At 47.0% G+C, this 144179-nt stretch overlaps 1 protein-coding gene across 1 annotated transcript; it reads right to left on the bottom strand.

Moving 5' to 3' along the window:
* Nucleotides 1-35546: 35546 nt before the first annotated feature.
* LOC119450125 (LIM/homeobox protein Lhx9) lies at nucleotides 35547-140268 on the bottom strand. Its single transcript, XM_037713492.2, has 4 exons — nucleotides 139974-140268; nucleotides 83527-83869; nucleotides 41612-41737; nucleotides 35547-36374 (listed from the first exon to the last, which is right to left on the bottom strand). The coding sequence occupies exons 1-4, from the start codon at nucleotides 139978-139980 to the stop codon at nucleotides 35894-35896; spliced, it is 957 nt and encodes a 318-aa protein (XP_037569420.1). The 5' UTR covers nucleotides 139981-140268; the 3' UTR covers nucleotides 35547-35893.
* Nucleotides 140269-144179: the final 3911 nt, after the last annotated feature.

Below are 144179 nucleotides of genomic sequence, written 5' to 3'. Positions count from 1 at the left end.
ACGTTATCGCGGCGATTTAACGTTTAACATGACGGAGCACGGACAATAGGCAGTGAGAGACAAGCGCGTGAGGCAGGGGTTGTCTGCGTCCATTTCGAAAGATTGGCGTGGCTGCGAAAACTATAAATTAGAATTGCGTAACACAGCCACATAGATATTCATAGCGGTTAGCCGTAAGATTAGATACTTCAAAAAAAAAAAAAAAGAGACAAGACTTATCCAACAAAAATCATTTTAAATGTTCTAAATAGCTACTTGCATATAAAAAAAGAAAAAAAAAGTAAGCCTCCTGCGAATTTGCGAAATGTTAATTATGTCAGGGCAAGGCGTCGTTTCCTGTTTATTATTTTTTTTTCAAATTGCGGAACCCTAGTACAACTTATTTGAGCTAACGGTCTCGACACTACCCGTAATGATAAAACCAATTAAAAGGGCAAATGAAAGGTGTAGTAGGTGAGCTTAGACAGTAATCTTTATGTCTGAATGTGCAAAAAAATGTGAACGCACAATTATATGGAAAGAGGAATGGAAAGAGACATGGAAAGGCACAGGGCGTATTATGCTTCGACGTTTAAACACAAAATGCGGTGTGGGTATCTTCAAAATGTTTGGCAAACAAGAGAAAGAGAGGGAGAGAGAGAGAGTACTGAGATAAGATAGAAGGTCGGCCTCAGTTGCTTTTCTTTAGGCAGGTGTTCTGCGCTGAGGCAAGAACAAGAGGACAAGAGAGAGACGTATGATAGTTGACGCTAAGAACAAAGGAAACACGCGAATGCAATAGGAAGGTCTAAGAAAAGAGACCTTCAAATATTAGGCAAGGCCTGGATTGCCTGAAAACTAGATTTCTCTTGCTGATAATGATCCAATGTAACGCACTTTGGCAATGTTTGCTGTGTGGATGGCTAAGACAGTGATAATAGCAACAATTGTTCTCACTCGTTTCATTTCGCGGCCCCAGCGAGTTGCCGTTCAAGACAGTGAAGAAGCGCGACTAAAAAATAGAATTCGAGTAAAGTTGTCACATTCGTTGTAATATTTGTTCCTTAAGCAAATGGTTCGACTGAAACTCAGTTCTCTTTGTGATGTTTAAATATTTTTACACGATTAATAGTACTATTATACTCAATGCTGCTGCTCAATATTTGTCAATATCGGGCACTCAATGGTGTTTAAGTAATCACAAAAATCATTTAGACTTTGATACTTTGTAAATCCGCGCAATCACGGCAAAATAACGTCCAGGAAAGTAAGTGCCCTGAAACGACTGCATAGACGACGTAACTCTGTCAGGAAAGACGCCTTCACCTACAATGACCGCACGAAGTCGCGGGGGTGCGTTCTGTGGCAGCACACAAATGTCGTGGCTCCCTGGAAAGTTTCGTTTCCTTCCCTCGTCCACCGTAATGGATTATGGTCGGGTAACACGAGGGAGGTCGGGGGCTGCTCTCCACTGAAGCGTAGTGTGAGATGGCGCGGCACCCGGGAAGTGCCCATCACTTCGCAATGTTCGTGGAGAGTAGCGTCGGCCAAAAGCTGCGCTTAGCGTGACATTTCCCCCGTATCACCACATTTTCTTTACCCTGCAGGCAAGGTAGGGCTACCGCAAACAACTCCTTCGGGGGTAAGGGGAACCACGTGGTACCTCGGATTGTCCACGCTGATCTTCCAAGTTGTGTGCAGTTCTGCCACTGTAGTCGTTTGCAAGCAGATGTCTACTCATTATTTTGTGCGTGTGTGTGTGTGTGTGTGTGTGTGGGGAGGGGGGGGGGGGGAGGGCAATTTCACGGGCGCTCGTCCCACATGTGAGATGCTTAGCGCCGAGTTAGCACAGCTGCTGATTCCCGGTTCGTCTTGCTGTCACAAATTAGGCTAGATGGCTTTGCTGGTTTTTATTTACAACAGCAAACGTTTCGTTAAGGAGTCGGACACCGCAAGATAATTCAAGGCTACGGGCTGTGTTTGGCGGTTCGGAATTACAGAAAAGACGAAAGTGGCAGTGCATGTCCCTTCGGTAAAATACTTGGAGTACGCTTAAGCTTCGCCTTTAAGAGTGGAACGTGATAGCGTTACTGGACGCCGTTGACGCCCGGACACCGACACCGTATTTTCTGCGACATGGGGCCCGATCAAAATTTAGAAAGGCTCGGTTTTCAACATTCCCCTCAATGTTGGCTAGAACCAAAGTACAGCAAAAGACCATCAGAATTGGAGGACGCTTAAGCTTCGCCTTTAACAGTGGAATGCGATAGCATTCAAAGATCGCTGGCTACTTCTCAGACCTTTTTCTCGTATATTCAAATTACAGTCTGACGCTATCACGCCTGTAGGTTGTGGTTAAGTCGTACTTTACGATTATTGTGATGGATTTTACTTTGATAAATTCAATTTTTGTTCACTAACGCCTTGCGCCGCGCTAAGGGCTCGCCCGGTCGGGGTGGTTCCGGATGATGTGGTTCGGCATGATTATTTCCGCCAGATGCCGATGCCTACGCCGACGCCAACACCGACGTCGATGCCGACGCCGCATTTTCTCCGACACGTGGCCCTTAACGCTGTCGCGTTAAATGTAGGCAGCTTGGGGTCGTGGCCACAACGTCGTTTTCGTCCAAACTTAAGAAGGTCAACCTTCCTAGTTCAGGTTCAAGAACATTTTCAAAAAATTAAGCGTACGACGGCATTGAGTTTCTAGGGGCTATATGCAAGGAGCATAGAAAGCACTGGGCTGCAATGAAAACAATATTCGAGTGTCCCACAAAGTTCTGTTAGAATTCACAAAGAATGCTCACACGCTGGCATGCCCCTTTGACATGCAAGGCGCTCAGCCCTTATCTCCGCGTCATGGCACGCTGCAGACTGTACGGTTTGCACCTATCTGCATGCTCAGCTCATATGTTTTGTAACAGCTGCACAGAATTAACACGAAGGCATTGAAAAGAAATAGTTTCCACCCACAGGACTTATTTTTTTTTCTTTCTTTATTTCGCGTTTTGCGCAGGTTTACTGTCGTGTATGATGCACTTAGTAACTGTCTCGTAGACGCGTGACCCCGAGGCTCAAAAGAAGGGCCATCGATCAACGGTAGATGATTGTCATGCTTCCGGTAAGGCAATTGGGAGAGCTCAAAGATGACTCCATCCTCCATCCGAATCTGCTCTGCGCAAGCGTCTAGTCGACCAGAGTGACCGAGTCCTCGGCCTACCTCACTGCGTTATGCCCGAGGGGTAGATTGGCATGTAGCCGTGTAAGTCGATTTGCCACGAGTATCGCGATATTGGCTTTCTACTCGGCAAAAGCGAGAATCTTTTTGTACATCATTTTGTTGTCGTTTCTATTATTGATTGAAGGTGACGATATTTCGTTTCAGCTATTTACCACTGGAACTGCTTAAATGTATGCGTTAGTGAGCGGGCCAGTAATAAAGAGCTCTTATATTATGTCACTATATTGCAATAGTGTATAATAGTAAAGTGTTGGGTAGAGTAGTATTATAGTATGGTGTGTTCCTCGCACTACGAAAACAGCGTGAAATCGGCAAAAAACAGCGATAAATCTAGTGTGATTTCTATTCTTCCTTCAACCTCCCATGAGAATTCATGTAGTGCTTTATGTCAAGGAATGAAAAATTGCTGTTTTATAGGTATCCTAAAAGAATTAGGCATATTTCCCAAATGAACTGGTCAAGTGCAAATTTTCGTGCTTATATTGCCCACATACTTTGCTTATATACTTTCAACGGCGCAGCCCTTACTTTCTTCCGAAAACCGCGTTTTGAAAGTGTCACCAACTCACTGACCAGTGATTCCGGCAAGACATTCGAGATGTAGCCTGCAACGTGGCGTGATACATTCAATTTGCACGATTTAACGCTTGTTTTGCAATTTAACGAGTCTGGCCACTCAGACAATATTCGTGGAATGAGACGGAAATTTGAATGTCCGGTCTTCATATCCTGATCCTTAGTTGACCGTCACCATTGGGCATCATTCCCTCACATTTATTCTTAATAGTTATATGCCACCTGAGCAAGTATTAATTACGGACGCATTTACATGCATTCTAAAATCAGCGTATTTTTGTCATTTGGGCTCAAGCTATTGGCTTAGGGGCGACAGTCACTGTCGCATCAATCTTAGAGATTTATTTTTCTGTGCAGCGTGTGTCTTCGAATAAAAAGTCAGCATTTAATAAATACAAAGAAGAGCTCAACAGAAAAGTGCAGTAAAGCATGAAGACCGAAGAAAACATAAAAACAATTGCGCGCGCACACACGTATTTATTTTTTGCTAAGGCGAAATACTTATTCTGCTCCTAATACGTGCCATTTCCACACAGATCCAATCCAGTCGCTGTGCAAGCGCATGAACTGTTCTTTAACGCCGTGGAGGCACATTATTTTTGTCGTCTCTACTGAAACCAACGATTCCTACACGTTGAAGTTTTCGTAATCCCAAAGATTCGCTCATCAGGCTGTTTGTCTTTTATGCGTGCAGAGCACGCCCATTCGCACAAGTTGGGCGGATTACAGAAGAAATTAGACGCTCGGCGGTATGGTATACTCAGCTCGAATCGTCTTCAGAACTTTCAGATCCGTCATCGCTATTCAAAACCGAGCAAGCAAAGGCAGGAGCCGAACCAGCCTCCCAATTCCCGCGTTCCCGATCTCGTTAATACCTTAAGCCCACTGTCGCGCGCCTCGCTTCTTTTGCGACCGTCTATAGTCTAGAGGAAGCGGCGGGTGGCAGAAAGAGTTGGTCGCGAGCAAACTCGGCGTTGTGTTGGGGCGCACATGAGGGAAGAAAATAAGACGCCCACGGACTTCTCTCGCACTCCGAGGAATCCGGCGTGTGTATGTTTGTAGGAATGGAACACGCGAGTTCGAACGTGACGGCGACGAGGGAAGAAGCTTTTCCCCTCACCGCGAGCTGTATACTCTCGTCGTTCGAAGGGGGGCGAGATGAGGGGACAGTCTTTTGGGCGATGCACTCGCGGCAACATCAACAGCTCTTCCGACACCGCGAGAGAAGCGGGAATATTCAAACAGGACCCTTCCCGAACCCAACGTTCCCCCATTTCCCTCTTCGCACTGGGATAATCCAATTAAAACAGTCTGCCCGAATCCAGTTTTCTGTCCTGCTTTCTTTTTTTCCTACTAAGGAGAGAGGTGTGGGTGAGAGGATTGGAAGGGAATGCAAGCAGGCGAACGTATAGGAAGGCAAGGACACGCTTCGGGGACGACGGAGCGCGATGGTGTTGGAACGAAGAAGACGAAGTAAAAAAAAAGAAAAGAAAACCTTCCGACGTGCATATTAACCCTAGCCAGCCAGCGAGTTTGCTAGCGAGCCAGTCCTCGGCGAGCCTTCTGAAGATCGGCGGGTATTCCCATCGCGTTTCAAAGTATTGACCCTTCTCTTTCGCAGGGCTCGCATAACATATCCGCTGAAGCTGGCGCGGCGCAACGCCGATTCGGTCCCCCACGGCCGCTCGGACTCAGCGAGTGCGAACCGAGAAGAACAATCGAACAGAGAGAGAGAGAGAGGATAGTAGGGGAGGAGATGAAGTTTTTTACTCGCGGAAGCAAATATACACTGGAGACTCTCCTCTCGAACTTGTTGGAGTTTCCCCCGCGCTTATGTATACCGCGTACCGCCCCCAACTTCAACCCTATCCACACTCTAGAGCGAAATCGCGAGAACTCTTGTGTGCCGGATCCCTCCATCCTCACACGATCCTGACTTTTTCTAACTCGATCTTCTTTCTTTCTTAAATTTACCCTCTTCTCTCTTTTTTTCTCTCATCGTTTTCAAACTCACACGTTGCTCGTGCCTTCTCAGAAGCGTGTCCTTTGCGAGGACAGATCAGAGGAATTTATTTAGCAGGAACAGGGGAACTTTAACCCGTGCCTACAGTCTACCCCCTTCTCCCCCTGTCTCTTTTTTTTCCCCCAACTTCTTTCATTTCTTTTGTTTTTATCAGCCCTTCAAGCTGCTGGAACCCTCGAGACTTCTTAATCCCACAGTGACACTGTCAACTGAGCTTAATTAAATTGCAAAGACCACCAACTTCATCAACTCCTTTTTCCCTGCCTTGAATGTTGCGCGAACGTGTCGTTCTATCCGCGTAGTCTACGCATTGGGGCTGGAAGGGACTCTTGCTCTTTGGGACCTTAGTCGAGCTCCGTGCCGCGCCTTGCGTGACCTGGGAGTCAATGTGCCTCTTTTGTTATTCAAGCTGATGAAAGCAATAAAACAAGGTTTAACTGAGAAGTAGGATATTCACTAACTGCTTATGCCTCTCCGTATCCCCCCTTCAATGGGGAAAAAGGAGTGTTTTTTTTTTTTTTTATGACGCGGGGACATGTGATACCTTGACATTCAATATAAATAGCCTCCTCTAGGAATGACACCTTGCGCCAGCAGACAGATTGCGGCTATATATCTTGAAGTAGTGTGCTGTTCAACGACTGTGGCAAAGTTTTATAGCAATTTTTTAGCCAGATAGTGTCAGGTTCTAGGAACGTTCCTGAAACCTTTCCAAAACTTCTTAGGACAAGCAACTATGTTATGTTTAAAATGGGGACCGAGCAAACTAGAAACAACAATTTCTAAAGAATATAGGTGTACAAATATTTAATGCAGAGTTTGTTATGCAGCGGTAGAGATACAACACGTTTTTGTTTTCGAACAGCTAGCCGCCGCAAAATAAAATAGCTGAGAAAGTATCACGTTTATATGCTAAATGGAAATAGCAAAATGGGACATACAGAGTTGAAAATGGCAGCAGACTTTCGAGAAAATCGCCCAAACATTACCCAACGCGAGTAGACACAAACATGGCGGTGGTAAGCACTTATAAATTTATAGCCATTAATAAATTTTCAGTTAAGAGGATGTGACACGTTTACGAAAGGCCGCACTAAGATCGGAGCGGTACACACGAGTGCTCGTGTACGTATAATTAAGTGCAATTGGAAGAAAGGCAGGCCATCTAAAATCACTACGTAGTCTTCCAATGCGGCGCCGTTTAGAGTTATGAAATAACGACAGTTGTATTGTTACGCTCTCAGGCATGTGAATTGAGCTGTGCCGCTAAGCATGTTACAATACGCCGGGAAGAGCACATAACAAAAAAAAAGAAAGAAAAAGCCAATAATATGTTCTGTGAAGTAAACTCGTTACTCAACGTGAGATATGTGTGTTCTATTTAGGTGGATTCCGTTGTTTGGTACTGGCTGCAATAGCGTTTCTGTGTCGACGTGCCTACGCTAACACATTGTCCTTTCCTTCGGGCTCATGTATAACTGCTTTGTCAAATCACTCTGAAATTGTCGAGGGATGTGTTGACAATTGTACCTTCTGTATGCAGTATCCGGTTGTAAGATAAAGCCCCACATGATGTGCCGTTGGATTCCCACCGGCTCTGCTTGCTATTTTGTCGCCAGGAGTCGCACTGTGAGTAATTTGTCACAAGATTTTCTAGAGCTCGCATTCCCAAATTATACAATCAAACGTTTCGTAACAGCACGCGCCGTCTATTTGTGACAACGAATATGTTAATATATCTATAGCAAAGGGTGTCGGACAATGACAATCAAGTATTAAAGGTGCAAAAGGTCTGTGCGTTCAGCCCCCTGTTTTGCGAAAAGTGTATAGCGTGCTCAGTTTAGACGTATACCTCCTTCCTACGCTCTCCCATCGACATACACCGACCTACTCTCTAGAATACGGCTGCTTGCTGAACTCTTGCCGCATTGCTGCAGGCTCAGTAGTTCCTGGCCGCCTTCGTCGCCAGAGTGGTAAAGAGTGTGCCTCTCTCGCCCATAAACTGATGGACCACTGGCACGCCTATTTTTCACTTAATAAGTTGTATACCTGTCAATGGTGTGTCTTTGCATTGTCATCACCCCGTTATAATGAGATGTTTCTTGAGCTGCTATAGCGACCACTAAATAATACCGAAGCCTCCCAATGATGAACGAGGCTATGAACCTGGCAGCCCATGTGCGCTTCGCTGATATGAGAAATTTGGCGAGTACTTTTTGTATGGATGAAACAATACAAGGTTGTTCAACAAGATTGTTCAACAAGGTTGTTCAACAAGGTTGTTCAACAAGGTTGTTCTGATTGTCAAGTACAAGTACAGATCATAAGGCAAACTCAAGGTAGCGAACTGGTCGGACCACTGTGTTGAAGTTTTGACTATTTAAATTTTGCTTTAAACTGAAGATTGCTTATCAAATCTAAGTTTGCTTTCAATGTTATTTTGCTGGCAGTGTTCTCCAGCCTAGCTTTATTTTACGCTGCGTGCCTCGCAGCCAGTAATTGCAAATTCTGAAGGCAAACCCCACGGTTGTGTACTTGTTCCACATTTGGTGCGTGGAGGACCCTGCTGTCGCCGCTATTTTTTGGTATATCGCACTGAATAGAGCCCGTCGAACTATGTTCTTCTCCACGCAGGACTTGGTTCTTAAGGTTTGTTACTTAACGCCGCGAGATGATGCAATGCTTTCTTAACAATCCAATTTTCCACGTGGTCCGCAATTTTTTCTTTGCCTACTCACTATTTCTTGCGAGTTCATTTAATTCAAACTCCGGGACTCTTTCGAACTCGAAAGACAGGCCGGCAGCAGACAGTCAAAGTGCCCGTTTCGCTCTGCGTTAAGGCGCGACGGCGGCTTCGGAAAAACCGTGGTCTTCTGCGCGCGTCTTCGGCCGACAACGTCCAAATAGCTGGAGAAAGAGTCTACTGCTAGCCCGAACGCACGGCGTAATAATAAAGAAACAAAATAAGAGGTTCGAGACAGCCGGAGGGGAAGGGTGTGCAGCGTACGACACACGAGTGCGGAGTGAAGAAAAACAGCGCGCAAAGTAAAGGCCTCCGGAGACCGATCTGACGGTAACATGCCTTTCGAAACCACTTCCAGGTCGCGCGCCGCTACAGCGGAAGCACATTAAAGGAAACGAGCGTATCTTGTAGCGCTTCGACTCGAGGTCCCCCTCCGATCCATCCCGGAGCCGAGCCGAGCCGAGCCGGCGCGAGGGTCTCGCTCGCCGCCGGGGCTGAAGCCGAGGCCCCAATTGAGAACGCATGTTGCTGCTCCCCGAGAACAAACGGTCGGAGGGCGGCGGCAGCGAATGCATGCGCCGTGCCCCGAGTCCAGGGGTTCTTGCGAGGAAAAACATCGCGGCCGCTGACGGTGCTAAACTTGACGCGTTCGCTCTGCGAGTATCAACGCAAGCGTCTTCTCTCTGCCTTTCAATAGTGCGAGGCTTCTTTCAGGTTGCTGATATTGGTGGAAGGGGTTAACACGTCCATTTCTTTAGGCGCGCGAACACACTCGACAAGGCTGTATCGTGAATAGCATAGCGAGCTCGCGGGCACATCAGATCTTCATTGCCTATGTGAACGCCTTTGACATGTTCAGGCCCTCCACGCCCGTGCGCGAGCTCACCGCGTCCTCCCCCCCCCCCCCTCTCTCTCTATCTCATCTTTCTATTCCCACTTTCCCGTTCCCCGGAGTAGGGTAGCCAACCAGATGCATTTCTGGTTAGCATCCCTGCCTTCTCTCTTTCTCTCCTCCTCCTCCTCCTTTCCGTGCTTCCTTGTACCATCTGCAATTAACCCAGAAACCCAAATTTTAAGTCACCATGCTCTTGCATTCTGTTCCTTCCATCAACCACTGTCTTCTTTCAAGGGCACGGGGCCTGACACCACGAGTGTAACGTTGATGCCACGGTCAATGTCGAAGCTGCCGTTATGCCTGGGCGAAGAAATAAATTGTGTGTGTTAACGCCCCCAAACTGCACAGTGGGTAAAGAGGGATACCGTAGCAGACAAATGCGGATTATTTTCACCATCTGGGCACCACGCCATGATCTGTGAATTTGTGTGCCTCGTGCGAGTCGTCAAGTCAAGTTTGTGACAAGTGTTGAGGAATAAAACACAAGGAAAGAAGCATTTTTTGGGTTATGTAAGCTCCTTTGAAGTCAAGCAAAGAAGTCTTTCCTTTACTGAGACAGAAACTAGTATCTCGTAACTATGATTGCTCCGTAACTATGATACCTGCCAAGCTTTGCAGCTTTATAATTCGTAAAATAGTGCTTAGCAAATAAAGGGTGGGGTGGAGGCGAAGGGGGGGGGGGGGTCATTTTATAAAACAGCATGTCTGTCTTTTCGGAGATACATACGCATTTATTAAAGATGATTTACCTTCGACGCAGCACAAACAACAACAAAGCTTGTACAGCAAATGGTGACAAGTAGTGCACTCATTTAATGTGACATGCAGTAACTTTTTCCATGACTGCTACCAAAACTCCGCCTTTCCGGGGCAGCCGCTCTACCATCTGAGCTAACCAGGCGGCTAGCAGATGGCAGGGCGAAGTCGAATTTGTCGACAACTCGAAGCAAAGGCAAGTATATGATGTAATAGTTCAGCGGAAATCCGCTAGGTGGAGATAAGTAATTAAAGAGAAACTGAGACATCCACCCAAATGTAGCAATTCGCTACTATGGAAACCCAACCGGGTTCCTCGAAAGAAAGCCTCGCAGTTGAAGAAAAATTCGTCCTGGTCCGGGACTCGAACCCGGGACCACCGCCTTTCCGGGGCAGCCGCTCTACCATCTGAGCTAACCAGGCGGCTAGCAGATGGCAGGGCGAAGTCGAATTTGTCGACAACTCGAAGCAAAGGCAAGTATATGATGTAATAGTTCAGCGGAAATCCGCTAGGTGGAGATAAGTAATTAAAGAGAAACTGAGACATCCACCCAAATGTAGCAATTCGCTACTATGGAAACCCAACCGGGTTCCTCGAAAGAAAGCCTCGCAGTTGAAGAAAAATTCGTCCTGGTCCGGGACTCGAACCCGGGACCACCGCCTTTCCGGGGCAGCCGCTCTACCATCTGAGCTAACCAGGCGGCTAGCAGATGGCAGGGCGAAGTCGAATTTGTCGACAACTCGAAGCAAAGGCAAGTATATGATGTAATAGTTCAGCGGAAATCCGCTAGGTGGAGATAAGTAATTAAAGAGAAACTGAGACATCCACCCAAATGTAGCAATTCGCTACTATGGAAACCCAACCGGGTTCCTCGAAAGAAAGCCTCGCAGTTGAAGAAAAATTCGTCCTGGTCCGGGACTCGAACCCGGGACCACCGCCTTTCCGGGGCAGCCGCTCTACCATCTGAGCTAACCAGGCGGCTAGCAGATGGCAGGGCGAAGTCGAATTTGTCGACAACTCGAAGCAAAGGCAAGTATATGATGTAATAGTTCAGCGGAAATCCGCTAGGTGGAGATAAGTAATTAAAGAGAAACTGAGACATCCACCCAAATGTAGCAATTCGCTACTTTGTATAAACTTGTTCAAATCAAGCCCCCCTCTTCAATTCTCTTCCCATGCATCGAAAAACCTCCGACACCGAGTTGGGGAAACTACGAACGAAGCATCTTGGCGAAGAGAATTTATTCTTTGAAACATTTGGTGTAACATTCGTAAAACCGTAACTCGGGGCTCCAATTCGTAAACGTTAAGAAACATTCGGGAGGGTTCGCAGGTATGCACCATTACACCGCTGCTCACGCCATTGTCCTTATGCCAACCTCCTCTCTCTCGCTCCCTCTTGCTCTCTCTTTCATGTTGCGTGCGTGTGTTGTACTGCTTTTCAACGCATATACTCGGTATTCGCGCTAGAAGCGCAATCACTGCAGTCTTGAGTTTCAGAGCGTCCTTGTCCTCTCACTCGAAACACCACCTACTTTCGTGACGGCGTCAAGGTGAAGCGCGAATTCCAGGTACAGCTTGCACTCGAGCCGCGATGTTATCTGCGTGCGCCCCGCCCCGCCTTGCGAAGAGATATAGAGAGAGAGGCGGGGGGCTTTCGATGTTGAGATGAAAACTTTGATGGAGTGCTGAAACAGAAAAACAAGACGTACAAGTTACGCGGGCGACGCCCGTGTCTGGGACCGGCGACTTCCGCAACCGCGAAGAGATGTGAGCGTGACGGGACATCGTTAAAGCGAGCCGATCGTTTCCTTTCGATGCTTCGCGACTACGCGACCCACCTTCGTGTGGCGCCCTAATTGGGGCAACAGGGCGGAACCCTCCTCTTATTTTCTATAAGAGGCTGCAGATATGTAGCAAAGTGTTGTGAGAACGTAGAACGAGAGGATGGCACAGAAGGGTGGGGCTTGTCTCCGGCCGCTGTTAGTGAATTGCCGTGGCGGCGAGTTATCGACATCGTCTGTGGACGGCTCGGCCTCTTTATTTTGGCGCTCAGCCACAAGTTTCCTTTTTTATTATTTAGCTCTCTTTAGTATTTCACTGTCGCGCTCTGTAGGAAAAGAAGGAAGATTTCGATGACTAAATTGCGCCCTTTAACGAAATCTGTTTCGGTTTTAGCTACACGCACTTAGCAAGCGATAGCATCCTTCATATCAGTCCGTCATGCAGGGGCGTCTCCCTGGGCGTATAACCCGACCGTTGCCATAGACACTGACACTGCCTTAGAAACATTGGACGCTGCTCATGCTAGGCACAGCCATAAGCTCTAAACCGAGGTTCTAAACCGAGGTTGTGTGACCGTTGTCGCTAAAAGAAGATATTGCTACACGCGTGTTGTATTTGGTTGTTTGAACGAGGCGCGCGGGCGCCATCAATCGAGAAAAGAGGAGGAAGAACGAACTGGGCTCGCGCTGTGAATCCAACCGGTCAGCGCTGCCAAACGCTGTTGTAAATATATGCTGTAAATAGTTGCTCGTCTAATTGACTCGTCCTTCACGTAACATTGTGGTGGAGGTGAAACGTTCCCCGTCCTCGCCACGGAGCTCCGAAGCGGCCGCACCGTCGTCTTCTCAGCCATGGCTTCCGATGGAACCACCCCGTCTCCACCTACACCTGCGGCGCCAACCATAACGTACGTTACGGTTCCCAGTCTCCATGATCCTGGGACCTTCTCCACCTAAAATGGCGTTGACGTCGACGACTGTCACAGCATGCATGAATATGTTAGCCAAAGCCACCACTGGGACCCTACCATCATGCTTGACAATGTGATCTTTTAGCTGGACGGGGCACCGCGTGTCTGGTTTCACACCCATGAGGCCGAGCTCTCCAGCTGGGAAATTTTCAAAGAGAGGCTTCGCGACCTATTTGGCAACCCGTCAGGTCGCCAACAGCTGCGCGAAAAGAGCTTGCCACCCGTGTCCAGTCATCAACCGAATCGTATGTCTCCTACATACAGGAAGTGCTCACGCTTTGCCGGAAAGTCGACGAGCATACGACCGAGGTTGACAAGGTGGGCCATATCCTAAAAGGAATCGTGGACGACGCCTTCAATTTGCTCGTCTATAACGACGTTTCTACTGCCGACGCCATCGTCAAAGAATGCCGCCGCTTCGAGGTAGCCAAAGGCCGCCGCGTCGTCCCACAGTTTTCCCGGCTCCCGAATACACCTGCCACGTCCTCTTGCTCCGCTCTTACCGCCACACGACCATTTCAAGAGAACGTCACGCATATCGTTCGCCGAGAGATTGAAGCGGCAAGTCCGGCCCCACTTTCCCCACGACCCCTTGACGGTACCTTTGACCAAGCGGCCCCCACTATTTATTCCCCCCTTATTCAAGCAGTTGTGCGGCAAGAAATTGCAAACCTTGGCATCCCTTCCGCCTGCTCTGTCTGCCGACCTGATTCGGCACCCATTCCCATGACCACAACCTGCAACGACCTGTATTTCGCTCCAGACCACGCAATTCGGCTGAATGGCGAACCCCAGACGACAAACCGATATGCCTCCGGTGCCACCGAGTTGGTCATGTATCCCGCCACTGCAGTATCCCCTGGATGCCGCCATACTGGAGCTCATTCCCTGCTCCTCGCCCATACGCCCACGCTCGCCGTAGAAAATGGCCGAGATGTGCATCCAATTTCTAGCAAAATGGCGAGTGGCAGCTAAATTCAATGCAAGCTGAAGCGTACGTGCCCTGAATATGCCCTGCATTGAAAAAAAAAAAAAAAAGCTGGGCGATCGTAGCCACCCATTTGTCTGAAATTCGCGCGTACTTTTCATCTTATTACTCATGATGATGATAATGTCTTCTCGCACGTCCACTTAGCCGTCACTGCGCGTTGCTTGGCGCAGCTTGCAACACCAACACCGCGTTGCAATGCCGACAACGCGCTCCAGCAGACCCGCTCCGTGAATGCGTCTCTCTCTCTCTCGCTCTCATTTTCTTTATCTCTCTCCCGAGCATAGCGCGCAAAACTTCTTCTTCACCTCGAAGAACATTGGCACAACCGCGTGCGAACACGCCAGCTGTGGACGAAAACGACAACGCTCGAACGCAATCATATGGTTCGCATAAATCCATGTTCTGAAAGCGTGGCTGTATAGCCTAGTGGTTACGACGCTCGCCTTGGGACCGCGGGTACACGGGCTCGAATCCTGCGTCGGCTAGAAAATTCATTTCGTTGTATTTATTTCTTCATTGCTGATGATGATAGTCTCTTGGTACGAACCACAAATTACGGCTGGCTTAAACAGCTTCGCTGTTCATATATATATATATATATGAGCGCGCTTGTTGCACTGAGCAAGGTCATCAAGCACTTAGCTGTTCGCGCATGTAATGAAGCCTCCTTGACCCGCTTTTTATCTACTGCGAAATTGGCTCTGCGTGGGCCGAGAGCTCAGGGGCGAGAGCGTCGAGTTTCGCCAAACTATAGCCTTCCTGCGTGAGGAACGTGTGTCCTTGTCAAGGGATGTTCTCGTCCTATGAAGAAGATATGTGGCTGTCAAGATATGCGCTGCCCAGGACATATCTTGTCGGGCTGGCTTTGAAAACTTTTATGAAGGATTCAGATAACGATGAAAACAAAGCCTCATACAATAAGAAGTAAACCTTGCTAAAAACAAAGAAAACAAAGGTATTTGGAAGATGTTTCATTGTGTTCACGGTTTCAAAAGGCTGCCTGACCTGGAGGGAAGTAACAGCACTATTGGGTAAAATGTAAAAAAAAAAAAAAAAAAAAAAAAAAAAATCGGCACCAGAAGCACAACGATACCGCTATAAAGAATAAACTGCGCCCTGCTGTAGTTGTTGAACTATACTTACGAAAATTGTTATTAGCTCGGCGGCGCTGAAGGGGCGCACATAATATAAGACCTACAAAATATATATGCCAGTCGCAAAATAACCTACACAGAACAACCTAAGGGCTCAGTACATGCGCATTCTCTGTACGCGGGTCGGTATTGTACATGCAGTTGTAAAATAAAAAAAAAAGATTAAGAAGAAACTGAGAAACAAAGGAAAGCTGTTAGTCAGAACCCTCCGCGTGTTATGTTTCCAAAAACTCGCGAAGTAAGCCAAGTAGTAGTGTAATTCTGCGCACATTCGTCAGTAATAAAATAAAACCAACATGGAAAGTCTCATCCCTTTGAGACTTCGAAATCAGGAAGCAGATTTAATAATGACAAACGTGCCGCTTTGGCAAAGAGCGAAGTCATGCAAAGCGGGGGCAAAGCCTACTGCACTCAGCTGTGCCACTGGGGAAAAGAAGGGTTGAGGGCGACGCAGCAGCCAAGCGGCTGGCGAGATAGAAGCGAGAGAGAGAGAGAAAGAGAGAGGGTGAGAGAGAGAGAGAGAGAGAGAGTTGTAAGAGCGAGATGCAAATAAGGAAAGCTAGAACACCGAGAGCTAGGGTTCGGGCGGGAGGCAAAATCGTTGATCGTCGAATATTATATGGCGGCACAGTTTTTCGCTGAGCGCGTGGAAACTTGAAGACGAATTCGCAATATGGTAATTTCGCGAGTTGAAAGATCAGAGGAAGGCAAGGCTTTACGCCTTTCTGTGGGCCCGTGGCACTCGGCCATCCTCGCGCGGGTGCAAAAATTTTGTTTAGCCTGGCGCTTATCTCATTGGCCGGCTTGCTTGTTTTTTTGTTATAACTTCTGTAAAATTCGCCGTTAACGCTTCCTGACCCTACACTGAACGTTTTTCAACAACTACAGAATGTCAACTTTATCCTGAATCACATATATATATTGTTTTATGTACAAGACAAAATTGTGGTCTGTATGGGCAGAGGATTACAGCAGTTAAGAACAATTTGCCTACGGGACGGAACCTTGTAGAGGAACGCACCAGTCCAATCTCGACTCCGTAGATTTTAAAAGCAAGAAAGCGGCTTCCGTGAGCGCTATAGGCCCGACATCTCCTTCGGCTCCGCAACCTCGTAGTGAACGCTTAATTAAAAACGAAGTGCTCCGCCTCAATTGGGGCTTCGGCAAGAGGATACCTTAAAAAGCCGGCGCGCGTTTCCCCCCCTAAGCTTTTATTAAAACATAATTCAGTCGGGGGAGGCTGTGCGCGCGATTATTAAGCAATTTCGTACGCCAGAATTAAGCTCTTTATGAATTCTGCGAGTGGGCAAAAAAAAATGAAACAAGAAGAAAAGTCAGCCTGTCAGCGCAATATTCGTTCTGTGCGGCTTTCGCTGGCCCGTTTGGCGCTGAGTGCGCCGAATGTTACGTCAATCGATAAATTGGCAGTGAAGACTCATTTTAGAGTCGCAGTCGCTCCGCAGTACTAGCCGGGGCGTTTCTCGTTTGCTCTAATAAGATTCTTGGGCGCGATACTTGCTCTTCTTGCGCGTAGAAAGGCTGCTCCTCCGGTCATTAGTGTAATTGAAGTGGTCTGCACCAGCCACATCATGATCTTGTGCTAAAGCAAGGATAGAAAAACTCCAAAGTTGTACGGTTTTGGGCACCAGTCCGTGCAACGCCCTTATCCAAGCATACACCGGTCACTTACTGGTTGGACAGCCCGTGGTGGCAATGTCTGATGGACCATGGTCAATGTTAAACGAAAAACAAGGTGAAGTAAGTGCGGCAGGTTGTCTATCAGTTGGTCATTCTGTTCGAAAATATGCAGACGTTTTTGCGTAGAGAGGGAGACAGAGAAAGTTTAACGCTTGGAATTGAGTATATACCTATGTGACACACTGAGCCATCATGATGATTTATCTCGAGTTACGCACCTTTCTTGCAGCACGATCTGCAAGCAATGTGACGCACACGCGACTCGTCTGACAAACAGAAATCTTACTGTACTAGTCGTTATATAACGTTCCAAGAACGGGAAAAAGGTTGAGCTAAGACAGATTTGATTTTGAGAAAGCCACAAGTCAAGTTTTTTTTTTCTTTTTCTTGATCGCTTTCATTTCAATTGTTAGCTAGTATATGAGGTGATCATTATGAAGTTTTAAGGAATTTTTAGAAATTGCCTGGGGCAGATAGCATAATTCTTCTCCTTGAGCTGGATTATCCGAAGAGGCGGACATGACTATCACAAGAAACCGAAACACATTTTCAACTAATTAATGAAAGTTCACTAATTAAATTATTAATAAATTACTTTACGGACACTAGTTGCAATTCACGAATTGTAGCCGGCGAGTTGGCAAGACCTATTCATTTGGAATGAATGTCAACGATGACACCATTTTCGAGATATTATTTCCCAAAGTGTGGGACAAAATACATGGGCGTTTCAGTTATTTTTGTGCTTTAATGTATAAAACAGCATTTTAGTAAAAAAAGTAAGTGAACAACAATGCATTTTTATGGCGAGTAGGATGACGCATATCTCCAAACTGGTGTCATTCTGGCAATTCATTCCAATTAGATACACCATGCATTGCAAGCTCACCCGCTACAATTCGTAAACTGCAATATGTGCCGTAAAGTTATTAATTCACAAGCTAATTAATCAACTTTTGTTAATTAGTTGAATCTGTGTTTTGATTTCCCGTGCAAGTAATGTCCGCCTCTCTGAATAGTCCAGCTCAAGGATTGGAGTGAGTGAGTAACAGCTTTATTAATCGAAGGGCTGAGGGGTAAGTGAGGCTAAGCTGCATAGGCTGCCAGGCTGTGCTTCTCGATGACGCCTGCAGCTCGTGCCAGGACCCCTGTCTGGATGTCTCGGTCGGTGCTGGCGAGAAGGACTATAGGATCATGTTATCTGCAACACGCAAATTTCTTAAAACTCCGTAAAACTTAGATCACTCCGTATACTCACACGTTGGCTCGTAAAGCCTCTGTGTAAAATGAGCCGAGTCAACACTGGATGTTCCGTGTCGGCCACCGTAGAGCAGTGAAATTTCTTGCACCGCCCAGTGGGCTGCTGTAGGCTGCTGTAGGCTGCTGTGGGCTGCTGTGGGCTGCGCGGCGGGTAGGTCCTTGCTTGTTGTCTGGAATAAGGTTGCTAGGGGCATCCACGTGTTTATATATCTAAGTGCTGAGAACGAAGCCAAGCGTGTGGGCGTGGCAGCGATGTAGCTGAGCCGTTTCATTGGGTATATAATTGACTCAACGCCACTAACCTCGCGAAATAAGGTCATGGCCCTACGGAAGGAGTACGCGCAGGACGCTTCGCAGCGCGCTATGGCTTGGACCCTACAGCTACTTCATGCGTCAACCCCTCAGTACCGTATAGTCAAAAAGGGAGGAGAGAGAATGAAAGGCATGGATGTTCATCATTGTCGCGCTCGCTTGGCTGCCCTGCACGTGGGGAAGGAGAAAGGGGGAAATAAACATATGAAGGTGAGAAGGCGAGCCGGTGTGCGCACACCCGCGTAAGATGGTTTACGCACATATACTTGTCATAAGTGCCCGCCTAGTCCAGTTGCCTTAAAGAAGCGCATTAGTGCTTCGGTGGTCTGCGGTCGAGGTCCCAGGATATTTGCTTCCGAGAACGATCCGCCGTCCAAGCGGCTATGCGTAGGGTATATCTTTAAGAGTCTAAGGCTCGACAGTGGCGCAGGATGTGCGCTATAGTTTGATCGCATCGGCAAGGCTGGCAATACGTCTTGAGAAACACGATATGGACGTAGATTCTCACGGGCAGCATATTATTATACTTGTGTTGTTCAACGTCAATGATTATTTCATAGCCTTGAACGCGCAGTCTGCATCAGGGTCCTGGTCTGACGTCGACACCAGAAGCTTTTCTTTTCTTTGTTAGTTGTTTCTTTGCTAGTCGAGTAATGAGCAACATATGAAGGCACCTCAGACATATCCTTAGAATAACTACACGCCTTTACATCGCATCGATATCCTGCCATTGTATGTTTCATTTGCTTTCGGTCTTCCATTGGGCGACTCCAAAATATAGTTTTTGATATGAATATTCGAAATTCCTCCTCTCACATTAAATTAGGATCGAAATCCGAAAACTGCTTTCTTTCATTGTATATCTTAATTGCATCCTATACTCTAAAATACCACGAGTTACTGATAATCATGGTTGTGTCGTAGAGCGATTTATTTTTGGCAACGGAACACCAGCCAAAAAAAACCAGCCGGTTCGCCTGAAGCACGACCGCCGATCTCGTGAAGAGTGACATTCCCGATGCGCAACTATTATTTATTTTTTTATCATCTTCTTCGCTGCTGTTGTAACAAAAGGTTGAGTTCCTTACATCCCCTGATTTTAGTCAATCATGCTTTACTGATTTATTTTGTTAGCAACGTCAGGTTATCATCTTTATTTGGGGCTGAAATAAAAATTGCCACGTATGCTTAACACCGTTCTGAGAAAATCAATTTCGAAAAAAAGAAGAAAGCAAAATGAGAAAGAAAATATATTGCATGCACGTGAATTGTGCTCTCTGAAGCTGATTAGCTCTACACTCTTGTTACAACTTCCTAGAATTCAAGATTCCGGCAAGCACTGACAACATCGCTACACGTTTGCATTGGCCCCTCGGCAAGCCTACACGTCGTTTCGACAGGATGAGGAAAGCAAGTGCAGTACGCAGTGCTCCCTCAGCCATCACAAGCACCGTCTGCAGGAAGCGTGGGCGCGGCTATGCGCGGCGGCCATCTTGCATCTTGGGGCTCGTAGTCTGTTCCTGGGTGCGGTATAGAAAGCGACCGGATCAGTTGTACGCCGGATCACAAAGGCAAATAATTAAGGCCAGGGATCGCGAGCGGCGCTGCCTGCGCACGAGGAGGCATGGGGTGGGGGGTGGGCGCCCCGTGCCCAGCGCGTAAGCTGCCACCCCGAGGTCATTGTGTTGTCTCAATGCGACGCAATTTCGTTGACGCCGACGGCCCACCCCGTTCACCACCCGCCTTTTGTTCCTTGCTTTTGTCTTGGCGTCTCCGAGAGGTGCTGCAGCCAGCATGCGCTCTGCCGAAAGCGGCAGTAGCAGCAGCAGCTGAAACAACGGCGTTCTCGGAACAAATACGTACTATACGACCTGCTGTAGCTGCCTCGTTTACCCAAACCCGTACGGGGTCTCGATCTCGTACGCTCATCGCTGAGACTAAGTGAACAGACCGTGCGCACCTGGGCATATAGGTCGCGGGCTTTCTTTTTGTTCTCTCAAAGGTGTCTCTTTAAGGACACGATTTTCATCTTTCACTACTGTTAGCAGCTGTGCTACTATATATGTTCATTAGCTCTGGCAAGTACTGCATTTATGCCTACACCGACAAATGAAATAAAGCACCCGCAGGAAGAAATAAGAAAACAAAAACACTTATATGATCAAAACGCTTTTTTTTTTTTGCAGGTACTTTCGTAGTGCAGGATCCTATAGAGTTATGTACATGCATTTCCGCTTTTGTGTTGTGTTGTAACAAAGTTTCGAAACGAATTATATCATTTTCTTATTTTTTGTTCACACAGTTGTTTCTGTTAGAACGTTTCTTTATGTTGTTTTGACGGTTACATTTCAGTATCGTTGTGTACGTATTAGAAGCTACAACGTCGTTCTTATTCCCACACTATGTGCTTAAGTGCAAAGTGTACTTGTGTAAAACACTGCCTGTCCATGACACAAGAAGTAGCCGGTGCCGTATTCACGCGACAACAACTCATTTTTTATGACATCGATAAAAAGACAAGCATCCACAAAGAAACTTCTTTTGAAAATTGCTAACCAGATACCCTAGCAGTTTCTGAAAATTTTGGCTACTGCACAGGCCGTTCCTATCTTTCAATGTGTGCTTATTCAGCACCTGTTCTGCACTTGTCCCCGGTAGGACGTCCAGTGCGGGCCACTCCGGACATTATAAAACCGGCTGCACTAAAGACCGTTTTCAGCACGGAAAATCCTTGCGGGTCACTGGTATATATATATTATTGAGGACGCAAGTACTTAGGTAGTTATGAGGGGTAGTTATGAGGTGTCTGAGAAGTAATAGCCGTTGCAGCTTCTAAACTCCTGCAACGCGTTTGCCTAACAGCGTTCTTTGGGCGATCCGAAGTACCTAGAATATTTCTCGATGTGCTTCTGCGGGGGTTCGGGCCGGGCTGAGCGCCACTGCCGCAGCTCGCGTGACTCTTTTGCTAAAGCGCTTTCGAGCTTCTGGCTTCTGCTGTTTCTCTATATATGCGAAAGTGAGCTTGTCGAAAGAAGCTCAGAGGTTCCTGATGAATTCGTCATTGCCACGGTGGCGGTAACGCTTGGCTTATGTGAACTCGGCGTGAGCTGGTATTCTAATGAGTCGGGCTGACCGAAACCAACCCAACCGCACTGACACGCGGTTCGCCTAGCAGATCGAGTGAATCGGTCTACCCCTTGGAGGTGAGCTTGGCCAACTCACCCCGACGCTCCCACTGCTCGATTGTGAATTGTTTCCACGGCACCAGCGATCGTATTTCAATCTGCCAAGCTAACTCCAGCCGACTTTTTTGGTCCCATCTAATGATATGAAGTATAGCGAAGTTATACTCTAGTGTCGCCAAACCACGTGCTCGTGAGTACATGTCATCTTTCGCGCACGGAAACAACATGCGCGCACACGTCCAAATATTTAAAAGAACTGAACGCCTCACAGAACTTGGCTTAGAGCTGCGTACAGAGGCCCACGGCAAGGGTTTTACTCCTCCAAAGTCCGTAATATTAATTTGGGCTGTGAGTCTTCTTCGATATCGTTATCTCGAGCTTGAGAGCACCAGACGACTTGAGTGAGCCTCGTACCAGGGTCGGGTGGCAAGTATTGTTATCAAATCAATTCTGGGATTTGGTAACTTTTTGAAAGGACCGGGCAACTTTTTGAGCCAGGCACACGAAAACTGGACGCGGCCCATCCACTTGAAGAAAAGGGGCGGAACATTTGATTCCGACGAGTCGATTTAAAGCACAAAGTTCCTCAGACTTAGTCTCGGAAGAATGCTGCAGTAGGTGAGACATGGCAATTATGTTTTAACAGACGGATGTTGCAGCTTCAAAGCTAAAGGGCGCGGCAACAAATGTGTGCTGTGGATGCATACAATAACATCATATTTTGCTGTACAGCAAAAAAGAACATTTCCGGTTGTCGCATCTGTTAAGGCCATTATACCTAGTGGCGCGGGCTGGGGTAATTTGGCTTACTTTCTTTTTATTTTTAACCCCACCATACTATATATGCCACATCGGTTGTTTAGTGCGGTTTATTGCTGGCCAGGAATTTATCGTTGAGCGTCTTCGAGTCGGTATTTATACATTGAGCTTTATTAACCTGTTTACTGTATAAAGAGCGACTCGAAGACGCTCAACGATTCAGCTTTATGAACCCGTTTACGACCAGCCGCGGTGGCTTACCGGCTATGGTGTAGCGCTGCTAAGCCCGAGGTCGCACTATGGGATCCCGGCCTCGGCGGCCGCATTTCGATGGAACGAAGTGCAAGAACACCCATGTCCCGTGCATTAGGGGCACATTAAAGATACCCCGGTGGGCAAAATTTATCCGGAGTCCCCCTATACGGCGTGCCTCATAATTAAATCTTGGTTTTGGCACGCAAACCCCAGAATTCAATTCAATCCGTTCACGACATTATACTTCGAGTTTGCAATGTGCACTTCACTGGCAAGGGGGTTGTATTTAATTACTCTTAGACGTAAATTGTTAATGTTGAGAATAAATAAATCTGCGGTAAAATATTCGTTACCTCACTCACGACTTCGGTGCCAATGCGCAGTCAGCGTTCTTGTACATACCAAGCCAGCAAGAACAATGCCCGCGATTTGCATAGCTTCACGAGAACTAAGCATAAAGCCAGTAGTTACGGAGACGGGAGCCCATTTTGAGAATTGTGGCAGACATGACTTCATTATTGGCACAAAGGAAGGAGGAGGAAACAGCAGTTGCTCATAGTAGACGCTACTCGCATAGACCACGGTGCAGGAGGATATTGAGATTATGAAGTGAAGAGATGCTTCCTGTGGGGCGGTAGACATTCACGCTCTGGAAACATGAACGATGCCCCCGACCGCAGTATTTTAAGCCTGCTGGAATCGCAACCGTGGACGCAGAGTGCTCGTAACGCAGAGCCTTTAGGCGGGGAAAAAAGAGAGAATGAGCTAAAAGGAATAATGAAATGAGGGGGAAGGTGGAGGGCCCGAAAGAGGTAGTACGGGATGTCGCTCCCCCATGATGCATGACGCTTGAGTCAACTGCTATCCGCGACTATGGTTCGCGGCTGGCTCACGTGTCTGCAGCGGTCGTAATCAACACCGGTCGCAGAAGAGGGCGTGGCGCGCCAAGTTTTGTCCCGCGTGCCGAGCACTGTTGGGGGAAGCCGAAAGAAAACTTGCTCCGCGCAAGCCCCGGTCGAATGACTGGTCGGCAGTTGCGAGAGCGCGCGCGCGCACGCACGTGTTGTAAAATTTATTCAAATGAACAGGGCGCGCTTTCGCGCTAATCCCATTTGCGCTCGGACGCTCGCTTTGTCTGAGCAAACAGTGATTCCTCTTCAGCGAGAGCGCAGCCGTCGCAGAAAGCGACGCCGTGCGGCGGCTGTTGGTAATAATTTAGTTTTGGAGACAGGACGGATTGCGAGTTGTGCGCGAGCCGAGCGGGCTATAGTTCGGGAACGATCCCTGAGCTCTTCCCTGTCTCCGGTGTTAAACTAACAAGCGAGCGCGGGGTCGCTCGCGCCATGCAGTTTAAGCGCGTTGCTTCGTGTTTCGAGTGTAGGGTTGTCATACCTTCGGCGGGCGACGGATATGGTTCTGCTAGATGACAAACTTTTGCGCGTAGACCGTTCTGCATAGACATCCAAGGGGTTACTTCAACGCCACGACGATCAGCTGGTGGGCAGCAGCTTAACTATATGTACTTTCTCCATATTTTGGATCACAAATATTATATCACTATGTGCTTGCATTACTGTATAGTTACATGCGGTCGCATGCCAAGCAATATGTATGGTTCAACCAGTTTGTGAACTTTAAACATACGACACTTGGTTTCTTTCAAACGGCCAAAATTTCTTGTGCAGACGAAGCCTCGGGTAAGCGTGGTGACTAATTCGCTTTGATCTCGTTGTACTTGCAGTTGTAAATTGGTGGAGCAGTATTATGACGTCGGCGAACAATGCGTAGAAAGTGTTGTTCTTTAATTTATTTTCCATTTTCTGCCCCCAGGCACCAAGCACCCTGCCACGTACTAGTTTTGGCCCCAGCCCACGTCAGTCCGAATTGATTTAAAAGCATTGGTGTGCATGTGTGTAAGTGATTTTAATCATCGGGACTGCCTCAAAGACTAATTGGCTTCCTCGTGCTTGTGCTGATAGACCCTTTTCATACCTCCGCATCTTTGTCCTTTTTTTTTCTACCATTTTGGGTCTTCCACTCACTGAAGGGTAGCCAACCTGATGGTTACTCCGGTTAACTTCTCTGCCTTTTTTTTATTTATACTCTCCCTCTGTCCTTTACGTGCCAAGGGTACACCGTGGAAACCGTGACCAACACCATTAATTACATGACAACAAATTATTCTGGTAGTTTTCTTCAAACCATTGAGAGCATTGTTGTAACTAAGGCTATGCTGCGCCAGCCACAGGACAAAGAAAAAAAATGACAGTATATAAAAACGACCTTTGAAACGAACAAGAAAGGAATGTCGCACGAAGAAAAAGCTTAAGAGAAAAGCCGCTAACGATAAAGTGGCAAATATTATGCTCAACAGACGTGGTTTTCTCTAATAAGACAATAGCTTTTTCACTAATATCTCAGAAATGAATGTGGAGGTTCCCACTGAATCCACATTACCCGTCACAGGGAACTAAGCTTATTACGTACGCATATTTGCCGCCGTGACAAACTTAAAAGACCAGAAATACTGCAACGTCAACGTAAACGAAACCAACAGAAACAAATAGCACCGAACAATGTAACGCTGCGAGTATGTTGCATTGTGGAGACGCCTCTCGAAATGTAGCTCAACTGCGCAGTAAAGTTTAATCCAGGCAAATCTTTCATTGGACAGATCTCGCGCAGAGCGGTCCGCTTCTCCTTTTTGGCGATTGTTTTCCTAGGGCGTCCCATTAATAACCTCCGCCGCCGAGCCAGTGTTTATACAATAAAGTTGGCAATAACGAATTTGCCGCGGATTTCGCCCTTAATGCGGCCCATATTTACATAGTATACCCCGACAAGGACAGACCGCATAATCTCTTCCATTTTCTCAATCCCCGCACTTTATTTAATATTCTATTACTGACACCGAGCAAGATTTCATTCCCTTCGCATAAGCACACATATATCCAAGCGCGCGTAGAAAAAAAAAAACTGAAAAAAGAAGAAGAGGAAAACGTATTCACAGAGGATTGTAGTTTTTCTTCATGAAGAGCCGTTGCTCTCTTTCTCTCTCTCCCTCTCTCTTTCTTCCTTTGTTGTAGCACGTTTAAGATGAAGAGCTTCTAGCGAACGTAAAAGCACTATCAGCGCGTCGCGATCTTTCCGGAGAAATTGCTCATTGGTTACAAAAATAAAAGGCTTTCTTCTGCTCTCGAATCGCGCACGCCGTAAAGGAGGGAGAAACATCTCGAGTTTAATAAAGCACGCCTCCGTTCGCACTGTTTCTGCTTAACAGAGACAGGCCGACGGGCACAAAAAAAAAAAGACAAAAAAAAAAAAAAACGTGGACCATGCTTCCCCGCCATTAATAACTGTCTCCGACCGAGCACTAACTCGGAGCTGCAAATGAATATTAGCGACTAAAGAGGATAGAAAAAAAATTGTAGGAAATTAAAAAAAAAGGAAGCAGAGGAGGCAAATGGGGAAATCAGTTGTAATAAGACATGGAAGAATAGCAAGGACAGTTGACTATAAAACGAACGGTAATGCAGGACAGAAACGAGGGAGAGAGAGAGAGAGTGAAGAAGAGAAGCAGAAATAGTGGGTCCTCCTTACCCAGTCGTTTGACGCATGGTCCCAATTCCCCGGATTTATTATTCCAATCGCATTACAAAGCTGGCAAGAGCGCGCGCTCGAGGACAAAGCGAAGTCGTCGCGCCGCCCAGCACGCCGCATTAAAACGCGAGAGGATTCGTGAGTACACAAACAGAGAGCACAAGATTCTTTCTGGCTATCGCCAAGGGTGGAACAAGAAGATGGGAAAGGAGGCAGAGGGCTGGATGAGAGACAAGAGAACGGAGAAGGCGAAGTTAAAAGCGCCGGACGAATATACAAGAAAGGAAATTCGCGCAACAATGACCCCAAGAAAAGTAAAAAATAGGTAGGTGGAGACAGTAATTTTCTATCAAGCCCCGTTTTAGAAAGACATCAACTTGGCGTCGTCCCCCGTCGTACTTCGGGTTTTTAACACACTCCCTATAGAGACGCGAATGCGTTTGCTTTTCTAGTACTTCTGCTTTCTAGAGACTAGCGCTGTGTTTTTTCCCCTGTTTTTCGATCACTCCGCGGCATCGTCTGCTCACTTTATTTCCTTTGTCCGATTGCCATGCAAAGAGCACTCGTGCCTATGACGGCTTCACTTTGCGCCGCCGTCTTTTCGGTGCCTCCTCCTTTTTCGGTTTAAAGAGAAGAGCGTTTGTTATCCGCACTGATTCCTCCCCCCCCCCCCCCCCCTTTTAATTCAACCAATCCCGGTTCATTTATTTTTCTGTTATTTATTTTCTTTTTTGCCTGCGTGCCTTTTTGGTCCCAATATCTTCGTCTGCAGCGAAAAGCGGCGAGGCTCGCCTGTTCATTCCGCCCGAAACTAATTTGGCTCGTGGCTCCGTAAAAGCGTTTTGAATTCTCTCGGAACGAAACGACGTTTAAATTAATGCCTGATTTGAAAAATGGGTATCTTTTGCGCAAACAGTCGCCGGGCTTTGCTCGTTCATGCCGCTTCCCGGGAAGAGCTTGCAGCAGGGGAGCACGTCAAAGCAAACAGTAAGGGAAGTGCAGTTGCAGCGCCCGAACGTAATGCGCATGTCGCTTTGCAGGAAAAAGAAAACAAAAGAAGAGCAATACAGCTTTCTGGCAAATGTCGCGATGTGAGAAATTTGAAGTTTCACCCTTCACCCCCTATGCATATTTTTTCTGGTTATTAAGCCCACTCTGAAAGATGGATGTCGATGTACTCTGAGTCTAGAATTCTATACGAATTCTACACGAATAACGTGTGCAGGAGCACATCTTAATTCGTATAAAATGTCAACTGTAGTAACGAGTAGCAAGTTTCCTTTCTCAATATCAAGCAAATTTCTCTAGAACGTGGCTGGAAAAGTACGCTGCGGACACTTTCGTGATGAGCGATGCGTTTCCGGGTGAGAGTGATTGCACAAGTTTTGGAAGTTGTTCGAGTGATTGTGCTGTTAAAGCAAAGATATGCCACCGACAGCATTCCAGCATAGGTGATCTTTCTTCTCGCATACAGTTAAACGTCGATTTAACAAGGTCCATGGCACTCGAGAATGAATTAGTTACGTCGACAACATCTTTCAGTTGGCAGTACTTGAAATACTCATGTAAAAAAACAACATTATACTTATTTTATAGCCACAAATATCAACATACGTAATCTTTGCCAGAGTACGCACTTATCGTACTTATCACAGTCAGCAAGCCCGTCTACCGTGTTCTTCGGTCAATAGCATCCAGTGCCTGACCTAGCGCGTTAGCTTAGTGGCTATTACGTTGCGCTGCTAAGCTCGAGGTCGCGGGTTGGAGCATGGCCGCGACAGCAACAATAGGGGAGAAATGCAAACACGCTCTTGTTCTTGGACTTAGGTGCACGTTAGGTGGTCAAAATTAAGCCCGAGTTCCATACTACGGCGTGCCTGATAACCACATCGTGGTTCTGACAGGTAAAACTCCAGAATTCAATAGCTGCATTGTTTGTTCAGCGCCTGAGCTGAAACCAAGCATTCCCATATTTTCTCCGTACTTTCCTTTATTGCCCCCCCCCCCCCCTCCTCCCTCTACTCAAGTTTGCTAAGTGGGTGAGATGTTTTATTCACTTCGTTGGTTCCAGGTTTATGACGTGTTAGGCATCTGTGTCAGGGCATCGAAAGCAGTTCGTCAAACCAGATATACCAAAAAAAATCTGGTTTCCGTAAATTGAGGTTTCTTCTTTCTGCGGTTTTACGTGCCAAAACCAGTTCTGATTATGAGGCACGCCATAGTGGAGAGCTCCGGATTAATTTTGACCACCTGGGGTTCTTTAACGAGCACTACAATGCAAGCACACGGGCGTTTTTGCATTTCGCCTCCATCAAAATGTGGCCGCGGCGGCCGGGATTTGATCCCGCGAGCTCGTGCGCAGCAGCACAACGCCTTAGCTAACTGAGCCACCTCGGCGGGTAAATTGAGGTTTGACGGCCCAGCTCTTCACAGCAGTTTTTTCTACACCTCTAAAGGTTCCACGTAAAAGCTGGTGCACCTTCAGCATGTCGTTGTTGCAGTAGCAGTAGTTGCTGTGACCTCAAATGGTTCCTCACGCGTTTCTTTTTTTTTTTATGCGCGTGCTGCTTTCTTCGTTTTCTCTCGAACGATACTTGTACCCACGACTGCACAGTGACCAGGTTTTGGCGTATGCACCCATATTAACACGGTTGAAAACATAACAAAAGCGAAAATAAAAGCAAGAGGAGAGAAAGTATCCATGCCTATATGGAAATCGGTTATAAGAGAAGCTTCCGTTTATCTTAACTGAAACGTCTTCACTTCTACTTCTTCACTTCTATGTATCTCAACGTTCCTGGGTCAATGCCCGCTATGATCCAATTTTATTCACTAAACTTTTTTTCTCCACACACCGGCGGCTTCTTTGACCGACTTTTTATTTATGCGTAGCTGACTACAATTTCTTGTAGCCGACTGTTGTTGCTGCTGCTGTTGTTTGTTGTAGCCTCTTGTTCTGCTTGGCTAAGCCCGTTATCCATAGTGACATGTGCAGGGGTATTTCACCTCTTCTTTTTTTATTTTTATTGCGATAGCAATTATATGGACACTCCAAAGCAGATTTCTGCCGTTGGCGTCGCCGTCGCCGTTGCCGTCGCCGTCGCCGTTGCCGTCGCCGTCGCCGTCCCCGTGAGGTTCCGTATGACGTCAATGGAGATGAAATCGTCGCCGCGCGATGATAAGTGGTTCTTGAGGGAAAGGGAAAGGTTGGCGCTATCTTCTGCAGCCCTTGAGGGAGCACGGCTCAGCGCCAAGGGCTGCAGAAGTAGGCGTCTCTTTCCTCCTCTACAATCACCATATATGTAGAGCAAACGCGCCTTCTTCTGACGCACGAAAGACCGTGGGGGGGGGGGGGGCAGGGAAGGCAGGCGACGTTTAGCTGCGGCGCCAAGTGCCTATTTATATCAGAGGCTCCGGCAACAGTCACCAACGCCGCACGCATTTTGTGCGAACGCGGGCAAAACGCCGACGGCGTCGACAACAGTGCTGTGTGTTGCCGGTGCTGCGGCATGTCCAAGTTTGTACAGCGGATAAAACTACTATCCTTACTCCGTATAGCTCTCTCCTAAGTTGCTATCGCAATTGATGCTTCGCCTTTCGGGTGAAACTGCGACAACTTTTTTACTTACCCCACCATAAACTATGTATGTTCGGGCACCTACCAAGTGACACACACTCATTCTGAGGGATTATTTTCTTGGCAAGTAATGTTCACATTTCCAGACCCACATACCTAATGGCAAAGGTTGCTTTTCAAACAAACAACCAGCGGTAGATGCCCAGTTGCACGCACTTAGCGACCCAAGTTGTTGTACAATCGGCCAGGCAGCAGCGGCCAACGGTCGGTAAAAAGAAAGATTGGTTATAAGAAGACATCCGCCAATGTAATCAGTCACACGGGAATTATTAACATTTGCGTTCGTGTTTGAAAAAGAGGAAGCACACGGGGGAAAAGGCTCAAGGGAGACGGATACATTTATTTTAATTCGAAAGTTTACCCTACGGCATGGAAATTGGGAAGCAAGCAAGCTTTATGCAGATGTAAAATTGGTTGCGTTCAATGAAGTCCAACAAGAATCTACGCTCCGCCTGTTGCTGTTGATTACGACAGGTGGTGGTCTAGTAGGCGGCTAGGGTGTAGTACCACTTTTGACAGGCAGTGGCGCCTAGATGAGCGCACAATTCCACAAGAGGTGCGGCATATCTGCGGGAGCACCTGGGTGAGGACAGAAGGCACATGTCGCGCCGACTGGTCGCAGCGTTTAACAGCGGAGCTGTTAAAGCCGGGCCGTTATTCCGTTAGTCGTCCACAAAAAAATGTGGGCCGATCCTGGCGGTAGTGCAGAAAGGGTCCAAGCGCAATGGCACATACCCCTGTGAACTAGCGAAGCTGAGCCTGGCTAAGTCTAGCTAAGCATAGTCGGGCCTACTTAAGCTTAGTCAGTCATCGATAGCCAATCAATAGCTAACTTATAATCGATCAATAATCAATAAATTCCGGAAAATGCTGGGGATGACTTCTTAGATAACCCAAATACATAGCCAATATCTTGCGACAGCCAATCAATAGCTAATCGATAATCGATCAATAATCAATAAATTGCCGAAAATGCTGGGTATGACTTGGTAGCGCTTAGCTTAGCCCAAAAGGCAGGACTAGCTAGGTGCCCATTAGCTCCGCTGTCTCTTTAGCATTACGCCTCCAGTGCAAGCTACGCTAGATGTTTTTTTTCTCACCCGAGAAGATGCAGGGGGATGTAGGCGTTCTTCATCCGTTCGGGTAGGAGAGCAAAGCATGATAGAAGCCCACATCCTATTTTGGTGCGCGCTCTTTGGGCAGCCAAGCACCAAACGACAGTGATGACAGGTCTGCGCTCCTTGAAACGTAATGTGTGATTACGGCAACACCGGCTTGCTATGCCAGATCATGATGTTGAAGAGTTTTCATTATAGGCTGGTAAATTCTGCTGTGTTAAATAAAAGGGGCTGGAATTGGTTAGAAAAAAATATTCAAGCGTTTTTTTTTTTTTTTCAGTGCGGCCTCATTTTAGAAACATGTGTTAACCGGCCAAGCGTTGTGCTTTACTGGTGCTTGCAATGCGAACGTAAGAAAAGCACGTAGTACTGATGCTAATTGTAGTCATTCAATATTTTTGGAAATAGCCTTGCTCTCGAACGTATGATAACGCGTATATTGTTTCCACCTTTGTCGGTGACGGTCATTCACCGTATCGTCACTGCTTCTATTTGTGATAATACCAGACTAATATAATAGCAATATGATTAAGCCAAACCTAAAAAAATAGATAATTGTGTTGCGTTAGTATCCAGCTAATATCGTCCATGATCCTGAGTTATTGTGTAGGCCTCCACGCCAGAATATTAGTTCTAACGATGCTTCGTAAAACAACACCGTTCTGTAATAGGGGCCCTATTTTTTCATCCCCACGCCCGGACATGGACGAGGCTGTAATTAGCCGACTCGCCTTCTTTTCGAAGCAAAGAACTTCTGTTATAAAAAGACAATGCCTCTAAGATGAGACGACAGTATACCGTCGCGTATAAGGTTGCGCTAATGGACAAGTATTGACTTACGGCCACCTGTCCTATCGCGTGAAAAGCCGGTATTCACGCGGATCTTCTACACAAAAGATGGCGACAAAAGTAACATTTACCACAAGAAGAAAAAGAAAGAACACACAGGACACTTGCAGTCAGCTTTTGTGAAACGAGTATATTTATTGGTCTAGCGACATTCTGTTCTTATATTACAGAGGTGAGCTTAATTACAGTGGAACCACGCGGAAGTACGTTTGATTTGTGTTGCTTACCGTGGCTTTTTTTTTTTCAAGGCATGGTAGCATTTGCTGCGTATTTCTGCGAGTGCTCGTTTGACTAGCTGAACGTACCGCGAAGGGCAAAACAAAATTTTAGTGAGGAACTAGCATTAAATGACAAGTGAAACGTACAGGAAACAATTTCCCTCGGAGGGCGAAGTTGTACACCGACAATACAAGTGAGAAAAAACAATGGTTTCGGCGGTATTTGTAGAATGCAGCAGTAGTGCCAAAAAAAAAAAATGGGCATAACGCATGTCTATCGCCTATTTACATGCTCAACTGAGTGATTCACCGGTGGTTATGGCAACATTGGGGGGGGGGGGGGGGGGGGTGAACAAAAGCTATACCGAACCCTTGGGCAGAAATTACTCGGTGTTCAAATTTTTTTTTCTGTTCCCAGCTAGCAGACTTTACACACAGCAACCTTGTAGGCTGTTATAACGTAACGATTCCTTTCGCCCTATTCTATTCCATTTTTATCATCTACCGAACCGAGGACCAGTCAACCTTGATGAAAATGTACCCGCCATGCGCTCGGGTCAATGGTCAACAGTGCAAAGGGAATGGAATGTAAATGAAATCGTTTTGCTATTTCGGGGGCTGCCAATGCCCAGTGCGCTGAAAAAAAAAATGAGAGAACAAGCTAGTGTCTCCAGTTTACTAGAACGTCTAAATGCAGAGATTGCTTTTTTTGTTTAAAAACGTCAAGAAGATGACGCAGAGGATGCGCTGCTATTGTGCGTCCAGATCTCATCATACTTGTTCTCGCTATGCTTGCGCTGGTCTTGTCGTTATGTAAGAAAAGAACTGGCTACTGCACCCCATCTTAGCGATGGACAGAACTCGTTGCGAGCGTGGACGACTTCTTGAATACTGTAACGAAACATTGAGTTGGCCTCCGGAATTGACCAGCGGTCATCTGCTCGGGTGTGATTGAAGATGTCATGGTGCCACAAATAACCGGAAGATGGGCGTTGTCTAGACTGTTTATAACGAGCGCACTGCAAGGTACCTGCCATAAATGCATAGCGTAGCTCTCATTGAATGATGGTAGCACATGATCTTCCACTTCGCTTTTCAACCTGATTAGCTTATATTCTACACAGACAGGAATATTTTTTTAGTTTTCATTTACACACACCATTTCGGCAACATATCCGATAAGTACCTCTAAACAATGCTGTGGGACGTATGTAATATTTAATTTATTCAAAGAAAAAGCACTCTCGGCAAAAAATTCTAACCTAAATATTGCTCTTCAGCAAATCTTCTGGGAGGAATTTTCTCTTCATAAAAAAAATTAGGCCTCACTTTCTCAGTTTTTCAAATCCAAAAATTGCCACCGGATTGTCTTTCAAAACCTGCAACTTCTAGTGAATTCTGAAAACTCAGAGTTCTTGAAACACTTGCAAATGAAATATAGAAAAACGTACTTGTTTTTGATGAACTGTGAAAGAAATGCAAGATATCTTGTGTAATGTGGGCGAAAGCCCTGAGTGAAAGCAGACTGTATTAAGAAGTTATAAAATCACTTAAATAATCTTAGCCCATATCTTAATGTTGCTGCTAAAACACGTTCACGAATTAGGTACGGTCTATGAAAAAAACAAGCACAATTTCGAAGCAGATACACTGAATCTGAGAAGTTGAAAAAATTTGGTAACCTTACTTTACACAAGCACTTACACTGCACTGTTCATATTTTGACATGAAACCACAAGAGGAATGAGAGATGTCTGAGCACATCGAAATAAAAGCCGAACCGAATGCATGTTCGAAAATTAATCTAGAATTTTATGGCTGTGGTCGCTCCCAGCAAGTTTTATTTTTTGCATCCATGATCACCGAGGCGGCGTCATATAGATTATGCTCAAGTTGTCCCTCTCCACTGCACGAATGCCGATTTAGGAACAGTATTCGCCAAATAGCATTTTATGGCTTTGGAGATTTATGCAAAGAGAGGAGTTTGCGCAACATAGCTCTGAATACTGTAGCATTCGCGAAATAGCATTTTATGGCTTTGAAGATTCATAGAAACAAAGCAGTTTGCATAACATAGGTATGAATAGGGCTTCTTATCACTCAAGAATTAATATTTTCTGAGTGAATGACACAAATGGAAGAAAAAAACAAGTACAAAAATTACTGCAGAGCTTTTCTGGTAAAAATGCGCGGACATGAAGTTCACTCAGTAGATTACCTTAACAGAACACTGTATCCGACAAAAAAGAAACAGTATACTCTGTCTTGCAACGAACGCACGAAAAGAGAACTGGCATGGCCCAAAAGAATTAGCTTTTTTTTGTTTTGTTTTGCTAGTGATGCCACAGATAACATGCACTGAAAACGCACTGGTAAAGCACGGAAATTGTTGGTGAGAATGGTGAAACGTACTGGCACCTGATTAAGAAAATTGCGAGTAAAGCAGCGAACCTCCAGCATCAGAATTTTTTTTCCACATTAAGCATAACGCGAAAGGCTGCAGGCCTCCGCTATCGGTAGCACCTGTGCCACTCTTGTTTCTTAACGTAGTATTTGACAAATTGCCAAATTGCACAGTTTTTCGCATGTATGAAGAACACATTTCCTGCTCAACAGCAAAGGTCTTTATCAGCTTTATTGGTACAGCGACAAAGCAAACAAGCTGTAGCACTGCTGTGTGTTGGGCGTGTTCGTATTTGAACTTGAATAACATTTTAGCGCCAGCTGACAGGGACAGGAGGGAGACTTAGAAACGACGGAGCACACCATGGCACCTTCTACCTAGGTGCCCTTCTGTCCTCGTCTGTTGGCGTTAGAATGTTATCCAAAGCAAAGAAAACTGAACCTAATGGTGTTGAAGTGGTAAAAAGAAGTTGAAACCAGTCTCATCGAGACGCTAAAAGTATGTTGTTTTTCTTTCATTTTGGCAGCCTATTCCAGGCCTGCGTGCTCAGGGAACTCTAATGAGTTGTCCACGCAGATATGTAGAGTAAAATGGCACTAGTTTGGGAACTCACCATGACGCAGGTTCAGGCTTCAGTTACTTGAGCACTACCATGTCTTTCGCAATTTCGCGTGAGCAAATTAACACTGTACAAACGTGGAGCAGAGAAACATGCTTTGCTGCTCGTTTGTAATTCTGTTTACTGGTGCGAAAGTGCTGAAGACACACACACACACGCATCTACGCCATTTCACTCATGTGCTGACGACTGTGAAAAAACAAAAACAAAGCAAGAGTGGTTGCACACGTGACTACTGTTTCTCTCTCGCTTGTTTAGCGCATGAGAGCACGAAGTATGAATCCTGCTGGAGGAGTCATCACGACACTAGTCCAGCGATTCCGAACAGAGGACGTCGATTCTGCCAAATGAAGGCTGTAAAAGCGCATGACACTGACACATGTTTTATGTTTGTTTCTTTAGAGACACGTCGGGTATTCAGACGTACTTATATTTTTTCTCTGTTTGTCTGTTTCTTTCGAAAGTCTGGTAGTGTTTGTAGACACTGCACGCATTCACACAAGATGTGCAACGGAATCTATAAAAAAAAACACAAAAGAAACACTAACGCTAACGCGGCCGTTTCATTCCCGGACCCTCCCTTCTTCAGATGTGAGAACTCGTAGTATTAACGTTCATTCATAGTTGGCATAATGCAACGATCCTTCTTCTATCCTATTACAAAACGCAACCTTTTGGCCCTTTGTCAGTGAAATCCAGTAACGACTCGCCTACACTTTGTCCTCCGCGTGGGCCCGTTACGGCGGCGGATGACAAGAAGTAAAGAGAATTTCGGTAAAGGAATCGTTCCATTACACCAGCCCAGCTCGTCGTTGCGACGATATCTTGAGGGACCCCCGCGAGACAACGGCACCAATGTCTGGTTTCACTTGGCTTCGAGCATGGACTCTGTGCCGGGTGGCTGGTTCCCGTACGGACCGCTAGGGTGCGCCGAAGGGTGTCCCACGGTGTGGACGCCACCCGAGAGATGGTCCGCGCCGTCCGTCATGTGGTGACCCGCCGTGCCGTTGGCGAGAGGTCCCGGAGGCGGCGCTCCCGCGCTTCCAGAGGGCGCTCCCTGTCCACCGGAGCCAGCCATCGGGGGTCCGGGCACAGGCGGTGTCTGTCCGGGCAACCGCTTGGGCTGGCCCCCGAGGCTACCCCCCGCGGCTGATGCGACTCCGGGCGGTGGCGGACCGTGGTGGTGGTTGAGGCCCATCGGTCCACCGGCTGCAGTACCCGGCATCCCTCCGGCGCCACCGGCGCCGCCAAAGTACGGCATGTTAGCGAAGATCATTCGCTCCTCGTAGTCGTACTCGCAGAGAATGCGATTCTCGTGTAGGTAGAAGCGGTCGCCCACGCAGAACCTGCGGAGAGCGGTTAGCGCACTGATAAGTGACTGTAGGTATAGGCGTGCACCACAGTCGCTGTTGCTGCTGTATACTGAGCACTGTACGCAACATTTACAGGGGGAAATGTGTGGGGAGGAAAGAGAATTACATTCGTGGTGCGGCAGGCTTCCCATGTTGGAGGATGTTATTCCGAGGACCTTGCGCTGAAGTCACTGCTTGCGCGAAAAGAAAATAACCCCCGAAAAACGAATATTTCAGATGTCTACGCAGCCCACCCGGCTATATGTGTAGTTTAGCAGTACTCAGCCAAATATCAACTTGACAATACCTGGCATCCAGAAAAAAGGCAGAGCTGTTATCACCAGCCCTTAAGCAGCTCGCTTCTTACTTCTGTTGTACGAGAATTACCAAGACTCTGCCCATGTATATACCGACGTATCCGTCCTGCCGAACAGCTCTACCGCGGCAGTTGTTATACCAACGAAGGTCAAAAGAATTAAATTCAAGACGTCTCAAGTCACAACATCGACGGCAGCAGAACTCGCAGCGCTTCGTACCGTGCTCCGTTTCATTAGTGATCAAGTGACACACAAATGGACAATTTTCTGCAACTCAAGGGCGGCTCTGCAGTCTCTGCTATCACCTTTACGCCGCGGACCGCACGAGGAGCTGGTCTTTGAGATTGCCGAGGCAATACACAATCTAACTTTTCAGTGGATTCCAAGTCACTGCTGCCCGCATAGCTCATAAAGAAGATCACAAACGACCCATACCACTTTCTAGGACTGACGCTGCACGGAAGCTCCGCGTGCTTGCTCGCCAACACTTTAAGGTCACAATGGAATGAGTCGCATTTCAAACATGCTCGCTTATACTCTCTGTACCCAACACTGAGCCTTCGAGTACCATCAAGGCTTCGCCGAGGAGACGCAACCCTTTTGTGTCGATTATGGTTGGGCGTTGCGTTTACCAACGCCTATGCGATCCGCATAGGAATGGCCGACAGCGCAGCTTGTGACCACTGCGGCAATGAAGAATCGACTCAACATATTTTGTGCGACTGCCCGCAGTACAGTGCGCAGAGACAATCTCTCAACAACGCGTTCAACCGATTGGACGACCGGCCTCTGTCGGAAGAAAGAATTCACCACAGAGTGGACTTAACGTCACAGAAAGAGGCCGTGGAGGCGCTTCTGCGCTTCTTGCGAGCCACCGACTTATCTGAACGACGGTGATTAGAACGCTCCTCCGGCGTGTGCGTCTTTTTTATGTGTGTGCTTTCTTTTCTTTCTCTCTCTCTGTGCTTTTTCTAACCCCTATTTCCCTACCCCAGTGCAGGGTAGAAAACCGGATTCTAACATCTGGTTGACCTCCCTGCCTTCCTCTCCATCTCTCTCTCTCTCTCTTAGCATACTAGAGGTTAATGGGCACTATTTACGTCATACAGGTTACGTAAAGCAGATATAGTCGAAGTATATCTTTAGGAACTCCTGTGCACATAAATATGTTTTTAGTGAATACATTAGGCTGTCATTATTTAAGGGTATTATAAAACTTGAGCATTTAGGAGGAGGTAATGGCTATTGGAGACGTCTTGAGGGGAGAAGGAAATAATGATTCATGAAGAAAGAAAAAGAAGAGGCCAAGGGTGCGCGAGGAGGACGTCTGGTGGTATGAAATACAACTTTGGAAGCTACGCTCTTGTTACAACGTGCGACCACACGCCTATCTCTTCAGCCGCCTATAGCGTGTGATAACCTTCCTTTCCGCTCTACGACGAATTGCGCGGAGCCGTTCATATTCAATATCAATCGCCGTTCTGGATGTAGGTGCACTGATAAACTTTGTTGTCTTCTGCACTGATGATACAATAATGTCTTCTATATCAGATGGTGAAGTGATGTCTCCGCAATACTCTTCGACACATGTAGAGAATGTGGACCAATCAGTGCAGCGTACAGTAGATGCAGTTGCTTGCACAAACCACTTCATCTGCACATATCTTCATCTGCATCATCATCATCTGCACTTCATCTGCATCAATCGACAATAGACCTTGTCTCATGTCGACGTGCTCAACGAAAAATACGGCGTCACCTTCAAAAAATGGGAAAACAACGGTGGAGGACCTTCTGTTCGTCTCTGGATCCTCGAAAACCACTTTCTAGGATCTGGCAGATAGCACGAAGCCTTCGTGCCCCTCCTCAGCAAAAACATCCTTTCCATGCTCTAGCACTTCACCAATCTCTGACGGAAGTGCAGGTTGCCGAAGACTTCTGTAAGAGAGTCACCCGTACCAATATTTTAACATGTCCAACATTACATCGACCCGTGCCACCTCCTAAAGATGCTCGTCTTGACCTTCCTTTCACGATGCCGGAATTGGAAGCTGCTCTTGCTGCTTCGAGACGATCTTCTACACCTGGACCTGACGGTATTTCATATACTGCTCTGTGCCACCTTGGTGTGGAAGGTCGGAAGGTCCTGCTGTCGTACTACAACGCCACGTGGTCATCCAGTACAGTCCCGAAGCAGTGGAAAACCAGCCGTTTGGTGGCCCTCCTAAAACCAGGAAAATCACCTTACGACATGTCATCTTACCGGCCAGTAGCTTTAGCTAGCTGTGTCGGTAAGGTGATGGAACGAATGGTGCTCACTAGATTAGAATGGTTCATGGAAGGGAATGAGCTTTATCCTGAAATGATGACCGGATTTAGACGTGGACGTTCTGCAATAGATGGGGTCATTGATCTCGTGTCCACGATCGAACACGAAAAAAGGCGACACCGACTTGTAGGAGCAGTTTTCTTGGACATAAAAGGAGCCTATGACAATGTACTGCACGAAGCCATTCTTGATGCCCTCGGTAATTTGGGCATCGGCGGCCGTCTCTACATGTGGATTGCAAGTTACCTAGATGGTCGCACAGTCTTCATGTCCACAACTGATGGCGAAACGAGAAGACACGTTGTGGTCCGTGGAGTGCCTCAAGGAGGAGTCCTCAGCCCGACTCTTTTCAATATTGCCCTTATTGGCCTTGCGGAAATAATTCCTGACACAGTACGCATCAGTACCTACGCAGATGACATATGCATATGGGCGTCCGCAGTCACACGACCGCAAATTCGTGCAAGATTGCAACGAGCCGTTTCTTTAACGTCTCAGTACCTGCAGTGCCAAGGACTGCAACTGGCTCCAGAAAAGTGCGCTGCGATAGCGTTCACACGGAAGCTTATGTGTTGGTATCCAATTATGATCAATGGCAATACCATCCCATATGTGGCCCACCACAGATACCTCGGCGTTGTCATTGACCGCGGTGTTTCATGGTCAAAGCATGTGGCAATGTTAAAGAAAAAATTAACTGGGCTTGCTCAAGTTTTTCGCTTTTTGGCCGGTATGAAGTGGGGCCCATCTGAGCATTCGCTACTCCGGCTGTACCAGGCTCTCTACGTCGGCTACATTCGGTATAGCCTGCCAGTTTTATCAGGTATGAGCCGGTCATGTTTGCGTACGCTGGAAAGTGCCCAGGCACAGATGCTGAAAACATGTCTCGGTGTTCCACGTTGCACCTCAACCTACGGAACAATTGAGGAGGCTCGCGTCACCCCTTTACCTGTCTATCTACGATGCGAACCTCTTCGAGTATTCCTGCGACTACTGTGCCGTCATGGATGCCACCCCTTATCGACACTTCCCGACATACGGCCAGACTCCACATTTTCAAGAGCCATTAAATGCCAAGAATCTGCCATACCATCATACTTTGCCCCTGCTGACCTTCCACGTATGCCCCCATGGGTAATGTCCAAAATACGGGTGCGTCTATCTATTCCCGGAATTTCTAAAAAATCGCGAATACCTACCGTCGGCCTCAGACATTTAACACTTGAATATATCTCGAAAGAATATGACTCCTCGGTGAATGTGTATACAGACGGATCGGTCTCGTCGTATGCGTCTGGTGCGGCTTTCGTCGTGCCTGCGCATGAAGTCATTCGACGGTTTCGTCTGTGTAACAAGGCGACTACAACATCTACGGAACTAGTGGCAATCAGAGAGGCCGTTCGATATATTTTGCAACAGCCTCCTCAAGTATGGACAGTCTTCAGTGACGCAAAGTCGGCTCTACAACTACTTAGACTGGTGTTGAAAGAAAGCGCTTACAGAGTGTTGGCTCTTCAAACTGCCGAGCTATACACTTTAGCGCAAGAAAACGGCCACCACATCACATTTCAGTGGATTCCCAGTCACTGTGGTATACACGGCAACGAATTGGCTGATGCCGAAGCGAAGAAAGCACTGGAAGAACCAGAGTCAATGCTTGCGATTCCTTTTTCAAGAGCGGACGCCAACTGCCTTCTCTCCAGTGTCATCCGAAAATCAACGGAAAAGCACTGGGACAATCCGGATAATCGACACAGACGACTGCAGAGATTGGACCCTACCATGAAATTTAGGCTACCACCGAAAATTCAACGCAGCTGTGCCAGTCTTCTGCACAGACTAAGGCTGGGGGTAGCGTTTACGCGCGGATACGTACACCTCATGCGACGCACCGAGTCTCCAGACTGTGAATTGTGCAATGTCAAAGAGACTATAGGTCATGTGCTTTGTGACTGCCCTAGGTACGTGCAAGAGCGTCAAAGGTTAAATAATGACCTTACGCGTCTCGACAGCCCACCGTTGTCGGAGGACGTTATTTTAGGCCATTGGCCAGACACTCAATCAAGTTTCAAGGCCATGCAGGCGCTACTGAACTTTTTAAAAAGTACGGGCCTGGACTGTAGGCTTTGAGCATGCCAAAGTGCTTGCCATATGTTTCATATCCTCCTTTTCTCATCATCGTCACCCATCATGCGCCTTTTTCTTCCCTCTTTCTTTCCCTCTTCCCCTTCCCCCAACGCAGAGTAGCTGGCTAGAGGAATTTACCTCAGGCCGACCTCTCTGCATTTCGCATCATTAAACTTATATCTCTCTCTCTATAGCGTGTGATGGGGACTGTTTTGAGCTGCTACCATGTGATAGAATGCGAGTCACTCGGAGCGCTTGTGCTGTTATATGAACTTGTGAGGCGGCGAAGCGATGCACCTTAATGATTGCCGAAATTTGTGCAGTATTGTTCTGGTGTATTCAAGTGGCATTGCTTTCCACCTAAACGCCCTGCGCACAGGCCCTCGCGTAAAAGGTCGATTCTCCCGCTCAGGAAAGGTTTACTGCGAAATGTTGAGCGTGCCGTGCTGCGTACTCACCTGTGATTGCACTGCTGACAGGCAAAGCACTCCAGGTGATAGACGTTGCCGCGTGCTCTCATGACCATCTCAAAGGCTGGGATGGTCTTGTTGCACGCTGAGCACAACCCAGTGGTGCCGAATAACCTGCGAAATCGGATTCGATCTTTAGAGGTTGCAAATGTACAGGCACCGGCAATTGTCACTTTGCAGCGCGAAATACACCCAGAAACTACAAAGTAGGCAAAGTCCAAGTCTGCTCAGAGTTCTGCTAGCGATTTCACGATGAAGTCGCGATTATGATATATTTTATCATTTTACAGCGGTAACTGTGACGTACAGGTTAACACTGCAAGCAGGTCTATATATATGTCGAGTCAACGTTGTTCGGTGTATACGATCAATGCGGCCCACCATTAGAGGTACATCAACCCTTCTTACTGTGTTCCTGGCGATAGATTCCTTCTGATTAGGACGTATTTTCGTTGCTCAAGCAAGCTACGTTTCACACCCTCCGCACAGTTGCTTGGGACACCTCAATGTTGTCCAAACGTACCTTAAGCACTGTTACCAGTAGTGAAGCACTAACAGTATACTTAGCAGCAAAAATTCGAGCGCGAGCTATTTTACATGTAATCAAATATTGTTGTGACCGCAAGCCGGATTCTGCGCTGGATAGTGCCAGCAGTACCATCGTAGTATGAGTGATGCTAAACAGGTGCCGGTGGGTTACTGAAAAAATTATGACCCAGAAGCAATTTTAATGCATTGACCTTGTAAAAATACAAGCACAAAGACACGACGTCACATAGATGACACACGCCTAAGCTTCGAGCTACGCGTAAGATTACCATAGAAACAAGGAATTGATAGCCACAAGCCAGCAATGAGCCACAAAACAAGCTTTTGCAAAAGCCGAGCTGAGCTTAGATAGCGCTGTTAATGGTGACAACGGTTAACGAGGGCATGCTTGGTGCCGCTCCGTAAGTATTTACGTTCCTTATTTTCCTGAGCATACATTCAAGTAGTCCGTTTGTGTCCGTAGGACACAAACGATCTACAGTTATTCACAAAATCATCTGGCTCACTTCGGCCAGCTAGTTTTAGAAATGGAATATGCGCGATATTCGCTACAATGAGCTGCATGAGCAACCAAATCTCGCGTAGAGAGAATAAGTGAGGAATATCCACCCTATAGCGTTTTAGAAAGAAGTCAGTCCTATGAAGCAGTTCGGCAAGAACAGAACACGGGTGGACCGAAATTGAGAAAGGCATTCTGCACTGCGATAAGTGATCGGGGCGAAAAGCTCGCAACGGCATTCTTGGACGAAAGAAAACGTTTTTTTCCCGGCGTCTCCCGAGTTGCACATTTTCTCTGCGCGCTATTCTTCGAGCTGTTCAATCCGAAACATCCGGGCTCATGAACGTAATGTAAAATAGCCCGTTTCATAATTACGTGGTCGCTCCGGTCGACGTATTTAAAAAGCGGAGAAGTAACGAGCACGGAGCGACCACATATAGGGACTTCCATGAAATCAAACGTGTTAACGGAAGAAACTCGCCACATGGACCGAGGCAAACAGGCAATAATGAGAATCAAATTATCTCGCGGTTTCTACGATCGGGTCCGGGACAAAAATGAGATGGTGCTACGTACACCCACCCTCCCCTGTTCTCCCCCTCGTCCCCGACATTTTGCCCAAAGAAAATTAAAAAAAAAGCATACGCGAGAACGATTCACCGCAGTGCCGCGGGCACGAAACAGGCTCCAAGTATGTATGCAAAACGGCAATAATAAATGAGTGCCCTGTTTAATTAGATTTCGCGATAAGTCGAAATCGTTTCGCTAATGCAAGCCCGGCCACAGCGTCGTGCCGCCCGTTCGTTGCTGGCTGGAATAAAGAAAGAAAAGAAAAAAAAAAGATCTAAGTGGGAAAAACATTCTGCGACAGAAGTGAGAAGAGGAAAAAAAATGTAAGGATGGGCCACTCAAGAAGCAAATGAACACGCGCGCCACATTTAATAATTAGGCAGTGAACAAACAAGAAACTTGTTTGATTTGAGAAGAAAGAAAAGTGAAATTATGTGCGGGAACGCTTTCGCGAGCGTTCTGATGTAAAAAATGTAATGACCGCGTATATTTCTGTCTAAACGCCTCTTTATATCTCGCGCGCACTCCCTGGCTCTTCCTTTCTCGTCTGGGGAATCGCGGTGTGCGCTGATTTTACTTTGATTAGTTGCAGTTTACATTTTTATCGCCGCCGCTCCTATCAATTTTTTCGAGCACCTCTTTAATTATCATAAGCTGCATGCAACAAATATCTCCAATCTCTGGAGCGCACTTTGGACGGCTTCTTTTTATGAATGCGATTTGCGTTGCGAAACGCATTTAAAGTACCAGCGGTTCTTTTTTTTTTCTTTCATTTTTCACCTGCATTATTTTTTTCGTTAGCCCAATGTGCCCATAACGTTCACGATGTTCCACCCCGATAATGCGTCCTATGTCTCTCTCTCTCTCTCAAATTTTGTTCTAAGAAGATTTCTTGTTTTTCGTATCGAAGTGTGATCGGTTACCTTTCGAGTATAGAAGCTATATTTGTTGTACCCTTCGTATTTGAATGACATATTTTTATCGCTGTTTTCATATTACCGTCTTAGTTTGTGTCATAAGAAAAAAAAGCTTTAAAAATTCACAACCCTTTTTTTATTGATCATATCAAACATGACAAACTATGACATGGTAGATGAATATTAAGACATAATTTTGGCCGGGGTTTTCTAGTTTGGCACTGTCAGACAGAGAAGCACAAATAAAAACAGTAACATGCTAAGACGATGTGGGATCGTACTAAATTAAAAAAAAAATGTCTGAACACAACAGATATCCTTAAGTTTGAGTGCCATCATCCCAGAGGAAAAAACAATGATGCCCTTTAGACTTGGCGTTCATCTTCGTTTTCTGCACAGATTATGTATTAAGGAGTAGCTAGCTAGCTTTTGTAGCCCGCTAGTCGCTCACGTTACCTATAGAGTGTATGACAATGATCTTATGAGTAAGTAAATGCTGCTCTGCACAGTGTCATTTATCAAGCATACCCAAGACACAGCGTCTTAGGTGCATGGATTTCTTGCACACCAAACCGAAGTAGAAATCTACATTGTAACATGAGAGGAACATTTGTCATGAATGCGCAATATTGAGAGGCTGTTGAACGGGCAGGTTATATGGTTGGCCAACGAGCCGATCGTTGCAGTCCTCATTTTCTACGTTGCTCATAGACATATTCTTTACACGTATCTCTCTCTTTCTGCTTAACGAGAAGAAAGGGAACCGAGGGGCCCGATTTTTATTAATCATATCATAAGAAGCCAACAAACATTGACACCAAGAACAACATAGGGGAAATTATTATATGTTGCTCTTGGTGTCAATGTTTGTTGGCTTCTTATGATCTTTCTGCTTAAGCATCATATCTTCGCTTGTACGGCTCAAAACAAATAAAAGGGCGCATAACTCGAGCTGCTAGGCGCCGACTGCCACCCGAACCTTTGATATAGCCTTCATCAAGATTCTGCGTGAAATGCGGAGGCGGAAAGATACGAATAACTTGATTTCGCTTAATGTCGAAGGCGCGTGATTAGCCGTACTGTTCTGTGCGTCCGCGCGCAGATGCGTCGTGAAGTCAAGCATAACGCAATCGACATATTTAATTGTTGGACTGCTGCAAGATGTTTCGGTAAGGGTCATCATAGGCCCCACTACCGCGTTGGCTTTGCTTGATACACTGAAAATCTGCGGATTCTGAGACTAGGCGCGGCAGAGGAAGGTGTCGTAGCGGGAATTTGAGTTGTCTCGCGAAGTCAGCGGGCGCAGACCACCCGCTTGGCGACTCGCTAAGGAAAAACCGGGAACTGACGATCAGGAGAGCACAAAGGAGGGCTGGCTATATATGCGCGGATATAGTCGCCTCGTCTCTTGCTTTGTTAAATGTGTAGGTAACGAAGGGCAGAATGTTCACTAACTTCTTATGATGAGTGGGAGAGGTCAAGTTTTATTTTACGTTACGGTAGGGGTTTACTACGCATGCATTAATACGGAATCACATTTCTTTTCTCCTTTTAACGAGATAATCGTTAACTGAAAATCTGTGTTGTTCCTCGATTGAATTTTCTTCGAAATGGTCGTCAGTTTCTTTTTCCGTGAAAGTGTGGGCCAAGATAGGCGTCTCAAACCTGGCTTGAGATCAATATATACAGCGTCGGCCCACCCACTTAGACAAAATTCTTACAGGGAATTACCGCCTAAATGCAAGATCTACGAGAAACAGGTAACCAAGATTAAATGAGCTAATTCATGTTGTAGACTATGAGGAAGGAAATGGTTCATTTTCTCATGCTTACAGAAAGGAAAATGAAATACTGTTCATCAGAGCACGTCGCACGTGCTGTCATTGTCTTGGTTATGAAATAAACGGCAAAGGAGCATGCATTGCCCTCATCTCCTCTATTTGCGTATTGTCCTTCAACGCTTCTGGAGACTGCTCAATCCGGACAATGAGGTATTCTGCCTTTACAGCGGATTGGTGTAATCATAAGGGAGCTTGAGAGGCCATTCGTTAAAATATTTTATGTTGACTACTGAAATTTTAATAATGATAATTTGGCGCTCCAGTTATGTTATCAGGTGTCCTATCCGAGCTTTTCCTATAGCGCTTTCTAACCCCTTCACAGATTGTATAATAATTGATATTGACCGAACAATAATTTGTTACAGTGATATCTGAAGGAGTCGAGCCAATACATCTGTCGTCATCATGGTAAACGCTCAAAAACTCTGTTGGAATATCGCGTATGTAGCGGACATTCGCGCTGGGAAATGCGTCCGAAAAAAATAATAATAACAGAACAAAATCAACGAAATGTCAGGGACAACGATAATATACACGCTTTTTAGATACGCCCGTTGTTACGTTGCTACCACAAACATTGCCTTCTTCTATGCTCCCACATGTTGCTAATTTCTCAGCGCAGTGCCTTCTTTTTAATATAAAGTTGAACATCTATGGGGACCCGCGTCAAACACATTGGCTGCGCGGCATCATCAGTGAAATTGCGCAGCGTAAGTCAAGAGGTGCACAGCGAACGCCGGCCGAAGGACGGCACCCTTCGTACCGAGCCGCTAATGAGCAACGAACGGTATTATGAAACCAAACCATATAATATGTGCCGCAAAACAAGGCAAAGCGCCTAGGACCGCCGCACAAGCAGAGGCAGCACAGCAGGCAGCTTGAGGCAACAGGGGTTTGATTAGCGAAATTAACCGAAGGCCCCGAGAAACGCTAGCGCGTGTTCGCGCCAGCGCCCCGTGTCTGCGGGCCACACAATTTGAGCCGACCTTTATCGCGGGCCGCTTTCGTCGTGAGAGGATGGGAGAGAGGGTTTGGTCTCACCCGCGCTAGGCGGCCGCCTTTCTCCTTTTTCTCGTAGGGAACAGATCACCGCACTCCATTACGTTAACAGCCTAATTTGTGGAAATCCCGGGACCCGAGCGTGGAGAGGAGATTGCCGGCGACCGATATCGACTGGAGCCAATCGCCGTCGCCAGCCAACGCTCGCGCGTGTGTGTGCGGCCCGGTGTCACGTTTCGGGGCCGGACTCGCGCACAATGGTGGTAGCACCAAATGCTCCCCTGACCATGCCGTATATATATATCTAAACGGAGAAGGCCGCCGGCGCTAACTGTCGATAGGTTTGGCCACGCGGGCTCCTTTCCGTACATGCCGGCGCGCAGCACTCAAGAGAGTCCCACAAATCTTGCCTGGGAATAAAACGTGCGCGGGCCACGGGATCGCTTTCAAACGGCGTTGTTTTATTTGGATCTCTTTCTCTCTCTCTCAGTCTCTTCCGTTTCTTTTACGCGGGGTGTCCGAGAACGGCTTGGCTCATTGACAAAGGCGGCTGCTTTGAGCATTGTTGTCGAGATGGCGCCGCTCGCCTCTACGCTGCCGTTCTTATTTTTCTTTTTCTCTGTCAATTGCTGTTTTATCGAGAATGGAGGGAGGAGGAGGAAACAACTTTATTTTGTTAATTTGCTTAGTGAGGGGTGGCTTGGTGAGAATGGAGAAATGGCGCTACGTAAATGATGATAGCGCTTATTCTTAGACGACCAGAAAAGGAAATTATGAAAACAGCGCAGGAGCGACCGTCGTGTATGATGTGTGGTCCTACTTTCGAGCGTGAAAGCTGCGACTGCAAATTGAAACACGCAAGACAGATCCGCAGCAATAGGTGTGTGCTTGTGTGCATGCGTGCATGCGTGCGTGGGATTTAGAAGACACAGATTAAGTGTAGTTGTGTACACCGGTGAACACGGTAAAGCACGAATGCGCAGTAGGTATCCCTAACGCGCCATAAGCGATTACTTCATAATACATGTGCGGAGCTGCTGAGTGCGGACCAGCCCCTCATATTCAGAACGCAGACACCAGAACATAACTGAAAATATGGCATAGTTCAGCCGCAGTAATGCACATCGTTACAATGTGTAACAGAAAGTGAAACGTTTTTCAGTGGCCTAGCTGTAACGTGGGCCTGGTGGACATGTTCCTTAATCCCTGTCAAATAGAACGGCACGGGAAGAGGAGACGCATGTCAACCATGTTAATGCGGAAGCATTATATATGTATACTTGCAAGTCCGTCGTAGTCAGCGTGACCGAAAAATGGTACCTGTAAACAAAGGAAAATAGTGGCTGTGAAAAGAAACTTGAATACATTTTGGTCTGGGTGGAACTGAACCAAGGCCTACGGGGAGCGAGACGAGCATGCGTCCTCGATACCACGGCGGCTACACTGTTCTGGCTGTTCCACTGTTCTCCACTGTTCTATATATGTGCCTAGTGCGCGCGTCATCTCGCACGTCACGTCGCAGTCATGTGGCTGACTAAAGCTATGGCCTAGTGCGTGCGTCATTGGGCACGTGATGGCGCAGACAATGAGGAAACAATGGGTGGCGCCATGTCATGAGTGTATAAATGAGCGTGTCCATGACGTTCCGAGGTCTACAAACGATATAATGCTTTCTCATTCCCAGACGTAAGTACTAGTAAGTGTCTCTGCCAAGTTTGTTTTTATTCTGAGTCTGAATATGATTAAAACCTACAGGGGGTGACATCTAGCGCGCACGTACCTAACATCAATCACTGTGAGTGCATGACAGGTGTGTCCTTGAGATAGTTAACAATACCTAGCGTGTAGTGCCGGTGAGGGTCTTTAAATATAAATAAACCCATCTCGGAGCTTTATATCATTGATTGTCTTCTATGTCGTTCTTTCTCGCGGTATGAATGACTATTCGTTCTTCGATAGCTATCGGTTCCCGCGTAGAAAAGTTGTTCAATTGAATTCATGGGGATTTGCACGCTTTGTTGCAGCCTTAAGACCAGGGGCGTCACACTGCCTACGCGGCAGAGAAAATTCAGCCGTAAGTTAGCGCGTCAGTATGCGACCTGACTACAGTGTCACACAAAGACTGTATGCGAAGACACTCGCACTCGTAATTATGAAAGTTAAGTCTTTCTTGAACGCTTAATAAGCATAGCTTCACGCATAATATTATTTCGTCAAGATGAGCGCCAGCCTGTTATGACTGTAAAACAAGTGAGGCTTCAGCATTACGTTTACTCCGTTAGCGCAGACTGAACACTATACACCCTTGTACTTTCGTTTTATGGTCGTGCCTTTTGAAGACGCCATGACTCCCTGATTTCTACTATTATATTTATGAATGAAACACATAATTGGATCCCTGGCCTCGCTTCCTTCAAGGTGTTAAACAAAACTTCCATAATTCACGCTTCCAAGAAAGCTCGCAGGACATCTTTCGTAATCACCGTACCCATCATCCTTCGTCCGCCAGCAAATGGGTAGCAGTGCCTTCATTAAAGAGGGCGGTGTATAGTACCGCACCGACATTTGCCCCTGATCATCTTGCGACGCTGCGACGACGCAGTCAAATACAGACAGGAGCCAGCAGCCAATAAGGAGCAAGGATGAAAGAATAATAACAAAACGCGAAGACTCGTAGCAGTTTCTTAAATTACCCGAATTCGATCTCGGGCTCCTTGTACGACTCATTCAGACATCCCCCCCGCCGGTCCACCTCATCCAGCCGCTCTCCGTGCATTCTGGCCCTATACCAGCACCCACGCGGAACGCTAATAAAGCCCTAAATTACGCGCCGCGTGTGCCTGGAGCACTTTATGCAAACGAGCTCGTTCTTATACGTGCGTGGCTGCGGAGAGCGTGCACGTCGATCGCGCGAGAGACGACCCCGGGACCGTTACCGTCTCGGTCTGCACAAAAACTCGGAGCGCGCGGCGGTGTCCAAACTTCCGCCGCCGCTGCCACCGCTTCATTGCTATCTCGACTTTTGCTGCTCGGGGCACGGACAGGACATTAAGCGCTCCGCCGTTAGGTCGAGGAGGAGGCGATCCTTTGTCTAAGGGGGAGCGAGGGAAAGCAATAAGGAAAGTAAAAGGGGTGGATGAAGATGCGGCGCGTACGGTGCATCGCTGCATACACCGCAATCCCATGCGCACTTCAAGAAAAGAGCGCCACCGATAAAAAGCGTGACACGTGATCTTCTTTTTTGCATAGACACACGTCGTCCTCGGAAGTGTCCTCTATATATTTTCGTTTCTATTTTTTTTTTTTCAATTTTCTGTGCACAGGGTTTCCAGTCTCCACGGTGTCCCCTCTGCGGTACTTGGCGTATCGGTCTCTGACGCCGACGAACATTCTCAATTTGCGTTTTTGTTTTCCTGATATTTATTGCTAATCCACATTCCTCGCTCTTTGGCGATATATACTTAAACGCGGCGGGAGTGGCCGTTGTCGCAACGGCCGGTGCAGAACAGCGCTCGTCCGCGGCGAGCGAATTCACTCAGAGACCGTGGTATATATACCGAGACATTATTACAAATGACGTATTTCGTATACGAACCGTGCTTACCCTCCGCATTTCGCCCGGGTCTCGTATTTTGTCTTCCAGCGCGAAAGAAAAGGGGGAAAAAAAGAAACGCAATTATTACTCTTCTGTCCTCCTCTCCAGGGTTTCCTCCTTCTCCAAAATCTTTTCCTTTATCTTTTTTTTTTATCTTCCCGTGGTGCCCGTCTCTTCATCGACTCCAGAGGGGACACTCTCCGCTTGTCTTCGAAGAAGCAGTGACAGCGAGCGGCGACCGTACACGGGGGAGCAAGAGAAAGATTTCTAGAACGTGGTCTGAAATAATAAGGCGTCGTTAAGAAGGGGAAATTTGCCTGGCAGTTTGGTCTGCCCGGTCTCCCCGATGGGACGGGCAGGGATGTATATGACGACGCTTGGTGGCACCTGCGCGCTCTCTCGCGGCTATTAAGTGAAGGCTGTTCGCTTGAACGGTATAGCATGCTTCTCTGCCCCTTAGCTTTCGTTTTTTTTTTATATTCGTTCTCACCGCGTCGTGCCTTGTCGTCTCCCGTGAAGGTACTATCACTTTTGCTGTGTAAACGAATGTCGAGATTGACTCTTTTTTTTTTTTTTTTTTTTTTTAGGGGACATTTATTTCCGCGTGACCGGAATCTTTCCTCCGCTGTCTCCTCCTAGGGGCAGACGTAGGGTTTTGGTTGTCATTCTTTCTTCTTCTTTTAGGGTCTTTTTATATGCGTGGCGAGTGTAATCTATTCTACCAGTTATTAGAGCTCTCTCAATTGCTCCCGCGGGAGCGCTGACAGTATTCTGTGACGAGTCGCGGCATTAGGGTCGGCATGGGAGCAGTTCAGCCGGGAAAGATGGATGAAAAAACCAGCCAGAGGCAACGCGGTTGCAATTATGAGATCTCGCATGTAGTTAAGGCGCAGATTGATCTATCAATTATCCGGGCGACTAAACTTCCTGCCATCGTTATCTGTATAGTAGCGAAGTTGACTGCTTGAAAAAACGAAAGCAATCGTTTCTTAACTGCTAACGTTTTTTTTTTCTGTTCTTTTTTAGAAAAGATAAAACGTCGCCTAATAAAATGGTGTGTTGCGCCCCTACCAAGGTATACCTTAAGGACATACTTTCTAGATCAGCAAAAGTATAACTTGCGTAAGTGATAACAATTTAAACGCTGCCTTCTGTCTATTTTCCCTTTTTATTTTAATGCTAATCAATATTAACGTGGATTGTATCTTTATGGATGTTCATAAGCCTCCACTTTAGTGAGACTTGAGAATATCGACTGAGAGTTCCTTTCTACGCAATGAAGTCTCTCAGCAATACCTGGCATTCGTATTCGCATCAATTTAACATGTCCAGCTAGGCACAGCACATTTTTATAACAAATAGACGTCTGACGTCAACCGTGACAAAATCATCACGCATATTTTCGACGTCCCTTAATTTGCATACTGAGTAATACCCGTTGCAGACATGAAATGCTTAACGCCCTCTCAATATATACCATCGACGATTCTCAAACTTTACTTTCATTTCATTGCTGGCGTTAACGGTCGACGTACAATCTTTTTTTTCTAAATCCACCGATCGCGAGACTCCGGCTCGTTACGTCTGTCAGCCGAGGCCCGTGAGTGCCTTGTCGAAGCATCCTTCGTCTCGGCATGCCTTCACTTAGTTCCTCGTTCTATGCATTCGCAACACTTCGCTCCTGACCCTCCATGATCCTGGCGGATTCGAGTCGTCGTTGGCACAGGCGAAAGGAATGTACAAAAGTGCTGTGACAACGGGCGCAGTAGCTTGTCTCATCAGCATTGCTTACGTACACCCTCGAGAAACGATACGAAAGAAAAGGCCTAGAAAGCGAGGAGGAATCCCGCTACAAGATCAGCATTCGCTTGCCTCCTATCTCTCGGCCGCTTTTCCTTTCCTCTTCGCTCGGTCGCGCGCGAGAACTGGTTTCGGTGGCAAACCGACGATCAGTGTACGAGAAGGAGGGGGGAGGCAAAGAATGGTTTTCCGATAAGCGAGGATCGATAGCCGGGGCTGAGCCGATTCCGGTGGCTGCCAGAGGCACTCATCCCTCAAGGGCTGGTGCGCGAATATGGCACTCCGGCTTGTACCTAGCAGGAGGCCGATAGCCGCGATACGGCCGCCCAAAGAGTGATGGCGGAGCGGGAAGGGAAGCGCAGTGCCAGCGCATGCCGCCATTCAAGAGCTCGCTGAGCACTCCTCATTAAGATATCGCCGGCCGAGTCGATCGCTCCCTCCTTTCCCCTCCCCCGATGTGGTGTTCGAGCGTGGCGCGTATGTGCACGCGTTCTTCTTTTTCTCTTCCCGATCACCCGACTCTTTTTTTTTTTCTAATGCTGCGTGGCTTGCGGGCTGTTGTTTGCGTTCCACTGTGTTACATCGAATGAATGAATGAATGAATGAATGAATGAATGAGAAAGTCAGCTGTGGACAGCTATGGATCAGCTAGCCAAGAAATATTAGAGAAAATATTGATAAATATTTTCATATGCTTACAACCAAACGGCTGTCATCCTCACATAATTGAAAAGGAGAATTTCTATTTTCTTTTTTTTTTCTTTTTTACAAAACTTTCTATCTAATATCTAATGTTGTCGTTCCTTGTAATCTATTTGCTGCATGCCATTGAAAGCAAGCTTTTATTTCTAGTTTCGTGTGCGCATGCAACAAGGCACCTCATTAAGTGCGACACTTCATAATCAAGTTTGTTCCTTCCGTGTCTTGTATTTCTCGGTATTACCTCTGCCGTCACGCTAAAAGTTAATAGAAGGGCTCTTTTGTCACAGGAATTGTGTGAGCCCATTTGATGCACATTACAGCTCTAGAAACGCATTATGCCCTGGAAATGGCAATTAATTTAAACTTCCTCGACCTGGTGGCTACCAGCATTACATGATTTAGAGACTCAGGAGGAGCCATAATGCGTTTCCCAAGTACTATCTGCACGCTGTCATGTTGAATAAAGAAATAGTAACACCAATAAAAAGCACGCAGGTGAAACTTACTCAACATATAAATAATATATTAAAATATTTGCAATACAGCCAAACGCAAAGAAGATGTGGAGCAAGATAGAATGAAGATTAGTGTTCATTCGTTCATTCATGTACTTTCTAACTGGCCTTTTTCATAACTCTTTGCTGAACGGCCGCGTTTACAGCCCAAGAACTCATAAAGGTCAAAAAAGACAACCGCAAGGAAAATGAGCATACTGCACAAAGCTTCTCTCCCTACACTACAAGGTTAAATAGAATATGAGAGAAATATGACACGGGATGCTGCATAAATGCTAGCGCAATATCAAGAAATCTTCGATTAAAGCAACCTTCGTAGCAACTGCGCAGTTTGAAAATCCTGCTGGCAGGATGCTTGCTATTTCCAGCTCATTTTAACATGATGAACACGCTTATAGACACTATCCCGACGTTGTAAAATCTTTGAAAGTCGCAGCCATTAAGCCAATAAAGTTTACTGTAGCTGAGGCATTTCTGCTTTTTGTAGCGAATTGGGCAAAAGTTGTCTGACATTCAAAGCGCGTCGTTGCACTATAGCTATCAAAGCAGTCTCTTGCGTTCTTTCTCTCCATATTTGTCTATTATTTTGAAATATATTTTCTATTTTTCTTTGTTTGGCCTTCCTAGACAGTGCGCTGAAAGTGCTCGGGCTGCGAGAGTAAATCCCGCCATTTCCTTCCATAGGCGCCGCTCCCCGATTCTGACCACGCGCCGAGGCAATATTTTTTTTCTAATCACCGTTCGCTGAAGTGTCGCAGAGCTCTGGCCATGGCACCGTTACGTTGTATGTGTGCCGTTCTTACCGTAATCCGCGTCTTTAAGCATTTGCGTGGTTTCTTTCCTCACATTTTTCTCTGGCCCGACGTGTACACCTATAGGGACACCCTAAGGCGATTCTGGGTAAACTTTCATCTTGTGTTGGAACTTTTTCAAGTATATGGTTAAGAACAAAAGACGGTTGTGTGTCTCCTTCAGTTTCCTTCGTGTGTGTGGATTTGTGCATGAGAGCGAGTGAGTGCGTACATGCATGTGTGTGTGTGTGTGTGTGTGTGTGTGTGTGTGTGTGTGTGTGTGTGTGTGTGTGTGTGTGTGTGTGTGTGTGTGTGTGTGTGTGTGTGTGTGTGTGTGTGTGTGTGTGTGTGTGTGTGTGTGTGTGTGTGTGTGTGCGTGCGTGTGTGTGTGTGTGTGCGTGCGTGCGTGTGTTCTTTACCTCTACTGCCTGTTCGTGCACGATACTATACAAATTGCTCTATCGATATCATTTGACAAGACATCCATGCTCACCATCAGAAACACTAGTACGTCTAGGTAATTTTGTCACCAATTTTGCCTGTTATCTGCTGCAACCAACTAAACCGCTCGCAAGACGTGAACTTATGCGAAGCAAGACCTAGCCGTGACATACTTAATTGCCTGCGCGCGTTCGGCAAACATATATCTCAGCCACAGCCGATGCACACAGACTGCCTTGATCCTGCTTCATCTTATTACCATACGAAACACCGCCAGCCGCTGCCAGCAGTCATGACATTGCGACAGGAAGAAAAAAAAGCAAGTAAGATAAAACAGGAAAACGAACACAGGGCATCGTGAAACTGCGATAGCTTTATAAGGCATGGATGGCCAAGTCATATAAAGCAGCTGCTGCGTAAATGAAGAGACGGGGAAAAAACGTAAGCATATTTTTGTTCTCTCTCCGCTTACATGTACCGGATTATGTGTGGCTGTTTGAGATGGACGGCGTCCGTGAAGCCGCTTCTTAATTGGCGCATTATATGCGCCCTTTATGCCCCGAGCACGGAGTGCCACTGATCGGCTTGGCGCGGCTCGCGACGGCGTTTCTTCCTAAGCTCTTGCGCGTGAGGTGGCTATCTAGTACCACGATCGTAGTGCGTATAACGCGTGATTTCTGAGCTGGATCTCGAGGCTTACCGCGGCGTAAGGAATGGGCTCGGCCAAGTCGACCATGACGCCGACAGGGCTTTGACCGGGCGTTCACGAATCACAAGTATAGTAAAGATGGTACGAGAACCGTGCTTTAATATAAATCCGTAATACTCATCTCTATACTCTTATCTTTGTCGAAATTTACTTGGCCAGGACGCCCGTGAAAAGAGCTGTTACATTATACTCCGTTGAACGTCCATATAAGCTTTCATCAGTTTTACCACTTGATAACCTCGTATCGAAATGAAGGAATCCTTCAAAGTCGTTTTAGGGAAAGTTAGTTTTGAGTGGCACAGGTAGCCACATAACTATACTTCCAAAAAGTGCTGAAGAAAGGAAACATTCTAGCAGGACGCTGATCGAAAATGCTATCTTCTTTTCATACTGTGTTAATCTATATAAGGTACAGGTCTTATTTATTCCTTTCTTTTTTATCTTGAAGCATCCGTGTGTACCCAGCATCTTGAAGGTTCCCAAGATACTTCAATTTCGGAAGCAATCATTTCAATTTTGCATTCATTGGTATCTGTTTTTTGTTCATAAGTGGCAGGGCAATCAAAACACCTCTATTTTGGTCATCTGCATACAATTTTGAAACGTAGCGCCCAGTGAAAGAGCTTCACAAGCTGTGGTCTCCCGACCGCCAGGTGTTCTCGCGTGAACTCAAACTGGTGTGCGAGAGACGCGCAGCTCGGAGGCCCCTAGAGCGAAACAAATGTCTGCCGAGGCATTAGCAATAAGTGCGTCAAGCTACATTCTACACATAAATATGTACCAAATTGAAAATATAAAGCCATGTCCAAGTATAATTGTACCCGTTAGTTCGACCGTCGTCATTTGAAAGACCTCATTGCAGTCATTTCAAACATACAACAATTATTTGTGGGGCAACGTACCACTGTGGCAGCTGCTATTGTAATGTATTTGTTGTCGTTGCAATTGCCTCGCATTGTTCGGTGCATTATATTCCTCCGAAAAATGGCGAACGCCCTCGCAATGATAACTTAATAAGAGTATAAAAGAATAAGAGCCCCTAGTTGCATTATGAAGCGTCCCAACTGGTATTGAAAATATCAGCAGCCTTTAGGCCTAATGACATATCAGGTGCAGGAAGTTGCAGAGGCTTTAGATGAGCGTGATCTACGCCCTCGATAGATGTGGAAAATGAGGCGATCAATCAACGCCATTTAGAAAGCACTAGATGTCGTGACTCTGTGCCGAGTTTTAAAGACACTGTGAGAAGCAGCTACGTCGCTATTAAGCACTGGTGGCTGATAGTGTTGTTCTAATGCACTGTGCATTTTTCACTTAATGTGGTCCACGGGACTGCGATGTAGACTGCGACAGTGACGAGGACTGTTTCAGAATTTTGCGCGGCGATTTCCGTTCCCCTACTCATCTTTCTCCATTTTTATCTCCCCTGTCCTCTTTACCCCTTCCTCTTGTGCTGGGTATCGAAGTGAATTTTTTTTTCGGGTTAAGCTCCCTGCCTTTGTTCTGTTTCTCTCCGTTTTCCTCTCTTTCTCTCTCTGTCACCTGCCCATAAACTAGCGCAACTGTTCGAATGCGTACCCGTCGTGTCCGCAAACAAAGTAGCACGTCTGAGAACCAAACAACCACGATGCCAGAGGGATTTGAACCTACACCCTCTGGTAACACATGTCTTGACGTCAGGGTATGGATGTGGGCGAGTTAGCAACTCCCTTTCAAATTTTCAACAACGCGCTTAATGCGCAACAGCACCAGAGGAGACGTGCGCAAACAAAGCGCTGTTTGGGCGTGCCACATTCGCTCTATACTTTTCAGCCCTAAAGAAATCGTTGATCGCAACGCAATGCCTCGATCATTACGCCACAGCAACATCAGAATTTGTCATGACTAGTTTTTTTCCATGCGATAAACGTAAATTTTATACAGTGCTCCATGAATGTGAACGCATTTTAAGAGAGCATTTTTTTCTTTATATTTTTGTTTTCGGGGGACAAAAAAAAAGAAGTCTATAGGTGATCTATGTCGTGGCCTCACATGACAAACTTATTCCAACTCAGGACGAAGAAGGTGAGTACTGTTGACGAGCCAGTATACTTGAAGAATAAGAGAGACAAAATACTCTCCAAAAATATTTTATGCCACCAACTAGAGTGCCATCAAGAAGAAAAATCGCGTATTTTGTTTTGCCACCAAAATAAGCGCGGGAAGAGAAAGGTGTGTCCCAGTTTTTTTTTATGCTAATCCATCGTAATCCGAAGCTTCCTTAGGCTACCCACCTCCCCGAAATAGTGTCTAACCGCACGGTCATCTGTCATGCTACTCGACTCCCGTGGATTAAATTACGATGTGCGCCGCGAGCGGCCGCGAACCGTATAGCTTTCGTCACGCGCCTACTCGGGTGAGTCAACATCTCACGGTTACGGGGAGTCTGAAAGAAGATACGCTGCCACGTCAAGCTCACGAGACAACTTACCACGTACTTTACTCGTGAGGAAAAGAAGAGGGATGATAGCTTGATGTATTAGCGAAGAGTGCAAAATACGACAAAGTTGCCACGTTTGTTTCGTGCCCATGAATGAATCATGGCCGGGCTCACCGGGTGCGGCTTGGGTGTCATCGCCACGTGAGTAGGAAAATCACTCGCTCGGCAGTTTGGCCTTGCCCTAACGTTCTTCGTAAAGCGCAGCGCTAATTACAAAGTCTTAGTATATATTAAATGCAAAGCATTTCTTGGCGAACACTTGCCACTTTGACAACATCTATCTATCTATCTATCTATCTATCTATCTATCTATCTATCTATCTATCTATCTATCTATCTATCTATCTATCTATCTATCTATCTATCTATCTATCTATCTATCTATCTATCTATCTATCTATCTATCTATCTATCTATCTATCTATCTATCTATCTATCTATCTATCTATCTATCTATCTATCTATCTATCTATCTATCTATCTATCTATCTATCTATCTATCTATCTATCTATCTATCTATCTATCTATCTATCTATCTATCTATCTATCTATCTATCTATCTATCTATCTATCTATCTATCTATCTATCTATCTATCTATCTATCTATCTATCTATCTAGCTAGCTAGCTAGCTAGCTAGCTAGCCGCCTACGTCTTGGTGCTCCCATGGTCGTTTCGTTAACTTGGTATGTACGAAAATTGGCATAGTATGACAGGAGTGTATGACGAACAGAAATGATAGGTCATGACATAAATGTTATAACATACGTGTCATGTAGGTCATGAAACTGCCACCTAAAATGACAATGACCCAGTGAAAAAATATTAACACTCACAAACCACTGAAATGGGTTCGGACGTGGGTGCTCAGTGAAGCAAACCCTAAAGAATGACGGTAGAAGTCATAGCCATGAGCATGACTCATCAAATATGACAATGGCTCAGCGAAAAAAGATTAACACTAAAGAATAAATGGAATGGGTTCGGATGTGGTACCAAGTGAAGAAAACGGCTAAAGGTTGATGATCGAAGTCATATTCATTAACATGACTAAGGCTTTTGCCTTAAGATCTCTTAGGTGTAGCTAAAGGGACTCCTGAGAACTCATGACATGATTGTCATGACATGCGTGTCATGTAGGTCATGAAACAGCCGCCTATAGGTCTTGGTCCTCTCATAGTGGTTTCGTGAATTTGGTAGGCTCCCCGCACATTGCTTCACATAACATCGATTCCCACAGGGCATGGGATCTGCCGGTTTTTTATATTCTGGGGTTTTACGTGCCACAACCAAGAATTGATTATGAGGCACGCCGTAGCAGGGGACTCCGGGTTAATTTTGACCACCTGGGGTTCTTTAACGTGCTCCCAACGCACGGTACACCGGCGCTTCTGCAACTCACCCCCATCGAAATGCGGCCGCCGTGGCCGGGATACCATCCAGTGCCCTCGGGCTTAGAAGTGCAACGCCATAGACATAATTACAGTCATGATAACTGCTACAATGTTCACGACGAACGTGGTAGGTCCAGGGGCACCTTAATAACAGGCCATTCCGTGCAGGACGGTGACAGGTCCCGCTGACTTGGCAAGAAATGGTGTGATGCGATGCTAGAAATTTCTGTTGCGGAAACCAACGATTATCACAGACACGGTTTAACTTTGCACAACTTTCAGGCATTTTATTTCTTGAATGTTCAAAGGGAAAGCCAGAACTAGAGGCGTGCATGCCGGACACAGGTCCCCGCTCCCACACACCGTTCAGACAACGCTTTTCACGCAATAGTAATTACAACTCTGTTATACTCAAACAGGTAGTGAAAAATTAAGAAAAGGAAAACAACGACAATTTAATTTTACAATTCTAGGCATCCAGAAAATTTTCAAAATAAGAAATTCATGTACACTTGTAACTTAAGACAGTGTCTCGGTAATAATAAAGGCACACTCATTACAAGAATACGAAATTGGCATGAATTCATGCACTACCAGGTCTTAACAAAATGTAAATAAACATGCTTTTTCTTTCGACTTATTTAGTACTAGCTGACGTTCCTGGTCTGTTTACGAAGCTGAAAAGAACCAACGCTAATCTCAACTAATGTGCAGGTTAGGGGTGGGAGTTGCGCTCCAAGGCTGTGATGGTCGTGTGGTCGTGGCGACTCTGGCAGCGGGTCACTTAAACAGTCGTCATAAGGCACCTTTATATACACCCGGCCACAAAATATTACGGACCATGAATTATGAGAAAAAGCTGAATATCTCCGCAGCCTGACAACGCAGCCTGGTATTTGCATTTCGGGCCTCGACTAGAATACGCAAACAACATTATCGTATACAGTTTTACTGGCTACTGCTGCAGGCTGCTCAGGAATTGGACGTTTTCTGAGATGCCATGGTTCGCAAACTTTTGTGGCCGGATGTACATCGAGAGCAAAATACATCCTGCTTTGCGGATAAGCAGTCTGTCTTGTCAATAGCTGGAACCGATACTGCGACTACACGTGCCCTTTACATATGATCCGTTTCTACGTGGTCGTAAACCACGTGTGCGCAATAAGTACTGGTTGCTTGCAAAGTGCATCAGTAACGCATCAGGACCATTGTGAACATCGCAGACGATGGTTCAAGAAAGAAGTATGGAACAGATGAGTCGAGTTCCAGCTGTATTCAGCACAAATGTTCCCCGTTTTTTCTTGTCTTTTTTTTTTTCTTTTTGTTGTATCATCCGCGCTGTTTACCACGATATTCACGAACCAACTAGCCAGATCTCTACGAATTTAAAATTGGGAAAATGAGAAATTCTAGGAGTGTCAAAGATACCGGGTTAATCCGGAATACTGGTTAAATTCGGTGGCGCTATAACGTAAAATGATTCCAAACTGTTTTGATTCCAATTTCTGCAATCAGCCTCCTCGATTGGTCAAAACATTTTCGGACCACTCCCAACTTCGCCTGTCTGTCACGCGGCGTCACGAAAAGCGCGATAGCTCCCCATCTGATATAGCGTGTACACACTGATTATGCATGATTAAGCCGCACAAAAAAAAAATCATTCCTGATTCGACGCCTTTTCACCATTAGCCCTCTGCTATTGGTCCAATTTTTTCTGGCTATACGCCCACTTCGCCTGTCTGTCACGCGACCTCACAAAACCGCGAAAGCTCACCACGTCAAAGTGACGTGTACGCGAAAAAAAAAAGCATTAATATGCCGAACAAAACTGTTTTTTTTTTCTGAATAGCCACAGATTGCCCCGTTCCGAAAGGAATAGAATATGGCTGCCCGTCGATCGCTCAGGCCCTCGCTACTCGCACCTGCCGGTGAGTGTGTATGTATTTGCACATGATAATCCTTTTTGCGTGGCAGTAAAACGTTATGGAGCCCTTTCGGCATACATACGACATCGCTCTGCCAACTCTTGCTTGCTGAGGATCCGTTTTAGCAGCATTCTTATCCTTCCGTTGCACGCCGCCGCGATTTTAGATCAGCCACCGCAAGCTAAGTAAGGCGAAGCGGACCAATCGGAGAAGCCGGCACCCCCCTCTTCATGCGGTCACACGGAGCTAGCTATAGAAAAATGAGCAATAATGCTGGTAGAAATTACAAAAACTCAATTGTGACAATCAATTGCTTTTTTCTTTCTTTTTTTCTGAGTACGGACGACTTTGTAGGATAGTCCAATTACGCCTGTGACAAATATTTGGCATAAAGAGAAACAATATGGTTGAAGACATAAGCTTGCTTATTCCTCTCACGCAAGCGACATTTGAGGATGTTTATATAAATCAGACAGAGATATACGACGCAATTGCACTTCTATAATGGGTTGTTACGTGGAAGTACATTGGCGAAACGTTATCGTGGTGCCGAGCGCTAACCATTCACAGAATGCTCTATCGAGCCTGTTGTTCTCGTCACCCCAAAATAACGCATGTTGCAGAAGCCGCCTTTACAAGAAGTAGCCGATCTATATACAGCAATTTAGGGTGCATTCTGTTGAAGTGAAAATACGGCACGAAAATCATACACTCATAGCCGGAAAACAGTTTCTTTAAAAAATGTAGATAATTCTGAGTGAGAAACGCACATAAAGCACGACAATTGAAGATTCGCTTATAGGCAGCAACTTATGCCGAAGGCGTAGTGTCCTTGCTTCGTTCAGTTTCTGCGTCCAACTCTTCGCTGGGCGAGCTCCGCGCGCGAACGGATTCAGAGCGAGGAACCGTAATAGAGCGCTTCCGCTGCACACGCATGAAAGCCTTTTGCCTCTTGAGTTCTGCGCGAAGCGTAACCGTCATCAGGCAGCCGATCACTAACATTCCAGTGATTACGAGGTTCGAGGCGACGTGTCCAAATTTGGCGATCACGAAACTGCAAATAGGCGTCAGGATCAGACTCGTGCCTTGCGCGGACATGCTCAGCAGGCTCGCTGGTAGCGCTTCGTTCAACGGATACGTGATTTCGGCGCTCAGTTGCACCGCAAGGGGCATGTAACCCGTCAGGAAGAAGCCCAAGAACACGCACACTACGATGGTCAGTGCGTGCGAGTGGACGGGAAGCACGAACGTGTGCAGGAGCATCGCCATCGTCGAGAAAATGTAGGCTGCGAGCGTGACTTCCTTGAACATCGCCGTCTTGTCCAGAATGACGCCACCGACCCAGGATCCTAGAAGCCCAGAGAAGATCATAGACAACCCCAGAAGGCCAGCAAAGCTCTCCTCTCCGGGGAAGTAGCTCGTAATCACAGGGTTCAGCAAAGTCGAAATCGAATAGAAGCCGCCGGTGTTGATTCCGTAGGAGAGCAGCAACAAGACGAAGTCGCGGTCCTTTATCAACGCGTGCATACCTTCTCCGAAAGAAACCCTGGTGTCTGCGAAGCGGTTAAGCATCTCTGAGAAGCTGGGCGGGTGCACAGGCTTTTCCTCAAAGCACGCAATAGCCACGAGGAATGCTAGGCAACTCGCGGTCGCTACTCCAATGCAGAGCGTTCTGAGAGATCCTTCGATGTCATTCTTGTCGAGCACGTTTGGCGGCGCGAAGAATCCCAGCGCGGTGCCCAGCTGAACGCCCAACATGCCTGCCGAGCTGGCCGTGGTTATCTCTTCGTATTTGAACCAAGCCGACGCAAGCCGAGCCGGTACGGCGGACGTGAAAGCCGTGGCAAGCGCCGGGAACGCTTGGCCGATGAGCACAATAGCAAACCGATCGGGACCTATGCTGAACAGCTTGATGCAGGATCCGATCGCTGAGCCACAGGCGCCGCAGAGGACAGTGACGCGTAGACCGTAGCTGTCCAGAATCCACGCGCATGGTATGGCCATGATAATGTAGGCGACGTAGTAAATCATCGCTGTCCAGGACACTGCAGTGCTGCTCACGTTATAGTACTGCTCAGCTATGTTGGAAACGATGGAGTATTGTATCCACTGGAATGCCGGCATGATGGTAGCTGCGCAGAAAATAATTAACATAAAGAACCGGCGAGTCATCGCCATCACGATGATGTCCCGGAAAGCGGTTGACATAGTCGTGGTGAAGCGGCCAACCGTGGAAGTCTTCCAGAGCGTCGTCATGCCGCGCTCCTCTCCTCCTTTCTGTCGGGCAAGTTTCCGTCGAAATTCGGAACTTTCTTCCGGCGGAACAGGTCGGAAGTGGATTTGGGTGGACACCTGGGAAACGACTTCCGCTTCGGTTGCCGAGCTACTACTCTCGTAGCTGTCGAGTCCTATAACATTAGTCCCACCATAGTGACCTTCCGGAGCAGCAATTGCCAAGTCGATGGCGGGGTCTGCCGAAGCGGATACGAGTAGGACCTTCTTAAGTGTGCCAGCTCTTGAGTCGGGTTCTACCCCTTGGTCGACTGCTTTCGGCGCACTTCCTATCTCGGGTGCGCTGCCACTAGGAAGAGCCATCGCAGATGAACCTTTCGGTTCTGCGCAGACCATGGTACCTGTATCGCTTTCAGTCAGCGTCTCCCAATACCTGCGCCGGTTGCTGGGCTCGATGAAAAGCCTCGTCCACTTTGTGCCATTCCGCGAAGGCTCACGAATTGCTATCGGCGGACTCAAATTGCCACTTTCCTCCTCCCCAGCGCCAGTGGAAGACTCAAACAAAAGTTCGCTTCTTTTTGTAGCGCCAGGCTGTGTGCCCATCTTATTGGCTACCGGTTCGATACCCTGGTAAACATTTGTACTTTGAGGGTCGGCCGTAGCGAGTGGTCCGACAGGCGACTTCAGAAGGGCAGGGGACGCAGACCGCGTGACTTCGACATCATGGTGCGTTGTGGCTCTAAAGGGCAGATTTGATGGCCTTTCAGCTATCCTGCTTCTTTTTATTGGTGCTCTTGTGGCGTCAACGGATGTCTCCTTCGCGTGTGATCCACGTTCACGTAATTTAGTGAACCGCCGCAGCTCATCCTTCGTAGGAGCTGGATTAGTGGGTGAGTCGGAACTTTCCGAGGGCGGACTCTTGATTGGGCTCTCTGATGAGCTGGACGAACCCTCGGCAGGTTTCTTCAGTATCGATATTGGATAGTCCGAAGCACATGCAGGTATACTTTGCGTTGTCTTAGTTTCGCTGGAGAAAGTAACTGTGCTCGTGGGCTTTGCGAGATTGTCATGGAAAACAAAAGGAGGTGAGCCTCCTGGCGATCGCTCACTTGCTGGTGACAGCTTTGTCTCACCAGTGGAAGTGCTGGTACGGAAATCTTGTTCATGGGCACGACTTCGCTTTTCCCTGGTGGCTGTGCGCGACTGAGGAGTCCCTGAAACGATAGGCTTGGATTCGGCGTCGCTGGGCAAGCTGCTCACGGAAGTGTCTCGCGGAGTTTCTTGACTTGAAGTGCTTGGAGGCGAGTGGCTGCTCACGCTTTCCAATTCGTAAAGCGGTGACCAATCATCGTGCCGTGGACGCTGAGTCGCACTGCGCGGCTTTCTTTCTGGAGGAGCTTGACGAATTGGACCACGTTGAGCAGGAGGAGAGCCGGGACGGTTGGCGTCAATTTGAGAGGAAGCGTCGTCGGCATCAGCTGGCTTTGCAGCTAGTTGGGATGGCTGCATCTCAAAGTTTTCCAGGAACTGAGCCTCACCAAATAAGTGGCAATCACTGGCGCCTTCGGGTGACGAGAGCACAGTTAGAAGGTGAGCATCAACACCGAACACGGAACCGACACGCTCTTGGATGTAGATTTCTTTCTTCTTCTTCTCGTCTTCCGGCTCACTTGATTTCCAAACCGTGGCGCGAGTCGTATAATACCATGCCTGATTTTTTTTTATTTTTTGCGGTTAACACAATATTCACAGACTAACGCAGCATGCTTTCAGCACGATAATATCACGAAGCGCGAGCTCTTTCTCACTGGCCTGTTTCACAGACTAGTAACGCGTCATGTACCCATTTACAACCACTCTTTTGCTTCCTGATATTTTTAACTTCTTTACAATTGTGTTTTTGTTGTTGTTTCTTTGTATGTATTACTGTACATGTATAACTGTACATGTATTACTCTGTTCTACATTACCTTTTTGAATTCTGATCAGTATGTATTGCATTTCTATTTATCCTTTTGCTGTCGCAATTTAACACGTGACTTGGCCGATCCTTCGCAGTCGGTTTGTGCCATTCCATCGAACAGACTGGCAAAATCAGGCACCGTATTCACAAAACTTGTTTTACGTTAGTGAGACAGTCATTGAATAACATTCGGAAAGCCGGCCACTGATGCTACTGAACGGCGCGATAACAAGATGATAGCTGAGGATGTAACCGGTTGTTCGCGGGTGGAATTACATAATATTGGTAGTGAACTCGAGCGCAATTCCTTCTCCCAATAAAAAAATTAAAAAATATGTAATCTCACTGTATTCCGCCTCAGTTGGTCAGTATATTCTACTGTATGTCTATATTGAAGGGTGTGTTTTTGTGTTTTTACCATTTATCATTTGTTTTCTTTTTACCATTTACAACACTTTGCAATCTCATGTGTCCTTGCTAGAGTCCTTGTCCGAACGGTTTTCTTTTTGAAGCGATATCTTTCTTTGGCTATTCTCCGCAGTTTGTGGCTTGTGTGCTTCTGGCCATTTGTGGCCAATGCTGCACACTAGATGCCACTAGTTACCACTGGAAATAAATTAAATAAACCAATAAAAATGTTAATTGGTTGGTTTCTAAACCTGGATCCCCCAACATAGAAGCCCGATTCTCTAACCATTAGACCGGGGACACGTCTTTTTCTTTATTGCATGAAAATAATGTTAGTATTGTGCAGATAACGTTATTTACATCACATTTAAGCACACACGCGAAAAATAAACGCCCACTACGCTAAAACACCTAATTTGTTGGCCCGATTTGGTCACGGACGCATGCCTTAAAGGAACTGACAACCAATTTTTAAGGAACCAGTTGTTTATGGCGCAACGAAAGCTCACCCTCGGTGGTGTTTACTCCTGCACCAAAAGTAAGGGGATATTTTATAGGCAGAAGTTCTTTAGCAGCCTCTCAAAAAGAGTAGCTCCTCCAGCAACGCTGATAAGTGAGAGAGATGCCGATAGACTGCCTCACAAATTGTGAAAGCGGCACATCGTTCTGTTTTCACAGGAGTGAGTGTAACTGTGGTTAACCACCTATATTTAGACCTTTTCAACAAAAAAATACAAAGCCGCTACATCAAGTTTGTGTTGTTGTACAGACCTTTCATATATTTGTATCGCGTTTTTTCACCATGTAAGCGGTTACGTCATGGCTGGCTGGCCCCCAGCGTCGTTATTCTGTCCATAGCCGAGCCAAGCACACTCATCAAAAATGTCAAGCGAAGGCAGCGCCACTTTTATACTCACTACAAACTTATAAAATACCTATAATAGAAAAAAGTGAACTGCATTTCAATATTAATAATAAGACCAGAAACCACATACACTAGTAGAAGGTCAGGTGATTGTCACTTACGCGGGTTCAAGTTTTTGCCACGTAGGGCGCCAAAGGTCATTTTCGCACGACTTTTTTGGGGAAGAAGTAAAAATATAAATCCACGTTTAATGAGAAAATCGGGGCTCGTTTAAGCCAGTACGATAGGTAATCTCTCCATCAGAGGGGTTATCTCGATTCATGTTCTGAACGGTTGTCTGTCCCTTTAAGAGGCGGAATAATCTCGTACAACAGTATTTAACTCGGCAAGTTTAGTCATAGCTGAGACGAGCTTGAAGAGCTGAGCTGAAAAACAAGAGGCTATGGAAGATAGGCTAGGATGCCACGGTACTAGCAACTGACTCCTTTTTTGGCACATGTGGCTGCCTAAAAAAAAAAAGAAAGAAGAACAGTAGAACAGTAGATCTCTGAGAACTAAACAAACATACGTAGCTTATACCGGCAGGACGTGTCATCGCGTGTCGACTCCCTTGACGCAACCGATATAAGGCACGAATGTATCTATCTCTTTCGGATTTTTTGCGAGTGCACTACTGTATTCGTAGCCGCACGCGCGAAAATAAAAGTCAGTTCATATTACAGCGACAATTCTTGTCTGTCTTCCTTACTCCCGTATTCAGAAATGTGTCTTGACATGAAGCCCATGCTTGACTTGATCTAAAATACGCCTGTCGTGAACGCGCCAATTAGTCCCTGTTGTTTAAGTTGAGCTGTTCAAACTCGTATTCGATCCCGCAACCTCGGGCTTAGCAGAGCAATACCAAAGCCGCTACACCACCACGGCGATTCTGCTGAGATCAAGAGGAAGAACTGGAGTTAGAAGGTCACGCAATGAATGGGGCATATAAACGGTGGCGTAAATATAGAAACAGAAGAGGTGCCAGCGGAAACGCAGTAGATGAAGGCAGATTGTTAGGCAGCCTAATTAGATTATGAAATCTGCGGACATTGAGCAATGGATTTGCGGATTCTCGATTCGGAAATAGAGAGAACCACTGTTCAGACCAAATGTTTGCAACAAATTCTCGTCAGCCGTTTAGGTAGGGTGACCAATCGTTGTGCGCCTTCATTTTGCTTTTTTCCTTCATGTCTTTTTTCTCTTTTCGTTCTCTGTACGTCTACTCATTCAATCATTACTACGTGAAAATGTATTTTCTGCTCGTTACTTTCTGGCTGAGCGTTTTTCTAACCGCTTTTTGTAAGACCAGTACCTCTCGACTGTTCGTACCATGTGTTGAGGTCACAATCGCAACAGTGACATGTGCACCAAGAACCCTATGGTCTTGCAGTTAAAGCACCTCTCTCTTGAGCGTTTATTAGGACCACATTATACAAAATTCCTTGGGGCCTTTCGGTTCCAAACTGAAAGTAAGAGCAAGATTTGTAACGTCTGAAGCGTTCGAACATTCACTTTTCCTCTGTTAACTAAATGTCACGTAGCAATTTTGTCATATACTAATTAACTTGTATTAATAATAAATGTACTTACGTTTAGCCAGAAAAGGCATCTAGGACGAAAATACTGCTTTACAACATGAAAGCCTTCGCTTCAGTCGTCAGATGTCGTAAGATAGTAATCAGTCGTCACACTATAAGGGTGTTAACGTGCGATAAAAATTGATTATTGAAAATTTTCACTTTGGCGGCAAGACGGCAAAATAGGCCAAGGTACCCCTAAAGGCCGGAACATGGCTCAGTTTCGGCGCGATACTGTAGCCAAGTTTCACGATATAAGAGTGTGCAAAAAATTGCCTTTTATCTTATTCCCGAGTCCAGCAGCTACCATGTGAGAGACATCATAAAAACGAACTTCACTGTGCAACTTTATTTGCTAAGTCTCATTATGTAATAGTTATTTGTATTTTTCCAGAACGTTACCCGTTAACTCGACATTGAAATGTTCTCCCGGTGAGCTACACAGACGCATTATCAACATGGAGTAGCGACTAACGTGATTCGCACATACATTATTCTTGAGAAGAAGTTGAGAAGTAAAAATACATTCGGACGCCTTTGTTTTTGCATACCTACGGGTATAAGTTATCCAACTTTACTGCATATTTATGAGCTCTGAAGTTATGCAGCATAATAATTCGAAGACGATAAAGCGTAATGAAATATCTTTGTGGAGCATAAATTCAGACTACGGAAGAGCACACACGCAGTAGCAAGGCGTGGACACCTGAGCATTAACACATAGATAATCTAACGAGCACGTAAGCACTCAAGCACATCATGACAATGGGGTGTTTCTATTTGGGTTTTGCAGTAAACAAATAGTGCAGCAAGCCCGATCCCAACAATCTAATAGGTCACCACGCACTCATCTTTGTCAATTGTGCATTGGGTGTCCGCAGCCAAGCACTTTTCATTCGCTCATGGGTGCTTCCGAAGATCCCGGCAGTAAGGTCTCGTCGCACGGATGGCCAAGCACGGGACTTTTGGCGGATAGAAGGATAGGCTCGTCTTCTGGCGAGGATACCAAGACCTCGGCAGGATTGTCCACGGCAGAGGGTACTGTAGCCAAAGAACGCCTCGTAACCTCTTGCTTATAAGCTTCCTGTCTCTTAAGCTTCGCCTTCGTCTGCACCGTCATGATGCAGCCCACGACCAGCAACGCCGACAGGCAGAGATTAGAAACGACGTCGCCGTAGGCGTCCTGGATCATAGACGACACGAGAATTAAGACAAACCCAACTGCCTGCGCAGACATATTCATTATGTTGGAGCTGATTCCTTCGGGCGTCGGATAAGTTATCTCGGCTGCCAGCTGCAGACCGATGGGGATATAGCCAGTCATGAAAAAGCCGAGGAAGAGGCAGCCTAGAACGGACAACAAGTGGGACCTGACCGAGAGGATGAACGTGTATGCGAAGAGCCCCACGGTCGAAAGTATGTAAGTCTGCAACGTGACCTCCTTGTACTTTCCCGTCCGGTCCAGCGCCATGCCGCAAAGCCACGAGCCGACGAGACCGGATACGATCAACGCCAATCCCAGCCAGCCGGCGAACGTCTCCTCGCCCGGAAAGTAGACGAGGATCACCGGGTTCAGCAGCGTCGAAATCGCGTAGAATGCTCCCGTGTTGATGCCGTAGGACAGCAGGAGGAGCCAGAAGTTGACGTCCGTGAGCAAGGTTCGAAATGCGGCCGAGAATGACGGTCTCTCCTTTCTGCGGCGATTCAACATCTCCGAGTAACTCGGCGGGTACTCCGGCTTATCGTCGAAAGCGAACAGTATGATGAAGAAGCACACGCAGCTCGCGAGCCCTACAGAGCCGCACAAGTAAAGAAGAGACGTTTCCACGTTGTCGACGTGAACGACGTTGGGCGGGATGACGAAGCCCAAGGCAATGCCCAAGTTGTTTCCAAGCACCCCAACAGAGCAAGCAGTCGAAATCTCCTCATACTTGAACCATGCCGAGGAAAGTCGGGGAGGTACACCCAGGATGAATGCTTGGGCGAGCGCTGGGAAGACTTGCCCCACAAGAACTAGGGTGAACTGTCCGGGTTTGACGGCGAACGTCTTTATGCATGCCCCAATGGCAGTTCCGACTGCACCGATGAGTACCGTTGCTCGCAGACCCTTGTTGTCCAGAATCCAGGCCGATGGAAACGCCAAGGCCATGTAGCCGATGAGGTACAACAAGGACGTCCACGATATCGTTGCCTCGCTGACGCCGTAATGGTCTTTAATTACGCTGGCTATGATTGAATATTGTATCCACTGGAATGCATTCAGCATAGATAGCGTGCAAAATGTGAGCAGGATCCAGTACCGTCGTGACGTCGCTCTCACAGTGGCGTCGCTTAACAGGCTTGACAAAGTTTGTGTTAGCCTGAAAATGCGGGACGACCTTGATTGCACTTTCGACGGTGGAGCGCCATTGCTTGACGCAGACAGCACACCGCCCCTGCTTGTTTGGTTGTCGGATGGAGAAAGTGTACGGGAAGCTGTCGACGGCTTCTGTGTGGGGTCTTCAATCTGATCTTTGTCAAAGTTTAGCAGAGATCTTGGACTGTACAGATGTGAGTCAACCTCCAAAGCTACATTTACGGCATCTGCGCTGGGCGTGTGTTTTATTTCGATAGATTTCCTGCGCACAGCCTTCGTAGTAGCAACTGAAGAAGCGCCTTCATCTGATGCGCAAACTTGGAAGGCGTGACTGCCGGCGATAGAGCTGGAGTTTCGCTTTACCGGTGCCTGGGAGGAGGATGCATCATCGCCGGTTTCATGCAAAGATTCCCAATAGACTGGCTGGTCGTTCGGCTGCGACGATATCAGCTGTGTCGTTTTCGTGAGTATAAGTGACCTTCTACGCTCGGTGGGGGGATGTGACATACCCTCAGCCGGAACCGGCTTATTGGTCTTCATGAAAACAATGACCGACGGATCTGGTATTATCTCTGCTTCGCGCTTGGGCCAGTCCTTGAAACGAGGTTCAGTGTGGTATCGCTGCTTTCCTTTGGGCGGAGTGCTCGCGTCTTTGTCCTCGCCGTTCTGTTTGCTTTCCTCCCCAGATGTTATTTTCAGCGGCTGGCTTTCAGAATTAGACGCTGGTTGCACAGATTTCGGTGTTGTAATGTCGGAAGCTTTCACACTGTCGGTAGGTAGTTGAGTTTCTTCCTTTCTGTTCCGCTTTGAAGTTTCGGCAGCGACTTCAGTTGTTTGTTCAACAGGTAAATGTGTAATCACATCTCCAGGAGATCTCCACGAGAACAACTTCGTCTCCACCACTTCAGTGGTGGTTTCACGGGGAAGCTCGTTCTGCTTTTCAGCGGGTCCCGGTTTGTGGGACTCGCCTTGTAGCATGAAGTACAAGGGGCCCCTCACGGCGCCGAGTTCTGGGGTTGTTTGGAAGACGCTGGAGCGTTCGGAAACGCTGGGGTTGATTGACTTTGCTGCGCACTCTGCCGTGACGTAGCTACTTGCCTCCGAGATGTTAGCCTCCGCTGGGACATTACTGGTGCCGCCGATACTTACAGTCGCGACGAAATTCTGAGACACGCTTCGCCGGATCGCCTGTTTAGTAGCTCCGGGTGCAGCACTCTCCTCTTTGGCTTCCCGCTGCTGTAGGGCCGGCGATGTTTCAAGCAGGACTGTCCCTGGAGGAAGTGTCGGCGGCGATTCCTCCTTCCCATCATGCTGGCCGCCTTTTTCGCGGCTACCTCCTCCTTGCGTAGCTTTTAGAGCCAGAACTTCAAGTCCTTGCTTGGCGTCAGAGGGCACTGATGAAGCGGGGCTGGCTTTTGCTGGGGTACCTTGTGAAGACCTTGCGCTGCTTTCGTTGTTCCTGGACGGCCCTGGAGAATCACGGGAGCTCATCGTTGAGTCACTGCAGCTTTCGAGCGATCCAGGAGCTGGTGTGCAGCGCGGTTCGTTTTTCTTGAAGGGGCGTTCTAGAGGCGTGAAGCGGTAGCTCTTACTGCTTCGTCTTCTTCTACTACTAATACATTTGCTGTTAGACGTGTCGCACATACCCACATCGTGGTATCAGCCATACATGTAGATGTGGAGGTAGAGCCTAGATGTTAATGGCACACACCCACTCTGGGCCATGGCCGAGGGGCTATTTTATGGTTCTTCTTCTTCCTCAGCTGCTGTTGCAGTTGCTTGTTTTCTTGCTATTGTAACTATTGCAAATATTGTAAATAGTCCATCTTTACTTTTGCTCACACTGTCGTTTTCTCTCTCTATTTTTTGCGTTTTATCCTATGGTCTCCACACTTAGCCTGTCACCCCACTCACTTGTTGGCCGCTGTTTGTGTGTCAACCAACCGCTACGCAGTTAAGAGTGCAATCAGCAGAATTTCTTCTGTTTCATCTCTTCTAACCGCCACACATGTTTGTTACTTAATTCTCTCGTGAAATTTTCTCGTGAATTCGCCATGAAGAATGTCGTAATATGGAGGTAGAGTTAAATCTTAGCGAGAGCAAGAGAGCGGGGAAGCAGGAAAACGTAGGAAAGTTACCCAGATGGACGTCCGATTGGCTACCCTGCACGGATGATAGGAGACGAGGGATTGAAAAAAAAAGAAGGCAAAGAGAATATGGCGGAGAGTACTGTATCTAGTAGACACGGGGTATGTATCAGCCTTTTCTCATGTCCGTTGCTTTTAGAAAAGTCGTTAAAGCACGCGTAACTCTACGGGTTGAGGCCAAGCACCAAGGATCATTGCCTGAGGGGTCGACCATCCAGTTAGCTGAGCGCACTCCGAAGAGATTGACGTTGGACGACGAAGCAGGTGAAGTGGCAGCGCAGGTTATTCGATAATCTCCTTACAGTTGCAGTGGTTGCGTATGAGTGAGCCAGCCATTAGAAAGAGGGAGTGTGAAATTGTGAAGGCTACACCCAGTCGTAGGTGGCACCGCAGTCTAGTGTCCCTGCTGGGAGAGGGATGCAATGTCATCGGTAGGGAGCTGATGGTAATCGCAGCTGCAGTGACGGATCAAGCATGAACAAAGGAGCAAATGATATTTGGAATAGTCTGCAGTCTTCTAAAGAGCTAGTGTGAGGTCGTGAGCAATTCGTCAAAGTTTCTTAGCTGCAAGAACGGTTAAATCTTTAATGTGCAGACAAAGGTTAAATAGTGACCACTTAGTCCATAATATCAATAAGCTTTTAGTAAATAATAAATATTAAACAAAGAAACATATGACTTGGGAATTCGCAGATAAATTATTTCGAATAAAATCATCAATTTCAACCAAATAATTTCAGTAATTTGGCACGGTAATTATGAATGAATATCCTTGAAGGAATAACCGGAGAACAAGAAAGAATACATATAGTTATTTAGACAAAATTTGTGAAAACAATGTTTTCGGGGTATAAGCCGGGGGGATATTAGAAATAAATGTTCAAATATTTCATGTACATGTGAAATGTTGTATAGAGGCAACAGCGCCAGACCAGACCTGTGTCGATAAAGATTTAAGGGTGGAAAACGGCAGCGGAGTTTTTGTGACAGAATCTTCCTACTGACGTGTGGTACACCATTGATTGTCCGAAAACGAAAAGCACACGGTGAATATCAAATGGTGGTAAAACTTACAGTTTGGCAGAATTCTGAAGTGAAAATTTTTGGGCCTAACCGTGGGGGACCTATGTTGAAGAGGGAAAACGAGATTAACAGCGTCCCCAAGGACTACTCCAAGAGTGGGCCGGACACTTGATTTAAAAACAAACAACCGTTCGTGATTCGGTGCTCACAGCAAGCACACAAGATGTGAGTTTATACAATGAATGAATGAAAGAATGAATGAAATGTTTCAAATGGGGGCTACATCGTAAGTCGAGTAGAAGGACTGAATACAAATGGGAAATTGTCACAGAGAAAATAAATTCCCACTGTATCACAGTTGCGTTAAATGACCTTGTAAAAGGCCTTTTAGATAGTAGGAGGTCGGGGGTTCAGCATTAAAAGCAAACATACCAAGTTCAACTAGAACGCCAGACAAGGAATCTTCAGGTGATCATCTCAAGTGGGATCCTTTGGGTAGCTTTTTCCAGCGTTAAATTAAAAGAACTCAGATACAACATTTAATGTTGACCACCTGGGGTTCTTTAACGAGAACCTAAATCTAAGTACATTAGCATATTGTTGTTGTTCGCCCCAATCGAAATGCGGCCGCCGCGGCCGGGATCAACCTCCGCGACTTCGAGTTCAGCAGCGCAATTCCCTAGGCACTGCGGGAGAGAACTGTCGTGTCCTCAGGTCCGACGTTGAGGCTCCAACATGATGAACGCCCCGTAATTCGTATCAATGGAACCGCGGAGGTAAGCCTAGAGTGCGTTTAGCTAGAGCAGCACTGGTAGCTCGCTTATGTATTGAACGGTTTATATTCGAGAGATATGATGGTGCTAACGCGAACTGAATTCACGTGTGTGACTAAGGTCACGGAGCTCACAGAAATCGTTCGTTTTGTTTCGTAGCACGCGTAGCGGAGCGTTCTCATCACGTTAAAGCATATTTTAAAAAGTAACTTTCAGTTCGCGGCGTTTGGGTTCATGCACATAAAATTACATACCAACGGAGACAGTATAATACGTATGAAGTTTGGGCCCAATTCTCCCAGCGATTCGATGATCAGGTTTAAAACGCTGGCTGCTATGAATAAAAAGGGGTGAGACTGCACTGAGTGCAAATCAGGCGTCTGGGAACAATGTGGTAGGTATACGCTTCCATTGACGGATTATTTGACTGCTTGTAATTTATTCCTGTAAACTAATATAGACAAAACGTCCCTGATAGCGTGAGAGAAGGGCACTTATAGTAAACCTTGATTTACTCAAAGGCGACTTTACGAAATTATGCCTTTACACATATTCACAAAGATTATGTGTTGAGAACCTCGAAACAACGATATCAACTCCGCGTCGGGGAAATGGGGAAATGCTGGCATTCCAGCTTCTTGTTTAGTTGGCGGAACCCATTGCCCACTCGCTGGAAGAAACACATGAGTCGTGCTCAACGCTCTCGCTGTCTGCGATAAGTGCGTACGCAGGCGTAAACACCATCGTTTTTTGCTCTTGGAGAAGTATTTAGTACCCACAGGAGCGTTCTAAGTGTTTTTGATTTAACGAACCAGTTTTCTAATCACGTCAAGTTTGTTAAATAAAAGATTAAATGAATATGCGCTCGTCCCTAAATATTGTAATAGCTTAAAGACGCTACTTAATTCAAAACCATACTAGTACCTCATCTTCTTGAACAGCATACTATCACTCACGTTGAGGCATTGCTACTTTCTTTGAGGACCACTCTTGTAGCATTTAAATTCTAGTCTCAATGGGGTCTAATTTCCAAAGATTTTCATTCGTAAAAATAGTTTGTCATTGGCCAGCCGCCTCGGATGATGTCATTTTCGTCATTACGGTTGGCAGGCCTCACTTCTTACCCGCCACTGAAGCTTTCTAAGTGCTTCGCGAACTTAAGCCGGGTTCCTTCAAAGGGACTGACACAGAGCGAGAAGCCGCTCATTGCCACCCGTCGGCAGCTGCGCATACAACGCTCAGGATGATGATGCAGAATCAATGGCGAGGTGCAATTGTGTTGATCGAAGAGAGTCGTCTTTGACGTGCTCGGTCAGCGGTATATGTACACGACGCAGCAGGAGCGATTGTATGGTAACAGCAGTGGCAGAGCAGCCGAGCGTTGCACCGGGTTAGAACCGCGGGCATTGATTCGCGTCGTTCGGCTGCTGCTGGCCATCGATTCTCGATTAAGACGACACGCCCCGTAATACAACCGTGTTACCTTCGTGGCACTGACGCCCCGGCACGTGGCTTCGTTGCCGCGTCGTGTTCAGCTGAATCCGGCCTGACCGCGACCAGTTGTGCCCTTCCCCGAGACTCTGACCCCAAGGGGTCATTCATTCTCCAGGCCTCTCAACCTTTTCTTTCATTATTGTTATTTCGGGGGCATATTTTGTGCTTCAGCATCTGTGTAAAACTCAGTTGCTGCGCTGCTGAGTTGCGGCCAAGTTATAGGCTGCGTTATTTGTTTTTTCTCAGTTCGAGAGGCTTGAGGATGTAATTCTTAGCGAACTGTCAGAGTAAACTGAATATCGGTAGCCATTAAATAAAAATAACAACTTCAAATGTGTGTCGTGCAAAATCAGTGAGTAGAAGCATATTTGTCAGTTGTCCTGTTTAACCAACACGTGAGTGCGTTTTTTTTTTTTTTTTTTTAGCGATGTTCGTCACTGTGGCCCAACGGGTATGTCACTAAGCGTGGGGTTGCGCGTACAGTTTCTGGTCTAAATTGGCTGTCTGACTGAAACCGACCTGGAAAAAAATCTCGTGTAATGATATTTTATTCGAAGTTAAAATACCAGATTTCATTCGAATGAATGGGCTACCTTCAGCTACACTGTTACTATGGATCCAATAAGGCGGGAAGTCCCATTACTATTTTATATTTTACTTTAGTGCGTATTGGCGTATGTTCCTACACCAAGTATTCATGGCAGTTTACAGAGTAAGCCATGCTTCTGAAGGAGTGTGCGCCTAATATGGCCAGAACGACCTACATGGACAAGTATGGATCGAGCAAGTTTACATTTTCGAAATTTTTGCGCGTATGGAAGCAGCTGCCTTTCGCAATATTCGTTTTTTTATTGTTTTGTTTTCTGCGAGTGATTGGGGCCATCGAAGCACCTGGAATGCGGGCATTTCATACAATTTTCGGTAATCGTTCAACTTCTGCGTCTATCCAGGATCGTAGGATGTGACGACGCGAATGATGGCTTAGTCGTCCTAGCTTGGGCGATCGGGCTCTCGAGCCATTATTTGCTGTTGTTCCAACGCTAAAAAGTATTAGAGCTCTCCAACTCATGCACTTTAGCTATTTACCTTTAGCTTCGAAAGCTGTAGGCGCATTTACGAACAGATTACAGAACAGACCAGCGTACTCCCAAGGTCCGCTATTTTCTCGAATTGTAGCCAAGCTCGATTATCACGAGCACATCAGAGATAGACGAAAATCACCTGCGCTTCCAAGCGAATTCGGCATTTGCGCTCCCGATACCAGGACCAGACTCCCAATTAAGAATCTACGCCGCCCGCGTGGAATGTTCTTTGTGATCGCAGTTCACGTGCCGTTTTCTCTTTATTCTACGTAGCGCAGCAGCAAGAAGTGCCGAATCACGCTTTCTGGGCGATTTCACGGAACGACTTTGCTCCATAACGCCGTCGGCTCGCGGTGGTTCCTCCCCACTTCTCTCGCATACGTTTTCATGCCGCCGTAACCGGTCGTCCCACCGCTCGAGACGACCAATTCGGCGCCGTTAAACCAAGTGGGCCGGAAGTTTCTGCCCAGCGTGCGCAGTCATGTACTCGAGCCGAAATGTTTCCGGCGTAAAGTTCGTCTTCTCCTTCGAGCGCTTCGCGCACGGGTGATGCCTGCTTTGCTTAGCAGCCACTCTGTGGAAGCCGCGGTAGTCGAAAGTAGATGGAGCAGTGCGCACTGGGAGAGGGAGAGCAGTAATGGCGGAGATTCGTAGGGATCCTAATGGCCAAAAGACCACTGCGTTCGAGCTATAGCACCCCGCCGAAGTGCGTGCGCCTTAACGTCCAAACGCGCGTACGGGCGCGTGCACCCGGACGCTGCCTCTTCCAAGCTCGCACGCAGTTGCGCGTGGGTGTGATTCCTGAAGCAGAAGGGCGAAGGAAAAGTAACACGAAGAAAACGTAAGAGAAGGAAAAGTATCAGGCCGCGAATAAAAATCGACCAGAAGAGCGAAGCGAATGAACCGCGGTCCTGACGGGTGGCTGGCGGGTGAGAGGGGTGGCCGTAGTATTGCTGCCGCGTGCCCCCCGCTGTAGTGGAGAGAAATAATAGGGAGAGAGAGAGAGCGAGAGAGAGAGACGCCGAAGTAGAAGAAGAAGAAGAAGCAGTCGCGGCCGTTTCGCTCTATCCACGGCAGCTGCGGCTATCCAGAGCACGCGTGGGTAATGGCCGAAACGATTTCCCTTGCTGATCACGGTGCATTCCTGGCGCAAGACGGCCCGCCGGCCGGCCAGACCGCGGCAGAAGAGCGGCCCACAAAGAAGCATTAAGGCTCGAAGCTGCGCGAGCGCGCGAGCGCGCGCGCTCCGGCGGCAAACGCAGCGGTTTGCCGACGCGTACGGCAGCGGCGGCATCAGCGGAAACGGCGGCAGTGGTGGCGGCGGCTTCGAAGCCGACTACTGCTCTCCGCCGCCACCCCTCTCCGTTCCAGAAAGCGGCGGCGGATACGCGTGTCTGTTTCTTGTTATCTTTATGGCCGGTTAGGAGAGCTCCGGGAGACGTCTCCAATGGTCCATTAATGGCTTCTAACGACTTCTGACCGGTGCTTTCTTCTTTCCCAATGCGCGCGTACGACTCGGCAGCGATGGATGCACGAAAAGAGAGAAAAGGAAACGACGGAGACACGCGCACGGCTGTGTGGCGTTGCGAGGGTGATTCGCCGCGGCGGTGGGCTAGTGGAGCGTGTTACGCCGTCAAGCACCGAGAGCTCTTCTCTATACGGGCCGTTTGGCTTCGGTCATTCCAAGTCGCTCTTACTTCTCTGATCTCCCAGTTACTTCCACGCTGATCTTTCTGCTTTCGCTCAGAAAAAGCGTTCGCACTTTCTCATTCCTTAACACTGTTTTGCGTCAGATTAGCGTATCTCGTGGCCTGTATTCCTCAAACATGCTATAAAACTTCAGTTTGGGCTAGTTGACCCTCAAACATATCGCCGTATGCGAGAGAACGTGTATAAGTTCCCAACAATACGAACAAGTAGGAGAGATTTCATTTTGGTTAGCATTGAGATTGGATCCATGACTGAGGCTTCCGATGTTTTCCAGGTGCTAATTTGTCAGTCTTACCTAGCTCACAAATTAGAATCAAAGGACGCAAGTAGCCGGGAACAGGGAGTGCAGAAACAAAATGGAAAGAGGGCTACAGCATCACGCCAGCTCTCCGCTAACTCAGTTCTATGCGATAGCCATTTAATGAAGGAACAGCCAAGCTTCAAATCAAAGAATGCGTTTTCATAATAGAGACGCGCAAGACACGTTAGTGTTGTCAATATTATGAATCCACTTAACAACACAACTATAAAGCGTTCCGTCCTGCGTGTGATTACTTGTTAAGCGAGTGCATCTCTTAGCCTGAATTACTCAAACTTGCTATAAAGTTGGTCCTCACGCTTCTCTTTATACAAGAGTGCCCGTATGAGTTTCTAACAACTTACACGCGCGGCCTTTCAGGGCGTAGTCTTCCCGAAAAAATTCGGGGTAATAAGGAAAGGAGTTCTACGCCTGTTGACCACCTTTCTCCGAGACACCGAGTTGATTAACGTATGGCAAAATACCCCGACTAATGACATAAAAGATTCTAAGGTGGAGCAATTGCCGGCCAAGCCCGCCAGGCTAAACCCACCGCTGCAATACCACCACCATCATCACCATAATTTCCCTCTGTCTACATGCTCTTGCACAGCAAGTCTCATAAGCGCTCGAATGCGCTCTAGCGCAATTTAGAGCGCACCGGTGTGAGTAACGACGCCATTTACACATAGCCATGACTGAACAACACAATTTTGCTATCATTTTATGTGTTTGTTTGTTTAGACCGGGATACGAGCACGTCATCTCGTTTCCGTGAAAATGGCCTCGATATACGTTGTTCTGTTTCACAGCTTTACTGTCCTTCTTTCTTTTCTTTAAATTATATATCAAGATAGCCGACGCTTGGGATGCGTCTGCTTGTTTGCAGTCCAACACAATTAAGATTGCCTCGCTCACAGGGCGTCTCTCGGAAGCCATTAACGCCCGCCAAATGCCTTCGCAGCGGCGGAACAAGGCTGGCGGGTGGGACGAAGACGAGGTGGAAGAATGTGGGAGCACTCCCACTTAATGCCTGTAAGGAAAGCGGTAAATAGGGCACCTCCACACAAACTCGGCGGAGAGGAGCAGCCAATTTCGGCGGCCCGTTTAAATACCGCGCAAAGCTCGCAGGGGCTGTTCCGGGGAGGCATTCGGATGCGCTCGCTCCTCGGCGTCTTGCGGCGCGCGGAGGCAGCGCACTAATGACGAACGCAGCACGGCCACAGCTCGAGGAGACGCCCGGGGTCTAAACGGCATCACGCACCGAGACACTGGCGAAACTCAATCCCGCGGCCCAGTGACTCGAACGGACGCGCGCGACGACCTTAGCCACGGTCCTAACCACCCCTCGGCTCCGACCTCCCTCTCCGGCGCCTCGTTCTCCCCCTGTGTCTTCCCGCGCTCCGACTGGTGCTGCACGGGTTAACCCTTGACAGCGCCGACGAGCCGTCTTTCTGACTGCTGGAAGAAGTCATTGGCGGCGCCGTATACTCGGCGAGGGTTGACTCTCCGAGTCGGTCGGCCGGTCGGTCGGCAGTGCCGGTGCGGTCCCGCTTATGAGTTAATTCGCGGGGCCTATTCCTGGTCGGGCCTGCGTGACCGAAGAGATAACGCGCGCGCTCACGCGCGCTCGCGCGCGATTTCGTTCTCCCTCTTTCTCCTTATTTCCCCCAGCACTGTGAGGACTAAGATGGCGGTGGAGAAGGGGAGCTTCTGGAGGCTGCGGAAGAAAGGCGCCGGGGTCCCCGCGACCATCATAGCCCATTTAACGCGGACTAACGGGTCCCATCCAGATCGCTATCCCCCCAACTCCCGACTGTATCATTGTGTATACGAACGGCCGGTCGTGACCGACTCCACGAACGGGTTGCACAGTTCGACCCGTATGCGTATTATAGCGAGCTGTGCGCCGGTGGGAAAAGGGGTCGATTGCCCGTGGAATCCATTGTACCGTCAGTGGCTGCTGCCTAGCGCTCTATTGGCCTCTTAATTTCCCGGTGTGCCCTTTCTGCGTGTATATGTGCGCGCGTGGTCGTTCGGGGCGCCGTAGTACGCTCTGTGGAGATAATGCGAGCTGGAGGGGAGAATGACGATCGCGCAGTAATGTCTCGTGGGTGTTCGGTACGCGTTGCTTATCAATTGTCCACTGATAACTCTTTGGATTCGTAGCACTTTGCCGTCTGGAGATTGTTCGGCATGCGGGGTTCTATTCACATCATTTCTGACGTCGTGACGTCATTGCGCGGCAGTATTTTGGCTTCTATTGACAATAAGACCGCACAACCAAGACGTGTCGGGCCTATACGCTACTCTGGCTCAAGTTGGCGCTCATGAAGACAAGTGCGCAGTCGTTCTTGATAATATTAAGAGGCTGCTTTTATAAACCGCTTTCTCTAGTGCCCGAAGGAGTGGACGGGATAACGTATAAACATATGAAGTATGACACAAGGTGTTTCTTTATAGACATGGCTAAGTAAGATGATGTTGGCACTAAGAAATATACCCGATTACTCCTTGTTACATTAAGAAAGTTGAATTATATCGAAATTCACAGCAAATGGCAAATGAGCAAATGGCATAAACACGACAATTACTGAAAGCATAAAATATTACGGATGAGAAAAAGAAAAGACCAACACGTTCCGCTGTCGACTACACAATTACCGTTTTATTCGTCATGCCGGGCTTTAATGTAGCACTTTCAGTACCTGTTTTGGAAGTATACTACAAGGTGACAGCGAATCCTGACTACTGCATTGTTGCCAGTGCTCATAATTCATGTGAACATTGGGCCCGTGTCTCAGGATGTCAAATATATATGTCTGCTTCTCTTATTTTTTTCTTTTATGATATATGTTCAATTCCTATAGGCATCTGTGTGTTTTATGAATATAAGTTCCACTTCGCAATTTCATATACATATTCCTTGCTTGGCTTTATTGGCTTTTCGGCACTCACTGCTACAGGTATCATATTTCCGTGTTTACTTGACAAAATAACTTATTATGTCACGTTGTGCATAAAAATATTTCTGTTCCTGTAGCTGGTGTGGTGAAACTTGCGTACACAAATAAAAATAGGAACTTAGTATATATGTTCAGTGCTTCCTTGTGTCTTCTTGCCCTGTGTGTTCCAGTCATCGCATAGTTTTTTTTTTTTTTTAGGAATAAGTCATTTGCCAGCCAGCCCACGTGAACACAATCCTAAACACATGTGCAGAAGCATTGTATCTAGAAAGTCTATGTGACATGCAAATACATGCGCCTTCTGTTTGCTGCAATGTACACAATTGAATTGAGTGAGATTCGCACACTTAACACATCTTAAATTTTCTAAACCATTTTTTTAAATTTATGACTCTCCTTCGAAATCTGCGGAGTGCAATCAACATCTCTATATGGCTTTCATAGATTATGGAAAGGCATTTGATTCAGTAGAGATACCAGAAGTCATAGAGGCATTGCGTGATCAAGGACTACAGGAGGCGTACGTGAATATCTTGGGAAATATCTACAGATTCTACAGCTAACTTGCTTCTCCAGAAGATAGATAGATAGATAGATAGATAGATAGATAGATAGATAGATAGATAGATAGATAGATAGATAGATAGATAGATAGATAGATAGATAGATAGATAGATAGATAGATAGATAGATAGATAGATAGATAGATAGATAGATAGATAGATAGATAGATAGATAGATAGATAGATAGATAGATAGATAGATAGATAGATAGATAGATAGATAACAGCATTTAGAGCGAAGGAAATGGCGCAGGTACTCTTGAACCCATCCCCATGATAGCTCTGGTCACGCGTGAAGCAGTATGCTCAGTTTCATAACTGCACTGTGCTCAATGATCCTTCCTATAAATAGTTTTCGTTAACGACATTCGTCGCTGTCATCTTGGGGTATTGGCACGTCGAGAAGCCGCGTGAACAAGAAAAGTACCAGCCCGACAACACAACAGGCGTATCTTGCATCGAGTTACGATTTGATAACAGGGATAACCCAGTAAAAAGAAGTCATTGTCAGAAAGCAAAATAATGTACGGAGAGCTGATATGGTGCACTGACGTCATCATGGCCGCCATGTTTGTGTACTAGCACGATGAAAATGCAGCGTCTGCGACGTCACCTGAAAGCTATCTATACACATGTGTAATAAGTATACAGGGCGTGAAACATTGGTGAACGGAACTCACCTAAGGTAGTCCCTCTTGCAAAGTATGAGGTTGGCCTTGGTGAAGAGGGTGGAGCCGACCTCTCCTAGGCGGCAGTCGCAGCACGCGCACTTGAGGCAGTCCTCGTGCCACAGTTGGTCCAGCGCCTTGAGCAGGAACCGCTCGCGGATGGGCTTTTGGCAGCCCGCGCACTCGGGACCCGGCATTGAACCGGACATGGCTGGGTGGGGCCCCACGCCGGGGCCTGCGCCCTGGCCCAGGTGGTTGGCAGCGCTGCCGCTGCCACCCGCACCTCCCCCTCCACCACCTCCACCCCCGCTGGTACCCCGTCGTGAAGAGCCGGTTGTCTTCATCTTCTTGGGTCCTGCAAACATACGAACAGGGACGCCCATGTCATCACACTTCAGCTCCGACTCTGACCACTCAGTTACTTGACATTTGGCAGCGGCGGGCATCTCTGTTTTAGTTTAGGTTTATATATTTTTTACCACTTTGTTTGAAACAAATCTGGCTATATGCTGACTATCAAATTCTATACAGACTGCACAGAACAGGACGGCGTTTAATCCTGATAAATCATTATCCTTTATATGAAACGTACGTGATTACAAACGAATGCAACGCTTGAAACCCACACGAGTGCAGAGTCGTGACACTCATGTTAATGCACTTGACAACAAAACCAAGAGCACGCACTGTTGACCACAGTTTTGCCTTGCATGCCAGAGGTGGAAATAGGCGGACGTGAAACAAGGCGAAGCTTTCGCTGCATTCTTGCGCCCTGACGGGACATTAGCGCCCATCGTACCTTGAAATATCTGAAATGGAGCGTATCATTAAACTATTAAATTCTAGCGTCTTGGTGAGAACTGCCACGCTGACGGAATCTAAGCAAGACACGAGTTCCCAGGAAGATAGCGGGTTGAAATCATTAACAGTGGCCCAACAAGAAGTGACGATAAAGGCAACGTTTCGCCAAGACCCCTTGTGGAAAAGTTGGCTTCGGTGACATGCCTTGTTTGGCTACCGTTAATGATGTTGACGGAAAGCAAGACATATATTCAGCAACTCACTAAGATACCTTAGGGTTCATTAATTGGTACCAGGAGCCACATGCAATGTCATGCAGAGCGTCCGGAGTGCCTCGAGCGGCCAGTCGCGCGGCAATTTTGCTTGTATTAGTGGGCTTCTTTACGCTGGGAGAAACACTTTTATGTAGCACGTATTGAACAACAGGAAGCTGCATCGGGAGTTTTTCATGTTGCTCTACAATTCTCTCATTGACACTTTTCATGTAATTATATTTTTTCCAGACGTTGATCAATTAATTAAGCCTAATTATGTAATAAGGCGGAATGCAAAAAATAGTCTGAGTATCTCCAAGCCACGGCAAACAACATTACCTTGGCTCTGTTCAGCTACGTGGCATTTGCATATTTCTAAATAATGGTGCATGATAGTTGGGACACCCTGTATATACATATTTATATATGAATAAATAAAATAAGAATCAGGGCATCAATGTTATTATTAGTTGCCTTGCTTGCCAGAATAAATGACATCTTTGCGTAGCATATACGTTCACCGTAGCTTACTCACGCTACATTAATCATATGATAGGGAACGCTTGTCGTCTTGGAAGTTTCGCGCAAGCGGTGACAGAAGTTCTCAATCGAGTGACAACAACTTTCCACGAGGAACTCTGAGATATGCTTTATTTTCAGTACACGACGGAGAGGTGACGAATTCAGTTTTTGCTTTCGGACTCAAATCTAGATATTTATTGCGGATTTTTAGGTTTAACCGTGACATTACCGTACTCCCCACAGGCATACTTCTGCAGAGAAATGACTAGAATTTGCGGAAAGTGGGCGTGTGCGTTGCAGGGAATGCAAGCATGGGCAATCAGGGCGGCGACGAAACGACCACGAAAGCAAGGTGGGCGGGTGCGACGGCAACGTACCGGAAAGAACGAGCGGGAGGAGAAGAGGGAAAAAGTGCGATGTTATGGGCGTGCAAAGCTAGCGCGAAGGATGGCAGGGCGCTAAACATTTTCGTCGCGCTCAGTGCACTTTTTGGGGCTCTTCTTTCAGCGGGCACCAATCTATCACTCGTCCGAGTGTGAACAGCGCTGGGGACGAGATAGCGGAGACTAGCACCACCGCCGCCAGGCGGCATCGTCGACAAAGGCTGCGAGACTCGCGTCTCTATCTTCTTTTTATGCTGTTAGGAGGTTATGATGAAGTGAGCGACTCATCTGACCGTGCATGCCCTGTACTACTAAGGGCAGCTACGTCGCTACCGCTTGACGACATTTTGGCGCCCGCAAGTATGTGGGAAATATTTTGAAAGAAGATAAAAAGAAAAAAAAAGTATTACGTGCAAGACACGAAAGGAAAGATGAGGCGGGCGAGGCTCAAAGTGGCTTAAAAGCATCCGTTGCGCTTTCGCTTGCGATTCGCCGGTTATACGCGCGCCAGATAGGGTGGTACAGCAAGGAGCCGGCGCACTGTGCGCCCTGCTTGTATCGGTTGCGCCGTTAGACTTCTTCCCTTATCGCGGTTGCCGCGACACGCTAGGGGAGAGAGAGGAGAGGTTGTTGAAGAGGACGACGCTCGGGAGGTTCATTAAATTTCAACGAGGAGACGAAGCCACGCTGCGGTGAGGGAGAGCGAGAGGCGGTGGCATTGGCCGCTGGCGTTCGAGCTTGAGAAAGGGAAGAAAGTAAAAAAAAAAAAAGGTAAGGAGGACGGAGACACCGAAGCCGAGCGGCGATTCTCCGGAAATGAAGACCAAGAGCGGAGCTAGGCGGCACGATAAGACAGCCGCCGCGGCCGGACCAAGAGCAATCATGAATAAACCGCAGATAGCGTGTGCGCGGGTAGCACCATTATGGTGGCGCGCGAGCGGCAAGAAGGTTTTGGGTCCTTGTAAAGACCCGAGTTTGGGGAGGGGACCACACCGAGCCGCGCGACAGGGGGAAGGGCTCGTAATGATGCTGCCGAGACTCAATAGTGGGGTGGTGCCGCGCGAGAGAAGAGCGACGCAGGGTTTCGTCCCCTCTAGTTTTCTGTCTCTCTTGGTGTTTTTCGCTGCATTTCGATGCTTCTGTATCATCACTCTCTCGGAGCCGGAAGAGACTGACCGACGGGCGGTTTCCGTGCGTCGTACGCTATCAGTTGCGATAAGGACTGGCGGTCAGTGGCGCGCGTCGTCACCTGTCTTCGCTGTGGCATGCCGGACGAAAGTCCAGATACACGTCGGACAGTTTCCTTTTATGCTTCCACTGATTATGCGTCCTTGTACCACTAAAAGAGATATAGAAAGAGAAGACCGAAGAAAGTCTGCCTGTCCACGGCAAGCGTTATCGCCAGGGGCTTCTGGAACAGTCAGAATCAAGCTGCTTCAGTTAAACTCATGAATCCAGGAGTGCCGCCTCTTGATTCGCCGAGTGGACGGAAGAAGAAGAAGAAAAACGATGCCTGTGATATTCAGCCGCGGTACTTCTGGGCCAGCAGCCAGGGTTATAAACGACTGTTACCGCTTTTGGAGCTGAGATGGTGTGACAGTGGAGATAAGCTAATGATGTAACAGCTGGCACGAGGCACTTCGTTCGCGATGAGCACCGTTTCTTTATTGCATGTGTGCGGGACAGAGTTTCATTGAGAAATTTCACTAATTGTAATACGTGTGAGCTGCCACCACTGACAGTGCGCTGCATCTTAGAGAGAAGGAAATACTTTGCCTCGACTATATGAGAGACCTCGGTGATTTGGTAACATTCAGAGGAAAAAATAAAGATTATCCTGCTTACTTTAACTATGGTTGCCATGTGGTCAAACATATTAGGCATTTGGTATGGTGACGCTTTATGCGGAAACCACGCTTATTACTCAGGTAAATCGTTAAATTACTCAAGTTGCCGAGGTACACTCGCCGTCCTCTTCCTTAGAGGTTGCTCATGCTCTAATGGAGTTTTGTGGTAGGCAAGATCTGTTATTTTCAGACTATAAGCAGTACACATTAGAGACACGATTTTCTATGCTCCACTTTTCTTAGATCATGCTGGCGGAGTAAGGTTTCTCGAATCAAACAGCACTTTTTATCTGACGTAGTCATTTACTGAATTCCTGGAGAAAGTAAAGCATCTACAGAAAGTCGCTTGAGATTGAACCGTATATACAGTGATTGGCAAGCATAAAACAAGGTGTTGGTTTAGTTTTTCACAAAGCGTTAGATTTGCTGAAGTTTAGAATCCGCAGGGTAGAGAAAGTTTCATTCAATCAATTTAAGAGGAAGCTGGCATTCCCCTGACAGCCTAACACAATGCTACAAGGCCGAAAGGATCATGCTTCGAGTTTTTCATTAATTTGTTATAGCCCCATATAGCGTTATGCTGGCTCCTTGTTAGCGTTATGCTGGGCTCCTTTCCACTTCTTGCTTTCTATTTATCATTAGATAAGTTTGCAAGGACACGGCCACAAAAAGGCGGTGGTGTCTGGGTTCATCCGCGGACCTGGACGAATTTATCTTTAACTGTGAAGCTTTCTCTCTAGTGAAACCACATGGATATCCTCTGTAGGTTCTTGCCACTTTCATGAGGATTCCCAAATTACTCATGCATTAAGTATTCAACACATCAGCAACCTGTTGTTTGCAGATGACAGTGCCCTGGTGAACAGCACTGGAGATGCCTTACAATGAATAACTTTGGAATGAATGAATGATGACCTTAAACGGCAACATGACGGTTATAAAATTGATGCGCAAAATATTATGGCAATATTGAATAGCCCGGCTAGAAAAGAAAAGCGTGAAAACAACCTGGACACAGAAATGAGCACGAAGTCGCGGGATCGAATTCCGGCCTCGGCGGCCGCATTTCGATGGAGGCGAAATGCAAAAACGCCCGTGTGCTTGCCTTGTGCGCGTTAAAGAACCCCAGGTGGTCAAAATTAATCCGGAGCCCTCCACTACGGCGTGCCTCATAATCAGAACTGGTTTTGGCACGTAAAACCCCATAAAGAAGAAGAAGAAATGAACACCACGTTGCTCTAGTTCCAACAAACTTATTTTGAAAAAAAAAAAAAGGCGCTGCATATGTATACACCGTGTGTCATTACTCTTCCAGCTATAACGCATGCGCGTGAGACCTAACAGGAAAACTTTTAATATAAAAAAAAACAAATAAAAACTTTTACAGATAAGTTTGTTCGAAATAGAGTGTCGTGGTGCTCATTTCTGTCTCTGTGTTTTGTTGTTTTTTGCGCTCTTTGCTTTAGCAATGAGCGACCAACGAACCAATGCATTCACCTTTGTAGAAAAACTAACTTCGTGATTTGTAGACAGCCAGTAGAAGTCTTGCAATGATGTATTTATTTAGGCCTGGAGTCAGATGTGATCAGGGTCATTCCGGATGAATAAAACTTCTAAAAATGAGTCAGAGAGCATACGACAAGTAAGCCTATGTCATTAGCGGCATTAAGTGTGAAGCCATTGCATCGTGCTTTAACTGAACTGCGAGGACATGCGGGCGGAAACTTGATGAAAGATAAGGAAGAAACTCGAGAAGGGAGCTTCGGAAAGCACAACCAGAAATGAATCGAAACAGTTATTGTTGAAAAGGTGGCGTTGTGGATGAGAGAGCAAACGGGTGTAGCTTATATTTATTTGAGATAACTACGAAGAAGAGTTCGGCAGGAAATGCAATGTGTAGAGTAGATCACTGTAGGTGCAGTCGATAAGCAAAAGAGGTGCCCAGGGAAGAGACACCCAATCAAGGACGGCCACAGCATGGAGCCAGACGACACAATAGTGCAGTAATTGCAGATAGCTATAGACAGGCCTTACTTCCTCCTTTACAGTGTACATATAGTAGGTTGATGATGAGGAGGACACTTACTTGCCTTCTTCTCGTGTACATGTACACACATTGTATATGCGCGCCTACTGAAATGGGCTCGAACAAACGAAGCCGCTTCCCGACGGCGATTTATGCGAGATATAAAAAGAGCACACTAGGGAATTAAGCATGACGCATACGTGTATAGTACGAGCAAAATGCCAACGCGTACGCGTTCGTTTCATTTGTCGCGGCGCGCCACTACGCCGACCGTGATGCGTTTATCGAGGACCACGCGGCTTCTAACGATGGTCGTCAAGCGCGCAACACTCTGCGCTGCCGAACAGATTTCCGCCGGGCGCCGCCACTTGAGTGAGAACAGCCGCGTCCGTAAAAACAGACGCTGACGCCTCGCGCCAGCGCTCCACGGCAGCGGCGTAACAGCGGGCCGCGCTCTCTCCGTTATGACCGGGTTCGCATAACGGCGCTTGCTGCTAAATACGACGAAAAAGAAGAAACGAAAAAGAACACGAGAAAAATGTAGAGCAACGAAAAAAAAAAAAAAAACCGTGCGCGAGACAGCGTCCTCACTTTCGGTTTACGGTCTGCAGTCATCTCCGAGCCGGCAAATATATACGAGGCGACCTTTTGTGTAACCGTCCGAGAAGGAAGCCCAGACCACTTAGCTGCAGTCGTTCTCTTGTAACGGCGCACCCGATACCTGACGTCAGCGACACCGCCGAGACGACTCTTTCACGCATAGCGCATTTCGCCAAGTGCGAAGAACCGTTCTCCTTTGAGCTTCGTAGTAGGCACTATACAGTTGAAAAGAATAGAGGTATGAGGTTTTTGTGTGTGTGTGTGCGTACGTACATGCTGTGGGGGGCGGGGGTGCGTGAGCAGTCAGCAATAGTGACCTTATTTTCTGGGTCGCCATCGGTCGACCCAATGACCCATCTCCACGCTATTTGGATTCTTTTCGAAGAGGAAAACAAGCCGCGAAGACTGAGAATCTATCGGCAGAAATAGGCGTAAAGGAAGGAAAGGAGACGCCCGGAGGAGCGGGGGAGGGTAAAATAAGGAAACTATCGGAGAGAAAAAAAAATAAAGGCAAGACTCGATGGGTTGCAGGAGGGGGAGAGGGTGGGGGTTTGCGACAGCTCGTGCACGCAACTGGACGAGATTCCCGGCACTGCGAAAAAGAGGCAGCAAACGCAAAACGCCCGCTCTAGCCGAGGGTCTACGCAATTTCAGAAAAGCTACTTAAGATGATTGCGCCTCGTCGCACCCTCAAGTATGCAGAGACTGCGGACCTCCGTGGAGAGGGTGGCAAAAAGACGACGGGGATGCAGAGGATGGGAGGAGGAGGCGCACGCACAGTGCGAGATATGAAAGGCCTTGTTACTCGCGGGGGGAGGGGGGGGGGGGGAGCTGGCGCGGGGCAATATCCCTCACTTCGTTTATTTTACTCTCTCCCTCCCTCGCATTTATAATTTTTTCCAGTCGTAGGCTTTTCGCCGTGTCTCCCGACAGCCGCGCTACACGCTGCTCCTTCTCCCTCTCACAGGATCCAGCTGACGGAGGCAACGCTGTCTCTCTCTGTCTCTCTCTCTCTCTCGCTTCAGTGTTCGCAAAAATTTGAGCGATTCATTTCGAGTGGTCTGACGCCCACCGCTTGTTTCTCGCCTTTCTTTAGCACCTTTCGCTCTGGCAGAATTCTAGCGTTTTGTAATTCTGTTGTGCTATTAACACAGCCTGCGATTATCATTTTATAATTTTTATCTCGCTGTATCCTTGTCTTCATTTCTTTCTTGCTTTCTTTTTTTTCTGTTTCTTTCCGGAATCTCCGGTGTTGGTGCCAAATGGTTGGAATTTGGCGAGACATAGTCCGCAACAGACCTGATTCTGCTCAAAATATGTGAGAAACCCAAGCAATCGAGATGCGAGCTCTAGGGATGAGAGGAAAAGAGAGAGAGAATTGGAAATCAAACGAAAAAAAAAAACAGTAAGTGTGCGAATGCGGCCATGGGCATATTAAGACCGGGAAAAGAATGGCGCGTGCCTCCCCTGACGACTGCTTTTCCTCTCCGCGGGTTGTTATGCAGGAAAGAAAGGAAAGTGCGGAGGGGGCTGGGAGGTGGGCACTGGCGAGGGGTGGCGCAGCAGGCGCGTGGCGGCCGGTTTTAAGCTCACTCTTGGAAATTAACGGCGACTCTGCGCGTGTCGTATATGCCGGCGCCGGTACGGAGTCGGCGGCCTACCATCGCCGCCGCCACCAACCCGGCCTTCTTGGCAAATGAGAATCGAAGTCCAGACCGGCGCTGCCATAAAGGAAAACGCATCGTGCGCGCGCCCGCCCTTGTTTGTGTTTGTTTGCGTTAGCGTCATTAGCCACGCCCGCGGCTCGACTCCGCGCTCCCTTGAACGAGCCGGCCGATGGGTGGACAAGATAGGAGCTGCGCTCGTGGACTGTGGCGAGCTGGACGAGAGAGTGGCGGAGGTAAATGGGGCGTCGCAAGCAGCTCGAAGGAGACTACTGAAGTACAGTGGTCATTTGCAAAATTGAGGGAGTTTGCGCAGTATAAAATCTCGCGGCAAGTTTCTCCCGGACCAAAGCCGCGGCTCTGCAAACACGTGTTGCGCGCGTTACGCCCGCTTTCGACAATTCCCTCGTTTGCGTGTAAGGCATAGAAGTGCCAGCAAGAGCTTGGCTCAGGCGTGGCAAATGATCATTTTTCACGAGTGGAAATATACTGCGAAACAAACTTAAGTCTGAAAAAAAAGAAAGAAAAAAAAAGAATGAATTTTTCTTCCGCCGTTTATCTGCCGTTTGTAGGCCTTACTTTTTTTCTACGCGGCATAACGTGCAAATGGAATTAGATCAAACTAGCAATTAGATCCATCAAATTAGGAGGAGGCCTGTGTGATGCGGATGCTGCATGAATGACATATGAAATGCGTTGGCCATCAGTCATCACGCATAGTCATCCGGTTGCTTTGTTGTTATCGTGCTCCTGATTTTCTTTAACCTTTGATGAACCGGCTTATTATAGTTGGCTTGCTTGATCGGTACTTAATTTTCAGAAGAAAGCGCTCTCAGGAGCAGTGCTAGTCTACAATATTTAATGTCTACATATATCTGACGAGCTCCCATGAACACTATATATATATATATATATATATATATATATATATATATACAGGGTGTCCCAGCTATCACGCAGTACGATTTAAGAAAAAGAGGAACGGCATTTTCCAGTGCTGTGGAGTAGCCACCAGTAATTTTTTCGTTGCTACGATTTAATTAGCTAATTGTAATTAATTAGCTAACTCGAGAAATACTGCCTTAATTATTAAACTGTCAATGAGAAAATTGTAGAGCGACATGAAAAACTACCGATACAGCTTTTTGTTGCTCAATACGTGGTACATAAATGTGTTTTTCCGAGTGTGAACGGAGCCCGCGAATACACGCAGAATGGCCACGCGGCTGGCCGCTCGAGGCGCTTTGCGTGTATTCGCGGGCATCTTTCACGCTCGGATAAACACATTTATGTAGCACGTATTGAGCAACAGAAAGCTGTATTGGGAATTTTTCATGTTGCTCTACAATTTTCCTATTGACAATTTCATAATTAGAACAGTACTTCTCGAATTATATAATTAATTACAATTAACTAATTAAATATCAGTAACGAAAAAATTGCTGGCAGCTACTCCACTGCACTGGAAGCAATACGCACTAGGTTTGCTTCGCGTAACGCCGTTCCTATTTTTTTTAAATAGTGCTGCGTGATAGCTGGGACACCCTGTATACCCTAAATGTACGAACATCCGTATCTAATGAGAAAGTGTGCGCATGAAATTATTATGTAACCACCATGCACTGGGGACTGCAATTGGGGACCGCTCACTGGGGACCGCTATTGTGACGGAATCACTTCTTGTGTTAAGATCACCTTCCCGTGTTGAGAGGGAACATTTCTTCCTGGTCATGTCATCATCGTCTCCGTATTTATCAGTGATCCCGCCTATGGCGGTAAATAACCGGATTTTAGGAACTGCTTTTCACTATAGCGACATACTTTACGTATCATGCGTTTTGCACGTACAATCAACTTGTCCCAACACATTGACATGCGTTTAAATGATCAGCCCACGACGAAGAGCACGCAGCCAGAAAAGTCGCACGCAGGCGTTGTGATCAAGACGCAACTTTGCCAAGCACCAAGCGGCTTGATCAATGGTGAAAACTTTGTTGCTTTGTTGTGAAGTGACGGGTAACGAACGGCGTTTGGCAAAAATTCTTTATCGCGAGACCGGTGAAATTGACAGGCAGCAACGACTTATTCAACGCTTTGCTCTAAAGCAGGCTTCGTCCAAACAGGCCTGGCTGAAGCTGCCTTCACTGCTTGCTTCTAGCATTTCTTTCAAAGAGAATCGCAGAAGCTCGACTAAGCCTCTACGACGTCGTAGAGGCTCTACTACAGCCTAATTAAGGTTCTCGTGACCGACACCGTTTCTTTCTTAACGTATAATACTGTCGTCCAACGAGGGTACTGCCTTCTCGTAACTTTTGTTTACTTCATCTTTGAAACTACAAGTCAGTATAGCACTTTCCGGACAAGCCATTTCCATCGTTTTGCGCATACCGCTTTCCTTTCCCCGTCAGGCGCCAACAGGCGCGCGAGATGCTTTGTACCGAGCAGCCTATATGCTCCCACCAAAAACACGCGCAGCGCGCTAGCGAGGCGAGGCACCCGGGCTCCGTTTCCGACGTTTCGGCCGGAAGTTTCCGCGACGGATACGGTGCAACGCGTCCGTCCATTGGCTTCTTGCTGGTCAGAAGTTGCCAAGCCCGCGCTCCCATTCAATACGGCTCTCCGCTGTTGCAACTCTCAACAATGTGCCGTCGTTGCTCCTTCCCCCGACGTTCTCTACAAACACACACAGACACACACGCGATCTCCCCGTACCGCTTATAACCACAGCGTGCAAACTAAAGGGATGCCGAAAGCGGCGTCGACCAGCAAACAGAAGCAAGCCGCGGTCTTGCGCGCGTTGGTGTGTGTTCGCGTTCCGTCCTGAAATCGGCCCGGACGCAGCCGAGATAGCCGCGCGCAGTGCCTGCGTGCCGCGCGAAGTTGCCGGTACGTTGCCGCATCCCGGCGCTATGGACCCGCGAGCGAGCTGTAACGGCCACGCGTTCGCGGCGAGCGTATAGCAGGGCTTCCCTTCGCTGACAATTGGCGGAAGTGAGCGAAAGGCCGTCGCGGCGCAGCGTCGGGAACCAGCGTCGTGTTCGCCGGCTGCGTCATGCGAGACCGGTAGTGGCGGGGGACGTTCGTTTCCTGTCTTCCACGCAGTACCGTTACGCGGGAGACCTCCCCACTTCCCTAGCTCGCGCGTTGTCTGCGTCGCTACGCGAGCGCAGATAAGAAAATCACTGCGCCTCGGCGAAAACGAACCACCCGGAAAGCGAGAAGGAAAATCGTATGCGGCCGAAAGCAGCCTGAAGCCCGGCAAGAAGCAGCAAGGGTTGCGTTACTATGAAGTGCTGTGACTTGGCGCCGTGTACAGCATTGGTATTGTTGTCTTGTTTGCCTTGTGCGAGTGCGAAGAGAAATTCTTCGTTCAGGTCCGGCCGGAAAGTTGCGCCAGTGCTTGTCTCCGGTTTTAATCTAAAACGTGTCTCACAGCTCGGGACCAGCAGACATTTCAGAAGTGCGCAACAGGCTGAATGCTTGTTCAAAAGTTTGAAAGTGAAATAAGCACCGGAAAAGCAAGCTCTCTTTTTCTTTGCCTGCACTGATTGTCAATCAGCGAAGGAACTAATTTATCCGCGCCTGTTCTCTGCCCTGTTCAGGCAGAAAAAAAATGTCTGTTTAAAATTTGGTTTTAACAATGTTCCTGGAACTTCAGCGTCATTAAGAACGCAGATCATCGTACTTTCATGACAGAGCATGGCATCTCACCTACAGACATTGGTCTAGAATTATGCTCTGAAGGATAAAAACAAGAGACTATTCTCGAGGCATCTATCTAACTGATCACCGTAAAACTACACCTTCGTCTGGGTCTATGTACCACGTTATTGTAGGTACCAAATGTACCTCCTCGTGTTCTACTGTGACGGCGGCTGCGTATGACATGGCAGAGCGGGGCCGCGCGGGTCCTATCTTGAACGCGATCTGCAATGGGGACAGTGCCTAGGCGGTCTAGGTGCGCCGAAGGCTGAAAGCTTCGTGTGCGCTGTGGTCTCGGCCGCTCGAAATGCGAAAACACCCGTGTACTTAGATTTAGGTGCACGTTAAAGAACCCCAGGTGGTCCAAATTTCCGGAGTCCCCCACTACGGCGTGCCTCATAATCAGATCGTGGTTTTGGCACGTAAAACCCCATAATTTAATTTTAATTTGTTTTTTTTGGTCTCAGCCGCTTCGTTCACGTTGAAGCGAGAGGCAACACGAACGTCAATTCGCTCGCTGCGGTTTCCGCGCTTCCTCATGCGAGTATTTCGACAGCGAGTGTCCGCGGTCGTCGAGTGAGACATGTTCATGTTTGCCTGTGTGGGCGTGACAATATGCTTGCTAATTTAGTCCGTAAGCGAACGTTTACAAGTTTATAAGCCGATAAAACTACTATACTTACATCGTATAGTTGTCTACAAATTTGCTATCGCAATCGATGCTTCGCCTTTCGGGCGACACTGCGAGTTCTTTATTTAAAGCTAATAGCTTTCTTTGACATATTTGCCCGTTATCGTGGTTGGTGGCCGGCCTTTTTCCGCCGGTAGAATGAGCGGACAGCCCCATAGGGATGAGGAGACGGCTGCCACGGAGGCGGAGCCCGTACACAGAAAGCACGTTTCCGGAGAAGAGGGAAAGCCACCTGTAAATCCAGACCTCACTGGTTGGTCGGGTAGTCGTTGGCGTCGCGCCACAGGTTGGTGAAACTTGTGGGTATACGAAGCGGCGGCCCAGCGTGCCGATGCAATGATTGTGGCAGAAAAGGAACAAAAGTTGGAAAAGCTACACGAGGCTCGGAACGAGAGGGAACATTGCACCAACGACGCGAGGTTCTGTAACAACATGCGGGCACCGTGACTACAGAGGAACGGGAGGAAACCTTGCTCCAACGATTTTCGCAGATATTTGAGGTGATTCAAGAAGCTTTGAAAGACATCATTGGTAGTTTTTGCATTGCTTTTCTTTGCGTTCTGGTCATCCGTAACTGTGGGCTATGAGGTACAGTTTGCGCGACCTTATTTTAGCAACCATGAAAAACGCCGCCGTGGACCGAGCAGTTGACTCTTCCTCAACCAGCCAGTGCCCGCTGGATAAAGTTCGCGTGACCCACACGTCAGCATGCAAATAATAATAAAGGCGTGCCACAGCTTCAACACCGCTACAAAAATTTCCTTTAACATTTTTCAGACCCCTCTGGAATGTAGTATGATGATACAGGATTCCAATTTTAAGCTATCCAGTAAGCATCGCAGGCACTAACACAGAGTTGGGATACTTCTGGAGCTTTACAGGGACAACCCCCCTTTTTTTACATCAGCCCATTATAAGGGTACCTGATCGGTGTATCTTGGCCCATGTAGCGAGCAGCGTCATCACGTTTATCACCATGTTTGTCGTCATGTTCACCATCATCATGTATTTTGGCACAACAAGTTGTTGGAAAAGAAAAGTTCATTTGTCTGTTCGGCATGCAATTCCTGACAGTTCAGCCCGCGTGAGCCATCGTGCAGGTGGAGATGTCATCATTTATGCGCCGTCGTCGTGCCGTAATTTTCATCGTTTCATCGTCGTCGTCAGTGTCGCTATGGGCGTCTTTGTTCTGAACGGAACCTGAAGCCTTCCTGTGCTTAGCTTTGGGCATTTTATTTTAGTTTAGGCTTATTATTATTTTTTCGTTTCGCTGCAATGCCCTCTACACTTTATACACGAATCAAGTAAATGCGAGCTGTAAACACTCACTGGTAGTAATCAAACTAAGTGTCTCGAGTGTTTCTGAAACGCCGACAAAATTCAATGCGACAGCAAAGTGGTGCAAAGTGCGTACCATGTGATTCAGGCTGTCGGAGGCAGTGCTTCAACAAAGAGTCTCTTGGGAAACATAGGATCACGAGGTTAATGGAAAAGCGCTGGACTTGGCGCGTGCCCCGTCTTTGGAGACAGCTCCGAGAGATTTACGATCCGCCTAGCGGTTTCGGGGCAGCTCTCGGTGTATTTCAGCCCGCGCAGTTCCCCCACCCGCAAACCGTGGTTCAGGCAGAGTCTGTCACTGTTGTAGACTTCGAAAAATGTTTGTCAGTCCGGCCTGCCTAAGGACACCGCCCCGTGTGTCATTGCGGGCTGTGGACTAGAAATGTCGCCTCCATGCCTAATTCTGCCGCTGAAAGGTAGTATGCGCCCCGTGTGAGCTCCTGCATACCTCTGTATGATGAAGCGGTGTGGCGAGCCAACTTTTGTGCTAGAAACACACATAAAACAAATGCACCCTTTGTTTGTAAGGTATCAAGTAGATGTATATAATGTGCTGTCGTGCGCTACCTGTCGCAAAAAGCTTCTAGACCAGCGTGTTGTTGAACATATCAGACACACCACACCTCAGCGGCAATTCAGTATAGCCACAGTCGGTGTATTGAAAAGTTATGCTGAGACCTCAAAAGGTAATTCGACTCACAAATTATACCAGCTGCACTGTGCGCTTGGGGACATTACAACTTTATCGGGTATGTGGTTGGTATCACGTTGGCCTGTAGACTCTTCATATGGAATACTTAGCATCAAAGAACAAGTAAATTATGGTTATAAAGGGCACAGACACAAGAAGGGTAGACGAAGACAAGCGCTTGTCTTTGTCTCCCTTTCTTGTGTCTGTGTCCTTTATCGCGCTAACGTTCCGCTATGCAAAACCAACTCGCCCAACAATTAATTCTTCTAGCATCAAAGATCTTTTCTCTAAGTCCCAGCATTAAATTCGCGAAAACTGCAACTTATTTTATGCTCAAATTTAATACAAAGACTACTTCAAGGTTAGCTACCATTACCTATTTATACATGGTATCAGGGAGCTGTTTCCATATCTTCGCTGTGTTGGCAGCAATCTGGTCCTATTGTTACGTTGTTGTTTTTTTTTCGCTTCCGAAAACGTTGGTCTCGGTGCGCAAGACTTTTGGACACTTTAGTAGCGCCGGTTCTGTTACATTCGCTTTGTTGTAATACACTCTAACTTCGTGATTAAATTTTAGTGTCAGTTTCTCCCTCAGCCCACAAAGCGTATATCAAACTATGCGCACAAAACTATGCAAACTAACGATGCGTGAGCCGCCGTCTTAAGAATACAAACGTGCACCGCGCATTTACAAAGAAATGTTTCGCGAAGGTGAAAAGCTCATTATCAAGGGAGATTGCGCTTCAAACCCACCCGTGGAAAACATACTGCAGAATCAAATTGCGAGATCGTCAATGTACTGCAGTATTGTTCCACTTGTAAATGTAGCGACAGCTAGAATCCTTAGATTCTTGCATATGTGCATAATCCTTCGTAATGAAATGCTCGCCGCTAGCGGGAAGACGTCGTATTCATTCATTCATCCATTCATCACACACAAGTTGGAGCAACAAGCAATTCAGCATCGCCGGCGGACCATGAGTTCAATTTGATCCGGTTTATGCAATCTCGGTCCCAACGTCTCCTCTTGCATGAACGTTTTATAATTTGCATAGAAGGGACGCACTTGTTACGGTTCTGACGCCTCAAGACACTTCAACTATAGTCTCTTCTTTTCTTTTTTTTTTTCTTGCAAAAGAATTGAGAAAGGTATGACTTCATTCAACACATCATTTGGAAACAGATTAAATGTGACATTTCCATCACAATACGACTACCGGTAAGGAGGAAAGAAAGCTGATTTTTGTTTATGCTTGGTTACTTGGTTTCTGTTTAAGCTTGCTTGCTGGGACAGCGGCCTAGTGTGTCTGCGATGTACAAAGCGACACTACGTTTCTTGAGATCCACCAGCCTATAGTCCGCTTGGGACTTAGTAAGCAACGAATGCGTGCGTGCTTGCGTGCTCTGAACTTTTGCTCTATCCCTGTTATATTTTAGTCCCTTTTCTCTTTCGCCATGTGCGGGGTAGCCAACCGGGCTCAGCCTGGTTAGACTCTCTGCCTTTCCTTTATCAGTGCCCCCCCCCCCTTTCTCTCTCTCTCTTTCTCTCTATTTGCCACCTACATACGCAGTCTCAAGCAGCTCATGGGACGTGCCTGAGAACATATTGTCTAACGAAGTCAAATATCCTTGGAAAGGAAAGAACCACTAGCATAATATACGCATAATATAACCGCATATTACACCCAGTGTGTTCCAAAAAAAAAGTGCATTTTTATGCTAATGTGCTTCACTGTTCCGATAAAGGGAACACCACATAGTCTGTTTCTTCCTTTTATTTTCCAACTTACATTTGTGAATCATGTTGAGCCTAGTATAACCTTCAAGTGCACACAACGCTGTGTCTTCACAATGCGGTGACGACATTTATCCAGACGGAGTTTATTTTTGGTTACCGTGTACAAAACGGATATAAACGCCTGTCATGACCATACGATCAAATCGTAAATCAAGTCATAGAATACGAACGCTCTTTTCTTTATTTCTCCTTTTTTTTCTCTGTTTCTGTCTGTCTTTCTTTTTCTTTTTTGAATAGAGACGGATATTTTCTTTTTTTCCTTCTTAATGTCTGCTCCTTTGTCTGTGTAGTGCACGCGAGCCCCTTACTTCGCGGCTAAGAAAATACGCTCGCTCGACGGATCGTCGAATCTTCTCCCGCACCGCGTCGACCACAATTGAGGTTCATCCCAAATTGACTGGCCGCGCGAATCGGCCACGGAGTGCCGAGGGATAAAAGCTCGCGGATTAAATAAAGAAAGCCACGAAGAAAGCCATGTAACGTGTCCGCCGGCTCCTAAAAGCACCCCAGTAAAAATATATCTATAAAAAAAGAAACACAGTAAGTGAAGAAACAAATAAACCACAACGAAAGCAATTGGCAGGCCGTAGAAAAGGCAATCACAACGTGACGCAAAAAGCGAAGCTCGACAATATAGCTCGTTCTCTTGCGCAGATGACAAAAAAGGAGGAAAATATCACAAAGGAAGCAGCAGGTAAAGCAAAACCAATCTACGCACAAAGCGATTGGGGCTCAAAGCGGTGACAAGAATTTGAAAATGTTGAGAGGGGAAGTTTGTTTTACGCGTCTATTGCTATTGCTTTCTGCACAGATTCTTTTATTAGTGCGCAGATTCTTGTATCGCCTAAAAACAACGTCCACTGCCATCTCTATTTGTGTAGCTGGGAAAAGGGAGATCTTTAAGGAACATTGGCGTCCTGACGTCTTAAATGTCTCGGCGGACATTCAGCGTGTTCATTACCAAAAAAGGTAGTGTGTGTGTGTGTGTGTGTGTGTGTGTGTGTGTGTGTGTGTGTGTGTGTGTGTGTGGTGTGTGTGTGTGTGTGTGTGTGTGTGTGTGTGTGTGTGTGTGTGTGTGTGTGTGTGTGTGTGTGTGTGTGTGTGTGTGTGTGTGTGTGTGTGTGTGTGTGTGTGTGTGTGTGTGTGTGTGTGTGTGTGTGTGTGTGTGCTTGCGTGCGTGCGTGCGTGAAATTTACTCAATTCTTGGAATTGAAAATGCAGCTGGAGTATTCGAACCTATTTGAATGGGCGGGAAAGTATTACAAGCATACTCTATGTATATAAAAAGTTACGCTGTAAGCTTGAAGCACGTCTAGAATAGCACTGGAGGGATTATATGTCCTGAGCTTTAACGGACATTTGTGGGCCCAGAGAATATTGAAAGCACATTATTATGTTAACCTATACGATTGCTTGTACCATAATTCAGCGTGTTTCATCTACAGATTGTTAGTAGTCATTGAGTGTGTTGATTAAAACTTAGTATTCGAAAGAGTGCCAAGTTTGAAGTGACAATACTTTGGAGATCTGTTCTATTAAGCACATAAGGGCGTTTACTCTGCCGTGTGTTGAGGCCGTTATGCAAGCGCTGTTGTAAAGTTACTTCGTGCTTTTAATTATTTTGTAAAGTTTGTTGCTGTCCTCTATTCTACGCTCCTGTTTAATTCTCTCCGCTAAGCATCAAGGATTTTAACTTGTGTCTAACGGCACTCGGCGGAAGATTTACCTTGGTAGGGCTCATTGTAGGGTGACACCGTACCGGGTCAACTACTCGCTCGCTTCCTAAGAGTGCGAAACGTTTACCCGAGGCGCAGATAGCCTCATCAACTGAGCATGTCTGTCTAAGGCAATTGCACCTGCTGCCGACTATGGCAGGATATTCACTCTCGAAGTAAGAATATTTAAAATATTCGTACGAACGTAAAACAAGTGGAAAGACGGCGTCGTACTCCCACAGCCACGCGCTTAGCTCAACTCACAATTGCCTCGTCTTTTTCTTGTTTTCTTTCATGTTACAGAAAATAAAGATTACGCTACCAAGGAAAAGGAAGCAAGAAAACGTGACACGCGTAAAGAGAGAAAAAAGAAACTACAACGTTTCAAGCGAGAAAAAAGGTGATCGCCAGGCAAGACGGCGCTAGATATTAGCAACAACCACCGAAACGGAGCGCGCGGCCGTAATGGCAAGCTTTAAGCCGATAACACCTTCGGGGCTTGCTGCCTCCTAAATATCCATAAATCTTTTGAAAAAGGATTAGCCGGAAGCAGGCCCCCCGTCGTAATGACTGCCGTTACGTGGTGTCGTTCAGCGGCGCGCACCACCGTGCCGGCGTTCAGGATCCTGCACATACCCCGCTCATACACCCATCTCCCCCACCCATCCCCCTGCCACCAACCTGCTCGCTCCATCCTGGCCAAGAAGTGTAGCACGGATGACGGGCAAAAGCGACGCGTGCTGCCTTCCAGCTAAACTCGCTTCCTCGCCCGTGCACCCACAGCTGGTTTCCCGTCTTATTTTTGCACCTTTCTTCTTACGACTACACTGTATTATTTATTCATTTATTTTTGTCTCCTTGCGGACGTACAACGAATATGTGCGCGACACTTCTCCCGCACGCCTTCTACGCGGCCGGATACATGATACTACAAAAGAGAGAAAAAAAATGAAATAATAAGGATGAAATTCAAGAAGAGAAAAATGCAAGGTACTAGAGATTCGCGTTTATGCCTTAGTGTTCCGTACAGCGCATCTTGGCAGTTGCTCTTAGCCCCGGAGCGGTATAAAAGAATAACCTCGCGTAAACTTCCCTTCGTGCTTTCATTCCTTTTTCTACGTCGCGATTATGGCGCTCGGGCTCCGCGCTCGACACACCCCGTCGCTTGAGGGCTCAAAACCTTAGTGGCATGATCGTCGCTCCGCATACGTAAGCGTTTTACGTGTAGACCCCGATGCGGTAACCATCTTATATGGCCCGCTTATGGGGGATTTTTTCTTCTTCCATTTCCTTCTGATACCTGGAATTTGCAAAGAGGTATATTACACCTGATTTTTTTTCCGCGCAAAAATGAGCGCGTTGAGGCACAATAGTACGGCGTTCAATGTAGCGTAAATGTCGCTTATAAATAAATATGTTTCCTGGCCTGATCAAGTGGCGGTGTGATAAGAATGCCTTTTTTAATATTGTCCGCATTAAAAAAAAGTGCAACAACATTTAAGACGCTGCTCGACAACACCAATATGTAACGATACAACATGTGAATATTTCGACCAAGCATGCCTTCAGTCTAGACGTAGCTTGCTGCTTCTTCCTTGTTTCATATATGCTGAGGTAGGTATAGTTTTGTCAAAACGACTATCGATGTTCTACGCAAAAGAGACACTTGATATCAAATAGCGTATGACAAAATAATTCACCAGCCCTACCACTGTCGAGAAGATAGTTGGTTGCCGAATCACTGTAAGTTGGTGATTGAAAGTGCGTCATTCAGACGTCATAATGAAGGGTTGAAATAGCGGATAAACTCGAGCTCTGACTTCATTGCAAAAGGCTTAATTATAATTCTGACTGGCATGATCTTACGACCATGTGGGCTTCATCACTTGTATTTGAGTGAAAAATCTGTTCACAAAGCTTGTTTACCAAAAGTAAGAACTCCTGAACACTAGCACCATTGGCCAAAGTATTTCCTCTTCAGTGACCTCCTATTGCCATTTTGGCGTATACAGATAGTTCCAGCGCTCTAACATTGTTCTTTCTCTTTCTCTATTCGGGCTCATAATGCAGAACAATTTCACAAAATTTCTACGACGTTAAGGCGGCGATAGTACAAATGTAACAAGAAGGCCCTATAATAGTTCTTATTTATATTTGGTGAGCAAAGTAATGACGTTTTTTGCGACTCCCATGAAATCATATTCTCATATGTATATTTTAGACAAACTTTAAGCTCTATTAACGCTATATATATATATATATATATATATATATATATATATATATGTTATTATTATTATTAGGTCTTACTAGGCAACTGCCTAATGCCGAGACAGCAGATTAAGCGATTAGCTCCTAGTACGCTTTCCCTGCCACTTCCTCGAAAAAAAGACATGGAAAACGTTTCCTCAACTACATAAAACCGCCACTTTAATTTATCTCCTCATTCAAACACTGAGTGTACTTTTGGACTTTTTGGTCTGTATAATAAATACCTTGGCGTAAAGTGAGTCTTACTTCTTATTTTGATGCCGTTTTATGTTTTGGTTGGCGAGGGAGACGTTTATGCACCTTGTTTTGCACCATCTCTTGTATCTTTTCTTAACTGATTTCCTTCTCTGATGACGTTCTCCTGCAGGGTACGAAGTCTTGGGTACGTTGACAGTCCGCGACTGCCGCAATCAGCGACAATCGGAATAGAACAGAGCTCCTGTATTGTGCTTTTGATGCAGGTTAAGTAAACCCAGGTGGTCAAAATCAATCAGAACCCCTCCGCTACTGCGTCCCCCTCTAATCTACTTCGGGCAGGTAAACCTCACAATTCAATTTGTCATATCTTTATTTTATTTTCTTGCTTTCTTACCGCGCCTAACATTTATTGAATTTGTTCGCGTAGTAGATTTTTTTTAAATTTGTGATCGTTTCTCCTTGGTTTGTTGTTAGCCTAACCAGGGGTCATATAACGTAAAACTATTCCATTCTGATTTTATTTCAATCCCTTGGCATCAAATTTACATAACCACCAAAGAAAGCATCGAGCGGTTGCCCGCAGCGTTGTTTGAACCGCCCAATCAAATGCTCTAATCGTTTATAGAAAGTCACTTTTGTTTGTTTTGAAAGCAAATAACATTGCCTACCTCGACAGGATTTTCTTATCTAAATGGCTGACAAGAGGCGAGGAGCCCGCAAACGTAGCGAGTGTTTCGGTGGTTTCGAGCTATCGCAGTCAATGTAAATAACCGAATGAGGATGGTGGTGTCGGCGTCTGCGATTGGTCCGCTTCCCCTTGCTTAGCTTGCGGTGGATGGTCGAAAATCGTGGTTGCGTGCAATGAAATGTTATAAATGCCACTAAAACGGATCCTCAGCGAAAAATAGTTGGCAGAGCGATGTCGTATACGTGCCGAAAGGGATCAACAACGTTATACTGCCACTCAATGCATTTTTATATACGCAGAAAAATTCATTCTCACCGGCAGTTCTGAAGAGTGAGTGCGAGAGGGATCGACGAGCTGCCATGTTTTATGCCTTGCGGAACGGGGCAGTCGTATTCTATTCCGAAAAAAGAAAACCAAGGCCGTTCCGCTCTGCGTAGGTGGATGGCCAGCTTCCAGAGCTGTAAACGTCGTGGTAAGAAAACTTGTGGTAAAGGCTTTATTGCATCACTCATTGTCACTTAGCAACGACGGTCACATTGGCTTTGTGGTCGATATGATGTACACTGATCGGCATACTCGCAACTGCCGACACATTCTTTGACGGTGTTAATTTGATAGTGACAACCTTGTGGTTGAAGTTCAGTAATGTGGGAAAAAGTTGGGCGAGTTGGTCATCATGCCGTATTGGTGGTTTGGCCGGTTCGGTTTGGCATGGGGGGGGTATCCATCAGGAAACGCGTAAACACCTCCATTTTCAGTCCCGACACATTCACATTGAAATCACCGACAACGGCCAGAGGCGTAGTGTCATCGCAACTGAACCACTCAAAGTGAGTAGCCATGCACCTTTCTCAGGGAGAGTGTGTTGGGAGGCTAGTTGGTTAGGCATTATTTGAAAACTCGAACTGCGCTAGGGATGAGACACGCCGACTAACAACTAAGTTGTTAGCCTGCGTTCATCCTGTCTTCTATACTTCGGTGTCTCGTCCGTAGCGCAGTTCAAGTTTTCAAACATGAACTTTTCGACATCGCATTTCGACACCAAAGAGACTTTTGCGTCTCTTCGCCGCATTCTCCGATTCGCGACACACGTCATCCCTTCTGGCCTGTCACTTAAGGCTCGTTTATAGTACGACGTTATCGTTGCGCGGGCGAGCGTCGCTTGCGGCCAGTCACGCTACGTCAGGTTGCGCTGCGCTAGCCGAAATGCCGTCCCCTATATACGTCGACGCTCGCGCCGTCGGCTGCTATCTTCGGAGCATGCGCAGAACGATCCCCAACCGGCGCGCCGCCTTGAATGGCTGTCTGCGACCGTCGGCGTAGACAGCCGATGGTCGCCCTTTTTAACTCGATAGCGTTAAGGGCCCCGTGTCGCAGAAAATCCGGCGTCGGTGTCAGCGTCGGTGTCGGTGTGGATGTCAGCGTCCGTGGTGGAGAACATCATTCCGAACCACCCCGATCGCGCAGGCCCTCCGCGTGGTGCACGGTGTTAGTGGACAAAAATTGAATTTATCACAGTGAAATCCGTCAGAAAAACGGTAAAGTTCGACTTAACCACTACCTACAGACAAGGTGGCGTGGGACGGTCATTTGAACGTACGAGAAAACATCCTCTCCTCTCAGCTCCGGGCCAGAGCTGAGAGGAGTCACCGTGAATTCGGTTACGAAGAAACTCCGACACGAACCCCTTTTGCCAGCATTTATACCATACCAACAGCGGCGCGCTCGGCTCGGCTACTTGCGAAAATCTTATCTAGATAGCGCTCGCATTTTCGGCAGGTCAAATTGGGACTTGACCTGCCTAATACGTTTTGGACAGGCGCGCGCTTCGGGGCAATAGCAAACAGTTAAGAGAATAATAAAAAAAGGTCCTAGGGCCTTCACATTTTAATCTAAGACAACTTATATTGCCCCTGAAAAAATGTCTTCCCAGCAATGCATTTCTGTTTAAAAGTGAAACCGACTTTTCGGGGATCGGCGTAAACTTGGTCTTTGTAAGTTGGCTTTCCCAAGTTCTGTGTAGCAGTGAAGCCTACTGAAAGAAAAATGCGATGCGAATGGGTTCCGATAACGCTGTCGCGTTCCACTCTTGAAGGCGAATCTTAAGTGCCCTCAATTTTTTTTTTTTTTTCGAGCAATGCAGTGTGGGTCGGCGCAGTCGGCGCGACCAACGCGCGGACGGAGCAAGAGCCATCTCGACGTCGGGCTCGTCGGAGCGCATTGGCCGCGTCCGGTTGCGTTGGCTGCGTCAGTGCGTCGAACTATAGACGCTGTTGTTCTCGCCAAGATGAAGTAGCGTGTGTGTGTGCGCGCGCGTGCTCACGCTACGTCGGACTATATCCGCGCTTTTACGGTCGTCCTCTCGGGCACGATCTTCGGTGGTGCACTGTTCGCTGCACTTTAATGAGTGCTCGTAGCTTCTGCCTCACGGGGCTATCAGTCATTGCTTACGGGGGTACAGTCATTGATGGTAATAGTTTTTGTGTGCGGACATGAAAATTCTATGGTACCCTAGCCATATACAGCTTGGCTGTAAAAATTCAGTTTTGTTCGGCATTTTAACGTATCTTTAGTGCGTACACGTCACATTGACGCTGTGAATTTTCGCGCTTCTGTGACTGTCACGTAATCGACAGGCGAAGTGTGCTCAGCCTGCAAAATGTTGACCAATAGAGGAGGGCTAATGCCGAAAAAGGCGTAGAAACGTCATTATTTTTCTTTTGTATGGCCTAATCATGCATAATCAGTGTGTTCACATCATATCAGATGGGGGTTTTCGCAGTTTTTCGTGACGTCAAAGAAATGTTTTACTAATCTAGGAGGGCTAGTGGCAAAAAGAGAATAGAAACAGATTGGAATAGCTTCACGTTATAGGGCGCCATTTTGTATTAAAAAGCTAACTTTACTGTAAAGAGCACTCCACCTTCGCAACATCAGTTGTGCGGCGGTGCGCACTTAACAAAGCTGTCAGAACGGTATTTATTTATGGAGGAACATCGAATACATTTGCTTTAATATTGCATGAAAATGTGCTCAAAACATACGAAAACAACAGCATCACCAAGGTTGAGCCCTGCTCAAAGGAAGGCTGGGCTGCGGCCTTAACGTCGGCATAATAAACAGTTGTTTTAAGAAGCCCATCAACTTTTCACTTCTAACCTTGCTGGGACGAAATTCAACCAATGTAACGGACATAGCCAATGTAGGTTTTCAATACCGATTAAACGGTTTCTTGTCTGTCTGAGGCCCTCTACCTGGATCAGGTCCTTTGATAAACATTTATTTATTTATTTATTTATTTATTTATTTATTTATTTATTTATTTATTTATTTATTTATTTATTTATTTATTTATTTATTTATTTATTATTTATTTATTTATTTCGAAATAACTCACAGGCTCTTTACTTCGTTCGGAGCATTTCTTGAGGGTGGGACGTTACCAATCGATATTTTGTAATAGAAAGCGCGCATTACGTAATATGTTTGCAGGCAACATGAGCAGAGAAGTCGAACTACCTATCTATGCAATAGTTAGCACGAAACAAATTTTGTGCAAAATAAATAAATACAAGCTGCAGTTAGAATGCAGGAACACTGCCAAACATGTAAGAGAAATGAGGTTAAGCGAACATTATACAATAATTACTAAAAATGCGATTATATGGCAAACATCTCCATGCACAAGAACAGCAGGCCGAAAAAAATATTATTAATTAACTCATCATCGGCGACACCTGTAATTACACGAAATTCCGCATATATTTGTGAAACATGATGTTAGCGAGTACCATCTGTGGCAATTAAAGAAGCAGGATTGCTATTTTCTTCCTGAATGCATCGAGATCCTACATGGTAGTAATGTAATCATGAATGTCATTCCAGGGAACTGTGGCGCGTGGCAAAGCTTCGCACTTGAAAGCATTTGTGCCTCTGAAAAGGTACCTGAGGCTGCGTTGATTATAAAGATAGCGCGAAGTTCGGCAAAGTTGGGGCCGAGGCAGAGTAGACGGATTTCAACTGTCGATTATCTTATGCAACAAGCGTAGCAGTGCAACAGTTGTCCGGGATTCTGAATGACAAATAGATAGCGACGATTTGATGCTAGACAGGTCTGACATCTGCAGGTTGTAATCATTAACAATGAAAGGCACAGCACTTTTGCGGACAGCTTCTAGAGACGGGATGAGAGATTGCTTATGGGGTGACCAAATGGGTGATGCCCACTCGAGCTGAAACTGAACAAAAGTCTGCCAAGCAATCTTGTGGGTAAAAAAAAAAAAAACGTTTGGTTATGAAGATTGCGCGTCAAGTAACCCAAGGTATGAGATGCCTTGGCTGTAACTAGTTCTATGTGAGACAACCGGCGAAAACTACGTGTAAAGTTAAGGATTACATATTTATAAGACGACGCCTGCGTGACGGCTTGGTTATTAAAGGTGTATAAGGGGTGACGATAAGGGTATGCCTAGCCTTGACAACCAGTGTGATGCGTTATGGCTGGCGCTATGGCTGACTTGTGCTTAGCATCAAGACAGCACTTTAGATCACCGCAGACTGCCAAAGCGCGAAGATACTCTTTGATTAATTTGCATTTTAAACAATCATCCCCTTGCCCCGATTCGAGTAAAACGTTCATCTGCAGTGGCCGGCAAAAGCTCGCAGAGTCGTTAACCGAAAGCTCAAGTTGAACGAATGAAGGGAATCTTCCTACTACGAACTTCCTCAACGACCTCACGCCTGAGCCCGAAAGCATATTTTGCATATATCATCGCTCTGTGCATTATAATAAACGTATATCTCACGAAAGGACGTCGATACATCCCTATAGGTCCAGCAGTGAGCCAGGTTTCGCCTTTCGCTTTTTAGGCCGTTTTCTTGCTTTTCATTTTCTTTTCATCTCACGGCCATTTATGGCTTCATATTCCAGCGTTATCGTATAAATGACGCGGCTCAAGGAAGTCGAGTGTCAGAGACTGTGGCTCGCGCCTTAACTCGGCGCGGCGCTTGGCGTCCACGAGGGAAGACAAACGTCGTTTCCGGGCCAGAGCTGAGAGGAGTCGCCGTGAATCGCTCGTCACTGTAGGAGAGGAGGCGCGACCCGCAACTTCACCTTTTGTTTTATGGCCTCGGAAAGGATGATGGTTTTTGCGAGCGAGCTCTCGAGAATGGCGCAACTGAAGACAGACTGGGAAAAAAAAAGAAAATGAAAAAAAGAGAAAGAAAGCAGGTCACAAAAACAAAGTCCCACGTCGCTAAAAAGGTGACCGAAGGAGAACGGGAGATATTGGTATAATCCAGCCATAAATCTGTCTTTGCAGAATCGCTGCGCGGCGTTCCTCTTCAGGCGTCCGCCCGTTCTCCCACAGTCGCCCACGTTTCTCTAACTCTTCGCCCAATTGTGCTTACTTCCTCCTTCTCATCAACACTCTCCTCTTCGGTACGGCGACCACATTTCTCAGCTGCGTCCTCTCTCACCCGCAAACACACAAATATTTTTATTTTGAAAAAAAAATGCGTCTTTTTCTTATCCGTCTATGTTTTATTTCAAGGCCATAAAGAAAGAAAGAAAAAACTGTGAGTTGGCTTACGTTTCGACCCCTCCTTTTGTATCTTGCCAGGGCAGAGACGCTGAGACGTATACTAAATGTATTTATCGCAGCGCCCTGACGCTTTCGCCAAGTGTAAAGCGCAAAGCGCGTAGGGGTGTAGTCGCGTCCCATCCCTCGACCTCCGGAACCGCCCTCCACTATTTTTTTTTCTCGTGTTCTCTCTCCTCTCTAGCTTCTCAACGAAGAGAAAGCATCGAAACAAAAGAAAGACGAGACGAATCTTGAAAAGAGCGTCGCTCTCCTCTCGACTGTTGCGGTTCGTGTCGCAGATGCGACCGACGACTCCGGCTCACCCTGCCTTTGCCACCCGCTTTGGCCTCGTGTCAAGACTTCTTCGCTTCAAGGGGTTTGCGGTGGTGCGCTCTCTCTCTCTCTCTCTCTCCATCTCCCTCTCCCTTTCGTTCGTCTCAATTTCCTTCTTCTTTCGCGTATTATTATTATTTTTTTCTTTTTGTCATCGGGCTACTTTTGTCTTTGCCTGTCGCAGCCCGCCTCGTCCGAGGCTTCTTTAGGCCGAGCACGGCGCCGCCGAGGCTCTAAAATAAAGTGCGTCGACGGGGGAGGCCAACGTAAGGCGGCCATCATAATTCCTGGGCACGATCACTTTTAAGCGCCCTGCCCGGAGAGCGGCGTGTGTGTGGAAATCCGTCGCCATCTATCGACGCTGAAGCCACGTCGTGGCCCCCGCTGCTTGGCGGCGGGCGACGCGACCGCAAGCGCAGGTTGGCTTTCAGACCGTTATCCCTTAAATAAAAGCGCAGCCCTCCTTTGCGCAGAAGGGACCCAGGCAAAGGCTGCGAGAAGCAGAGGAAAGTGTGAGAACGCGAAGGATGAAATAAAGGGCATGTCTGTGTGGGTGCCATCACCTTCGCTCTCGAGTGCTATGAAACGTTTTCTACTACAACTTCTTTCTTTTGGCGCCCCATTGTGTCAATGATTTCGAATTTGACGCGCGTAATAGCGCAGAGGTTGCTCGGAGAGTTTTGTTCCAACAAAGTTGGCTGACTTCCAACACTCGGGTCCTGTTGGCTGCCAGGTCAAGAGAAATTTTGTAATTCTTCTTCGTCATGACATTTCTGCATAACTTGTTCCTTCTATTGCTTGACGTCCTAAATACACCCTGCCTCCAGCGAATTCTCATATACACGAGCAATGACGTGGAGTATAAAGCACACGTAGCGGCCAATGCAGCGTTCCGACTGCCCTCTTATCTTTTGTATGAGGCGTGACCATAAGAAGTTGTTGGTACAACTTGAAAAATAAACATTTTTTTTGTTCAGAAATTCTTGTGTACAAAGCAATGACAACTGGGTCGAGCAGTGCAACTGCCACATAGAGCATCTATGAACTTAACTTTTTATCGGTGACCTTTCCCTTTGTATTCTAAGCTCTCCCGTTCACAGAGTTACTGGGGCCGATAGGGCAAAGCATATTCACCTGCAACAGTTGCTGCTACAGCTGCTGTCACTTAAAACGTCCCTTGACGTTAAGGAGGGCTACTAAGATCAAGGAGCCACCTAATGGTTCCGGACCACAGACATCGGCAGAGGGATAGGCGCGATCCCGTTTCAGCACAAAAATCAACAAGGCGACTGAGCTGATAACAAAGAATCAATAAATAAAGAAAGAATAGCGGGAAATAAGGAAGCGAAAGAAATGGCTGCGGGGGTGGTAAATTGGAGAAGGGTGTCGTACTACGCATATGCGCATCTTTCGGGCAATCCATTACTGTCGCTGCGAGCAGCCACCTAATGGCTTTTCGAAAGGCGGGTGAACAAAGTGCAACGCCGAGCAGTTTATTCACGCCCGAGGCACACGCGACTAATGCTTCCGCTTGATTAGCAGCTGCGAAACACAGCGTTGGCAGAGTTAAGCTGACAGGTATATAGAGCTCAACGCGGGCGTGCCGCCGCGCCATAAAGAATGAAAGCCCCGGAAAACGAACGGCGAACGCATACGCACGCGACGGCGCGCATTTGCACTCCCAAGGGGCTGACGCGCGTGCGCAGGCGTCGTCATTTGTCTCGATTGCAAGCGTGCAAGCAGCGCACTGCCGGCTCGCTCGGAGTGCCGTATACACCGGGAAGCAAGAAATTAAACCAGCGAGCACTACACAAGGCCTGCGCGCTTTGTTGACCCTTTTTTTTAAAAAAAAAAGGAGGTCTCGCGAAAAAAAAAAGGAGGGGGGAGGGGGAGGGTTGAGTGGCAAAAGAGAAAGAACAGGCGAACCGGTGCTAGAATTTTAGACGTGTTCGCAGGAGTATCTTCTTTTTTTTTCTTTCGGTTATTATATACACAAAAGGCAATGAAAAGGTCCTACCGGCGTTCACCGGCAATCAGACTTGGGCGGCCTAATCCAAACAAGCGCGAAATCAGGAGGGAGATTGAGCGTGCGTGGGGTATTGTGCTTTGTGCGCGCAACAGCCCCAAACAGAGAGAAATCAAGTGGCGCAACCGAGCGCTCGAGCAGATGACAACACCGGAATGAGGGGGAGGGGGGGGGGGGGGCGGAGTTATCAAGACTAGTTTGCTGAGCGATGTCTTTTCCAAGTAGGCAGGTACAAACAGGGGCGAAGAGACACGAAGGCCGAGGATGAACAAAGGGAACAAGGAATTTTAAAGGCGAAACCCCGGACTGGGCTGTGGAAAAATAGTAAAAGAGTTGGGAGAGCAAGAGTCCGGGACGGAAGAGGAGCGAATAAAAGCGTCGTTGTTCATTTCGGAGCAAATGGAGTAGAAAAAGCTGATTGCGCTGCCGAGTCGCACGTGGCTTGTGGACGCAGAAGCGCAGCACTTTAAAAGATGACAGAAATAATAAAAGAACAGCAAATGGCTCTGCTGAATTGGGGGAGCCTACGCGATTGGATGTCCCCAGAGCATGCTGATGTTAGCTCTGCGTGGGCTCTTCCTTAAAGCTTTTATTTTATGTCCTTGGTCTTCTTTACTCGCTTTACTCTGGTGTTCGTCTTCGGGTTTATTACGGGTTCAGCGCTACAGCGTCATTTTCCCTCCGTTCTTGTGCTAGCTCGTCTATAGGGATTGTGTCAACACGCTCCCGTATATATTTTTCTCCTTCTTGTAGATGAGTTCACTAGCTGCGGCGACATAGATATATTCTATCACTCTGGGACGAGTGACATGGACCTTCGTTAAGATGGCCCTACTGTTCACTGGGAAGGAAGTATTTTCTTCTCGTCGTCATCAGCTGCTGAAGCGTTAGCAGCACTCGAAAAAGTCAGTTCAATGCAACAACTGAAGGTTCTTTTTCAGTGCTCCTTCATGTCGCCATTTGTGTGCCAGATATTCCCAGCCGGCATTTGCGGGTCTTGCTGTTCTGCAGCGAAAGCATTATATGCCCCATTACGCGAAAATGCGTCGACGTGACCGAAAGATGGTACCCAAAATGGCCGACGGCGCAAAGAGTAAAAACACCTCTAAATGCAGGTTCCTGTAAACAAAGTAGATTTGTGGCTTTGAAAAGAAAATTTTGTGCATTTCACTCTGGGTGGGAATCGAACGCGGGCCTCTCGGTTTCGAGACGAGCACGCTTTCCCGACGCCACGGCGGCTCCACGGTTCTGGCTGACTAATTGTGTGGTCTAGTGCGTGCGTCATTGGGCACGTGACGGCGCAGCCAATGAGGAGGAGGTGGCGCCACGTCGTGAGTGTATAAAAATGAGCGCGTTCACGACGTTCTGAGGTCTACAAACGGTATAGTACTATCGAATTCCCACACGTAAGCAGTCTTAAGTTTCCCTGCCGAATTTTTCGGGCTCTCGCTCTCCATTTGCCTTTTTGAACCATAGTGTCCCTCCCTCGATTTTTCTAGTGATTCCGCTGAAAAGTCACTGAATTTCTTTTTCATTGACAATACGCCCATATATTTATATAAGACCCGACCTTCAAGGAAGGAAAGGCCGAACACTCTCCATAGAGATAAATGTAACATTGATCTAGTTAAATGCAACATTGACACATCTAATTGTATCATTGACCGCGTGCCTGTAGTGCTATTCCGTAGCTGCTTGGCAGGGACGAGATACCAGCTTTACAAGGACTGCTGCAGAAATAACCGAAGATGAATGTCAAAGTAAGCGAATGCCACAGAAATCAAATGGGCCCATTAACGTTATTTCCGAAGTGTGCTGCTGACGTTCATAGCTGTGTTTGATGAGGGCTGTACAAATTATCGTCGATATGCCTTGGTAGAAGGATCGACGATGGTATACTCGCGGACAACTTTCTGTGGCAATGAAGGGAAAGTTACGGGCGCGTGGATGCTGCACATGTGTTAGCGTGCCAAGTAGTCCGGCAGCGTTTGACAGTGCTTTTGGTTGCTCGGAACGGAAGCTGAATCGACGCAGCTTTCACGTGAGACGGTTTCGCGTTTGCCCGGACGCGGAAGGGAAAAGCCGCAAAATAAGTAAACTTTTATGCTCAGCTGTGTGTTCTGTCTTATTTAACTATTGCTAATAAGCTGCTTATGTTTTCTCTTCCCAAGCCTAAACCAACGTGGATTAAAACGCGGGACTCTTTTCAGAAGCGCTCTTACTTGTCTGAGCTTTGCCTCCGTAGCTTTCCCTTCATTGCCACAGAAAGTTGTCCGCGAGTATAGTGACGGTGATCGGCATGATGACAATGCGACGGCTATGGCAGGAATGACCACGATGACGTCATCACAATGGAATCACGACAGCGTGACGACGGTGACATCACGACAACGCTATCGCGGCTGCGTGTCTAAGATGGCATCACAACGGCTGCTCACCTGCGCTTTCTTCTGGGCTCGCTTGCTCCATGGACGCCAGACACCCCTCTGACCATTCACTTTAACATCTACGCAGATCCCGCGCACTGTGGGAGGTGGTCTCGGTGACGCAGAGCTGAGCTGGTAAGACAAATCGGCACACATCGACTAAAAGACGCGCAGCTGACTTTGGCGACGAACGCGCTCTTCGACCGTCAGTTCAGGCAATGGTTCAGGCGGTGAAGAAACGCAACACAGCGCCCCCACCAACCGCAACAGCTAAACTTTCGGACGCGAAAAAGCTCTCGCGCGACACCACGTGCGTCTCAATGAGCTTTTTTGGCGTTCGGCTAGTCCCCGCAACTCGGTTAGATAGCTCTCGCGCGAGAGCACGAAGAGCGGCCTCTCTCCCTCCGACGTCCGGTGCCATATCCTCACTGGCAGTCGAGAGCTATCGTAGAGAGATGGGTATAGCCGCCAACCAAGAAACTTCCCGGGTAGTGAAAGAAAATTATTCGCTTTAAACTTAAACAGAGAAATTTGAGGTGAAAACCACACATATTCGACAGCGAAGGCGTGCTTCGTAGGAACCAGAAAGGCATTACCGTGCAAATATTGAACGTCAGTTAGACACAGCGTAGGCGAACGAACAAAGTATTAGTGTCTTATCATAGGAAGTTCTCTCATACGTTTCATAGCTGGCCGTAGTTTATAGATGGCCAGTTGTTGAAACAATATGCCAACACAACACAGATTATACCCGCAGCTCCTACGAAGGCTCCTACGTGAAGAAAGAGGCGCATGATGGGTGACGTTCCCCTTCCCCCAACGCAGAGTAGCTGGTTAGAGAAATTTACCTCAGGCCGACCTCTCTGCATTTCGCATCATTAAACTTCTCTCTCTCTCTCTCTCCTACGTGAGACAGCAGTTCATATACTTGCGTGCCGAAAAAGACGTATGTAAATGCGATGCACGTGTGTCTTCATTGACGCATCTGTTCCAGGTGATGGTATTATGCACATATCACACCGCCTCTCATAATACTTACACAACAGAGTTATAGCTTCCCTGTGCAGACTAAGCAGACACCCTCATTGCAGGCATAATGGTTTGCTGATAACTCATCTTATTGAACAGTGAGCATTCTTTAAGGGGAAAAAAAGCTGCGCCCCTCCCTCCCTTCCTCCCCTAAAAATAAATCAAAAGGAAATAACGAAACTAAAATACAAAGAATCGTAGAGTTAAGCCTACGCTGCGAAAAGAAGAATGTAAATCGTTCTCATTCAAGTAATTATCTGGCACCTTTCCGAGAGATGGCATGCTGCATTAAGCCTAGATAATTAGGCACTAAGAGAAAACCCTCCTCCTCGGGCTCGCTTTCATCAAAGTTATCGTAATTAACGAATGTTGTCACACATTTCGCTACAACTCCCGGTTCTTCAGACGTTCGACTCGGCAATCTACTTCAACCAACGTCATTCGCACCGGCTCCCCTTTCATGACCGTTTACAGAGCAAAATTTTCACAGCCGTACATAGGCGAAACTTTGCAGCTGTAGGCAGCAGTCGCCGCTTCTGCAGACAGCAAAGAAATAAGCAAACGGAGCTTCGAAAGAATGAATCATGCATTATTTTGGCGTTAATTCGAGTTAAACCGAAAAGAAACAGAAGAATGCACACATGAACGCACAAACGTCGAAGCTAAGTCCTAGCTTACAAGGGCTTAAGCATCCGGAGCAGTCGGCGCAAGGCAAATGAGGGAGATCCCCAATCACGCGAAAGATCGCTTAGCTCGAGACACGCTTACTTCGTTATAAAGCACACATCGCATCTACAAAATCAGGAACGACGTCGCATTTGGACGGATGTATCTAATTAAAGGTATTCTACCCCTCCTGCACCCTCCGGTTGTACTCAGGCGAGCGAACTTATCAGTTAGAGCGCACAAGTGCGGGCGAAGAGCTAGGAAATGAATGTGGTATTGAAAGGCGGAGCTCTGCCGTCACTGCCGTTTTTAATTACGCTTTGATTCATAGTTCGAGAACAGTCGCGAAAAACGAAAAAGAAAGACAAAATAAAAAGGTGGTAATGCCTGTTCGCCGCGATGGACGTCAAATTTCTTGCCTTGTTTAGAGCTTATGACATGGTTGTTAAGAAAGGGTAGAATTCTGCTGCGGAGAACACAGCGGTTTGTGTGATCAAGGTTGTTTCAACGTGCGGTACCTGCTGAAGGGTTCATGAGCATCTTTATCGAAATTGTTCAGTTATACCGCAACAATATTATATTTGTACTTGAGTACGCTTTCATAACCATTCTTTCTGTTTATATTCATATATTGTCTGCAGCTCCTACGTTTTTTCACTGAAGTACAGATTAGTTCATTAACGGGTGAAATGTATCCCCAATGTAAAAGACAGAGAGCAGAAATCTCACCCAACTAATTTTGTAGTGTTTTTTTTTTTTCATTCGCAGTAGGTAGAATTATTTTATGAGCCCACAAATATGAAAGAACCTAGTATAAATGTGCCTAAATATCATCAGTGGAAAATAATGTCTAAATGGCAACGAAAAAGGTCAAGAGGAAAATTTCTTGACAAGACACGTCTCAAAGGGTGCCAACTTTTCTTAGTGTGTAGTGGTGTACCTTCAGGCATTCGTGTTAGAACCTAAGCAGTACACATTTTACACAGACAAACAGCATTTAGTAGCAGAACATGCTATAACAAAGGCGACCTTGTCCAGGAGACGTGTTTTATTGGCCACATGTCGATTTCTTACTTTTTTTTTGAGGTTTCAGGTTTAATTTCTATGTTATGAAAATTTAAGCATGCAAATGCTCAGGTTAAGTGCGGGCCGCTGACATTTAAAACTTTCGCTATTCGTCGTAACTACATCATATCTACGAGGTCGCGGAGCGTACTGTCGATGGATTACTGTTAAGTTCTTCGACACTCTAACCATAACCCCTCACTGGGTTCTACTTCCGAACGCTATTCAGCCTAGCAGCGCGTGCCTGACGGTTCTTAGGGCATCAGTTCATGCTGAAATTTGCACTTATACGCGCTACAGCGTTTCAGCGCGCGGTCGCTGCCGACGAGGATAAAAGGGCAAGCAGATTAAGATCGAGCAAAGCGCTGATCCCCGAACAAGGATGCGTCATTACCGGGTGTTCGCAATTAGTTCGCGCGCTGCCCAAGAAAACGAAACGAGACGGCGCGGGCGCGCGCCTTTTTGAATGTTGCCCGGTAACAAGCGGCTTGAAGAAGCAGTGCGTACGTATAGAGTAGTACAGGCACTTCAGCGTGCGTGCGGGCGCATGCGACATCGCCATACTTGGTGGCGGCGACGGTGGGTGCGCGCTGGCGAAGGTGCTGGCGGAAGGAGAGGGTGGAAAGGGGGACGCGGAGAAAGCGAGGCAGCCGGCGTACGAAGAAAAGGGGAAGGGAGATCGGGGGCGGGTGTTGTGCAGAGGAGGACGAGGCAAAGCCGGGATAATACCTCGTTAATGCTTTAACACACGTGATTGAAAAGATTTAAAAGGATTTATGTACACGTAATTGGGATAGGTTCCGCGCGGGACGTTGTTAATTCGGGCGGCGGCGCGGACTTTGGCACGCGTACGCGCGCTGGCTCGTCGTCCTCGCGCGTAACTGCCGGCCCGTGTCGCGAGTAGCGCTCTCACCCAAGGAGAGGAACAGCGGCGGGCTAATTAAAGTGGCGGGGGCCCACGGGGTAGGGGGAAGGGGGTACACCGACGCCCGCCTCCCCCCCCCCCTCCCCCTTCCTCCCCAGTGCGGAGCTTCATTTCATTAGCGCCGCTTCGGCTGGACGGGTTCCGAGATGTCATCTGTTCTTCAAACAGCACGCCGAGGTCTTCCCTTGATTAGCCCCGAGCCCCACTTGTGCGACGCCCTTGCGACTCCCTCTTTCGCCGGTTGTGCCTTCTCTCATTTCCCCCGCAGAAGGTTGTGCCAGTGGCACTTGCAACGTCTGGACAGCGACTCAAACTAGCTGCTATCTCGCAGAACAGTTTTTAACAGCATTGTGACGCAGCGCGCCGGCGCGGAGTCAGCGATCACCTGCAGCTATACTTCTCGTTTCGATGAAGCGCTGGGCCGGCATTTTGTAGCGATGCCTTTCCGATGCTAATGCCTTTTCACGCTTTTCGCGCTTGGTCAGTGGTCAGAGCGACGGTCCGCTCACCTTATCAACGGGATCAGCCAGCCGTGAGCGGTGGATGATAAGACTATAGTATAGAATAAAGCATAACGCATGGCTACAAAATACCGGCCCTGCTATACATGATGTTGCAAGAGTGGTAAAATTGGTGCCACTTGTTGACGTAAAACTTGTATAGTAACGATTTGTCAACTCTGTGTAATGGCCTAAAGTTTTTTTCCCCTTCTTTTCTCTCTATGAACCTTTACAAGAAGACAGTAAAATTTGAGTGTGTGAATCCTTCTCCGGCATCGTGGCAATGAATTCACGTAATAGCAGTGTAGTATTCATGTAATAATTCACGCAGTAATTATCCCATGCATGTGAAGCTACCTGGTAAAAAAAGCCTTTTATGTAAACATCAATTAAGCATGCATTCATCATAGAGAGGATTATTAAGCTGTCTCATCGTGCTATCATATAAGCAATTCTTCATTTGTGTTCCTCGCGCCTCTTGCGTGTGACTGTGGCAAAATGGGGGATTAGAATTTAGTGGTGGGAACACACAGTACGATGAGTCTAGTATAACTTTTATTCAATTATATGGACGCTCCAAAGCGGATTTATGCCGTCGGCATCGCCGTCGCCGTCGCCATCGCCGTGAGGTTCCGTATGACGTCAACGGCGATGAAATCGTCGCCGCGCTCCGGACGCTGTATGGGCAAGTGAAAGGGCGCGAGGGACACGCGCTTTCACGGGGAGCGAACGCACGTCGGAGAGCAAACGCGCGTTCTGGGCCCTGCTGCCTGAAGGGCTGCAGAATTAAGCGTCTCTTTCCTCCTTTACAATCACCATATATAAGAGCAAACGCGACTTTTTCCGTCGCGCGAAAGGCCGTTGGGGGACGGCAGGCAAGGAGGGAGGGGAGGAGACGTTTAGCTGCAGCACCAAATGCGTATTAATATAAAAACGTTGCGAGGCGAGAAGGTGGGTAAGATTTCCGACGCAGCTCGACGAGTGTCCCATTCTGATCTCGTCGAAAATCTCCGAGCCGCCCCCAGAGGCACCAGCAACAGTCACCAACGCCGCGCGCATTCGGTGCAAACGCACGCAAAGCACCGACGGCATCGACAACAGTTCTGCGCGCTGCTGGTGCTGTTGCATGTCCAAGTTTATACAGCTGATAAAACTACTATCCTTACTCCGTATAGCCACGGCCGCTGGCTAAAAAAAAAAAAAAAAGTGACCTTTTTTTTTTATCCAGCAGCCGTGGTATAGCTCTCTACTAATTTGCTATCGCAATTGATGCTTCGCCTTTCGGGTGAAACTGCGACAATTGTTTTAATATGTGTAAAAGAGAGTGCTTTGCTCTGAAGCGTCCAAAAATTGGTTAAAGTAGAGGAGCACATCTTCTGGGCATTTTGTTAGCCTGCGAAATGAGCTGTTTGTCTGCGAAATGAAACCTGTATGGGATTAGTTGGGAGCCATTTGAGTGCAATTTATGTCAGGACACTAACCGTATTTTCATTTTCGATCAGAATCATTTACTTGTGGCGTTATTGTCTGTTTCTCCCTGGAGAAGTCCGCCTCGACTTCTGCCTTCGCACAACAACTTGAAACGAGATGCCTCAATTTTATCCGACAATTACTTATTTCTTAAGCAGTGTGACAACGTAATTCTTTGGTCTGCTGAGTGCCACGCTGATCTAAACAAAAAAGCAGACGCACCAGTCCCACTCACTTAGATGGCATCTTATAAATTTCGCCAATCTTATATTCATTTCATCGAAAACCGCCAGTATTCGCCTAGCTGATTCGTTCTGGAGCTATAATCCGTGTACAACTTTCCTGCATACGATTCATCTTTGCTGCCCGACGGAGGTGACACGTCGCTCCCGAATATTGCGACCGTTATTGCTTCTCTCGGCTTCGCGAAGGACGGCAATTCCATTAAAAGGGCTGCACGCGGCCATAGAACAAACAGTCCGGGTGGGACGGGCCTTGCTTCGCCTTTGCGCTCGCTTTGCCGCTTAGCGCCATTGATTATCACATTTTAAAAAATGATCCCCATTTAAATAATTCTGTTTGCTATGTTCGGCTGATGACTCTTTCTTGCAACCATAGGGGCGGTCCCTTTTTTTTTTTTTTTCCTTCGCGCTTTCTGCTCGGGCACCGAGACAGAACCCCTCCAAAAATGTTTACGTTAGCACTGAGCTTTGGGCTGTGATTTATTAATAAATATTGATTCGGGCCAGCCTTCTTTTAGTTTATGGACTCTTAGCGTGATTGCCTCAGCCGTCCACGTCCTCTGCGCCCTTGCCGAAAGCGGGTTTTAGTGTCTCGCTCAAAGATGGATCGCGATGTGCGCTCCTATCTGCTACGTTTACGGCCACGGACAGTCATTGTTTCTAAATACCCTAGTACCGGCCTCAAGTGTGTGTCTCCTATTCGGCGCTCGAAGCACGAGCATTATCGGCGAATGGCGGGCATTCGCGAGAACCGAATCAGGACAACGGCTGTTCTACTTCTTCAATGCGCTTTGGTAAGGCGAAGTGACGACTGTTTCGTTTAACGATAAGACTCCCAACGAGCGATACCGCAGTGTGGATGGTGTCAGCCATTAAAATGCATTTCAGTGCTATCAAAGCTAGTGCTCAGTAATGCAAGTATTTTCGCCACAGCTACAGCTGGCAGCGACTTTTCAAAAGCGAGGAGCTAAGATTTCTCGGTCATAGTAAAGGACTTGAGATTGGAGGCTCGGCGCAGTTAATGCGCAGCGTTGCAGTGCCTGATCAAATGGTACTTGGTCACCATGTGAATTACTGTGGCTGTATATTGAGCATTAACTCTGACAGTGTATTCGCGTTCATTTTAGATAAAGATCTGAATAAAAATGTGAACTTGAATAAAAGAGGGGAGGTCCTTCTCATGCAAAAATAGCAGTAGTGGTTTAGCAGTGTTATCGTCCATGAGCCAACGCCTGTAACTGTCTGCCTGATCCGTTCGTAGCTAGAGGGCTCTCAGAAACCATATCCCTCGTTACTGGGTAAAGCCAGCACAAAGTGTGAATGTTGTAGATGCTGGAGTAGCACAGTTCGGGCAGTTCACAGGGTCTTTCGTTCTTGGACCTCAGGAACAGGTGATGGCTTTCCCAGGCGATGGTTTCCGAATAGGGAATAGAGAAAGTTTACGGTGAAAATGGCACACACAGAGAGGGAGTAATGTGTTTGTGTCCCTATGGAGAAGTGAAAAATTCAAAGAGCATCCCCCCGGCCCCTCGTGAGCAATCACCATTTTACGTCCTATAGTCAGCAACATCACGACAACTCCGTTTATGTGCCCGCAGGTTCCGCTCTCATATATGTGTGTATACACTGCACAGTGTATTCTGCAGTGATCATTACCTGGTTTCAGCTGCTGTTGGGAAATTTTGCCTCCGGCGTCCTTACCTTCGAAGTCGGCTTTTGCTGCGGACCCTGTTAATTTTTTTTTCATTTGCTGCTTTCAAACTAGTCTTTCTCCAAGTGCGTTTCTGTACCGCTAGTCTGGCTAATAAGTCGAAAAAAATTTATCATATTTGCACAATCGGAAATTCTTATGGCCTCACGTCGGAATTTTTACCAACAATTCACAGCGCTATTAACTTGTCTTGATGCGAGCAAGAACACAATGTCCTAAAGGACGCGAGTTCTCGCTCCACCATTTATCATCAAATTCTTCTTGCTCCCGCGATCAGCTTTTTGCGTAGCGCGAGGATAACTGAAACTACCCATGCCATTTACAAACGAAAACTGCCACCAAAGGGGTCACACTACGAAAACAAGATTGCTTGAGCGAGAATGGGTAAAAGAAAAAAAGCGATAAAACTGCAAGGTCGCTCAAAACACCGCAAAAGAAAGGACAACACATTCGTCGTGCAGATTAACTCTCTGCTGAGTCATTTTCAGGGCGTATTAAATGTCGAGAATTGCCGAGGCAATCCAACGACGAGCGAGAGAACTCTTCTTCTTATTCTTCGAGACACGGGCCCACTCTCGGCATTGGGAGAGCAGAACAGAGAGAGAGAAAGAGATAGCGTCAGCGGCACTTTCCGCGCGCATCCCGTCTCAAAAGGCTCGCGCGCGCCGGGATCCAATCTGCGAGACAGAGGAACGGTTTCAAACAGATTAAACCCACGCTCTGTGCCATCTCTCAATCATTTCGTCTCTCCCCAGCTGGGCACTTTATTATTCTCGCCTTGCAATTTCACAGAGATTTCTCTGCTCTCCCGCTTCTCTCTTACATTTCCTCCTCCCCACCACTTTCATTGTTTTCTTCTTTTTCTTCTTCTTCTTTTTCCCCTTTATCCCGCACTCGGTGAAAGCCATTTGAGTCGCGTCGTCGCTCGCTTGCAGCGCAAACGCGTGCGTGGCTGGCGTAGCCAGCTTGTCTCACTTTCTGTCTGTCTGTCTGTTGTCTGTTTCCGATCGTGTCTCCACCGCTGCCGCCTCATCTGCAGCACGAATATTTCATCGTTGTCCGACCCTCATCGCGCCTCTCGCGAGCTCTTATTACCGCGGCAACTCAAAGAGAAAAATTGCGCCCCGCACCGTCACAATCGCGCTTTTTTTTTTTTAGCTCCCTCAAGCCTTGCTGCCCCTCTTCCCCCTGTTTTCCACCTTTCTGCCGGCGTCCTTATCTCTGGCAGTCTGAACGCCGGATCGTAAGTTCTTTCACGGATTCCCGCAGTTGTGATTTTTTTAACACCCTTCTGCTCACAGTTTGCCATTCCGATTCTCGTCATTTTATTCCGCGCGGTGCCGCTTTTGTGCCTTGTTTCGTATGTATAACGCGCGTATTCCTATAACGCACGGCACATTGAGGCAGAGGGGAGACGAGAGCATCGTCTTTACTCATAAATTGGGGAGGAAGCGTGTTTCATTGTGCTTCCGAGAGGTGTTCCTATTATTGGATTGAAAGAGACCAAAGAAGAATGCTATCAGCCGAACTGGCTTGGTGTGAACATCTCCGACCTCTCGCAGATCGCTCCCCGCGTGACGTTTCTGATCCGTGCCGAATGATCCGCGTTGTATTTCGATTGAGAAAATCTAGGCTTATAGAAGAGTTGTATATGATCGAGAGAGATATACCAGTCAAAAATCAATGGTCACCTTCCGCTAATGACTCTTCACAAAGCTAAGGTAAATGAAGGCAGAAAGACACTGTTTGGGAGAGGGTTTAGATCAATGTTGCGCAGGTTATCTTTCACGCGCATCACAGCCTGTAGTAGATACGCATCGATTAAAGTGTGAACTGCACGCGACAAAACACTGTTCGAGGATGAGAAAACGTCAGTCATTCTGCTTTATAGTTTTGCTTGTAGTGATACCCTGGGTGAGCGTTGCATTGTTTAAAGTGACTCTGCGTTGACTTGTGTAACGCCGATCTTCAAATGTCCCACTGTAAGAATACCACTAAAAATAAATCGGCACGGCGCCCACTTGATTTCAACCGCAGTTCCGTAGAGTCAGAATGGCATTGTCTCAACTGCTAAATCATCTATGAAATGTGACTCGCTCGCCAGATACCACTCTTTGTTTGTCAAATAACGGCGATAAAAGAAGAACGCGAACGCTTTCTTAAAAATAGTTTGCAATAAAATATAATTGCTCGCAATAATCTTTCTTTGCTTATCATTAAATTGAAACTTTTCAACAAAGCTTCACTTGACTTAGATTCCAACAAGCATGGAGGATCTACCGTCTCTTCTATTTTGATATCGCTGTGAATGCTTGCCCCTTCTAGCGAAACAGCGAAACTGCGATGATTTTTGGATTTCATGACAAAATCTCAAATTATGTTAGCCTGTGCTGACCACGGACAGATTCTACTTTTCACTTTACAGCACATACTTTCGACCTAAAAAGAAATGTGCCGATTTCAAGAGGAGTGTCGCCCTTCAGACGCTATAGGACTACTAGCCGGTGACTGTACAAAATTCGTGCGGTTAGAAGCTCTTGCGACGCGACGTATGTCCCGGTATCTTGTGTCTCGCACATCCGTCAATGATATTGTCACGTTGTAGTGACGGCGAAAAAAAACCAAGCACAGTCAAACGAGTGACAAAGTGGTATGAGCTATGATCCGGTAACAAAGGATCACCATGGAAAAGCAAAAAAAAAAGAATAATGTATGCGTGATAATAAAAATTCGTAACACCACTGCCGTAAGGCACGCTGTACCAGCTGAGCTAATTCGCTCGCCGCGCAAAGTGAACTTTATCACAAAGCTACAAAGCGTCGCGCGATGTCATGGCTTTGTGGTGGCGTGCGCCACATTTAGACAAGCACCTGCATTGCCTTTAATGAAGATACATCCCCGTTGCGAATTTCCACCTGCTTCATTTGTGTAATTCAGTCGACGTATTTCTTACTGCGCAAGATAATTTATCCTCTTCAGACCCCTTATATAGGGTTGTCCAATATGAAAGGGAATACTGGATTTGTGTTCAAAGCCGGTAATTTTTTGTTCTGTGAGCTTGTAATGAGGAGAACTCCATAAAGAGGCTTCTTCAACGGGAGAACAACGTAACAAATAGCAGTGAGTGAGGTTCTGGCTTGCAAGTTGGCAGGAATCGAGATTCGAATACAGATAAAGTGTTCCCTTTCATATTGGATTCGAGTGAACGTTTTATTGCGCATTCCTTCTATTTTTCTCAACATTCACTCGGAAGCGATTATGTTAAACATTCATTGCGGATTAAAGTCAGATGCATGTGGCACAATGTAGAAGCGGGTTAAATCATGTTTTTGCCGTCAACTTTAAGCATAATAGACACTAATTTGTTTTACACCGTGTGTCGTAGAGACGACGAAAAAAAACATGCGGGAAATGTGTTTTCAATATGGCGCGTTGACTAAAAAAATTGAGGATGCAGAGTCATCATGCCAACTCACCACACGATTGTATTGAAAGTTACAAGTCTTGAAGAAACTCTATGAATAGCTTTAGTGTATGCAAGCGTGTCCGTTGTTTTATGTGCAGTTTCTGTTCGTAATCATTATCTACAACATAATCTAGCCGTTTATGTCTCTAGCTATTTCCGGAAAGCGGGATCGTCTCGTCGAAGTCGCCCTATAGACTGGAGAAAGCCGAGTCAGGCACGTATAGTGGGTCAAAAGTAGCAAACAAGCGCTCCAGTAAGCCTCACAAAGCGATAACAGTGGCCAATGTTACGACGTTGCCAATTTTGCTGTCATTGGTCGGGTGGTCGCTGCCGCACACGATTCTTCCGAGACCAACTTCCCTCAGACATGGGCCGCAGCTTGTCTGCGCGGTACTGTTGTAGCCACCAGTGACCCCTGGTAGCTACCAACGAAGTAACACGTGTTGGGTAGCTTTCTCAGGTCAGGCAGCTTTAGTCACAAAGTCATAGATGTTAAGGCTAGGGGACAATAATTCAACTAAGTTCAATGAAAAGCGGGCACTCAAACCTAGTTGCAACAAAAGAAACCTCCAAACCATCTTTGCCTGTGGCGTTCCCAAGCAGAATGTTGAGATGGTAATTTTTTTTTCTCGCTGAAGGAATACAACGGGCAATTTCTTTTTCCGGGCAATAAATTTGTCTTCTTACCAAGAACTTTACGGGTATTCGTTTTTCACCTAACTTGTATACATCTGTATCGCGAATTTTACGCCTCTGGGTACTAAGTTGATGTTGCCACAACACCAAGCACACCGCTGCAATTTTAATGCGAGAGCGTTAAGGGCCCCGTGTAGCAGAAAATCCGGCGTCGGCGCCGGCGTCGGCGTGGATGTCAGCGTCCATGGCGGAGAAAATAATCCCTAACCACTCCGACCCCCGACCGCGCAGGCCTTCCCCGTGGCACAAAGTGTTAGTGAAGGTGAAAATCATCCCGAACCACCCAGACCACGCAGGCCCTCCGCGTGGCGCAAGGTGTTACTGAACAAAAATTGAATTTCTCACGGTGAAATTCGTCAGAAAAAGGGTAAAGTACAACTTAACCACAATCTGCAGACAGGGTGGCGTCGGATTGTAATTTGAATGTACGAGAAAACTTTTTTCTGTTAAGAGGAAACTCAAACCCCTTTTCCAGCATTTCTACCATAACAACAGCGGCGCGCTCGGATAGATTAGTTGCAAAATTCATATCCAGATGGCACTCGCATCCTCGGCAGGTCAAACTTGGACTTCGCCTGCCTAAGGCGTTTTATTGCGATAGCAATTATATGGACACCCCAAAGCAGATTTCTGCCGTCGCCGTCATCGTCGCTGTCGCCGTCGCCGTGAGGTTCCGTATGACGTCAATTGAGATGAAATCGTCGCGGTAAGTGGTTCTTGAGGGAAAGGGAAAGGTTGGCGCTATCTTCTGCAGCCCTTGAGGGAGCACGGCTCAGCGCCAACGGGGAGGGGTAAGTGGGAGCGAAAGAAGGGATAGTTTTCCAACAATGCGCATTCGAACCTGCATACATCTTTAATATACTAGTTGCCTGTTCCTTTTATTTTAACACATCAAACATATATTTTTTTCAATAGCATACAAAGCAACGAGTTATAAGTAACGGTGGCGTACTCGTTTCTCACACAAAGAATGTGAACTGCATTAAACATTGTCGTTGCCTTCCACTTGTACACGCTATTTAAAGGGTGTTTTTCGAAGTGTGCTGTAATAAAAATTGTGCTTACAAGCCTGTTTAACTAAAACGTAGACGTGCCATGCACTGCTCTCAGACACGCTATGGGTCTCTGGCTGCTGAGACCTAAGTTTATTTTTTTAAATGAATTAGTTTCACAGCAACAACGGGTGCGGGAAACGTGGTCTGTCGGCTGGTCTTTTCGCCATTTTGATTCCCACATGCTATATTTGGCGAACGCGGGCAAAACGCCGACGGCGTCGACATTAGTTCTGCGTGTTGCCGGTGCTACTGCATGTCCAAGTTTATACAGCTGATAAAGCTAATATCATTACTCCGTATAGCTCTCTACAAATTTGCTATCGCAATTGATGCTTCACCTTTCAGGTGAAACTGCGACAACTTTTTTTTGACATGCGCACGCGTCGGGGCAATAGCAAATAAATAACAAAATAATAAAAAAGGTGCTAAGGCCTTCACATTTTAATATAAGACGACTTATATGGCCCCTGAAAAAAACGTCTTTCCAGCAATGCACTTCTGTTTAAACGTGAAGACAACTTTAAGAGAATCGGTATAAGCTGGCTTTCCCACGTTCTATGTTGTAGGGAAGCCTACTAAACGAAAAATGCGATGCGAACGAGGCCCGATAACGCTGTCGCGTTCAACTCTTTAAGGCGAAACAAGCGTCCTCAACTTTTACAATGTATCCTGCAGAGCAGAAGTAGGCGTGGTACAAGTTCGGTGTTCCCGCTTAACAGCCACGTCTTGGTACGTCTTTAACAGAGTAAGGTAGAACAGCCCACCACTATATTTATAAATGATTATTTATACCATGTGTGTTGCTTTGGCAGTTACAACTGGTTTCTGACCACACACATAAATTCATATATATATATATATATATATATATATATATTGATACGGGGATTACGCGTATGTTAAGGAAAAGCAACAGTGTGTAGTTATACAATATATCCCATGGATATACAGTGGGATAAAGCAGCAAGGCCGACTGCCAGCTCACGCAGCGCTTCTTCACCACTCCGTCTTCTTCGCGCTCAAGACAACGTTGTCGCGTTCGTGCGCAAGCGCCACGTAACATGACTCCCCGGTGGACTAAGCGCCGTCACAGCAGCACTAAGTTTGCTGTGCACTGGCGGAGAGGTAACGCTTTAGCCGCGACACATGTACTACATCACTCGGAAGTGAAGTAGGTGGCGTTCGAGGATACAGCGGGGCGATCACTCAGTTCTCGTCATTGACCTTGCGAATAACCTTGTATGGTGCCGTGTAGTGGTTGAAGAGCTTCTCGCACAGGCCTTGATGATGACGGGCGACCAGTGTAGAACCAAATTTCCAGAAGGATAGTCGACGTAAGGTGCCGGTTGTGGTAGCGTTCTTTCTAGGACACTTGCGAAGCACAGAGCCACTCATGAGCGACCTAACGAGCAATTTGAGCTCGTGCAATGACGTCGCGGGCAAATGGCGTGGGATGCAAGGAGCTGAAGGTAGCAGTGTGTCGAATGGCAACGCCGGGTGGCGGCCATACAAAAGGAACATCGGTGAGTAGCCGGCGGTGTCATGGCGGGAGCAATTGTGTGCAAATGTAATATAAGGTAGGCTAGTATTCCAATCGCGGTGATCAACAGAGACGTTCACGCACAGCATATCCGTCAGTGTGCTGCTGAGCCGCTCGGTAAGGCCGTTTGTTTATGGATGATACGCAGTCGCCAGTTGATGCGTTGTAGAGCCACTGCGAAGCATGTCTTCTACTACTTTGGACAGGAACGGGAGGCCACGATCCGTAACCTGCTGGCGCGGAGCACCGCAGTAAAGGATGGCGTCATTAAGCAGAAAGTCAGTGACCGCAGTTGCGCAGCTACTTGGCATGGCGCGCGCGTGACGGCAAATCTGGTCGCGTAGTTGGTCCCGACGGCAGTCCACTTATTTCCGGAGACGGATATAGGAAAAGGTCCCAGCAACTCAAGAACGACACGATAGAATGGATCTGGTGGGATGTCTATTTGTTAAAGCTGGCCAGCAGGTGCAAACAAAAGAAGGACGTTTGCGGCGCTGACAGCGATAGCAGGCGGCGACGTAGCGGGGCACGGAACGGTAAAAACCTGGCCAAAATAACCGCTGCCGCACGTGATCGTAAGGTGCGGGAGACACCGAGATGCCCAGCTGTCGGTGCGTCATGAAGATGGTTTAGAACGGTAGTACACTCGTGCCGTGGAAGAACTAGCCGAAATTCAGGGTCATCTGGCTGCAGGTTGCGGTGGTACAAAATGTCGCCGTGCAAGACGAAGCAGCGGAGAGAAGGGTCGGAATAGCCAGAGTGGAGACGGTTGATGTTGAATCGCAATGAATCGTCGCGGTGCTGTTCGGTACTGATATTCATCAAATCGGAGATAGCCAGTACACAAGAGTCGGCATCATGGTCAGGAGAGGCAGCACTGTCCACCGGGTGATGCGAAAGACAGTCAACATCCTGGTGCAATATGCCGGACTTGTATTTTACAACAAACGAATACTCTTGGAGCGGGAGAGCCCAACGAACAATGCATACACTCGGGTCCTTGAGAGAAGACAGCCAGCAAAGGGCGAGGTAGTCTGTAATGACTGAGAATTGACCGCCATACGAGTACGGGCTGAATGTTGTGACCGCACAGACTGACGTTACGCACTCGCGCTCTGTGATCAAAAAGTTTCGTTCCGGAGGCTGGCGCATGCAATGACTCGTTCCTGGGGTTCCTGGGCATGCTGATTATGGACGAGGACAGCGCCTAGGCCATGTCCACTTGCGTCAGTGCGAAGTTCAGCCAGCGCAGGTGGGTCGAAGTGGGCTAGTATAGGTGGTGAGGTCAGAAAATCGACTAGCGCGGAGAACGTGGTGGCTTGTTCGTGGCCCCATGAGAAAGGCACGTCCTTCTTTAAAATATCCGTAAGGGGAGGACGAGCGATGTTTGCAAATTTTCGTACAAAACGCAGAAAGTACAAACATAATCCAATGAAACTCCGAACATTTTTAGCGGAACACGGCAATGGGAAGTTCTTGACGGCACGAATCTTGTCAGCGTGAGGCTGCACGCCGGTAGCACTTACAAGATGGCCAAGTACTGTTATTTGTCGTCTGCCGAAATTACACTTGGCGGAGTTGAGTTAAAGGCCAGCTCGACGAAAGACAACTAGAATATTTGATAGACGGGTAAGGTTGATGATGAATCGCCATGAATCATCGTGGTGCTGTTCGGTGCTGATATTTATGAAATCGGAGATAGCCAGTACACAAGGTAACAAAGGGAGCTTGACCATTTATAGCCTGGAAGTGAAGAGTCCACCAACCGTTCGAATGTAGCTGGAGCATTGCATAGTCCGACAGGCATAACCTTAAGTTGATAGAGCTTGTCAGGTGTAAGAAACGCTGTCTTCTCGCCGGTCCAAGTCGTCAAAAGAAATCTGCCAGTACCCTGAGCGTAGATCTGTAGATGAGAAGTATTTGGCTCCGTGAAGGCAGTCAAGTGCGTCATCAATGCGTGGAAGCGGATATACGTCCTTGCGTGTTATCTTGGTCAACGAATGATAGTCGACGCAAAATCTCCAGCTTCCAGCCTTCTTCTTTATCAGAACAACCGCAGAGCCCATGGGCTGGAGGATGTCTCGATGACGTCTTTGGCAAGCATTTTAATTGGCCTAGCAGCACCGGTGTGAATACGGTGTCACCAGCGACGTTTGCCCTAATGGACGGTCATCGAAGTCAAAGATGTCTCTGTTGCTAGGAGATTGAGGAGCTCAGCAGCTTCGTCGAGCAGAAGATCTCGAGCAATCATCTTCGTAAATTCATTGGGAAGTGAACTAGAGGTGCTAGATGCAGCGAAGGTTGGTTGATTGTCAGCATCTATAGGAATGCCGCAAGAGTCAAGCGCAAACACTCTTGCTACCGAAATTTCTTGCGGTATAATTGGAGTTGAAAAGCTCAAGTTGAGGAGAAAAACGTGTGCCTGGTGGTTGTAGGTGACGGTCACGAGAATGCGCGGAAGGGCGACATTTCGTGCCAGCAGAATGTCAACAAGCGGAGTCACTGTGTAATCACCGTTTGGAACGGGTGGTGATGCTGACAGGACGACACACGTGGTGGCTTGTGGTTACAACCTCACACAATCAACTGAGCATGAGCGAAGCGGCGTTACAGCTGGAATAATGGCAAGAGGACGAAGCTGAAGGTGAAGTACGCCACTAGCACTGCCGGTGAGGGCCGAATGCGTTGACAAAAAATCCAAATCAAGAATGTCGTCGTTTCCGTGTTTCTCGAGGACGGCAAATATAACAGTATTTCACTCGACGCTTCACCTAAATGCCTGAAAGGGGAGGGAAGCCCGGCCTCTCGACTAAGATGTCACAGTACAGTTAATACCAGCTGGTAGATTCCTCAGCCGCAACAGTAAAGCAGAGCTTCTCATGAAACTCCTCAAGGTATATAAATCACCGAGGAGTGATCTTAAAGGTCAGCGTCTTCTCAGCCAATTGCAACACAGTGCTGTGTTAAAATTGGCCGAGCCGAGAAAGAACTTTTAGTTTTGCATTTTGCACCATTTGTTTACCAAGGTGATTAGTGCACTATGTGGAAAGGCTAAATGTGTATTTAGACACAGAACAAGAACAAATGATGGCTGTATAGTTGTAATGGCTGATTAGCGACAAGCCCCATATAAAGTAGAAATGTGTTCGATATCTAAACAATCAATTCAGGCAGAGTAATTGGGATAAGGAGCTAGAACTTTGTATAGATACCGTACACTGTCTTTCTTCAAAAATACTCCGGTAGTCGGAAAGAGTATACAAAAATTATTAAATTGAAGTATTTGCGTAGTGAACGGCATCCAACACAAGTGTGCTTGCGATTGGTCGATTATCGCTCTAGACAGGATTAACGTTGCAGTGATGGGAAAATTTGCAAACACCCAGTAAACTATATATATGTGAGTTTTATTGCATGTGTTGAAAAGCCCGTGGCAAAATAATTTGAAGCATAAATATTAGCCAGGCATGAGCTGGTTGGCCTCGGAGTGGGCGCCACGCTGGGCGGACAAAGTTACCTCAGCAGCTATATATTGGTGAGCAAGCGATTAAACGACACTGCAATCATGCGTTGATGTGATATATGAAATCAATGGTTCAGAATAGAGTAGAGCGGATTTGGTGAAGTAGCGGGTGTCATTTATAGCACTGTCGGCGGCGAGTCGCAATGAGGACGTTCTAAGAAAACCGGCGATTAGGGCACGCAAAAGCAAACACTGGAGAACCAATCCCATATCACAAATCTGCTGTAAACGAATTCACATAGTGTTTTGTTCGTAAGTTAAGACTGCTATTTCTTTGCTGCCTTCGACAATAATATATCCGACATCACTATCAGCTGGCATCTGCTCTTGTAAAATGTTATAGCATAAGAATATTTTTGTGAACATGGGTCCTGGGCTATAAGCGTAATGATACACATGCACCCACCACCAAACCTTTAGCCTAGAGAAAGAAAGAGTGAGAGTAAACTTTATTGAAAAGAGCACACGAGCCTAGGTAGCTCTTCCTTTGTGCAGTGGATAGTCCCCTCAGTCCAGGAGTCCTGCGGCCTTAGTTGCCCTTGTCGCTCGATTGACCAGGTTGAGCTGGTCCGTCGAGTCGGAACTGGACAGCGCTGCCTCCCATTGCCATGTGGTGGGGTGCCTTATGGGTGTGAGCTGTGGTGTGCTTGCGCAAGCCCATACCATGTGGTAAAGCGTTGCGCTTTGATCGCAGTGTGGGCATTTATAGGAACCTGTAGCCGACGTTGCCAGTACCATTCATGGCAACGAGGTGCCCATGTCGAGGCTGTTGGATGTCAAGCCAAAGCAGCCGCACGCCTTGACTTGCGTTCTTGGGTCTCCGGCATGACGGTTGTGCTAATCCTGAGAGTCTAGATGGCGTAAGATGCCAGCCATTTGCCGCACTTGCCAGCTGTTCGGGCACAGATTTTGTGGTCTACAGCTTAAGCATACGCATGAAGGACACCTGTGGTGTCTTGTAGTCATTTACGCTACGTACAAGTGTCTCTGTCGGTGTACCACAGCGTGACATTATCCGCGTACACGAGAAATTTGGTATAAATGGATGCCTCACAGTATCCACACAAGAGGCAAGAAAGCACTGCGCATTAGCAAGGACGCATGCACGAGACCTTGAGGAATTCTGCGATTTGATGTTGAAGCTTTGGTTTTCAGCTGAGGCCTCACTGACACTTCTTCGCCCGCCCGCTGTTAAAGTCTTTATCTTCCTGTGACCCCTTCATCCAGTAGCCGAGATACATCTATGAACCTGCGCGTATGCGGTCTTTTTAGGTCCTCTCGTGTCCATGATTTGTACACCTGTTCTTTTTACACCATGAACATACGCGTGTGCTCACTTCGGAAGAACATTCTGAACACTTTGTACCATCATAAGCCGAACATATATGGCCGCCTCGGAAGAAGTAAAACTATGAGTATCCTAAGCATTTTGAGAATCGGTGGACGAAAAACTTCTTTGGTGCAGATGTTTGTGTCAAGAACAGATGTGTTGTCATTTTGTGATGTTATATTATTTAATATTATATTAAGTTATGTAGATGTCTTGTTAATGGCTTGCATGTGCTGACATTACTTGCGTTGAAGCTGATACGTAAGAATGAATTAAGTTCACTTGCTGATTGTGAGCCCTGCATGACAGAACCCGCTACATCTACTCGGCGAGACACCGACTCCTAAACCAGAGAAAAAGGCAAAGAAGCTAGGCCGACGTGTCACACCTGAGCAACTTCAATGCAATCGCATTATCAGGATCGGCCCACCAATGAATTTGCACTGCATCCAGGATCGGTCCGCGTTTACAAACCAGAGAATAATATTCGCGAGGACACACCTCGAGCATTGGCACCAGGATCGGCTGATCAAGTCCAACCTTTAATTAAGCAGCCTCCAGCATCAAACCAGTTTTGATTACCTTCTCTCCGGGCTCGACCAACTTTACACGGTGAGAAACAGCCGCCGAAACCCGGAGCAAGAGACAAAATAAAATATAATTTGGTAAAAAAATACCGGGAGAAAAAGCGGAAAGAAAGAAAAGGCAGAGAGGTTCACAAGACTTTGTCCAGTCTGCTACTCTACACGGGGGGAGGAAAAAGAAACAGAGAGAGAGAGAGAGATGACGTGAGTCTAGTAGACTATTCACAAGTCCTAAGCAAGGTGCAGCGCATTTCCAGTCAGACACTCGAGTCTGTTGCTGCATGTACAGCAGAAAGGTAGTCCAGCCGCAGGGACAAAGGCAGTCAGACGCATATTCCCGAAAACAAAAACGGGAGTGATACGAGCATAAAATACCTGACAAAGCCACGATGAACGAAAGTAGGCCTAAACTGCATCGACATTAGCGCGTATGCCAGCAACGTGTGTACGATATTGAGCTCGTTCGCTTGTTATCGGCATTCTAAACAGAGAAGCAGATTGCACCAGACAAAATGGACAAAGAAAACTGCGCACCATCTGTCTTTCTATTCCAGTTGTTCGTGCTGCTAATGCTGTTTAAAAAATTTCAAGCGTCCTTGGTCGTAATTTATTTTAGTTTACGCACTCTCTCGGAATCTCTGGAGTGCTTTTTGTCCTGGTATAAAAAAGGTTGCAGCCTCTGTTTAGATTATTATCTTTTACGCGTTGTTTCATCACAAGAACGACGTCTTCTTCTTCCATGTCGAAATACGAGCAAACTGTGCTTGCACTAGCAGTGTTTGCAAAAATAGCTATGCCGTAATTAGTGTGGCAAACTTTCTCGCGCGACAGCTAGCTTTACAATTATGAAAAGGAGCCGAACCTAATGCAGCATTGTGAATATCCGCCAGAGCCCGTTTGGTTTAGCACAGTCAGTTTGACCTTATTCGTTAAACACACATCAATGTAAGTCTTACATGGTATAAGAACAGAAGGTAAGGTTGACGCTCCTGCGATTTTGACCCAAGGAATGATCTGCCGGCTTTTCGTGGATTTCTTTGTGTCCGTTTTAACAGTTCTGGTTTCACTACGCGCGCTTTATCTTTTCGGTACGTCAAAACAATTTTCAGCGCAGTCACCTTGTTCGGCCCATTTTGAGTACTTATATGTTGTGTCTTGTGCACTGCTTATGCACATAATGAAAATTGGCCACCAAACACTGCACTCAGGAGCGCGAAATTGATGCCTAGAGCTCCTGACGTGGCCTTTAACTGAGGTTTCTTTGTAGTTTTCTTTGTTTTTTGGTATAATTATCCACCACCTATTTTTCTCTAAAGTGTATATTGCAAGGTAGTAAAGTGCACACAGCAACGCGTGCGTTACCTAGCAGCGTACATTTAATGAGGCGAATATTTTTAAACGAGAGGCGTTCCAAGCGATGATGCGATGTTGAACTCTTACTTATACGTTTACGAAATGCCAAAGTTAGGCATTCACGCTTTGTCGCACTGCCACAACAGAAGAAAACCGCAATAATTTCACAGACGTGTCACCTTGATGGCCACAAATATTTATCGTCATGAGCGCAAGAGTGCTTGTTAGGCTTTCTTTATATAAATTATTGCTGTTTTTTTCGGAATCTGCCAGTCTCATATCTAGGTTACTATATTCACGAGTGTAATTATTTACACCTGGTTCTGTTGTTTTCGGGATATTTCTTTTTCCCAGTCTCTTTTTTATTTAATAAATGTATCCCTGTGTCAAATGTTTCTCGAGTCTCGACCTAAACCATTTAACCTAGGGGCCAAATCCAGGAAGCTCTTGGTTCGTAGTGTTCCTTGCCGTTGGCCGGCCGCCTCAAACGAACAATTCTAGCGGTAACAGCTTTCTTGCAAATACGGGCCCAGATTTCCAAAAATAAGCTTGGCGTACCGCTTTCGGTGTTTTTTCGACTTCTACCCAAATAGCGTAAATGTATTTATATTTAGGAGCAGTTGGAAAACAACGCTGCGTCCCCGAAAGAAAGGCTCAGTGGAACTCAAATCTGGGCTAAATTACCAGGCAACACCAATGTCGAGTCGTCACCGACCTTATGCATTTGGCCCTAACTGCCATAGGCGCTTTGGCGTCCGGCGAAGAATTATATTGTAGACGTTGTGTTCTCGTACTGCAGTATACAGAAGGCAACGTTAATACATTTGATCTACTCATATTGCAGTGCGTCTTCGTGAAACCGCGGTGGATCCTAGCAAACTTTAGCTCGTTATGCCAAGTGCTTCCAAAAAAATGGAGTAACCTAGCACAGACCACCCACGCTCAGTGTTTATGGCGCTCTTCTGCTGGGCAACAGGCCACGGGGTTCGATTCTCAGCTGCAGCGGCCTCATTCCTATGTAGGTCTAACGCAAAAATGTTCGTGCATTAAATACTATGGATGCACGTTAAAGAACGCTGGGTAGCTGAAGTTATTCTGGAGCTACCACTTTGGCGTGTATACCATTGAGACGTCAAATTTTACTTGTCGCTGCATGAGAAAGTCATCCTCAACAAATCGGATTCACTACCGAAGCGCTAAGTTAGTCTGCAAACACGCAATTCAGGGATCGTATAATTGGCGTAGTTTATTTGAAACGCAAATATTCCTTTTCTTTAGAGACCTGGCGTTAAGAGGAAGCTGTGCTTAGCGCCCAGTGAACTTGGCGATGAGTTGTGAGGCCTACAGTTCGGCTCAAAGCGAGCGTACAGTTGTTAGGCAGATAAGCTTAGGTCAAAGTGTGACAAACGTATTCAATGCGCAAAGTTGTTGGCGTGTTCTAAGTACCATTCTTCTATCATTTCATCGCTGTCAGTCGGGAAGGCCCGTGTACGCCTTAATAACTGCTGTTCAACTCCCAGGTATTCTGAGGAATGCCACCTTTCGTCGTGTTGGCTAGCCAGTTCTCCCGTCATGTTGCTTTTGACGTCACAAATACCACAAAATGCACTTTTTTTCTTTCAACGCTAATTCCAAATAGCTTTCAACATCACTCTGGCAAAATAACTCTACGTGATTAGATCACAGGCTACGTTATGTCGGAGCCTTCAAGGCAATGACAGCTTTATTTTAGTCATGCTGCAGAAAAAGGAAAATGGACCATGAAATGTTCCCTCAGCCAATGTTCATGTGACTTTCACATTTTACCTCAAATATCTTCAAAGAGAAAAACATTAAAATGCACTGAAGCACGTACTGCAAGAAATGTTGACGCCTTCTTGCTCTGCGACCATAATATGCAACGACTCTCTTCTTCATCATATAACATCAACGGGCACTCCGCCACGTCATGGCAGAGTACTTGTCTCGATTTTCTCTGGCTGCAGCAGTGCAAAGATAATGTAGTCCCCGTTCCCGTCGTGAAGCTTCTTAGGACATTAATTGGCGGGGCCTTGTCAGGAAGCACGTTGTGAAATCGCGATCACAAGTTCGAGAAGCAGAAAGCTGTTCACGCACATCAGGTTTTTCTGCTAGTAACTTCGTAATATCGCTGTCGGTGTGAGTCTTTTCTCTGTGCTGCCCAGTACAACAGTGCACCACCGCACTAATTAATGAACCAATAATCTAAAATGGCCTAAATAACGAGTTTTTAACATGGTACAACTAAATATGTAGCTGAGTCATTCGAGTGGAATTTTTTTTTCTTTCTGGGGGAATTCTATGGGAATTTTATGGACAACCCGTTCTAGAGGGAATTATAAACCGATTTTGTTTCCTGATAAAGGAAGAAGAGAAAGGAAAAATTCGTCGGCCCTTCCACTCCGTGAAGATGGTTAACCAGTGAAGCTGAAACGTGCAGCCCTGGTGTTCATCATTGGGTTAATCCCGAGCGTTCATTAAAGTATTTCTCAATTATGAGGTTACACACACGTTTGGCTGCGACGGAGAGAACGACGTCACTGACGGTATGCCTGCAGCCCGCCGTTCTCGCATGCGTTCGATGTTTCGAGTTTGCTCGGCGGCGTGGTTAGCAGCATTCACCCGCCCATTGCCGATTGCGATTCTTCAAAATTATATTGCTTCAAAATTAAATCTGTCCGTTACCTCAGACAATGAATGGCTCATATTCGCTTAAGCAATGGCTCATACCTCCGTAAACACGGCCTCCCCATTACGACGACAGAAGAGGAGTGAAATTCTACGCTGGAATGATGAGCGGTAACAGCAGCCAGCTGTACAAGAAGACGACGAGGAACGTGGGAGCAGTGGCACAAGCGCGCGCCAACGAGCCTACTGCGCAAGAAGACGACGACGCTCTAGCCAATGCTGATGATTATAGTTTTCTGTACACAGGCGATTTCGCCTACCCATATACGATTTAAAAAAAGAAAAAAAAGCTGAATTTTTAATGCTAGAACTCTAGGTCACTATTAGGCTTGTACCGCACAAATGTAAACATTGCAGAAAAAATATCTACACACAGTTTGCAAGACCGGGTGATGTGTTTAAAAATTTTCATGAAAACTGTTACTATCTGCTCGCCGCAGTAGGTCAACGTGACCCTTTGCGCAAGCTATTACGACGGCGAAAGCATTCAGGCTGACATTCCCGTTGTAGTATAGTGAACCTTCTTTTTTTTTTCTTTTTGTTAAGCTCAGTGTGTCATTACACGCCAAAATAACACTTAATAAGGCGAGATACAAATGAATCAAATCGAAATAAATAAACGAAGTAAACGGCTCCATTATAAAAGAGGGTGTTTTATCAGAGTACAATTTACCCGATTACAGATTAACAGAGTACGTTTTACCCGATTATATTGTTACATTTTTTCCAGGTCAGTAGTATTGTTGAGGTGCTTAGCATACGAATAACGAATACATACCGCCGTTACTCCAATGTCATGTTTTTTCAGAAGAACTATAGCAAAGCTTTGCGCCTGATCGAACAGATAACATAAACACTGAAAAAAAAAAAAAAGACACGAAAGCCAAATCCTGATATGTTCCTCATACTCGGAGAAGAAGCTATGTCCCTACATGATGTGACAATCCCATCCCCATTTCCCTAATGGCCGACTGGAATGCGGGAACGCAAACACCGAGAAGAAGGTCAAGTTCGCGACGCATGACAGCGTGCTCCCCCTCACCGGACATGTCGTGGGCACGCAGCGCGGCCTCAGCGTGGCGGTGACGTCGCGGGCGACAGCGTTGGCGGCGCACTGGTGCGGCACGTGGCGGGGTCTCGTGTGGCGCACGGTCCTCCTGCGCCGCATGTCTGTGCCGGGCCGATCCCGCGCGCGGCGGCCACTGCGGCTCGCAGAGCGGCGGCGACGTTGCGCGTGGCCGGCGGGCGGACGGGCGCGGCCCGCATTGAGCGGCGCCCGCCTCTCGGAGGCCGGCCGTCGGGACCGCCCGACCCGCGACGCATGCGCGCGCGCCCCGCGCTCGGCCCCCGCCAGCCAGCCCCGGCACGCCGTCTCGTTCAACCCGGGGCCCGCGAAGACCGGAGGTGTCGCCCCCCTTTCTTTCGGCCAACGCCACCGCGCTCCGACGGAGAAGTTTTGCGGCAAGCGGGAAGAGGGGGGGAGAAGAAGAAGAGTCTCCCCCCCCCCCCCTTCCACGCCACGCTTTCGCCACTCTCACTGAGAAAGTAGAGCGTGCGTGCTCCTCGCACTAGCGGGCGCTCTCTCGTCCCGTTCGGGAAACGGGGCTCTTCCAGGAGTGCCGCGTTGTCCGATCCCGACGGAAACCTCCGTGCTTCCTGTTGCTTTCTCTCTCTTTTCGCTCTCACTCTCACCTACTCTGCTCCTCTTAGGCACGGAAAGGGGTTCAGGGGGGGAAACCATACGTCGGAAGAGATTCCTCTCGCTGCTCATTCAGAACGGCCGCTTCCCCTTTGAATGCCGGGTCCACCTTGTGGTATTGGAAACAAGGACTGCGCTGGCGGAATCCTTCCCACTTCCCCACGTGCAAACTATCGCTTTCTCGTTCTCTCTCTTTCTCAAGGTAACTTACTAAATCTCAGGAAGTTCTCTCTTGCAGATTATGTAAGAAGCAACCTCTCGAGTCTCAAATTATTTTTCACGGTATTTGTGCCGGCACATGGATTGGCTCCTTAGGGAATATGAACGGTCAGGAATCTCCATGTAGAGCTGCAGCAACAGGTTGTAGTGGGGTACGCTGTAGGCTGTACGCTCCACTCAAACGAAGTGGAGCGTACAGCGTTTCTTGTTGAACTAGAACATGCACAGTGCTGTGATGAAGCAAGTATCTTGACTGCGCACAGCCTGACCGAGCAAGAGGAGACCGTGACAACGAATGTACTTCCGTAGCATAGTGATACGTGAACCGGACTATTAAAACACAATAACAAATTATGCGAAATTTTTGTTGATCGTTTTATATAATTTGATGAGCTTTATCTTTGGAGGAGATATGACATCTCACATAAATGTTCTCTAACCAATCACGCTAATAAGTGCCCCACGTCAAGCAGCATCGGTCCATTTATTTTTCCCGTGTGAAATGTTTTGTTACGGTTTCAATTGAGCGCGGCGCCACAGATTCGTTTTTGCACTTTAAGCACGTGCCCTTTGTCTTATGTCCTGTTCAGTTATTTCATTGTCAGCCTTCCGTTATCCACAGTGCTGCAATTGACGCTTCACAACCAATGCCAGCATGCGTGAACATCAACGTCGTTCTGAAACTTTGTATACATGCGTAGCTCCCCAAAGAAGCTGGTCTGAAAGCTAGCTTCTCCACAACGTGATGCTTGTTGGTAAGAAGCCCGCTTTGGCGGTGCACTTTATTAAATTGAAAGTACAGTATCGTTACTACGACGGCAGCAGTTCAGAGCTCGAAACAGCGTGTGCAGGGTCGTCCTTCCATATTTTCAGTTACGCCATCCTCTTCATCGTCAAGTCGACGATCCCTTTTCATCTCCAGCTTCACCATGACCTGCCACTCTGCCTGTCACCGCTACTGGGAAATAAGCACGTGCCTTTGCAACAACGTGTAAATGGAAGCCGGACGCGTTACCCCTTGCGATGTGGCGCAGCTTTGGGGCTTTGCAATTTCTTCGGTGCGCCACGTGGACTCTGAGGGTGGCGAAGTCTGTGCATGAATTTCAGAAGCCACAGTAAACAGTTGCGCAGTGGACGAAGGTGACTTCATGTACACTGCAAATAACTTGTTTCTGAACACATGACGGTGTACGCTATGAGAGGCTGCTGCTGTCGCACTAAATGAGGTCAGAACCGGAGTAATTGCAGACACCTGCTCAATTTTATGCTTGCGTGCGAACGTACTTTCATCCACCATGCTAAAAAAAATAATAACTGCGGCGTCTTTCGCACTTAGTGAGAACGAATTGCACTGACCACCTCCGTGGGTTCGTGCTCCATCTCCTCATTGATGGCGTTGTCGCAGTTATCCGAGATTTCGTGCCTCACTTTGTGTCTGCTGAGACCATTTTTGGTTGCGTCCGCCACATTGAAGACCCGCTTAGTACGATTTACAATGCATTTTATTCAAACCCTGCTAACCAAGTGCGATGACCCAGTCAATTTCTTCGCAAAAGCCGTTGGTTTACCATTCTCGCTATAGCGTAGTCGTGGCTGCCATAAAGCTGCGCCTTGCCCTTCACCGCTACCTCTCGCACAACGTCACCACACTTGCGTTGCACAGGGGGAATGTTACGGCTCCGTGGGTGGCATCCGCACCACTGGAGGCTAGCTGCTGATAACACTGAGGAATTTCAGCAGTTGCGCGATCGAGACGCTGCCACGGCCACCCAACATTTCTCGAGCACTCCTATCGAGGGTACAAGTGATGAACTATCGGCTATAAGAAAATTCGTAGCGTATGCAACCACATCCACTAGAGGAGTAATACTTGCGAAACCAGGTGGACAAGAATATTTGTGCCAATGTGACGCAAGTTTTCTTTATAGTAACCACTTTGAGTGTCATATGTGTAACCATACTGCGAATATAACACAATTTCGAGTTTCCCTTCTCCCTCACCCTGCTTCAGAAGTGCGTCATACTAAGCAACTAAACCGTAAAGTTCTACAAAAAATCCTAAAATCGCAGTAACTCCGGATGTTTGAAAGGCGAGAGTGTAACTTAATGTAACTCGGTACGATGAACGGGAATGGAGCGATAATGCAAAGTGGTCTAATAGCAACAAGAGACCTTAGTAAGACGTTAGGTACAATGACCCGCTCGCCTACTGTATTGCGTGCCCACGCGGCCTCACAGCATTCACACCACTCCACTGTAGCCCGTGCGTCGAAGCCCCGGAGCCCTCAGCGCCGTACATTGTGCGTCTCTCAAAACATCTTAGCATGGCATTATCGGCAAATCAGTTAGCGCAATGCGAACCAGCGTATTAGGGCAAGGAATCGCCAGGCGCATTATTTTGCCTGAAGGCCCTACTCTGTAGCTCCGGGTATGGCTGCATTATGCATCATTTGCTCACGCTGTAATCTTTATGTGTTTATTTTCATATTTTAGGTCGTGAAAAGACCTAGCGTCTTATTGGTGTAAATACGTTATCTATTACGATAGGCACTCGCTCTTCAGATAAAAGGACTTTGGCTCAGACTGGTTCAGGCGGGCTAGGACAGGAAGCATAACTTTACGGATGGTGTCCTTGCCGGGCCACCTTCTGCACGGGCCCGTGGCTAAGGATTGCTCATATTTCTGAAGTGTGTTGTGATTAAAGCGTGATTAAAGCAGTGATTCTCAGCAGTGCGTTTTCTAAGCACTGCTGCTGAGAAAATGGCGAAGAGGAATGAATTGGAAGGGATGGATTTGCCAAGTGGCGTCATTGGAGACTCCAACTGCCGCAAACACATCGATATGTGTTTTTGCGTAACATCGTGCGTAACACATATATATCAATCTAATGTGTCCAGCATGGCGGTTCTTGTGGCTGTGGAGGGCTGCCGAAGCTCTCGTGTCTATAATTTTCTATTCCTTAGCTCCTCAATATCTTCAACAGATCTGTATTGCATAGAGTACTGCCCTTTATAAATCTTACGTAACATTTCGGGGCATTCCAAGGTTAGTTGGCCATGTTGGCTTGCAAATTCAAGAAAAAAGGCGTACTTATGTGCCTTATTTAAATGAAAAACCGTTTTATCAGTAATGTTTAGGTACTGTTTGTTCACACAAATAAAATTCTTGCATTGGTAGGTTCGACAATAACAAATATGGCTGAGCAGCCCCTTCGTGGATGCCACCAAAATGCGACCTTAAATGAAAATAAAGAACAATCATTTCGAGCCTGTCATGAGCGCACCGCAAATTTCAGTGGTTATTCCTGCTAGCTCATGTAATATTCTTATT

Source organism: Dermacentor silvarum, chromosome 4, assembly GCF_013339745.2.
Source record: "Dermacentor silvarum isolate Dsil-2018 chromosome 4, BIME_Dsil_1.4, whole genome shotgun sequence".
NCBI classification, from domain to species: Eukaryota; Metazoa; Arthropoda; class Arachnida; order Ixodida; family Ixodidae; genus Dermacentor; species Dermacentor silvarum.
The sequence above is the reverse complement of the archived record's forward strand: the minus strand, read 5'-3'. Positions and strand labels throughout refer to the sequence as shown.

Bases quoted from the DNA above. Each gene is read 5' to 3' on its own strand.
- LOC119450125 (XM_037713492.2), bottom strand. The intron at 41,738-83,526 runs GTGAGTTCCGTT...CCGATTTCGCAG, and splicing joins TGCAAGAGGGACTACCTTAG to GTTATTCGGCACCACTGGGT. The intron at 36,375-41,611 runs GTGAGTACGCAG...CGCTCTCCGCAG, and splicing joins TGTCAGCAGTGCAATCACAG to GTTCTGCGTGGGCGACCGCT.